Here is a 144,179-nt window from a genome sequence, read left to right as displayed (position 1 = left end):
CCACCCCCACTAGCCCAAATTGACCAATCCCCCGCCCCGGGGGAAAAGGAAAGGAGGAGGGGGGGGGGTCTCGCTAACCACCCCCCCGTCATGGTCGCCTCCCCTCAAGGCTATCGCCCCCCAGTCCGGCTCTACTTGACGGAGGTACTGGTTAATACCACTCGACCCCTATAAACATACCTCCAACCCACCTCTAACCATCTACCTCCCTCCGCCCTCCCTTCCCCAATAAAGACACTGACACCGCTTCATTGGATTAATTTTGGCCACAGCAGCCTATTTATTACAAACATACATAAAATATTATATCAAATATTATAACACTGTAACCTCATAAATGCCAACCAAAAACACATGTCCCTTTTTTCCGAAGGGGGAGGTCCTTGAAGCCCTAAACCCAAAACCGTGCCGAGGTGAGCCAACTTACCCCCAGCCGTTGACCACTAGCTCGGAGGCACCCCTGATGGCTCACCCTGACAGTTCCGCCACGTCCACCCAACAATCCTGGGAGTCCAGCCCCACCTGTAGGGCCCTCCCATCCTCATTACCATCAAATCACACCGACTCCAAGGACCTCCCACCGCCACAAACGCACAGGCTTGACTTCCCTCAAGCCCGTGCGTCCCTCCACACCTGTACCGCAATCTCCATGCCCTCCTGTATCGCCAAGCTCCACATATCCAAACCCAGGGCGTTTAGGTGCACCCCGTCACTCCGCCAAAATCCCCCAACACCCCCTTCTAAATCCCTATGTCGCACCGCTAAACCCCCATTCCTCACCATAAACCTCCCAATAGCCCTATTAACCTTCACCCGGGCCTTGTTCAAACTCTCCACCGACCGAGCTCCTCGCCAGACCGACCGCGGCACAATATCGGACCATACTGTGATCATACCCGGATACAACACCCATAACTTTAACAAATCTGATTTAACGTCTCTCACCAACTCCCTAAAGGGCCGAGCCCCCAAATCATTCCCCCCTACATGTAGCACCAACACATCAGGCGCCCTGTCTTGCCTAACAAATCTATTGAACTCCGGAAGAACCCCACTCCACATCATCCCCCTCCTGCCAATCCACCTTACCACCGCCACTTCACGAGCCAATCCAAGCTGCAAACCGTCCGGCCTAACCGCAGCCCTGGCAGCTCCCCACCACACATACGAGTGACCCAACAGCCAAACCAACGCTGGATCTGAACCTGCAATGACAAAGAAAAACACAAGAAAACAGGAAGCAAGCCAAGCAACTGCAAATCCCTTCATTCAACCACACCTTCAGGTCTTACATATGACCTAAAACGAATCGATTCCCACCTACCGATCCTTTTTATTACTTCATCCCCCAACCCCCATCTAGCTGCCTCTGTTGCCGCCCCAATTCTAAATGAATGGCTGGAAAAACCTACCTCCCCCACACCTAACCCCGCCAAACACCGCCTAAAAACTGCCACAAACTGAAATCGAGAGAGAAAAGAACCATCATCATGAACTAATAACGGATTGAGCCCTTCACCCACCTTGTCCCCCATGAAATTCTCCGCACAACGCACCGGGCACATCAAGCAACCCGGAATTGCAAACAAAACCACCCGCCGCCCTTTTCCTTCCATATCAGTCTTGGATCGCCTGATCACGAATTCAACCCTATCTGGCCAAACATCAACGTCATCTCTAAACAACCCCCCTTTTCTACTCACCGTCGGGCTAACTAATTCACCCAGCCGCAACGCCCCAAAAAACGCCAATGAAAACGCCAACCTGAATAACTTTACCTCCCCCCCTGACCTGCATACCTCCCCCAACTGCTCCCCCATTCTAACCAGCAACGTAAATGACACCGGCCGCCGAGAGTCCACCCCTGCCTTCTCCCGCCGCCAACCCCTAATGGCCCGCGCCACCAAAAACGATTTAGTCACGTCCGTCACTTTCCTGAGCCTAAAACCAAAAGCCAGTCCCGCCAAACAACTATTCATCCTAGAAACGGACCAACCCTCATCCCTGCAATGCCCAATGAACAACAACATCGGTATCTCTAAATCCTCATTGCCCACCCCCAAACTCCCCTTCCACTGCTCCCAACATTCCCAGGCCTTTGCATACCGCTCCCACGTACCAGGTGCCAGAGATGACCGAATCAGTCCTGCCACCGCTACTCCAGAACGTTCCACAGCAAGGCTGGACACTCCACCCCCACCTCCGCCGCACCAGGAGCTAGCTGACGGAAACGGTCCCACTGTGAACGAGAGAGGGCATCAGCAATACAGTTGTCAACCCCAGGCACATGCACAGCCACCACCCACGCGTTGATTACAAGGCACTCCAACACCAACCTCTGTAACAACCTAACCACTAACGGTGATGAGGCCGACAAACCGTTAATCGCCTGCACTACCCCCAAGTTGTCACAATGAAAACGGACTTTCTTGTCCCTGAAACACTCGCCCCACAACATTACCGCCGCTACAATTGGGAAAAGTTCCAATAAGGCCAAGTTCCGTACCCAACCCCTGTGCACCCAACTATCCGGCCACTCTCCTGCGCACCACTGCCCCCCACAATACACGCCGAACCCGCACCCCCCAGCCGCATCCGAAAATAACTCAAAATCTACTGCATTAACAACCTCCCCCATAAACAAAGACCTCCCGTTATACTTAACTAAAAACGAACCCCAAACCGCTAGATCAGCCTTTAACTCCCGCCCCAACCTAATGAAATGATGTGGGGCCCGCACCCCTGATGTTGCCCCAGCCAATCGCCTGCAAAAGATCCTGCCCATAGGCATGATCCTGCAAGCGAAGTTCAGCTTACCAAGGAGCGACTGAAGTTCCCTAAGCTTTATCTTTTCCAACCTCCCCGCCCTAGCCACCTCCTCCCTCAAATCCTCCAATTTATCCAATGGCAGCCTACACTCCATCCGCTCTGAATCAATCACAATTCCCAAAAAACTCAATTCAGCTGTAGGCCCCACCGTCTTCTCCCCCGCCAACGGAACACCAAAACGCCCAAACACCCCGCACAGCGTATTCAGCAAAACTGAACAAACCCTCGAACCCGCTGGGCCCACACACAGGAAGTCATCCAGGTAATGGATGACGGAGTCACAACCTGCCGCATCCCTAACCGCCCATTCCAAGAAAGAGCTAAAGGCCTCGAAATACGCACACGACAGGGAGCAACCCATCGGCAAACAACGGTCCACAAAAAACCCCCCCATCCAAAAACACCCCAACAAATGTAAACAATCCGGATGCACCGGCAACAGACGGAACGCTGCCTCAATATCCGTCTTGGCCATAAGCGCCCCTCTCCCAAGCCGCTTCACCAATGCCACTGCCGCGTCAAATGACGTATAAACCACGGAACACAAAGCCGGGTCTATGCCATCATTGACCGACGTTCCCCTAGGGAAGGACAGGTGGTGAATCAGCCGGAATTTATTGGGCTCCTTCTTCGGGACCACCCCCAGCGGAGACAGGCGCAGGTCCGCTAAAGGCGGCTCCGAAAAGGGGCCGGCCATCCTACCTAACATAACCTCCTTCCCCAACTTATCCGTAACAACACCCGGATGCTCCAATGCCGAACGCAAATTCTTCTTAACCAAACGAGCCCCTGACTGAACAAACGGAATCCGAAAACCTTCCGCAAATCCCGTTTCCAACAAAACCGCCGCCTCCCTATCCGGGTACCTATCGAGGTAAGGCCGCATCTTTTCCAGCCGCACTGGCGTCACCCCCTTTTCCAAAACCATCCCCCCCTCTCTGCCTACCTCCCCGGAAACAACGCGAGGCTCCGTGTGACCCGCCGCAGGTAGAGCATTCGTGCTTGAACTTGCACTTTGCCCCAAACTTGCAGCTCCCTTCGTTAAAAAGGAAGCACAGCCCCTTTGCGGATGCCACCGCGAATCCGGACTGCCCCCCACCACTAGATTCCCCCCGAAAGGACTGCCCGGCCCTAGCTGGCGCTGTCACCTTCAACCACAAAGCAATGTCTTTGTGGTCCCATTTGATCCCTTGACGCACTGCCTTCCGCTGCCTAAACTGCTCGTCGTACCGCAGCCACGCAATCCCTCCGTACACCCTATACGCTTCACCTATCGCATCCAGATAACAAAAAAGCGCGGAGCAGCACTCCGGCTCTTTTTCCCCGATAACACTGGCTAAAATCGCGAACGCCTGCAACCAATTGGCAAACGTCCGCGGAATCAGCCTGTGTCTCCGCCTCTCCTCTTCCTCTTTCTTGCCCTCATCCCGTTTCGCCCTATCCAAATTAAATTTTTCCAAGGGGAGCAGGGAAAAAATATCCACATACTCCCCTTTCCATATTTTTTCCCTCAAATCCTGTTTTAAATGAGCGCCCAACGGTCCCTCAAAACAGACATACACTTCCCCCTTAGCCCTGTCATCCAACCTTGCCACCTCTTCCTCCCCGGCTCCCCCCGCCTGCGTTTCCACCGAGACCGAACTCGCCCGCGCCTCTGGGGCCCCCGATCCGACCGCCCCCACCCCGCCGAGGCCCCCAACGCCCCAAGCCGGTAACGGGGACATCCCCCCCCTACCTAACCCCGCAACCAAACCCGCCAAACCCCCCAGCAACTGGCCCAAACCCCTACCTAAATCCAGCTGGGACCCCCCACCTACAACCGACTGGGACCCCCCATCCCTACCAGCTAACTCAACCCCCAACTGTACTAGAGAACCCCAGGATGCCTCACCTGGCTGCGTGGGTGCTGTGACCCCACCAGCCGCAGATCCTGAATCCTGACGCTCTGGTCTCCTCAGATCTTCTTCAGCCAGGTGTCCCCTGACCACGCTGGAGCCAGGGACGTCGCTGGCAGGCTGCCCTCGTCCATCTTCAGAGGAGGCGGAGCCACCCTCCTCCTCTCTCCCTGTTCCCGCCGAGGGCCTGCTGGCGGTGGCCTCCACACTCACCGCAGCCCCGTACCGACCGCCAACCTTCTTCTGCAGGGGGCCCCCAGCCACCGATCCGTGGGCTGGAGCCGCCGAACCCGGTCCTGAATCCAAACGCCGCGTCAACCGCCGGGCAGACCTGGCCTGGCCTGCAGGTGAGCTCCGCCGCATCCTAGGATTCCTCCCACGCCCGGGGGTACAGGGAGGAACAGTATCAGCTGTCCCCCGGCGTGAAGGGTCCCTGGTGGGGCTCCTTTTCCGGCGCTGAGCCCGAGGGGACGCCATGTCAGGGCTGGGGCGCGCCGGCGGCCTGGCCCGCCGCGGCCGGGATGCCACAGGCGGAGGAACAGCTGGGACCTCCGCCTCCCCTCTCAACAGCTGCTGCACTCGCTCCTGCAGCCACTCTTCTCCTCTCTCCTCCGCCGCCCTCCGCAGCTCCTGAATTAAAGCCTCCATGCCGGTGAGATTTAGACCTGGCGCTCGTCCGTTTGTCACCCAAAATGGCCCCTGACCGGCTGCTGCTCGCCTCACTTAACCCCTTGACCACCCCCACTAGCCCAAATTGACCAATCCCCCGCCCCGGGGGAAAAGGAAAGGAGGAGGGGGGGGGGTCTCGCTAACCACCCCCCCGTCATGGTCGCCTCCCCTCAAGGCTATCGCCCCCCAGTCCGGCTCTACTGTACCCAAATGCTCTATAAAGAAAGTATATTGGTATATAACACCCCACTTCAATCAGTTTTTTTGGGGGGCGACTGGTATATCACACCAGTAGAAATTATTTGTTCCAATAACGCTTGTCCCTCTATATACCTGCAGTATCGCAGCAGAACCGCACACAACTGCCGTACAATACAAATGCACTATAATATACTTTCTAACATAGAAAGTATATTATAATATTGTACAAGGAAGGCAATCCATTAGAATATACATAAAGATAAAACGTAACCTTTAGTAATGTTACTATGAGGGGCCATTCACACGTCCGTAAGTGTTTTGCTGATCCGCAATTTGCGGACCACACATCGCCGTCACTATAATAGAAAAAGCCTAATCTTGTCTGCAATTGCGGACAAGAATAGGACATGTTCCATTTTTTTGCGGAAACGGAACCACGGATGCGGAAGTGTGGATCCGCAAATGCGGATCCGCAAATACGGATGCGGACAGCACATTCCGGCCCCATTGAAAATGAATGGGTCTGCACCCGTTCCGCAAAATTGCGGAACGGATGCGGACCCATTTTGCAAACATGAGAATGGAAAAGATATCTGTCAAAATTAAAATAAATTAAATTATTAAAGTTAAGTAAAAAGCATAGATGTGGTAGGCAATAGCAAGTGCTCGGCGGCACTAAATCAGGTGCTCGGCAGCACCAAATCAGAAACCATATGTCCTACCACAATCCAGGGGGTTCCAGTGCACATCCATGAGGGAAAGCAAAAAACATCTATCCCTGGGCTAGATGATGATGTGGTATTGAAGGACAGGGTGGGCAAAGAATTGCCCCTGATATACGGGGGGGTGCTATTCTGGCCCTGATAGCCTAACCACTGACCACTCGCCCTGATAAGAGCGACCCCGTCCGGAACCTTACCCTATATAAAAATGGCCCTAGTAAGCCCCTAGCCCCTAGGCCCCTGACTTCCAGGTGATCACTATATAGATCTATGTGTTTTTGACTCATTTTAAAAGTATATTATAAGTATATCACACCCCTCTGTGCATCACACCTATCGATAGCACACCTATAGCAGTCCTTAAAAGGACTTTTGTGGGCCTATTAGCTAGCGTTTGGTGTACCTAACAGCCTGTCCCTGCTCCACACAGCAACCTCTCCCTACACTGGCAAAACACTGAATGTAAAATGGCGGCCAGATCAGGTTTATTTATAAGGTAGGGGGTATGTCCATGTGCTGAAACGTCTCAATTGGCTGTCCTGTACCACCTGATGGATGTGAAACCAACAATAGAAGAGAGACCAATAACCCCATTGAAAAATTAGAGAACACTCATATAAAATATATACACTGCTCAAAAAAATAAAGGGAACACAAAAATAACACATCCTAGATCTGAATTAATTAAATATTCTTCTGAAATACTTTGTTCTTTACATAGTTGAATGTGCTGACAACAAAATCACACAAAAATAAAAAAAATGGAAATCAATTTTTTTTAACCCATGGAGGTCTGGATTTGGAGTCACACTCAAAATTAAAGTGGAAAAACACACTACAGGCTGATCCAACTTTGATGTAATGTCCCTAAAACAAGTCAAAATGAGGCTCAGTAGTGTGTGTGGCCTCCACGTGCCTGGATGATCTCCCTACAACGCCTGTGCATGCTTCTGATGAGGTGGCGGACGGTCTCCTGAGGGATCTCCTCCCAGACCTGGACTAAAGCATCTGCCAACTCCTGGACAGTCTGTGGTGCAACGTGACATTGGTGGATAGAGCGAGACATGATGTCCCAGATGTGCACAACTGGATTCAGGTCTGGGGAACGGGCGGGCCAGTCCATAGCATCAATGCCTTCGTCTTGCAGGAACTGCTGACACACTCCAGCCACATGAGGTCTAGCATTGTCTTGCATTAGGAGGAACCCAGGGCCAACCGCACCAGCATATGGTCTCACAAGGGGTCTGAGGATCTCATCTCGGTACCTAATGGCAGTCAGGTGTCACGGAACCATGAACCAGACGTACAACAAGAGATAAGTGAAAATAAGAAGGCTTTATTGAAAATAAAGCTGTAAAGCAAAAGTCCAAACGAATGGTGAAACCGAAGCAGAGTCTTTGAGAGGCCAGAGATCAGGAACCAGAAGGGTAGTCAGACGAAGCCAGGATCAGGAACCAGCAGGGTAGTCAGACGAAGCCAGGATCAGGAACCAGCAGGGTAGTCAGACGAAGCCAGGATCAGGAACCAGCAGGGTAGTCAGACGAAACCAGGATCAGGAACCAGAAGCAGCAGCAGTCTTAGAAGCATGTGAACACAGGAGGACCAAGCAAGGAACTGAAGCCACAGACCTCCTATATATATGAGCTAGGCATCCAGCTCCTCCCAGTGGGAAGGAGGAGCCGCAGGGTGGAAGGCTACAAGAAACCCAGAAACCAAGATGGCCGCCAGCACATGTCAAACGAAGGAGAACAGCAAGAAGGTAAGACCATGACAGTACCTCCCCCTCAAGGGCCCCTCCTCCGCGGAGCAAAAAATGGTTTCTGAGGGAAGCGTGCGTGGAAGGCTTGGAGCAAGGCAGGAGCATGGACATCTGCGGAGGGAACCCAGGAACGCTCCTCTGGACCATAACCACGCCAATGGACCAAAAACTGCACCCGACCGCGGACCAGGCGTGAGTCCAGGATATTGCTCACCTCATACTCCTCATGATTGCCCACTCGGACCGGACGAGGCAGAGGAACCGAGGAAGTGAAACGATTACACACCAGTGGCTTCAACAGGGAGACATGAAACACGTTAGAGATCCGCATGCCAGGAGGAAGCGCAAGGGCATAGGCTACCGGGTTTACCCTGCGAAGCACTCGGAAGGGGCCAACAAAGCGAGGCGCCAGCTTGGGAGTGGGCACTCGAAGGTTGAGGTTGCGGGTGGACAACCATACACGGTCTCCGACCTGGTAGGAAGGAGCAGGCGCTCGTCTGCGATCAGCCTGGAGTCTCTGGCGCTGCGCAGAGGCCTCAAGGGACTTCTGGATCTGTACCCAAGAAGCACGTAGGACGGAAAGGTGATCCTCCACCGCCGGAATATCCTGGGGAGAGAATACCTCCGGTAACACGGCAGGTTGGAACCCATAATTGGCCATGAAGGGAGACGTCCCAGAGGAAGAGTTCACCGCCGTGTTCCTGGCAAACTCAGCCCAAGGCAGAAGGTCAACCCAATTGTCTTGGTGATCGGAGACATAGCAACGAAGGAATTGCTCCAAGGCCTGATTGGATCGTTCTGCGGCCCCATTGGACTGAGGGTGGTAGGCCGAGGAGAAGGAGAGATGAATCCCCAACTGGGAGCAAAAGGCGCGCCAGAACCTGGACACAAACTGACTCCCCCGATCCGACACAATCTCCTTGGGCAAACCGTGCAACCGGAAGACCTCCCTGGCAAAAATCGTGGCCAACTCTTGTGCAGAGGGTAACTTCTTGAGAGGAACACAGTGGCACATTTTGGAAAACCGATCCACAATCATGAGAATGACCGTATGGCCTCGGGATGCAGGGAGGTCCACAATGAAATCCATCCCCAGGTGTGACCATGGGCGCTCCCCGGTGGCTATGGGTTGCAGAAGGCCCAACGGAAGGTGCCGAGGGGACTTACTCTGGGCACAAACGGAGCATGCCGCTACATATGCGGCGATGTCGGAACGTAGGGAAGGCCACCAGAACAGACGTGAAACAGCCCAGGAAAGCTGATTCTTTCCAGGATGCCCCGCGGTCTTGGAGTTATGGTAGGTTCGCAACAACCGAGTGCGCAACTCCTCAGGCACAAAACATCTGCCGTTGGGTCTCCCAGAGGGAGCACCAGATTGAGCCGCCAAAATCTGCTCACCCAGGGGAGAGGTCAGGCTGGTGCGAATGGCGGCCAGGATCTGATTCGGAGGTATGACCGAAGTCGGAATCGACTCCTCCCTGGACAGCTCGGAGTACTGCCGTGATAGGGCATCCGCCCTGATGTTCTTGGAACCGGGTAGGTAGGAGACCACGTAATTAAAACGTGACAAGAACAGAGCCCATCTGGCCTGACGTGGTGTCAATCTCTTAGCCTCAGAAAGGTAGGTCAGATTCTTATGGTCCGTAAGGATGAGAACCGGAACCACCGAACCCTCGAGCAAGTGCCTCCATTCTTTAAGGGCCTGCACGATGGCCAATAACTCCCTGTCACCAATCTGATAGTTGCACTCCGCGGAAGACAGTTTCCGGGAATAAAACCCACAAGGAAGCAGAGGACCCTCTGGTGTTCTACGCTGAGACAGAAGGGCGCCTACTCCCGTCTCAGACGCGTCCACCTCGAGGACAAAGGGCAACCCAGGGTTGGGATGTGACAGAATGGGAGCCGACACAAAAGCGGACTTTAGGGCCTCAAAAGCTCGGATGGCCTCGAGCGGCCAGACCTGGGAATTACTGCCCTTCCTGGTCAGATCAGTGAGAGGCTTGGCCAGCATGGAAAAGTCCCTGATGAACTTCCGATAATAATTGGAGAAGCCCAAAAAGCGCTGCAGGGAACGAAGACCACTGGGCTGGGGCCACTGTAAGACAGCCGAAACCTTCTCAGGATCCATGGAGAACCCCTCAGCGGAAATGATGTAACCTAAGAAGGTTACCTGGGATCGGTGAAATTCGCATTTCTCAAGCTTACCGAACAGCTTGTTCTCTCGTAACCGTTGCAACACTCGTCTGACATCCAGAATGTGGGCCTCCATGGATTCAGAATATACCAAGATGTCATCCAAATAGACCACCACACACTGCTGCAACAGGTCACGGAAAACATCGTTGATGAATTCCTGAAAGACTGCGGGCGCATTGCACAACCCAAAGGGCATAACCAAGGATTCATAATGACCGGTCCTGGTGTTAAACGCGGTCTTCCACTCGTCGCCCGCCTTGATCCTTACCAGGTTATATGCCGCCCTCAGGTCGAGTTTGGTAAAGACCGTGGCCCCTTTAAGGCGATCGAACAGCTCGGAAATCAAGGGTATCGGGTAAGCGTTCTTGATCGTGATGCGATTGAGACCCCTGTAATCGATGCAAGGCCTCAACTCACCGCCCTTCTTTTTCACAAAGAAAAATCCAGCCCCTGCCGGGGACGAGGATTTGCGAATGTGTCCGCGTGAAAGCGCCTCCCTCACGTACTCCTCCATGGCCTCATTCTCCGCTACCGACAGTGGATAGACCTTGCCACGAGGAGGAACGGCACCAGGTTGTAACTCTATGGCGCAATCATATGGGCGGTGCGGAGGTAGGGCAACCGCGCGCACCTTATCGAATACATCCCGGTACTCCTCGTATTCAGGAGGCAACAGAGAGTCCGAGGAAGTACACAGCAACTTGACAGACCCATGGATGCAACTAGTCCCACACTGCGGTGACCACGAGAGGATCTCGGCCGATCTCCAATCGAAAGTCGGATTATGCTTCTGGAGCCAGGGGTACCCCAAGACCACCGAGTAGTGTGGAGACGAAATAACCTGAAGACAGACCGACTCTCTGTGAACGGCACCAATGGCTATCCCCACTGGAAGGGTCTCATGAGTCACGTGTGACGACAGAAGGGGTCTGCCGTCTATCGCCTCAAGAGCCAGTGGGGAACCTCGAGCCTGCAGAGGAATGGAATTGGCGGCAGCGAACACACTATCAATGAACAAACCACCAGCACCCGAGTCCACCAACGCCTGGGTCGTCACCGAGCCCCCGACCCAGGAGAGGACAACAGTGATCAGTGGTTTGTCAACACAGGAAACCGGGGACGAGGAGACTCCACTCAAGATCTGCCCCCGACAGGATCTCAGGTACGAGCGTTTCCCGGACGGTTCGGACATGCCAACCGAAAATGCCCACCGAGACCACAGTACATGCATCGACCCTCGCGTCTCCGGAGTACCCTCTCCCCCTCGGACAGGCGAGCAAACCCCAGCTGCATGGGTTCACCCCCAGACAAGTCATCCCCAGGAGGCGTGGGAGGAGAGGGAGGCACGGGTGGGACAGCAAACGTAGGCGCCAATCTGTTAGAAGACCTCCGCATGCTCTCCTTAAAGGAAGGTCTCTCCCTGAGTCTGGTGTCAATCAAAATCAGGAAAGAAATAAGAGACTCGAGCTCCACTGGTAGGTCCTTAGCTGCAACCTCATCCTTCAAGGCATCCGAGAGGCCATGAGAGAAAGCAGCGACCAGAGCCTCATTATTCCAGCCCACCTCTGCTGCCAGGGTACGAATCTCAATGGCGTATTCAGCTACGGATCGTGAACCCTGTCTGATGGACATAAGGAGCTTCGCAGCAGAGGCAGCACGAGCCGGCACATCGAATACCTTCCGAAGAGAAGCAACAAAACCGGAAAACTCGGCAACCACCGGATTGTTGTTCTCCCATAAAGGGCTGGCCCAGGCCAAGGCCTTGTCCGAGAGCAGCGAGATCAAGAAGCCCACCTTTGATCTCTCAGTAGGAAAGGCATGTGGCAGCAACTCGAAATAAATGCCCACCTGGTTAAGGAAACCTCGGCACTGAGTTGGCTCTCCCCCAAAGCGCTGTGGAAGAGGGGCAGAACCGGTCATACCCCGAAACACCGCAGGCGCAACAACAGGTGTCGGGGTAGACTCTGGCGCAACAACCGGAGCGGCAGTAGGAGCGACAACCGACCCATCGGCAGCGGGAGCGAAATGAGCCGTGCGTTCAAGCAGGGTTTGCAACGCCACAGCGAACCAACCCAACAGGTGATCCTGCTGATCAAGTCTGGCAACCAGCATGGGTAGCGAGGATGGCCCTGTACCGTCAGAACTCATGGCTTGGTCCTAATGTCACGGAACCATGAACCAGACGTACAACAAGAGATAAGTGAAAATAAGAAGGCTTTATTGAAAATAAAGCTGTAAAGCAAAAGTCCAAACGAATGGTGAAACCGAAGCAGAGTCTTTGAGAGGCCAGAGATCAGGAACCAGAAGGGTAGTCAGACGAAGCCAGGATCAGGAACCAGCAGGGTAGTCAGACGAAGCCAGGATCAGGAACCAGCAGGGTAGTCAGACGAAACAAGGATCAGGAACCAGAAGCAGCAGCAGTCTTAGAAGCATGTGAACACAGGAGGACCAAGCAAGGAACTGAAGCCACAGAACTCCTATATATATGAGCTAGGCATCCAGCTCCTCCCAGTGGGAAGGAGGAGCCGCAGGGTGGAAGGCTACAAGAAACCCAGAAACCAAGATGGCCGCCAGCACATGTCAAACGAAGGAGAACAGCAAGAAGGTAAGACCATGACATCAGGCTACCTCTGGCTAGCACATGGAGGGCTGTGCGGCCCTCCAAAGAAATGCCACCCCACACCATTACTGACCCAATGACAAACCGGTCATGCTGGAGGATGTTGCAGGCAGCAGAACGTTCTCCACGGCGTCTCCAGACTCTGTCACGTCTGTCACATGTGCTCAGTGTGAACCTGCTTTCATCTGTGAAGAGCACAGGGCGCCAGTGGCGAATTTGCCAATCTTGGTGTTCTCTGACAAATGCCAAACGTCCTGCACGGTGTTGGGCTGTAAGCTCAACCCCCACCTGTGGACGTCGGGCCCTCATATCACCCTCATCGAGTCTGTTTCTGACCATTTGAGCAGACACATGCACATTTGTGGCCTGCTGGAGGTCATTTTGCAGGGCTCTGGCAGTGCTCCTCCTGTTCCTCCTTGCACAAAGGCGGAGGTAGCGGTCCTGCTGCTGGGTTGTTGCCCTCCTACGGCCTCCTCCACGTCTTCTGATGTACTGGCCTGTCTCCTGGTAGCGCCTCCATGCTCTGGTCACTACGCTGACAGACACGGCAAACTTTCTTGCCACAGCTCGCATTGATGTGCCATCCTGGATAAGCTGCACTACCTGAGCCACTTGTGTGGGTTGTAGACTCCGTCTCATGCTACCACTAGAGTGAAAGCACCGCCAGCATTCAAAAGTGACCAAAACATCAGCCAGGAAGCATAGGAACTGAGAAGTGTCTGTGGTCACCACCTGCAGAACCACTCCTTTATTGGGGGTGTCTTGCTAATTGCCTATAATTTCCACCTGTTGTCTATCCCATTTGCACAACAGCATGTGAAATTGATTGTCACTCAGTGTTGCTTCCTAAGTGGACAGTTTGATTTCACAGAAGTGTGACTGACTTGGAGTTACATTGTGTTGTTTAAGTGTTCCCTTTATTTTTTTGAGCAGTGTACATCAAATGGGTTATACATTAACCATCTGTTTGCTAGTTAGAAGTTAAAGTCTATGACTGTGTGCTACACAGTGCGGCATCTTATCATTGTATTTACGCCAGTTTTTAGAAGGACCTGTGACACTTTTTCCGGAACAATTGAATGCGTGCCTGGTTCATGAATGCTGCACTGCACAAACCATGCATCAGTATTAATAAATCTCTGCCTAACTTTCTTTCTCTAAAATGCCCATTGCCTGTTATGTTACTGTTGTGGCAGACCAAGGGTCTGAGTATAGTTCAAATTCTGGTCTCTCTTCTATTGGTCTCTCTTCTATTGTTGTTTTCAGTATATTATACTAGACCCCAGTGTATTTTGTACACCGTATTAGAGTTTTTCTTATAGGTTGGTCTAACCACCTGATGGATGTGTCATGGATCAAAGTTCTTCACAATGTAAAAGAATATGGCGGGCGCAAATATCTCCATATGTTCGCATGTTCAGCGAATCGCAAACACGCAAAGTTCGCCGCGAAACGACCGCCGAGCGAACCGCAAGGCCATCTCTATACAGTATATGTACTGGGATCCTGTTTTCGAAGACTACCAAGGGTCTGTATGTTCTCCCTGCATTTTTATGGGTTTGCACTGGGTACTCCTGTTTGCTACAGCACTCCAAAAACATCGACAGGCCAACTGGTTTTCATTAAAATGAAAACTGAGGATTTTGATTGTAACTGGCAACATGGACTAGTGTGGACAATGCGAATCTCTAAAAAGTGCTGTGGAATGTGTTGGCAGTAGGAAAAAATAACATGAATATAGGGGGAGATTTTATCAAGCCTGGTGTAAAGGAAACTTGGCTTAGTTGCTCATAGCAACCAGATTCCACTTTTGATTTTCCAAAGCAGTACTGAAAAATAAAAGGCAGAATCTGATTGGTTTTTATGGGCAACTAAGACAGTTTTCCCTTACGCCAGTTTTGATAAATCAACCCTATAGTTTTTATCTGTAAGTCTTCATATGTCCTAGACAAAAAAAACATAAGAATGGGAAATAAAACACACAAATCATTGTGCCTTTCTCCTGTGTGATGCTAATGCACATCTCTCAATGTTCAAACACAGCACAATTACTAGACACAGGCAGTATCAGTGAATAACGGTCACTAGGTGGATGACTCTTTTTCATGTGTCTGACATACTGAGCAGCTCCACGAGAGATGAACGGCACATTGATATTCCTTTCTTTTATTATTTCATTTAACAGCTCCTATCAGCTCTTACAGATGACTCTCCATTCATAACCATGGCAGTAAATTCCCATTTTGTCCTTGTTAGATAATTAATAGTGCCATGTCAACAGCAATGATAAACATGCTACTACCTATCCTGCCTGTTCTCCAAGACAGGCTATAGCTATGAGAAATGGAGTCCTTTGAAGCCGGCATTCTCTATGTCTTTGCCACCTAACACCAGGCTTGACCCCTGCAAACATATATGAGCTTTCAACATATTTCACGATTATGCCTTTAGAGAACCCCTGCAGACATATCTTGGGCTAGAAAAGGAGAGTCTCGCCTTTCTAGACCGCTCTGCATATAATTTGCTGTGGTTGCTCGGCTGCAATGTCAACAAGGAACATTTGACAGGCTACAAGCTGCCAAAGTCAAGTTCTCAATAAATTTGTGTTTCTCCTTCTATACGTCGATGTTTTAGGGGCATTATCTTGTCAATCACTTTTCTATGAAAGACAAGGCATTCTATGAGTTGCAAATGGGAAACAGTGTAAAGTCAACGATTTGCATTTGTTAGAAAAGAAAAAGATTATATAGTTAGAATTTCAATTCCTGAAATATCTGGCATACAATGATATGGGTTTAATATAAAGTCCTTCAGGCTTTAACATTGCATAGATATATAGGATTGTTTTCTATTTTACTTCATGGTCAGCAGTTAGGGAAATTTGGAGTGACACTGGAAATGATGCCTTTCACAAAAGATGATAGGTATGCGTGTTAAAAATTGCAGTTATGCACTTAAATAGTGCAATTTTTCCTTTTCAGTAGGAATGACAAGAGCTCTACTTTACATGCAGAAATGGGTTATACATCAACCATCTGTTTGCTAGTTAGAAGTTAAAGTCTATGACTGTGTGCTACACAGTGCGGCATCTTATCATTGTATTGACGCCAGTTTTTGGAAGGACCTGTGCCACTTTTTCCGGAACATTTGAATGCGTGCCTGGTTCATGAATGCTGCACTGCACAAACCATGCATCAGTATTAATAAATCTCCGCCTAACTTTCTTTCTCTAAAATGCCCATTGCCTGTTATGTTACTGTTGTGGCAGACCAAGGGTCAGCCACGTGATGATCGTTGCCTCGTGTTCAAGTGAATGACGTTGATGGAGGAAAATGACAGAAGTCTGAGTATAGTTCAATTCTTAGACCAACCTATAAGAAAAAACTCACATATAATGTGTAGATAACACTGGGGTCTAGTATAATATACTGAGCCAACCCAAAAACAAAACCAATAACCCCAAAGAAAAGTGGGAGACACACATATAAAATATATGTAATTTATTAAGACATGATCAAATAACAAATACTATATGAGACATAAGGCACAAGTGTACAGGAGGGGGGGAGACCTCATATAAGGAGGTCAGATACAACCTCTCTCCCAAACACCCAGCTGGCAGGGAAGAAGAGGTCACAGCCCTAGGTATACATCAGCATGAAAATTGTGAGAACTGTAGATTCACTCAAAGTAACATGTACTGGTATGTATGTTGCATGCACAGAAAGAAAAATGAAAAAAATGTACAAATAGCACAAGGCAAACTAGCCCACCCAAAGACCTGGGATGGCCGCATAAAGTATGCACATAGCCATTGAACTGTAAAATACAGACAGAGGCAGGTGTGCCAAGTGCAAGTGGTAATAGAAATATAAAAGGAAAAATAACAACTAACTGAGCAAAACAACAAAACATGTATTACCCATGATATGCTGGACCCAGAGCGTGTGACCAAAAGCTGCACCTCGACGTACGTTTCACCTGGAGAGGATTCGTCAGGGGGTAAAGTAACAAACTGAGTTTGTCCTTAAATGGTGTGGTCCACAGCTGGCAACTGATTAGCGCATCCGCCCAGTGTTGCAGGGATGACATCATAAAGACGCGCCACCCAGCTTACAGAGCAAGGCAAGGCACGCCCACCGTGTCACATGACCAGACCAGGAGGAGGGAGGGAGCCGCATCTAACATCACGCAGCCACACCTCCCCGCCCCGGGTCCGATCACATGACACGCGGGCGCACGTCGGCCGGCTCTGAAACAGCCAGGTATAGGAGCGTCACTACAATGCCAGCCAAACAGCGCACCAGAACGATGCGCATATGCCAGGTGGAGACAATAGTTAGAGGACAGTGGAAGGATAACCACATATGAAGGACAATATATGGGGGGCACAAAGATCAAAATTCCCAATAGTCAGCAACTGTACTGCATAATATTGTAACTTTATAAAAATGGATCCATGGATCCATAAGTCAAAAAAAGGGTGATAGAAACCTATGCCATCAGTGAGAACATGACCCTAGACCAAAAAAAATGATGAATATAAAAAATGTATATATATATATATAAAATCAAGCAGCAGTGAACATATAATATTATAATAATCCTAATATGTACTAAAGTGAATACACTAAATCCCTCTCAACTAAAGAATAGGGATATGGATGCTGACGCATCAAAGGAAGGGGAATAACCCCCCCCCCACACATATCCCTATAATGTGAATTCATATACTGGAAACATATTTCATGTACATACATATGTGCCAAAAAAGTAATAATAAATCATTATACATAATGATAATCCATATAAGTGATAAGATGTGATGTACATAAAAATTATGAACTCATATAAAGTGCACTGTGCAATGAAGCCCTGAGCAAAGTAGCCTAGGAGCCAAAACAAATACTACCCATACATTAAAGCTAAAGTCACTCACTAATCTGACCGCACGGATCAACCCATACAGAAAATAGAATACAGGATACAACAATGTTTTGGAATGAATATTCTGATGTTGGTAGACAGTTAGTATCCGTTGTTCCATAGGGCATATTCTATTCTGCATCATAACACAAAGAAAGCCTCCAAAAGGACCACACCACCGCAGCAATCAAGTATACTGTGAAAATACAAATAACATCAATGAATACATGATAAAAACAACGAACATATAGTGAAATAAAAAGCACGATTTATAGAAAGGACCTGAAGCTAGCCGTCTCATTGAGACCTTTAGGGATCTCACTCTTAAGCAACACAATCCACTTGGTCTCCAGCTGCAAAAGGCGTTTCTTGATATCCCCTCCATGGCAGCCCAAGGACACCCTATCAATACCCATACATTGTAGCCCACGAGGGTCCCCCCTGTGGTGATCCCAAAAATGTAGGGCTATGGGTTGGAACTGGCTCCCCTCCTCCTGTGTAGTCGTGGCTGCCTGCCGGATTTTGCTTGCATGTTCAAAAATCCTAACACGCAACTCCCTGGTGGTCATCCCAACATATAGAAGCTTACAAGGGCAGGTGATAAGATAAATCACAGAGGCAGTCCTGCATGTGATATGTTGCACAATTTGGTATTCACGTCTGCCCTCGGAGTCCCCAAATGTGGAAGACCGGATCATATACCTACACGCCTGACAATTATTACACGGATAGGAGCCTCACTTTGGCCCTTTGCTGCCAAAAATGTAAGATGGCGAAGGGGATACATAGTGGCTGCTGGTAAGCAAATCACCGAGATTTTTTGAGCGTCGTCATGTCACCTGGGGATAATCCTGAAGAGTTGCCCACAGGTCACTATCTGAGAGCAGTATTGGCCAGTGTTTTGTTAGTATTTCGAGTATTTTGCGCCACTGCATGTTGAAAGGGGTGATAAAACGACAACCAGTATTGTCAATTTTAGATCTACTACTAGTTAGGAGGGAGTTCCTATTTGCAGATTTGGTCCGTGTAGAGCCCTTCTTGATGACTGCCTGATTATAGGCCCTGTTACGGAACCTCCTAGACAGCTCCCCGGATTGTGTCTTAAATTTTTGATCACTGGAACAAACTCGTCGGAGGCGCAAAAATTGCCCGACCGGAATGGCCCTCACTGTCTGCGGGTAGTGTGCGGATTTCGCATGTAGCAAGGTGTTGGTGGAGGTGGGCTTTCTGAATAGGTCCGTGGAGACCCGGTCGTCCCTCTCCCTACAAATGAGAATGTCCAAAAATTCCATCCTATCTTGGCTGTAATGCCATGTGAGCTTAATATTAAGGGTGTTGTTATTAAAGCGAACCTTTCACCTCATTTTCACTTTATAAACTAGCAACAGTACCTTATAGATCATCTTCAGTGTGTTCTTATACATCCTTGTGCCGCTTTCATGCGCTGTATCTGCCTGAAAAAATCGTCTTATAAAGTTATCATTTCCTGCGCCAACAGTCACGCTAGAAGTCAAGGGGGTAGCCCTTCCCTCACCTCTGACTGTACCTCCCCTGCCCTAACCCCGCCTCTATGCACTGTAATTGACAGCCGGCTCAGTCGCCGGGACCGCGCTTGTCAAGGCTGCGCATGTGCCGTCCTCCTCATTCGCCTCTCGATCCCATCTTTCACGCGGAGTTAAGTTGCTGGAGGAAGGACAAGAGCCGGCTCTCCGTGCCCTGCCAGATGAAGAGAACATCGTCGACATACCGCGACCACAGAGCCGTAATCAGGGAGGTTCTTGACTATCTCTCTTTCCCACAGTCCGAGGAACAGGTTAGCATAAGAGGACGCACAGGTCGCCCCCATCGCTGTTCCCCGAAGCTGCAGGAAGAGGTGGTCCTTAAATGTAAAATAATTATGTCTCAAAATAAAGTCCAGAAGCTCCGTTACAAAAGCAATAATATCTGGATCTAAATCTGCCATACGTAAAAAGTATTGGCAGTCTCTGATCCCGTGGTCGTGGCATATCGACGTGTAAAGGGCCTCAACATCACACGTGACCAGCCACATGTCCCCCTCCAGTGACACTCCATTAAGTTTCCGCAATACATCAGAGGTGTCTCTGACATAGGACGGCAGGGTCTCCACGCACCCCCTCAGATAGAAATCCACAAATCTGCTAACTCGTTCACAGAGGCTTCCTACCCCGGACACAATAGGGCGCCCTGGGGGAGTTTGTAACTGTTTGTGGATTTTGGGCAGCAAATACATTATTGGGAATTTTGATCTTTGTGCCCCCTATATATTATCCTTCATATGTGGTTATCCTTCCATTGTCCTCTAACTATTGTCTCCACCTGGCATATGCGCATCGCTCTGGTGTGCTGTTTGGCTGGCATTGTAGTGACGCTCCTATACCTGGCTGTTTCAGGGCCGGCCGACGTGCGCCCGCGTGTCATGTGATCGGACCCAGGGCGGGGAGGTGTGGCTGCGTGATGTTAGATGCGGCTCCCTCCCTCCTCCTGGTCTTGTCATGTGACACGGTGGGCGTGCCTCGCCTTGCTCTGTAAGCTGGTGGCGCATCTTTATGATGTCATCCCTGCAACACTGGGCGGATGCGCTAATCAGCTGCCAGCTGTGGACCACAACATTTAAGGGCGAACTCAGTTTGTTACTTTACCTCCTGGCGAAGCCTCTCCAGGTGAAACGTACGTCGAGGTGCAGCTTTTGGTCACACGCTCTGGGTCCAGCATATCATGGGTAATACATGTTTTGTTGTTTTGCTCAGTTAGTTGTTATTTTTCCTTTTATATTTCTATTACCACTTGCACTTGGCACACCTAACTCTGTCTGTATTTTACAGTTCAATGGCTATGTGCATACTTTATGCGGCCATCCCAGGTCTTTGGGTGGGCTAGTTTGCCTCGTGCTATTTGCACATTTTTTTCATTTTTCTTTCTGTGCATGCAACATACATACCAGTACATGTTACTTTGAGTGAACCTACAGTTCTCACAATTTTCATGCTGATGTATACCTAGGGCTGTGACCTCTTCTTCCCTGCCAGCTGGGTGTTTGGGAGAGAGGTTGTATCTGACCTCCTTATATGAGGTCTCCCCCCCCTCCTGTACACTTGTGCCTTATGTCTCATATAGTATTTGTTATTTGATCATGTCTTAATAAATTACATATATTTTATATGTGTGTCTCCCACTTTTCTTTGGGGTTATTGCTTTGTTTTTGGGTTGGCTATAGTTCAAATTCTGGCAGGAACCCAAAGTGGGAGTGTCCTAGTCCATTTATTTATATGCAATTCAAAGGGTGTAACTTCTCAAAGTAAAACATGATTGGTTTACAGATATTTCAGTAATGGCTTTTGATTGGTAATCCATCTATTGATTGGTTAGTATTTTACAAGATTCACTTTTCCAAAAATGTGTTTACTGCTTCCGTTTAGGTTTTTATCAAGAAATGAATATTTGCTACTTTAGCACGTACAAATCTTATCTTATCTTAACACACACGGTTAACTCCTATAGGTTTTTTATTATGTCATCTTGTCATATGCTTGTTTTTTTCCAACTGTCACCACATGATATCACGTACACAGAGAAATGAAAAACATCTATGAATTGTATATCCACTTTCAGAAAAGCTGGATAATTTTCTTAACATTAAGCTCTCTGCTCCCTGTAGTCAGAAAGAGAGAGGAACGTAACAAAAAAAAAGCTATATCTACATGTGTTGAAAAGGTGATCACTCGGACTGGAAAATATACAGTACAGACCAAAAGTTTGGACACACCTTCTCATTCAAAGAGTTTTCTTTATTTTCATGACTATGAAGGCATCAAAACTATGAATTAACACATGTGGAATTATACACATAACAAACAAATGTGAAACAACTGAAAATATGTCATATTCTAGGTTCTTCAAAGTAGCCACCTTTTGCTTTGATTACTGCTTTGCACACTCTTGGCATTCTCTTGATGAGCTTCAAGAGGTAGTCCCCTGAAATGGTCTTCCAACAGTCTTGAAGGAGTTCCCAGAGATGCTTAGCACTTGTTGGCCCTTTTGCCTTCACTCTGCAGTCCAGCTCACCCCAAACCATCTCGATTGGGTTCAGGTCCGGTGACTGTGGAGGCCAGGTCATCTGGCGCAGCACCCCATCACTATCCTTCATGGTCAAATAGCCCTTACTTTCAAAGTTTTCCCAATTTTTCGGCTGACTGACTGACCTTCATTTCTTAAAGTAATGATGGCCACTCGTTTTTCTTTACTTAGCTGCTTTTTTCTTGCCATAATACAAATTCTAACAGTCTATTCAGTAGGACTATCAGCCTTGTATCCACCTGACTTCTCCTCAATGCAACTGATGGTCCCAACCCCATTTATAAGGCAAGAAATCCCACTTATTAAACCTGACAGGGCACACCTGTGAAGTGAAAAACATTTCAGGGGTCTACCTCTTGAAGCTCATCAGGAGAATGCCAAGAGTGTGCAAAGCAGTAATCAAAGCAAAAGGTGGCTACTTTGAAGAACCTAGAATATGACATATTTTCAGTTGTTTCACACTTGTTTGTTATGTATATATTTCCACATGTATTAATTCATAGTTTTGATGCCTTCAGTGTGAATCTACAATTTTCATAGTCATGAAAATAAAGAAAACTCTTTGAATGAGAAGGTGTGTCCAAACTTTTGGTCTGTACTGTATATGACTTAGTTATCAATAGAGATAAGTGCTGCTGTCACGGGTAATGGGGAAGGGGAAAACACCAGATACACACATAAGAAATAGACAACAGTCTAGACCTCAAAAGCTAAAAAAGAGGGATGTGACCTCCTAGTATGAGCAGATCCTGATGATGGAAATGCTCATGCGCCGGATACCTATGCCCTGCTAAAACTGACGAGCCCGAGGATAGGTAGCAGGAGACGAGACAGCTGGTTCCTTCCCAGATTAAAAAACCTGCGTCTCCCTGAGGCCTAGAACCAAAACACACTAGAGAACAACAAACAGAACAGGCAACTTGTACTTAGCTTTGAGAGGAAGGGAGAAGCAGGAGATCCAAGACAAACAAGCTCTAGCAACTCCAAGAGGAAATATCAACCGCATGGTCAGCAGTGTGAGACAGACCCAAATAGAGCCTCATCACTGATAAGAAGCAGAACCTGAGGAGCGGTGAGATCCTGCCAAACAACAATATAGAAAGAGGAAAATGATGAGACCTGTCAGATAGACTCAAGTGCAGCAAGTCTATCCGATCTTCTCACCTCTGTCACGGGAGGGACTGTGACAGTAGACACCTTCTACGGGTGACCTACGGACACCCAGGACCGACCTTATCAGGATGCGCCCTGTGAAAGGCCTTCACAAGGCGACTGGCATTCACTTCGGTCGCCGGAACCCACATTCTTTCCTCTGGACAGTAACCCTTCCAGTGTACGAGATACAGAAGAGATCCACGAAGAATATGTGAATTCACTATTCTGGCAATCTGAAACTGAAGATTACCACCCACCATGATGGGAGGGGGTGGCAGGGAGGACGGTTCAGCAGGTTCAACATATCTTTTAAGCAATGACTTGTGAAACACATTTTGAATTTTTAAAGCCTGCGGAAGTTCAAGACGAAAAGTCACCGGATTAATAATGGCAGAGATCTTGTATGGCCCAATAAACCTTGGCCCAACTTCCAAGAGGGTACCTTAAACTTAATGTTTCTTGTGGACAGCCACACAGAATCACCCACTCTCAGGTCTGGACCACTCATGCCTCTCTTGTCAGCCATACGTTTATACTTTTTGCCCATTTTATTTAGATTGTTTTGAATCTTCCACCAAATAGATGACAACGAAGAAGATAATCTTTCCTCTTCAGGTATACCAGAAGTCTCTGTACCAGAATATGTGCCAAACTGCGGATGGAACCCATATGCACCAAAAAACGGCGACTTATCAATGGACTCCTGTCTACAGTTATTTATGGCAAACTCGGCCAACGACAAAAATGAAGACTACTCTTCTTGATTCTCAGAGACAAAACACCTCAAATAAGTCTCCAGATTCTAGTTAGTGTGCTTAGTCTGTCCGTTCGACTGAGGATGAAAGGCAGAAGAGAAATACAATTGGAACCCCAGACGAGTAAAGAACACCTTCCAAAATCTGGAAACAAATTGAGTCCCTCTATCAGACACCACATCAGAGGGAATGCCGTGTAGTTTCACTTGAGCTTTGGCATTAGGTAAACCTGATAATGGTATAAAGTGTGCCATCTTGTTGAAGCGGTCAAAAACCACCAGAATCACAGTTTTCCCAGAGGAATTAGGCAAATCTGTGATAAAGTCCATGGACAAATGAGTCCAGGGTCGGGATGGGATAGACAAGGGAAGTAGAGATCCTGAAGGCCGAGACTGAGTCACCTTAGCATGCGCACAAGTCTCACAGTGGATCTGCTCCTAGGGTGTCCCGTAAGAACGTATTGTGATGTTCCTTAAACACCTTGTGTCGTAGTTCAGAAGGGACAAACAACTTACCTGGAGGACAGGAATCAGGTGCCTCTCCCTGGGCCTCCAACACCTCTGCCTCAAGTTCAGGATAAAGGGCAGATACAACCACCCCATCAGCCAATATCGAAGAAGGATCCTTCGTGTAGCTTTCCTATGTTTGTGTGTGCACTTCCCCTTTAAGTGGCTTCCTCCCCTTGTCTGGTGTTGGAAGGGTTAACTCCCTTCCTAGTGTTTTAACACTGGGTTTATGTGTGTGGGTGTGGCTGCTTGGGCTATTTAGCCTCTCCTGGATGCCTGAAGCTGAGGGGTACTCCAGCTATGGTGTATGCTGGAGTTATCCTCCTGGTCTTCATATGCCATCTGTCCAGTGAGGGCCACCCTTGTGGTCATAGATGTTAAGAAGATGTTTTTATGGTGTCTTTATGTTTTTTGCAGCTATGGGTGTCCTGGGTTCCTGTGTGGTTGTAGTGTGTGCTGTGTCCTTTTAATGTTGGTGTGGACACCAGCACTTGTGCACGGGTTCCAGTCAATGTGTCTGTGGCAGGTAAGTGTGTTACTAGTCTCACTTACCTGCCATCACTATAGCTGTATGTGTTCCCCTCTCCTTGCAGCCTGGCCTCAGATAGAGACTCCTGTTCCTCCATTACTGGGATGAACAGGTTGTCTCACCCCTGCTCCTATGTGAGGGATTACCAGGGCAACTTAGGGTCTCTAGGAATCCTGAGTAAGAGTCGTCCTACCATCGGGGTCCGCTCATACAGTGAGGAGTCAGGGAGAGGATTAGGGACGCGGTAGGAGGTGACCTGCTCCCTTATTACTCCTTTTGGCCAGGCTGATCCCCTTTACCCTTTGACACCGCACGGTGGGGGTTTCCCCCACTCCCCGCCGTGACAGAGAGGGGCTGAATCAATCACAAACACTTGCGATGCGCTTGTTGTCAAACCATGCATACGGACAAACTGGCCATCCACTAGATTAACTCCTGCCCCACTTTCAATAAATACTTCCATTTCCACAGTTTTGGAGTCTAGCGCCACCTTGGTGGGGCAGGAGAAATCGGTAAATGCCAAGAGTGAGAAGAGGACTAAACACATTCGTTTTTTTTTTCTTTTCACCTTGATGTTTAACATAAGGACATACATTAACAAAATGTCCTCCTTTACCACAGAAAAAAGCAAAGTCTCTTAACCCTAAAGTTTTTATCACCTGGTCCAGGAGTGACCTGCCCCAATTGCATTGGCTCATCACCAGACATGAGCTTGAATGTCTCTTTACCCAGAGTGTCAGAAGAGGCCACTTCCCCATATGATAGTACGCCGCGGGCGAGAGGAAATTTAGATCTCTCTCTCAGGCGTCTATCAATACGTACCGCTAGAGACATGGCCGCCTCCAATGATTCTGGATTTTCGTGAAATGCCAAGGCGTCCTTCAGGTTCTCAGACAGCACTTGACAGAATTGAGTACGGAGAGCTGGGTCTTTCCACTCCGTATCAGTTGCCCACCTCCTAAATTCAGAGCAATAGGACTCTGCAGAATGCTCTCCCTGCCGCAAACCACACAACTTAGATTCGTCCAGGGAAACTCGATCTGGGTCATCGTAAATAAGTCCCAGAGCTCTGAAAAATGTGTCTACCGACCAGAGGGATTGTGATCCGGTTGGCAAGAAGAAAGCCCAAGACTGAGCGTCACCTTTAAGTAATGACATAATAATCCTCACTCTTTGACTCTCGTCCCCAGAAGAGTTAGGACGTAGTCTAAAATATAATTTGCACGACTACCTGAACTGAACAAAGTTGTCACTTCCCCTGGAAAACCTATCTGGGAGAGCAGCCTTAGGTTCAGGGCAGGCTTGGTTCCCGCTGCCGGAATCCACCGCCTGTGGTCTCTGAAATTGGGCAATGGCCGAAAGGAGGTCAGCTACCTCCAAAGACAGCCCCTGCATACGATCGACCAGTGCAAAAACAGTATCCATAGCTGCACTGAAAAACACAAAGGATAATGTTTTTTTGGGCAGTTGCTAATGTCACGGGTAATGGGGAAGGGGAAAACACCAGATACACATAAAAGAAATAGACAACAGTCTAGGCCTCAAAAGCTAAGGAAAAGGGGGGGCGGAGCCTGACTGGACATGGAGGAAGAAGTTTGAGAGAAGGGCTCCTCCGTAGTAGTCCCTGCAAGTTAGCTAACTGACTATTTTCAGCTGCAAAGATGGTCAGGTATGGCAGAGAATGAAGAGCAGAGGCGGTGGGCGCACACCAGACCCTGAAAATCTCATCTAACATCCACAGATTCCTGCAACAAAAAACATAGAGCTCACAGTCCCGCTTGCCCAAGATGGCGCCTGAGAACACAGAGGCAGCAGAGAGTGAAGAAGAGACAAGCCAGCTTAGCGGTTTCACTAGCGAAAATGGAGAGATGGAGCTTACAGCTTCTTCAAAGGCTTTCTTCACAACAGCTATAACCCAAGCACTCAAGCCGGTCCTCTCCGACCTTTCCGAAATTAAATCGGATATTAGGCATATCGGAGTGCGGGTTGAAGAGCTGGAGAACACGTATGCCTCCATCATGGCGCACTCTGAGACCCTCGAGACGCACACTACAGACCAACTGGCTCACTTAAACAAAGCTCTTATATTAATAGAGGATCAATAAAATAGAAATAGAAGACGGAATATACGTATAAAAGGTCTACCCGAACCTTGGTCGGCTGATTACCGAAAGTAGCAGGCAAAATATTTTGTGAGCTGCTTGGAGAAGCTGAAGCATGGGGGGTGGTTATTGAAAGGATCCATAGATCCCTCAAGCCGACACCCTCACCGTCAGAGCCGCCGAGGGATGTGATTTGCGGTATCTTATCTTTTGTGGACACTGAAAAAATCCTAAAGGCTGCTAGAGAGAAAGCGCCCATCAGATACGCTGACACTGAACTTACCTTTTATCAGGATGTGGCACCCTCCATCTTGGCGAAGAGGAGAATACTCAGGCTTCTATTGAAAAAGCTCAGGCAGAGGAACACCGCTTACTCCTGACTCTATCCCTTTGGTCTGTCAATCTTCCACAATGGCCGTAGAATACGCTTCTACACGCCAGAGGATCTCGACAAATCCTGGCGGTTGCTGGACCTGGATCCAATCAAGATTCCATCATGGATGCCAGTCACTGCTCCTTCCATGATACCTAAGCTGCCAGTCCAGGCTTAATGGCAACAGGCATACAGAGGCAAGCGTCCGCGTTCTGAGAACAGTTAATGTTCTGGATCCTGCCTGAAGGGGACTTACACCACCATTTGATGATACTAGTCATGGTACAATAGCTGCCATGGTACAGGTCTTGTAACCTGGGTCTTTGATCATTAAGCTGTTAATTAGTTTATTAGTTATTATGTGACCCTCTTAACTAAGGAGTCACTAAAGGTCTGGATAAGAAATCTAATCTACCTTTAACTTTGCACCGAACGTTCTCCGGTGTATATTGAGTTTTATTAGTACAACCGACCAGCCAAAGATTAACATAAGTTTCTACTTGACCATATTCTGCATTATATAGTAAAGTATTGTTACACCCCCCCCCCCCCCCCCTTCCTTCCCTACCTCCCTTCCCTTTTCCTGACACATGGTAATTTTTAGTGGCATATGTAGAGGTTTATGTCACCAACTCTATGATACAAGGGTAATTTTTTTTGTGACTCTGGAGAGTCTTTAGAGTCTTACTTGCATCTGTCAAGCATGTATACTGCCACAGCTCTCTCTTACCTGCTTTTACTCTTCGTGGCAGGAGTAGAGAGCTTCGGAAAAGGTGATATGTATCATAAGGAAATGTAGATTGTTGAAAATATCTGTCATGTAAGAATGCCGCACCCTTCCCCCCCACACACACACATCTCCACCCGATCCGACATAAATGCTCTAATATGAGGTCGAATAGCTTATCTGGTCACTATTTACAGGTCAGTTTAAAAGTTATTGTGTATTGTAAAGTAGGGCCTGCCCTACCATATATACTTGCATACTGCTTGTCTTTGCTCCTCAACACCTCCCCCACCACATCACATATTACCAGAGATTCAACACTGCTGGTTTTCGTGATAACATAACTATAAAGTTAATACACCCTAAGCTATTTGCTTACTGTTCCACGTTCTCTCTCCCCCCCCCCCCCCCCGTCCCTTCCCACCTCTCCCAGTAACTTCCCAGTAGCTATATCCTATACCCAGTACTAATAGACATACACTCACCTAAAGAATTATTAGGAACACCTGTTCTATTTCTCATTAATGCAATTATCTAGTCAACCAATCACATGGCAGTTGCATCAATGCATTTAGGGGGGTGGTCCTGGTCAAGACAATCTCTTGAACTCCAAACTGAATGTCAGAATGGGAAAGAAAGGTGATTTAACCCCTTAGGGACCGGGCTCATTTTCACCTTAAGGACCAGGCCATTTTTTGGAAATCTGACCAGTGTCACTTTAAGTGCTAATAACTTTAAAACGCTGTGACTTATCCAGGCCATTCTGAGATTGTTTTTTCGTCACATATTGTACTTCATGACACTGGTAAAAGGAAGTCAAAAAAATTATTTTTTTTGCACAAAAAAATACCTAATTTACCAAAAATTTGGAAAAATTAGCAAGTTTCAGTTTCTCTACTTCTGTAATACATAGTAATACCCCCAAAAATTGTGATAACTTTACATTCCCTATATGTCTACTTCATGTTTGAATTATTTTGGGAATGATATTTTATTTTTTGGGGATGTTATTAAGGCTTAGAAGTTTAGAAGCAAATCTTGAAATTTTTCTGAAATTTACAAAAACTCAATTTTTAGGGACCAGTTCAGGTCTGAAGTCGATTTGCGAGGCTTACATAATAGAAACCACCCAAAAATGACCCCATCTAAGAAACTACACCCCTCAAGGTATTCAAAACTGATTTTGCATACATTGTTAACCCTTTAGGTGTTGCACAAGAGTTATTGGCAAATGGGGAGGAAATTTGAGAATTTCATTTTTTTGTCAAATTTTTCATTTTAACCCATTTTTTCCACTAACAAAGCAAGGGTTAACAGCCAAACAAGATTGTATCTTTATTGCCCTGACTCTGACATTTACAGAAACACCCAATATGTGGCCGTAAACTACTGTACGGCCACACAGCGGGGCGTAGAGTGAAAGGTGCGCCGTTTGGTTTTTGGAAGGCTGATTTTTATGGACTGGTTTATTTACACCATGTCCCATTTGAAGCCCCCTGATGCACCCCTAGAGGAGAAACTCCCTAAAAGTGACCCCATCTAAGAAACTACACCCCTCAAGGTATTCAAAACTGATTTTACATACGTCATTAACCCTTTAGGTGTTGCACAAGAGTTATTGGCAAATGGGGATGAAATTTGAGAATTTCATTTTTTTGCCTAATTTTCAATTTTAACCCATTTTTTCCCACTAACAAAGCAAGGGTTAACAGCCAAACAAGACTGTATCTTTATTGCCCTGACTCTGCTGTTTACAGAAACACCCCATATTTGGCCGTAAACTACTGTACGGCCACACAGCGGGGCGTAGAGTGAAAGGTGCGCCGTTTGGTTTTTGGAGGGCTAATTTTGCTGGACTGTTTTTTTGACACAATGTCCCATTTGAGGCCCCCCTGATGCACCCCTGGAGTAGAAACTCCATAAAAGTGAACCCATCTAAGAAACTACACCCCTCAAGGTATTCAAAACTGATTTTACAAACTTTGTTAACCCTTTAGGTGTTGCACAAGATTTAATGGAAAATAGAGACACAATTTCAAAATTTCAAATTTTTGGCAGATTTTCCATTTTAATATTTTTTTTCCAGTTACAAAGCAAGGGTTAACAGCCAAACAAAACTCATTATTTATGGCCCTGATTCTGTAGTTTACAGAAACACCCCATATGTGGTCGTAAACCGCTGTACGGGCACACGGCAGGGCGCAGAAGGAAAGGAATGCCATACGGTTTTTGGAAGGCAGATTTTGCTGGACTGGTTTTTTTTGCCACCATGTCCCATTTGAAGCCCCCCTGATGCACCCCTAGAGTAGAAACTTCAAAAAAGTGACTCCATTTTAGAAACTACGGGATAGGGTGGCAGTTTTGTTGGTACTAGTTTAGGGTACATATGATTTTTGGTTGCTCTATATTACACTTTTTGTGCGGCAAGGTAACAAGAAATAGCTTTTTTGGCACGTTTTTTTTTTTTGTTATTTACAACATTCATCTGACAGGTTAGATCATGTGGTAATTTGGTAGAGCAGGTTGTCACGGACGCGGCGATATGTATACAATTTTTTTTATTTATGTAAGTTTTATACAATAACTTCATTTTTAAAACCAAAAAAATGTTTTAGTGTCTCCATAGTCTAAGAGCCATCGTTTTTCAGTTTTTGGGCGATTATCTTGAGTAGGGTCTCATTTTTTGCGGGATGAGATGACTGTTTGATTGGCACTATTTTGGGGTGCATATGACTTTTTGATCGCTTGCTATTACACTTTTTGTGACGTAAGATGGCAAAAAATGGCTTTTTTTACACCGTTTTTTTTTTTTTTTTTTTTACGGTGGTCACCTGAGGGGTTAGGTCATGTGATATTTTTATAGAGCCGGTCGATACGGACGCGGCGATACCTAATATGTATACTTTTTTTTTATTTATGTAAGTTTTACACAATGATTTCATTTTTGAAACAAAAAAAAATCATGTTTTAGTGTTTCCATAGTCTAAGAGCCATAGTTTTTTCAGTTTTTGGGCGATTATCTTAGGTAGGGTCTCATTTTTTGCGGGATGAGATGACGGTTTGATTGGTACTATTTTGGCGTACATGCGACTTTTTTGATCACTTTTGTTACCTTTTTTGGGAAGTAAGGTGGGCAAAATTTCAATTTTCTCACAGTTTTTATTTTTATGGCGTTCACCATGCGGGGAAAGTAACATGACCGTTTTATAGATCAGGTCGTTATGGACGCGGCGATACCTAATATGTATAGTGTATTTTATTTTTTTTATTTTTATTCAGTGATAAATGTTTTTTTTTTTTTTATCTTAACTTTTTTCACTTTTTTTTACATTTTTTTGACCCAGACCCACTTGGTTCTTGAAGATCCAGTGGGTCTGATGTCTGTATAATACAGTACAGTACAATATATATTGTTCTGTACTGTATTTTACTTACACTGAACAGATCTATGCTTTTAGCATAGATCTGTTCAGCACCATGGACAGCAGGACGCCTGAGCAGGCGTCCTGTTGCCATGGGAACCTTCACCGTCTGCCACAACTTCGCAGACGGGGAAGGGTAAGCACAGGGCTGAGGAGGGCTGTCGGGGGGCTCTCTCCCTCTCCATCGGGGGGCTGCAAAGGCACAGCAGCCCCCCGATGGAGAGGGAGGGAGCTCCCTGACCGATGACAGTTAACTTTTTCCATACAGCGGTCCGTACGGACCGCGGTATGGAAAGGGTTAAACGGCTGACATCTGCACAGATGTCAGCCGTTTATACCAGGGTGCCAGCAATGTGCTGGCACCCTGGTATACCCACTAGAAGCCAACGATCATTCATGGGGAGGCGGGCGGGGGATCACGATCCCGCCTGCCGCACGGCCCGCCTCCCGCAACGCCCCCACCGCCTGCGACACCCCTTCCCCCCCCCCCGCACCACCCGCCGGCATCAAATCGTGCAGGGGTGCAGGGGGGGGTGAAAAATATTGATTTTAGACACTCTAAAGTTTCTGATCCCCGCGGTCAGGGACCGCGGGGATCAGAAACTGCAAAAAGCGCAGCAAACCGCAGGTCTGAATTGACCTGCGGTTTGCTGCGATCGCCGACACGGGGGGGTCACATGACCCCCCTGGGCATTGTGACAGGATGCCGGCTGAATGATTTCAGCCGGCATCCTGTTCAGATTAACCCCTGGGGCGCCGGAATGGCTATTTAAAGTTAGGACGTACCGGTACGTCCTTGGTCCTTAAGGACTCGGGAAATAGGGCGTACCGGTACGTCCTATGTCCTTAAGGGGTTAAGCAATTTTGAGCGTAGCATGGTTGTTGGTGCCAGACGGGCCGGTCTGAGTATTTCACAATCTGCTCAGTTACTGGGATTTTCACGCACAACCATTTCTAGGGTTTACAAAGAATGGTGTGAAAAGGGAAAAACATCCAGTATGCTGCAGTCCTGTGGGCAAAAATGCCTTGTGGATGCTAGAGGTCAGAGGAGAATGAGCCGACTGATTCAAGCTGATAGAAGAGCAATGTTTACTGAAATAACCACTCGTTACAACCGAGGTATGCAGCAAAGCATTTGTGAAGCCACAACACGCACAACCTTGAGGCGGATGGGCTACAACAGCAGAAGACCCCACCGGGTACCACTCATCTCCACTACAAATAGGAAAAAGAGGCTACAATTTGCACGAGCTCACCAAAATTGGACTGTTGAAGACTGGAAAAATGTTGCCTGGTCTGATGAGTCTCGATTTCAAATGGTAGAGTCCGAATTTGGCGTAAACAGAATGAGAACATGTATCCATCCTCTGATGGCTACTTCCAGCAGGATAATGCACAATGTCACAAAGCTCGAATCATTTCAAATTGGTTTCTTGAACATGACAATGAGTTCACTGTACTAAAATGGCCCCCACAGTCACCAGATCTCAACCCAATAGAGCATCTTTGGGATGTGGTGGAACGGGAGCTTCGTGCCCTGGATGTGCATCCATCAACTGCAAGATGCTATCCTATCAATATGGGCCAACATTTCTAAAGAATGCTATCAGCACCTTGTTGAATCAATGCCACATAGAATTAAGGCAGTTCTGAAGGCAAAAGGGGGTCCAACACCGTATTAGTATGGTGTTCCTAATAATTCTTTAGGTGAGTGTATATATATATATATATATATATATATATATATACAGTGGGATGCGAAAGTTTGGGCAACCTTGTTAATCGTTATGATTTTCCTATATAAATCGTTGGTTGTTTACGATAAAAAATGTCACTTAAATATATCATATAGGAGACACACACAGTGATATTTGAGAAGTGAAATGAGGTTTATTGGATTTACAGAAAGTGTGCTATAATTGTTTAAACAAAATTAGGCAGGTGCATAAATTTGGGCACCGTTGTCATTTTATTGATTCCAAAACCTTTAGAAATAATTATTGGAACTCAAATTGGCTTGGTAAGCTCAGTGACCCCTGACCTACATACACAGGTGAATCCAATTATGAGAAAGAGTATTTAGGGGGGTCAATTGTAAGTTTCCCTCCTCTTTTAATTTTCTCTGAAGAGTAGCAACATGGGGCTCTCAAAACAACTTTCAAATGACCTGAAGACAAAGATTGTTCACCATCATGGTTTAGGGGAAGGATACAGAAAGCTGTCTCAGAGATTTCAGCTGTCTGTTTCCACAGTTAGGAACATATTGAGGAAATGGAAGACCACAGGCTCAGTTCAAGTTAAGGCTCGAAGTGGCAGACCAAGAAAAATCTCGGATAGACAGAAGCGACGAATGGTGAGAACAGTCAGAGTCAACCCACAGACCAGCACCAAAGATCTACAACATCATCTTGCTGCAGATGGAGTCACTGTGCATCGTTCAACCATTCGGCGCACTTTACACAAGGAGATGCTGTATGCGAGAGTGATGAAGTCTTTTCTCCACCCACAGCACAAAGTGCCGCTTGAGGTGGGCTAAAGCACATTTGGACAAGCCAGCTTCATTTTGGAATAAGGTTCTGTTGACTGATGAAACTAAAATTGAGTTATTTGGCCATAACAAGGGGCATTATGCATGGAGGAAAAAGAACACAGCATTCCAAGAAAAACACCTGCTACCTACAGTAAAATATGGTGGTGGTTCCATCATGCTGTGGGGCTGTGTGGCCAGTGCAGGGACTGGGAATCTTGTCAAAGTTGAGGGACGCATGGATTCCACTCAGTATCAGCAGATTCTGGAGACCAATGTCCAGGAATCAGTGACAAAGCTGAAGCTGCGCCGGGGCTGGATCTTTCAACAAGACAACGACCCTAAACACTGCTCAAAATCCACTAAGGCATTTATGCAGAGGAACAAGTACAACGTTCTGGAATGGCCATCTCAGTCCCCAGACCTGAATATAATTGAAAATCTGTGGTGTGACTTAAAGAGAGCTGTCCATGCTCGGAAGCCATCAAACCTGAATGAACTAAAGATGTTTTGTAAAGAGGAATGGTCCAAAATACCTTCAACCAGAATCCAGACTCTCATTGGAACCTACAGGAGGCGTTTAGAGGCTGTAATTTCTGCAAAAGGAGGATCTACTAAATATTGATTTCATTTCTTTTTTGTGGTGCCCAAATTTATGCACCTGCCTAATTTTGTTTAAACAATTATAGCACACTTTCTGTAAATCCAATAAACTTCATTTCACTTCTCAAATATCACTGTGTGTGTCTCCTATATGATATATTTAACTGACATTTTTTATCGTAACAACCAACGATTTATACAGGAAAATCATGACGATTAGCAAGGTTGCCCAAACTTTCGCATCCCACTGTATATGTTGTGCAGGGCTTTTTTTCTGGCGGAACGCACCGGAACGGCGTTCCGCCACCTTTTGACATCGCAAGCTGCGATGTATCAGCGGGGAGGGACTGGGAGGAGGGGCTGGGGGCCGGTGCGTTCACTGTGCTCCGGCCCCGCAGCTCCAGTACAGTTATACAATGTGTAATGAAATGAATAATGATTCCTGCTGCCCCTCAGTAGTATAACATTCAATGTATTTGTACTCACAGCCGGCTACTGACATCGTAATCCAGGCCGGCCGGGCAGACGAGCGGCAGCGTCACTGACTGACGTCACGTGAGTGCGCCGCCTACTTTATGAATGAAGCAGGCGGCCCAGGCAGGTGACGTCAGTCAGTGACGCTGCCGCTCGTCTGCCCGGCCGGCCTGGATTACGATGTCAGTAGCCGGCTGTGAGTACAAATACATTGAATGTTATACTACTGAGGGGCAGCAGGAATCATTATTCATTTCATTACACATTGTATAACTGTACTGGAGCGGCAATGGGGGGTCTGTGGATGGCACTGTTATGGGGTGGGGGGGTTTGTGGATGGCACTGTTATGGGGTGGGGGGGTCTGTGGATGACACTGTTATGGGGTGGGGGGGGGTCTATGGATGGCACTGTTATGGGGTGGGGGGGTCTGTGAATGGCACTGTTATGGGGTGGGGGGGTCTGTGGATGGCACTGTTATGGGGTGGGGGGGGGTCTATGGATGGCACTGTTATGGGGTGGGGGGGTCTGTGGATGGCACTGTTATGGGGTGGGGGTGTCTGTGGATGGCACTGTTATGGGGTGGGGGGGTTTGTGGATGGCACTGTTATGGGGTGGGGGGGTCTGTGGATGGCACTGTTATGGGGTGGGGGGGTCTGTGGATGGCACTGTTATAGGATGGGGGATCTGTGGATGCCATCCCCAGATCCTCCACCCCATAACAGTGCCATCCTCAGATCCCCCCATTAACAGTGCCATCCCCAGATCCAGTGCCATCCCCATCTGGGGGGTTTCTTTGCTGGGCTGGACTTTTATAGCCCCCCCCCCCCAAATTTTACTTGCGGTCCTAGGGTTGGGTAGAGGGGGCGGTCCTAGGGGTGGGTAGGGGGCGGTCCTAGGGTTGGGTAGGGGCGTGGCCAGGGGAGGGGGGGTGAGTTCCACCACCTTTTCTCTGAGAAAAAAAGCCCTGATGTTGTGACATAGTGAGGGGTTGTGTCTGGAAAGGCAGGTATTTCCACCCCAGCATGTGCGACTGGGTTGGTTTCCAGCCAGGTGTGGTCAAATACCGGACTGGAGTTTAAGTGCTGGTCCGGGTTTTGGTAGCACCTGGCTGTCCTTAAATAGGCAGCTGGGCTCAGCAGAGATGTCTCTGATTTTGGGATCTGAGGCTTTGTGCCGTGCTGGAGGGCTGAGAGCCGCACACTGGGGAAACAGGCCCCTAAAGCCTGCTGTGGACTACTGGAGGCAGAACTGCCAGCAAGGTGACTTGTGTTATATGAACTTTCCATTGTGTGTGAATTAACACCAAGACTGCAAAGTTACGTGCTGCTTTGTGCAATCGTCTCAAGTGTGAATAAACACTGATGTTTTGAGTTAAGAACTTGTATTTTGCCTCTGTACTGCGCCCGCTTACCCTATCTACCAGAGCGAAACCCCACAAAAAAATTATATATATATATATATATTATATATGCTGGAAGACTCCAGCATTGAGCCGAAACGTTGCATGGACTGTGTGGGTGAATAAACTTTTTTGCTTTACACCTTATGGAGTGCTGCCCATTTTTCTACATATATATATATATATATATATATATATACAAGGCAAAAAAATGAAGGCAGCACTCCAAATAGTGAAGAAAGTGGAAGGTTTATTCACCCAACCAGCAGCAACGTTTCAGCTCTCTCTATGGAGCCTTTGTCTGGACAAAGGCTCCATAGAGAGAGCTGAAACGTTGCTGCTGGTTGGGTGAATAAACCTTCCACTTTCTTCACTATTTGGAGTGCTGCCTTCATTTTTTTGCCTTGTATCTACAACTTGGACCGTGGTCACAGGTCTGATAAGGAGGATTTTTTGCACCCGCTTTCTTTCTTGAGTGCTGCTTCTTTTCTTTATTTCTATATATATATATATATATATATATATATATATATATATATATATGTGAGAGAGAGTACTTGTCATAATTTCTGTGCAGTTTATTTGTGGATATGGCACATTAACTCACGGAAAATCCTTAGCAATTGTAACCATATTGCGAAAAATTATGAAATGTTCAATGAGTGAAAAGAAGGCAAGTTTCTTTCTCAGCAAACAGAAGGTATTTTTCTGGAAAACTGGCGCATCATGTCATTTTTACTACCTAATAACTGGCATCAGCTGGCTAAACTCAGGCAGAGGCACGAGCATGTTTCCAAGTCTGGTTGTTGTTTTAAATGGTCTAATAAAAGGAGAACTTTAAAACATCCATCGCATTTCACTTTTCTACCATGTGCCAACATTCAGCAGAAGTACTGGAACAGACCAGAATTTTCCAATCCATTTATATTGGACTATTGTTGAGTTAATTTCAGGCCACAAGTTGTGATGCTAGACTAAGCAGAAATACTGCAGCATGTGCGGCCAGCCTCATATATGAAAAGATATACATTGTAAAAGGGACACTAAATATTATCTACCCAATGCAATACAACATGTTTAAAGGGGTTGGCCACTTTTTGGCTACTGTTGACCCATGTGTCTATAAGATGACTATAGGACTAATATAGCCTTTTATGATTTTCTGTGACGTTTGTTATATTTCACAAGTTGTTTCCCCTTGTTGGGCAAACCTTCTGTGTTGTCCATGCAGGAGATCTGTCCATAAGATGGCCACTGATGGAGGGCGATGTGACCAAGGAAAAATAACTCTAGACCCGTCACTCAGCCCTCTCCACTCAAATACACCACATCTGCCATCTGCACTTGAAATTTGGAATGTTTAGTGCAGGTGTAGTTTATTTTAATTGAGGAGACTGATTTGCCTGGTTGATTTCTAGACCCTCCATATGCAGCCATTTTATGGACTGGTCTGCCGTGTGGACAGCACAAAGGACTTGACCAACAAGAGAGAATAACTTAAAATATAGAAAATCATGCAAAATATCAAAGACTATATTAGTAAGTGCCATATAGTCATCTTGCATACACATTGATCAACAGTAGCCAGAAAGTGGCCAAACCCTTTAAGTATTCTAGGCTGATAATGAGATCATTTTATACATGCCATTATAGAAGTTTGAAAAATTGTTCCATATATTCTATGAAAATTTTTCATTAGTGAATTTGCCAAGAAGAAATTTCCCTTTTGGGGCAGAAAATCTACTAGTGATGTCTCCTGAAATCATGTACTAGGTCCCACAACTGCCAACATGATCGGCATTTATACTTACAGATACACCGCTGTTGGGATCGTCCAAGTTAACTAAAAACTCAAGTAGCCCTTGTACATGAGCTGAAACAGCAAAATAATCAATACTCACCCTTTTTCTTCCCTGCCACTTCCAGCACTGTGCACTTGGCCTCCTCTTCTACTGTTTGCTTCCCTGACTACAACTGTAACATTATGTGCACACAGGTCACTCCTGCAGCCAATCAGTGGCCTCAGCAATGACGCCCAGCGTTTGGCTGCACGGTGACCTGTGTACATGGAACGTCACCATTGCTGCCAGGAAGATGAAGTCAGCAACAAGGACTGCAGAGTAGCACTGGAAGCAAAGACTGCAGAGCAGCACTGGAAGCAGAAGGGGAGAAAGGGGGGAAGTATTGCTTGTTTTTTTATTTTAGCAGATGTTTAAGGGCTGTCCAAATTTTTATTTAATTTGGACAACCCCTTTAATAACCTTTTTTCATTTAGGCTGCGTTCACACGGGTGAGATTTCCGCGCGGGTGCAATGCGGTAGGTGAACGCATTGCACCCGCACTGAATCTGGACCCATTCATTTCTATGGGGCTGTTCAGATGAGCGATGATTTTCACGCATCACTTATGCGTTGCGTGAAAATCGCAGCATGCTCTATATTCTGCGTTTTTCACGCAACGCAGGCCCCATAGAAGTGAATGGGGTTGCGTGAAAATCGCAAGCATCCGCAAGCAAGTGCGGATGCGGTGCGATTTTCACGCATGGTTGCTAGGTGACAGTCTATAAACTGTATTACTTTCCCTTATAACATGGTTATAAGGGAAAATAATAGCATTCTGAATACAGAATGCATAGTACAATAGGGCTGGAGGGGTTTAAAAAAATAAACTCATTAACTCACCTTCTCCTCTTGATCTCGAAGTTCCCGGTCTCTTCTTTACTTGAGTTGTGGGCTAAAGGACCTTTGAGTTGAGTTTACTGATGAGTTGTGGGCTAAAGGACCTTTGGTGACGTCGGATCTCATGCTCCAATCACATGGTACATCACCACGGTGATGGACCATGTGATTGGAGCATGAGATCTGACGTCACCAAAGGTCCTTTAGCCCACAACTCATCAGTAAACTCAACTCAAAGGTCCTTTAGCCCACAACTCAAGTAAAGAAGAGACCGGGAACTTCGAGATCAAGAGGAGAAGGTGAGTTAATGAGTTTATTTTTTTAAACCCCTCCAGCCCTATTGTACTATGCATTCTGCATTCAGAATGCTATTATTTTCCCTTATAACCATGTTATAAGGGAAAGTAATACAATCTACACTACAACTAACCCAAACCTGAACTTCTGTGAAGAAGTTCGGGTCTGGGTACCAGTGTCGGTTTTTTATCACGCGCGTGCAAAAAACATTGCACCCGCGCGATAAAAACTGAACATCGGAACGCAATTGCAGTCAAAACTGACTGCAATTGCATTCCTACTCGCGCGGTTTTGCCGCAACACACCGGGACGCATCCGGACCTAATCCGGACACGCTCGTGTGAACCCAGCCTTTCAGTGGATCTTGTCACTGCAATTCGGAATCTATCAAAACCATAACAATATGTGCCTAATGTAAACATCTTAACGGGTGTCCTTTAAAGAGGACCTGTCACCAGAAAATGCAATGCAATCTACAGGCAGCAGGTTATAAAGCAGATTGATATATAGCTGAGCAGATTGATATATAGTTTTATAGGAAATGATTCAGTAAAGCTTGTAATTTACATATTTAAATCTCTTCTTTTTCTGACTTCAGCTGTACACAGGGATGTTTTTTTCAGTCATTCACAGTAGGCTTAAACAAATCAAACTTTGGATCATAGATCCAAAGTCGATTCGTTCAAAAACTTTGTTAATACTGTTTCTGTACAGCATTAAAATGTATTAGCTTTGTGTAGGAAAGCTTCATCTCGGCCGAAGTTGTGCGAGACTTCAGTGATCTGCGTATTTAAAAACAGGAATCCGAAGTGGGCTTTCATACTAGCTGGTACCTCGGTAACAAAGCCCAGTTTAGATTCCTATTTTAAAATGTTTTTAAATATGAAGATAGGAATACAGCAGTAATTCACCGAAGTCTCACACAACTTTTGCTCAGACAAAGTTTGCCTACATAGAGCCAATATATTTTAATGCTGTATGGAAACAGCATTAACAAAGTTTTTGAACAAATCGATTTCGGATCTATGATCCGATGCTCGATTCGCTCAAGCCTAACAGCATTCTGTATGTACAGGGATAGCTGTCAGACACTGATACCTGTTCACAGGGTTGGTCTTAAGTTCAGAAAAAGCAGAGAATGCTTATCATAATCTTGTGTCTGGCAGTAAGAAAGCTGGAGAAGCATCCCCCCCACACCCACCCACCCAATGGCTTGGTTTAGAATAAGAGACCAGAAACATTAAGATAGGGCAGAAATTACCACTTAGGTTCTCTGCAAGATTTCTACAAGTTTTCAACATCATAAGAAAATATTACAAAGAAAACGCAAATCACAATTATGTCCATAGGAAAAAATATTTTATTTTTTAAGAACAAATTCAGTTTGAAACAGACGTGGAATGTGAAATTTCAGAGTTTTGTTGTCTGGTGGGGAAGGGGCTGAAGGGCTAAATACAATGTGAAACTAAAGCAAAAGTTGTAAACCTAGGAAAGGCTATCTCGCTTCTTAAAAAAAGGAAACAAATATTTATAAACTCAGGCATAATACTGTGTTACTTACAAAATTGGACAAAATTATTTTAAATAAATATTCATGGTACACAATTACGGCACATATATGCAGCAATTTGGCAACCTTTTTTTACCATTTCTTCCTCATTACAGTGCAAAGGGAAATGACACTGCCTTTAAACAAGCGGTAGCTAAATACATAGCAAAAATTCAATTTTATACAAAACATTTTGCTTAGACTTTGTAAAAAAATCCAACATTGCTCTATGTACACAATCTAGTTAAGAAAATCCATTTTCTGTCTTTTTTTTTCCACGTGTAATTTTCTTGTTTTTTTCTATATTAATATTTAAAAAGGTGAATAAGGCTACGGACACACCCCAAATCCAGATACGGTTCTCCACATATTTACAGCATCTTCACTTTGACATAATGGTGCAAATTCCTAAGTCGGGTGACTAAGGATCATATGATCTCACAAGCAAGGCATTTACAGAAACAAAAAAAATAAAAATTCCAAACCTGAACCTACTTTTAGACGAAAGGGAACAGATTGAAGATTGTCATTCGGCGTCAGACACAAAACAGACAGTAAAGTAAATGGGTTGACACTCTTTGCAGGTTGCTGCATTGGTGACTGAGATTTTCACAGCTTGACGTAAAAGGACATGGTGAAAGGAGTTAAAAAAAAAGTGTCCTTTCCATAGCACATAGGATGACAAATATAAAAAAAACTATATATAGAAAAAAGAAATGGCGTCACAGAATGATTAATTCCCATCAACTTTGTGTACCTACATAGTGAGCCATTCTGTGCATCACACTCAATTATTAGAAAATCATATCTGTTGCAAGGGCTAACTGACTTGCCACCTTGCATTTGCTTAAATGACCACACGACTGTTCCTTTATGCCAACGTAATTTTCAGGTTCAAGCATAAAAAGGATCAATCAATCCTTTGACAGTTCGCCGTTGCAGGTGCTCCTTGGAGACTCGAGAACCTTAAAACGTTGTTACTAATTTTTTTCTTTCCAATTCAGAGAGCAAAGTGTTACCATAGAAACAGGACGGTGTTGATGATATCTGTTTTGCATAGCACATAAATGGAGGAGAAAGAAGGAGAGGAGAAAAAAAAAGCGACAGAAAGAAAGAAGGGAAGATGGTGACGGGGGAGTACTAGGTAGAAGAAAAGAAATACTAGGTATTGCGCTCTGTAACCTGCTGTAGTCTAGTAACGTTGTTGCATTAAGGCAAAAGGAAATTCTTCCGTAGAGAATGACGGAAAAAACATCTTCTCATCTTTGTTACATGGATGATGCAGTAACACTGATTTCCTGCTTTTTTGGGCTTGAACTTCCTAGTCTGCTCTTGTGTGAGACGCCTTGAGAGGGCTTTGTTAGTTTCTTTTTTTTTTCTCCCTATTGTTATTTTTGGACTACGGTTGTTTTCTTCCCGCCCCAGGAGCAGCGTCCGTTCTGTAATGCCTAGTTAATCGCTGCAAACTGGATTTCACATCTTTTAGCGGGGCAGGCTGTGCAATATTAAATTATATATTAGTAAAATCTTTTTTTGTATTTTCTTTTTTTACTATATATCCCCTTGTGTGCTATACACCTATTAAATAAGTCTTTTTTTTTTTATTCTTTCCTGTTCTCCGTACTAATAATTTATTTTATACCTAAGAACTGTAAAATGTTTGCCATATGTGCTTTTTCTTTGAAATCGAGCACCAGCGAAATGCCATGTCAGCTAAGATTCCTAGGCTGCACTCCTCCGGGATAGTATGACCACAAAGCAGAAATGTCCAATTGTTCGTACTATAAGGGCCAGGTTAACATGGCTTGCCCAAAAATATACCAATGAGAAGTAAAAATAATTTAAGCGGACATGTGGAATATTTGCTCTGCTATGACCTCGGGTACTAGAACTCGCAGGTCAGATTTGGCTTTCTGCTATTGAAAGCTTTTCCTAGCTGAGGAATAATATGGTCAGTATAGCACCTGAGTCTGCAACAGACTAGGAGTTTCATATATCATCATCTTATTGCCTATATCTCCAACAGTCTAGCCTCATAACCACTTACTATTGCCCTTCTCTACCTGCTTATGCACCTCGTAGTGACGGTGTACTGCAATTCGGCACATTGCTGCTGGACAGACAGAATGCCTTCAACTGCAGTCTTACTCCACTGCATTTCATATGCCTCTCTAAAACTAAAATATCAAAGTGCTTTGCTGCCTACATAGGTTTCTGTTCAACGCCTTATTTCAGAGGCAGCAGCATTTTCACTGCGTTCAGCAGTTTATCCTATGGGCTCCTGGACTTGCTGGCAGCCTGACTTCGTTGCTGGAAGGCTCTGTATTAGCAAATACAATTTCCATAATATATTACCCATTCGAGTGTGACTGCGGTAGAAATGGATGGAGCAAGAGTCGTCAAAGGTTAATGTTCCATTAGTGATATAGGAGGTGGAGTGAAGGAAGTCTCATGTGAAAGTCATCCTAGACAACAGAGAAAATGAAACAGTGATGGACTAAAAAAGCAGAAAATGCAAGTTTTGTGTTTTCTCGTAAGTCTTACACACACGTTTCTGACAAATCCAGTATGCACTGAGAAAGCTAGTTGATATTAAATCAGACGATTGCATTTCAAGATAAATATTCTAAAGCATCTTTATAATGCCTAAAATGAAGAATGTCCGTGTGAGTCTGTCTATATTAACCTGGTTTTGTATACGCTTGGATGCCTGGTGCTCATGGCTTAAAAGAGGGTGAACATGACCAGGGTATAGCTTTCAGAATGGGCATTTTGTTATAGTCTTCCAGCTTGCTGTAAGCACTTTTCCGCAGGAACCATCAGATCCCATAAACTGTGCAGCTTAAAGAGGCTTTCTCTGAAGAAAGGTTTTCGCTTGTGCCTGGTCCCCAATGCAAGTCCATGTTTATGCATAAGGAATCACCAAAAAACCCCATCAGGAAGCAACAGACCTTTCCTGTCCTTAATATTGTCAAAAAGGTGCCACCACTATCCTCAGACCTTGTAGTAAATATTTGCTGGACTCTGTGGTGGCATTTCTTGCACAATGTAAACAGGATGTCCATAATCTCCGCTGACCTTCTCGTAATGGGGGCAGAAAACACTGTCTGCAGTCCTTAGAGGGATGATAATGTCACTTGGCTCTGAACCATTATTATTGCCACTGCGCTTTGGTGTGGCTAATGTACTAAGGGACAAAGTTGTTGTATGTTGAGGTGAATGCTTTCTGTGTCGTCTTCTGTATTTCAACAACAGCACCACTAAAGTGATTATGATGACGATGAAGATGATGCACCCTGAAGCAATCCCTGCAAATAAGGCCACCTCGGATCCTATTAAACTCGTATGTCCAGAGTTTCTGCCATCTGTGCTAGAACCTAGGGAGAAAAAAAGCCAAACGTTAGAATCCTTGATAAAAAGGCTCCTGTTCTATTTGGCCAAGATCATTCTTTGCGGAATATGTACAATGAACTGGCTCTCATCTGAACTTTGACAAAGCAATTGCTCTTATAGGCAGCAAAATGCAAACAGAGGGAGTTAGGGATCAGTATTAAACAAGACCTGGCCTCTCGTGATCTTACTTCCAAGCTGATGATCAACCACACTGTTTCTCCATCAGCCAAGATATCCAGACTATGCTATACGTCTCTTCTCCTAGCAATTGCTGGACGTCCTGTCATTATATTGCAGAACAGAAAGTCCCAGAGGAGTTACCCTAACAGTATGACGCATTATCTTATTGTATTTCCCTACAAACACTGAGTAACCTGTTTAGTGCTTAAGGGACAAGCAGCCAAGATCCCTTATCCTGATGCAAGTTCCAGCAGTGACCATTGCTGGCATCTGTGATGGAGTGGGATTTCATATACTTATCAGTGCAGAGCAAGAAGCTATCTACCCTCATGAAAACCAAAAGTTAATTTGTGCAACACAGTAGAAATATTAATGATTCAGCTTATGTAATAGACAATTAACTAAACAAATGACTGCACATCTGGCAAGCAATAAAAAGTGTCACATTGAACAGTCTGATATTCTGTACTCTCAGCACATTATGAACCAATTAGAATAATAAGCACATATAACATAATGAGCACAATGGGGGATATTATGGATGCGCACATGGCGTGCGACTCCACCCATTTGTCACACCAGTGGCTCATGCCCAACATATGGCACCACCGAAGCCATCCTATAGTAGCATGTTATATTCCTAAGCAAATAAAATGTAGCTATATAAATCACAAGTTATTAATGCACATAATCATTAGCCGATAACCAATAAAGCTGAGACTCAGCATGCATGTACAGAGGTACAACTCTTCACCCCCTGCACTGAGACATATTGAAAACATTTGGGATAATGTAAATCATAATAGATGAGTTTCATTTCCATATGTATTAACCTGGACTACTTTCTGCATCTTTTTGATCTCCAAATGCAGAAATAATCAGAGAGACTCTCTGATATTGTGTGATATTCCTGTCTGGATTGTTGATGTTAAAAGCTCCTAATCTCAAAAGGATTCTCATGCTGGGATAATACTATACAATACCACAAACCAGTAGAACACAGTAGGATGGAACTACAAAAATTCTGTATATTAACACAGGCATGCAGAAAAATCACAATAGAGATACTCATCTGGGCACATCCTAAAGCATTATTAAATGTGGAACTGATACTTACTTGCAGGGCTATTGACAAATGGACTAGTTGTTGAGCTCTTCCCATTTGAGCCTGCCTCTTCGTCAGGATGTCTAGATGAATTTCCATCCCGATTTGGACCCGGAGAGTCAGGATCTAAAAAGATAAAAATAATTATAGCTTTTATTTTACAAAACGCAAAAACAAATAAGAAGGCAAGCAGGGGAAGTAAGCAAGAACACAAAGAAACAGGAGAGAAACAGTAAAAAATGTTCCTTAAAGAAATCAAGCAACTCAAGTTATTTTAGAGAGTGAGATTGTAAGGCCATCTGCAGAAACTATAGGGATTCTCACAGTTGGCAAGCAAAGCTCAGCAAATGACATTTCAATTTAACAGAGTGAGCTGATTGACTACCAAAGCAAGTTCTAATTAGAAATATTATTCATTCTTGACACAACATCGGTTATCTATATGTGAACGCACAAGAACGCCTATATAGATTATTAGAAGCTGCTGTAACTATATTTACTGTAAGCAAAGGGCAAGTGAGCATTATTAATATCCATCTATTTAGTTGTATGGCAAAGGAATGGTTTAAATATTACAATGTCTGAGAATGTCCTGTAGACTACATCTACATGATGGAGGAGAGGTCAAAGCACTCTGAAAATAACTCTGTCAGCTGTGCTGACTGCATACTTTTTATGCCTAGTAGAAGATACCAGTTTAGCTGTATTACTTTATCACAACATTTAATACAATTATTTTAGAATTTTATAATGTTTGAGAAACCAAACTTTGGCAAAGTTTTTGGACATGTGCCTGAATTCATCATTATCTAAGACATATTTTCCCAGGCAAAATTATTTTACATAAAAACTGGGTAGAAATTATTAAAACAAAAACCAAACAGACAGTCATCACACACCTCAATGTTGCCCCGTCACTGCTTCAGTCTCTGTTCTTCTTCACTTCCTGGTCTCTGTCCTGACACCCAGGAAATGGCTGGAACTGAATGCTCAGCCGATAACTGCCCACCTCAGCCAGTGACTGGCACAGAGGGTAGTCCAAGACATTTCTTGCGTGTTTAGCCCAAGACCAAGAATTGTAGAGGAGCAAGAACCAGAGCAGTGGCAGGGAATCGGTAAGAAGAGTATTACATAATGTCATTTTTCCAGAAAAAACCCTTAAAGCAACGCTTAAAGGGAACCTGTCACCGGGATTTTGTGTATAGAGCTGAGGACATGGGTTGCTAGATGACCGCTAGCACATCCGCAATACCCAGTCCCCATAGCTCTCTGTGCTTTTATTGTGTCAAAAAAACGATTTAATACATATGCAAATTAACCTGAGATGAGTCCTGTCCCTGACTCATCTCACATACAGGACTCATCTCAGTTTAATTTGCATACGTATCAAATCGGTTTTTTGACACAATAAAAGCACACAGAGCTATGGGGATTGGGTATTGCGGATGTGCTAGCGGCCATCTAGCAACCCATGTCCTCAGCTGTATACACAAAATCCCGGTGACAGGTTCCCTTTAAAGGGGATTTCCATCTTTTAAAAAAGGAGCTATTGCTATAATTTGCCAACACTTTGTGATCAGTTCGGGTGCTCACTATGAAGGAGTCACAGGTGTGTTGATTCAGCACCGTGTCCCCTTGTAAGTCTTCTCTGGACAGCAGTGCTCCCAGCCAGAGATTGGCAAAATAAAGGAGCCAAAGCGCAGATTTTGCGCCAAGTCCCCCTGGACAGTAGCTTTCCCAGGCGTCACAGACTGACTGCAGTAGTCACACATGCTTCATCATCTCTGTAGCCAGTTAAACAAGGATTAACGAGGGATCATGGAGGTGCTGGCATGGATGTTGCAAAAGATTAGCAAGGTGAATATTATTCTTTTTGCTATTTTATACCATACTGGTATATTACGGTTTGTAAAAAAAATATAAAAAAAAAGAAAGTCAGCTGGCAATGCCTTAAAATTTTTATATCTATGGTCACACATCTAAGGATAGTTTATAGTTAGATAGCATTTATAGTTCTTGGGTATTCAGATTAAAACACAAAAGAGTAGATTACTTGTAGGCACAAGAAAGATCCACAGAACAGAACACACAATAGGATGGATTTGAGTCACATGAAATTAGTAGAAATAAAAATAAAAAAAGTTTAGCAAAGTTTCTCACCTTGCCCAACTTTCATAAGGATCTTCATGGCTTTAGTTACACATACACCTCCTTGCAGGTTATCCACACCCTCTATAGAGCCATTAGATGTAGCTGTAGAGGAAAGAGGGATAAAAATAGTTAAAACACATTCTGCTTTGTATACACTGCACAGATGCACGGCCTGTTACTTGTCTACAGTCCACTGCTAACTAATGACCATTTGAGTCCAGAAGCATGAAACACTGTAAATTCTAATCTGGGGCCTTTGAAGGCTCCCACCTGGATTTGCTGATTTACCGTGTTTTCCCACATTTGTGCCATTTATTATATTGTATAAATAAGATCAGGAAATTACATGGATGGTGTAATATATCAGTTAATTGTTGCCATTAAGAATAGTTAGCTGGTTTCTGTCAAACCAATCACAGAACATTTCATCATATGTCCTTGTTTTCAAAACAACATTTAGGATATACGAGTTTGATTAGCACAATCGGTCAGGCTCTTATGGTCACAAGGGCATATATTATACATCAAAGGCATCTAGCCAAGTAAAAAAATGCGATCAAATTCAAATATTTTTAGAAGGTAAAGCTGGCCGCAGGCATGTGCAAGATGTTTGCTAACACCAACCCCCCTTCCATAAACATGAATGTTCGGCTTGGCCATAAGCAGTAGATAAGTTTAGGTGCTGTTCACATCATGTTGAGTATATACTCTGACCTATTATCTAAGTGTTTCCATAGGACTCCACAATGGTATTCTTTTTGCCTCTGTCAGGTCGGTATACATTTTTTTGACTCTATAGAAAAGCATAGTTGATCACACTTTTCTATGCAGGGGGATCGTTGCAAACGTATACCATGCAGGTTTACATTTTATTTGCATAGGAGTCTATTATTTCGAAATATGCTACTATACATGTAAACAGTGCCATACATCGAAGTCTTCTGTCAGTGGTATACATCTGTCCATACACCTGACAATGGTTGAAGGAAAGCTCAAATGTGATGTGAACAAGGCTGTATACGACTAGAAATACTCCTGACATGGTAGATGGAAGGCTCTAACATGAGGTAAACAAGGCCTTAAAAGTCTTGATTAATGGACAGTTCATCGCAGTCTTCTGTCAGTGGTATATGTCTGGCCATACTTCTGATATGGTTGATGGAAGGTTCAAACATTCTGTGAACAAGGCCGTATACGTCTGGCCATACTCCTGAGATGGTTGACAGAGGGCTCAAACATGATGTGAACAAGGTCATATACGTATGGTAATACTCCTGAAATGTTTGACAGAAGGCTCTAACATGATGCGAACAGAACAAGGCCTTAAAACTCTTGATGATTGGATAGACCATTGCAGTCTTCCTGACATGGTTGACAGACGGCTCTAACATGATGTGAACAAGGCCTTAAAAGCCTTAAATATTGAACAGGCAATCACAGTCTTCTATCAGTAGTATACCTCAGGCCATATTCCTGACATGGTTGATGGAAGGCCCTAACATGACGTGAAAAAAGCCTTATCTATCATTGGACAGGCTAAAGTAAATCCTAATTAGTTTTTCTAATGGGAGAAAAACAAAGATCAGGTTGTGGGACTATCCAACAAACCAGATTGACATGATTGTTGGTGGATTCTTTTGGGAAAAGGTTGCTCTACCGAGAACAATCTACTGTCTATGAGTAGTTTTAATCATTAGAAGCCTTTTTGGATCACAACACTAATATGATATGACAAACATGATGAGATAACTAAATTTTAAGGGAGTTGTAGATAGATTATCTGCAGATCCAACCAAACTGTCCTTGATCTAACAACCAATGGTACACTTTAGGCATCCCCAGCCTTTACATATACAGTTGTACATCCCTGTCTTCACCAACAGTCTATATCTGATAATGACATTGTCCACTTAAACACGGTTTGTGAATAGAACGATAATTTGTATTTATCCACACACAATACTATGGCTCTAAAAGGAACACGCTTACTTTACTCCTCATCCACTAATTGTCCAGACACTCCATTGTATGAGTACAGCATGCTTGTACCACCCATCCATCTATTGTGCACACAACGCTTCCTCTCACAATACCCATAAATCTCTCTTTAACTTGTCTATATGTGTACTTAGGCTTACACGTACAAAACACAAGTCTACATAAGGCTGACTTTCTTTCATTAACACTTCATTCCAATGAACTCCTGCAATGTCTCCCTCTAAAGCCATCTCATCAAACGTATTCTTATTCCAAGCCCTCCTTTAGGGACAAGGGAAAAAAAAGCAATAGTAATCTAATCTAGGAGTACATCTGACAGCATGACACTAGAACACAAGGCTCACAAAATAATGGAGACATAGGTTTTTTTTTTTTATTTTTTTTATTTTTTTAGCGGAAGCAAAAATCAATAGCAAGCAGCAGCCCTGGACATAAATCAAATGTGTCTTTGATAAAAGTGTTTTTTTTTTACAACCTATTTGCTGATGTGCTGGCAAGCAAGATAGAGGAGAAATAGGAGCAGAGAAAGTAGATACAGAAGTATTTTTTCTTTAATTGTAACGAAAGCTGCAGGGTGCCCTGTCCTTTGTCGGCCATAAAATGTCTTTACTATTGAAAAGAGCCTTGCATCTTCTGCCGGGCTGTCAATAAGACCTCATACATGAAGGCTGGGGCTGGTTAGCAAGTGTGCAGCACGGGAGGAGTTAACCCAACCCAACATTTTCTAACAAAATGGAGACACACCTACAGCCTAGTTGATTATAGAAGCATCAGGATCTAATTCAAGCTAGAAGCCGCATGTAATAGAATGCCAACATAAATCTGACTCAAGCAAGCGTTTCTCTATTTGAAAAGGATTCGGCTTGGGAACTAGAAAACACGACTCACGCCAAGCGGTTGCACTAGCAATATTGGTGCACACTGCTGTAGTATCACTATTCGGATTTCATTTTTAAAGGCTGCATTTCATGAAGGCCCTTGTGTCAAGTCATTTTGCATGTCACAGTCTTTTTGCAAGATCTCTTGGAGGTTCTGAAAATAGCTCAGGGCACTGCAAAGCTCATCTTCAAAATGAAGCGTTATCTGGTAGCATAGCGAAAGGCCAGAGCCACATTACACTCTTAATTAAAACCGACTACTTGTAACAACCTCTATAGGGAAATTCTGAACACCAGCAATTTGGATGAATTCCTTTGCTTCCTATTCAAGGCACAATAAAGGCTTTTTATTAAGCAAACACATGAAGTGACTGGAAGGCCTTGCTGATATTGAAGGGGTATTCTCTGTGGCCATTTTGTATTCTAAGCAGATGACAATGACATTTAAAAGCAAACCCTTTAAATTGAATAGTCACATCACCATAGAAACCACCAAAGAGAGCAGCTATCAGGCGACCATATTTACATTTCAGACATTATAATGTTAATAAAAAAGGTATCAAACGTCACCCTGGAACATTTCAACAGGATTAGCTTTGCCGGAGGCGCTTCGAAAACATTGCATTTCATTTAGATTTTTTTTTACCAAAATGTCATTTTGCTTTCTAAATCATTCTGTTTCTCTTCAGTCCGTAGAGGGAAGGCTGGTCCCTGTCCCTAAGGTCTAAAACCAGTTTTAATTGTTTAATATTACACAATCGAGGCTGTCTACTTCTAAAAACAGTGCTGTACTACTTGTCTTGTACTAGTACAGAGATACAGTTTGTACTATACTTACAGACTTATCGGTTCTTATGGCAAACAGTCAACAGATATACTCCTGCTCCTATAGTAGGGCAGCTAATAATAGTCCCTTATGAAAATATTGAGGATATAATACCATGTTGACAATCTAGTGGGTGTTACCTTCTACTATAATGTTGCCTGTGATGATAATGAGATGACTGCTGAAAAAAATTCTCTACAGAAGTATCAGCATGTTGGCCAGCATGAGAACTGCAGGATTTTATTTATTTAATTTGTTTAATATAGATAGGTCATAGAAAATGCATAAAAAAAATAAAAATTACCAAAAATTATTAAAAAAATATAAGACAGGAGGAAGACAGGCAGTGTAAAACTGATGCGGAAGTTCACGTTCTTTTAACATATTATTATGGTGCTTGCATTATTCCACAACTTGGACAACCCCTTAGTGATAGAAATTTGTTTTAAACAATCTCATCTTCTGATGGGACATTGCCTTTAAATGGGTTGTCCAACCACCTAAAATTTTCTGTTAAACTGTATAGACTGGTATAAAATAATAAAAGTAGCATTATTCATCTTTTGGATCCCCCAATGCTCCCTGTCTGGTGCTTCTTGGTCCCTCAGTCTCTGCATCCTTGCCTTCAGTGATGATGTTCATGCATGGACTTGTGACCACTGCAGCCAATCACTGGCTGCAGCAGTGAAGTGTCTGTCCCACTGCGACCAGTGGTTGGCTGCAGCAGTCACACATCTATATCAACAAATCATTGTGAAAGGACAGCGTACAGAGATCTGTAAGGTGAGCATTATTTATTTTATTACTTTATACAACTTTAGCCTTTTTTCTAAAAATGCAGGTGGCTTGAAAACCCCTTTAAGCTGAGGTATTGGATTCTCAAGGGCTGGGAATCTTGAGTAAGGAGAAGAAATGTTTTCATTGTTTTGAATCCCTCAGAAACGGTATTACGTGATCTTCTGCATCACATTTAATGGATTTTGCTTCCAATTTAGATGTTAGTTAAATGCTTAAAACTTGTCAGAAAGCTCATTTAGAGCTAAAATGAATTAGTCATTTGTGTTGATGCAGCAGCCTGCACTGAGGCACGTCAGAATGAAATGGTTCTTGAGAGCAACCATATTAATTCTTCAAAGACGGATATCTCACAGCTCTCTGAATAGCCTTTCCCTCATTCAAAAAAACCCTTAATAATACAACACATTAAAAAGAGATTTGCCCAATTTGTGCTATGGTTTCAGTGGATTGGGTTTTTGTCTCCATAATAAAATCACAACATTAATTTCCTGCCATTTAAAATGGAATTAATATTCCGAACTCTTTGTTTTTACAAATGCTGTAGCCAAAACTGTAAAGATCGGAGGCAAAATGGAATGTGCAATTGTAAAGCTTGAGGCTGGAAGCTGTACCTACTTTAAGAGCATTTGCTCCAATTATTTTATCATTTGCTCCTAGCTTTGTTGTCCTAGGAACAAAGTGCTACTGAATTTCTAATTTCAAAAGCATAGTGTGAATGTTAACATAAGAAATCTCACATCTGAATCACAGTGCTTCTATTAATAAAGCTAATGCTGCCTAACATTCTCATTAGGTCTCTTTTTAAGGACCACATGATGATGTGAATATGAAATACATGTGGAGGTCTTTTTACAATTGAGAACATTTGCCCGTATCATTTTGCTTGTGTTCCTGGATTTGAATGCTCTATGGCAGTGATGGCTAACCTTGGCACTCCAGCTGTGGTGAAACTACAACTCCCAGCATGCTCCATTTATTTCTATAGAGTTCTGAGAGCATCCAAGCAATGGGGGCATCCTGGGAGTTGTAGTTTTACCACAACTGGAGTGCCAAGGTTAGCCATCACTGCTCTATGGAAAGTCTACTAGTCCTAGAGAAGGACCTTAAACCAAAGACTGGACAACAGTGTCCTACAACAGGTATGTTGCCCTCACTAACAAAAAGGCACATTGTTTTGCCTACTGGTCATACATGCCCCCCTGCTAAGACAAGTGTTTTCTGCACATTTGGCCATCAACGTTGAGGCCAACTCTAAAGCACTTTTTGGTCTCCAGCAAGACAATTGTAAACAGATGCAACAGCTAGTCTACCAGGACAATGACTGCGACACTCCTTCACTGCATGTTATAATGTAAATGTCCTGCTTGACTGCACCAAAAAGTCTTCTGTATGGCCCACGCCTGAATACCTTTGGTGGTAAATCTGTTGCTCAAGTGTATGGTGATTTGCCCATATGTTATTGCAAGATGTGTAGGAATCTCTAGCCCACCACATAACACTGGAAGAAATAAACTCTATCCATACATCTGACTGCGTTCACTGTTATTTCTATTGAAACTGTTGGGGTTATTTATCAAACTGGTGTAAAGTAGAACTGACCAAGTTGCCCTTATCAACCAATCAGATTCCACCTTTCATTTTTGCAGCTCCTTTAGAAAATGAAAGGTGAATTCTGATTAGTTGCTTTGGGGAACTAAGCCAGTTGTACTATACACCAGTTTGAAAAATGACCCCAAATGTCTACATTCAACTAATCTGGTTTTAGCTGTCTCCATTTCTGATATCTAGACATTCCTAGAACCTTTCACTGCAGGAACGTTCATACATGAGGTCCACAGTGCAGTATATGACTCAACCATCACAGTGTGAGGTCTGTCGATCACCATCTTTGCTGTCCAGACGCATCATCATTGGGATAACCTCCAAGCTCTACGTTATATTTCCTGTCTATGTGGAGAATGGTGTGGAAATCAATGGATGCCGTCCTGCTCCCTTTCAAGCTCATTAGAGGCATTCTGTTTGGCTCATGTTGCTTTGACTATTTACTGTATCTGTCTATACATCCGTTCCATTTAGCCTTAGAAATGCAAAGTCAAATTGAAAAGCTATTGAATCAGCAGCTGAAACAGAAGCAGCAGGCACAATCTGTTTCTGGCTATGATTTTTATACAGTCCCCATGGAGAGGAAGTAATATTACATTTTAATATGTCTTCATTTGATCGTTATTACCCTACCTCCCAGGAGACTAAAGCTGCAGCATAGATCTTGGCTGATTTTGGCCTATCAAGACAGTAGGACTGCACTAATCACACAGAGCACTAAGCTGGCTGGGGTTTTGCCTCTACATATATTTTCACTGATAAGGACTGGAGAAAATGCAGCAAGAAGAGCCAACCCCGTCCTCTGCAGCTGATTGTGGCATCGCAGCTAGTTGAAGACAGAGTATCTGCTTTCTAATTACTGTCTATAATGTGGCTTTTCCTGCATTCTGCTCACGCTATGTGGTAATTTAATCATAGCGCGAGATGAATTACCTGAGAGTTTTTAAAGCCTAGTTAAACGAATATTCATTTCTCCAGTCATATCCGTTTGGGCTTTGCAAGATTGGGAAGCAAGTGTAATAAACATCCCTCGTCTCGGTAAAAAATCTATTCTACTCAGTAAAACAGAAGAAAAAGCCAAAGCCTTTAGAATCACGCATTATTAAGAAGCAATCCTTATTGCGAGCTGTACTTGATCTAATGTCCGCTCCACAGGATTATCAAGCTCACAGCTCTTTTATCAAAGAAAATCCTTTGGCGGCAGGACCAAGCAAGCAGGCTCTGGCTCTTTTCATTTCTCTGCCTGCCTTCTACTGCAATCTGCTGGCCTGTCCTTTCCACTGTACTGGATGTGAGCGGCCGGCATCAGGAGTTAATGCAGTGTCCCTGTGTCATCAGTTTGATAATCCGCTGGTAATCCTTGCCTATATATATTTCTATCTTTTTTTTCTGTATGCAGCAGCAAGAAGCCTTCATTCCCCAGGAGACGGCATTTGCACAGGGTGTATACGGTTTTATGGAAATATCCTAAAATATTAAAAGAAACAGAGAGCCTGATCCCTTGCTAGGAAGGAATTACTCTAAGGAGCCTTAGCCAAAGCAGACGTAGAAGAAGTCACAGCGGTCAAAGTAGAAAGCAGAAATGGAAAAGCAATGAGAGAACTTTATGTCAGCATGTGTCACGTTAACCGAGCAGGCGAAAGCGGGAGAAGTAAAGTAATAGGACATGGTGCTGAGCCAATGATATTCAGGGACTATACGGAAAATGGCATACTCCGCTCTGTGCGCTTCTTCATAGGCAAATATAGTGTGTGTATATATAGATAGATATATATATATACACACACTTCTGATTTTGTGATCTGTGTAGGCCTAAAGCAAAAATACACTCATCTAAACCCAAGATTTATAGTCATAAGAATAGTGACTTGAAGTCAATGGGAGTGGTGCTGTGGTAACAAGCTTCATCCATTAAATCATTGATGGAACCGTGTGGTCCCAGCTCCGACTTCTAGTGACGGAACTCCACCGGAACAGCTGCTTGCAGTGACTTCAATGGCACTGGAGCTAATGCCAAACAGCTCATCAGAGGAGGTGTAGGGTGTTGGACCCCTGCTGATCAGATAGTGATGGCCTATCCTGAGGATAAACCATCACCTAGTAATGCCTGGACAACCACTTTTTTAAATATAATAATTATAACCACATTCTAAGCAGCCATTTTAGCATGATGTGAAGTAATCTTGTTGACTTTGAACTGTTTAAGGGATTATCACGAACCTAGAGTTCAAATAACCCAGCAAGCAGTGATACATATTCCACTTCTCTATTACTATGTGCTCATGAGTCTGAGCCTGGTGACAACCACTGGGGAAAATGGCTGTGGCCCAGATTTCTAAGTAACTGCTATAACTAAAGAGCGTAAACTTATTGGGCGAATGTCTCATTCTGTCAACACCTACCTCCCCCAACTCCCTCAAAGACATTTAAATACCCAGAGGGGAGTAAACCTATATCTCCCACAGATGGTACATGTTGGAATCCAATATGACCAATCTTTTTTTTTTTTTTTTACCGAATTCTGCAATGGAGAGTTATGATGGCCCTGTACATCATTGGTGGATCATTTAGCCAGATTTGATCTATTTTGTGTGGCGATCTAAGCAACGTTTCTAATAAACTGGCAGACGATTAAAAAAATAAATAAATAAATAAATAGGGCTTAAATTTTAAGGAAATAGCACAAAAAGAAAAACAACCCAATCATAATGATTCATTAAAAAGAAATGTATGATAAGTAGTATGTGAATGATATATAATGCAGCCACTATTCTGTAAAGTGATGTCATTGAGATGATGTATGGGCATAGAAGCCATGTGGAGGAAGACAGACATTTATTTCACATCAGTTGCAAAGGGAATGAAAAAAGCCATCAGTTTATAATCAAACAAATATCTGTAGGTCATAATCCAGCAACCAAGAAAACATTATAAATTGTGAACTTTTCTGGAGAGAAATTTCCCTTTCAAAGCAAAGTGCACTGAAATCCCTTTCAATTAGGCAAATAAATGTAATACTACAGAATCATGAAAGGAAAGCCGTACTGTTAATCATGCAGCGGGAATGTATTTCTGCACTAATGCGCATAGACATTAGCCAAGTCACAATGCACTGACATATAGAATATATACGTGGGGAAGAGTTCCATCAGAAATGATATCATCTCACGGTCAATGACTACTGGGTTGTACTAATTGACCGCAAAACAACCTGTCCACCACTTCATACCATTTATATATAGTGCTACCCCACATAAAAACATTGCATTATTTATTTATTTTACGTATTTATATAGCGCCACTATATTCCGCAGTGCTTTGCAGACACAATGGGGCCTACCTATTATGTACTGATCTGGTTTAAATGGGTTGTCCATTCTTCCATTAATGGATGACCTATCCTCAGGATAAGCCATCAAGTTGATCGTCGGGGTCCGATCCCCTCCGCCCCATCTGATCAGTGGGAGCAGCGCTGCAGTGACAAGTTCAGTCCATTAATAGACTGACCTATTTGCTTATGGCATGGGGGCTATCACTGAATGACTGATTGGCAGGGGTGCAGGGTGTTGGATGTTGCTTCATTTAGACTTAAAGGGAACCTGTCACCGGGATTTTGTGTATAGAGCTGAGGACATGGGTTGCTAGATGGCCGCTAGCACATCCGCAATACCCAGTCCCCATAGCTCTGTGTGCTTTTATTGTGTAAAAAAAAAAAACGATTTTATACATATGCAAATTAACATAAAAGAGTCATATCTTGTGTGACCAGAGAAGAGTCATATTTTCAAGCTCTGACTCATCTCAGGTTAATTAGCATATGTATCAAATCGGTTTTTATACACAATAAAAGCACACAGAGCTATGGGGACTGGATATTGCGGATGTGCTAGCGGCCATCTAGCAACACATGTCCTCAGCTCTATACACAAAATCCCGGTGACTTTAAAATCTCCCAGCATTCCTTGCTGACTGCAGAGTAATCACATCAGACTCTTATTAGTTGAAGAAAAGTACTATACTACAATGTAGTTCAAAGGTGATTACTCAACTTTTTATCTATTTTAAAGGGATAGGTGATAATTGTCTGATGGCTGGTGGCCCCATTATTGGGATCCACATGATCACTAGAACAGTAGTCCCAAGCTCTCCATTTCTCTTCACAGCGTGGAAATTTGAATTAAGTGATGGTCGAGCATGTGCCCTACAGCTCTATAGACTTGAAAGGAATAATTCAGCAACTTTAGCGAAGATGTGCTTATTTTAATGTCCCTTTAAGGGTACAGTCACACGGTCAGGCTTGGTTTCCTCCCAGGATTCCAGAGGAGCATGTATGGCCTATAAGTCTCCTCACACTGATTAAGGCGCTCTCCCCAAGGAGACATAGTACCCCCCTAACGGTCAGGTTTCTGCATGCAGGTTTGGAAGCCAAAATTGGGGAAGGAGCGGGGGGTAGAGAGACAAATATACCTTCTCTTTTTTTTTTATTCACTTCTGGTTTTGGCTTCTGCATGTAGACACCTGACCACGTGGCTGTACCCCAAGCCATTTTTTAGACTGAACTCTAGAATTCATTTTTTATATTATTATTTATTTGATACTTTGGATTTTTGTTTCAACGAACAGGGAAGTATTTGTTTCCTGGTTTGAGAGAAAGAGAGAACATAACCTTTGCAGAATATCTGGAGCACTGTAGACTGGTAAATGTAGAGCAGGAGCTTATGAATATTCCTTAGTGCAATCGCATACCTCCCCCATTAAATAGGAGCTGGTCTAGGACATATTCATGGGGAAAATAAAATAGCTGAAAATTTGAACTATCAGCACCACCTTTGTCCATGATGAACATTTCTGAGAGCACCATAATAATGATGTCTCATGCATTGGCCTTTCAATAGCTAGTAGGAGCACTTTAAAACCTGAGTGGCTTGAATTAATGAGCACAGATTTCACAGGCCACAGCTGTCTTTGTAAAGCACAGTTCACTGCCATCCTTGCCGATAGCAAAGAAAAAGAAAGAGAGTGACAAGGACACAAGTACCTTCCCAGGCCAGAGCCCAATCCGCCTACATTTTCTCAAGAAGATCAAATAGTCCTTGCAGTAATAAATTATCTCTCCTCTTGTACTATGATGGCAGCAGACAAGGGGGGCGTTTTCTTTATGGAAGCGCACAGTATACAGTAATGAGATCTTGGAGGAGCGTGCTATCGTCATACTGATGTCACTGTTTATCCTCAATTTAGGTGTCCTTTTATATCCCATTGACACGATCAAGCTATGGATCAAAAACATCAACTTTGAAAGTAGGCCGCAGCTAAATTAGAGCTGAAATATTATTTTTATTACCCAACTACAAGCTCATTTTCTGTCTGACTTCAACCTGATTGCCTCCGAAGGGCTTTTTCAGCAATACAGGCTAAACCGTATTAGAATTTATATTTACTTTTATGTTCTTGGCCTTTCTAAAGTGAGACTGGAGGGCTGGCATTAAAATGATGGGCCAAAAGATAAAAAGAGCAATTAACAGAAATTTGTAAAAGCGGGAACAACTAGGGGACTGTGGACAACAACTGGAAGGCACAAAAGGTGTGAAGAGACTGAGATAATGTGACAGACAATATGGTGACCACGCATTGAGGACTTCAGCAGAGGTGGTTTAACCCATCTCATGCCTCAGTGGATCACTAAACACTTTCATTACTGTAATTACACCACTCAACTATTTGCGGGGAAAAAAAAAAATATATAGGCTCTCACCAAGTCTGAGGCTGAGGGCTGAGCTGATCAGCTGAATTCCCTGGCCAACAAAGGGTCACGGTACCGGGGAGATACACACGCTTGCTTTACTGGCACTAATTGCATGCAATGATATTAATGACCCAGTAATTGCGTTACAAGTGGCAGTGAAGTGGAAAACATCATTTTGAGGCAGAGTTCATCTCTTGGTGGTGAGATTTTACCACTGACTGAGTTAATGCCAACTGACAGTTTGGAATATAACACTACAGAGTAGAAAACGTTCCGCTCTCATTGTATAATCGCCCAGACGAACATGACGCCATTTACTCGAGAACAGCCTAGTGGTAACCCAATAAATGGCATGGTTAGACTTTGCCCTCTCGGTGAACCTGATTCCTTAGTGGAGATCTGCGGCGTACAATAGACAATCTAGAGCAATTTTCTACATGCTTGGGCTAATAAAAAAAAAGTACCTTACGCTTTTACATCAAAGAACTTGAGAATGTGGATTACAGAGGAACACGAAATGGCTCCATCTCTAGCGAAGGGCCTTTCAAACAAAGTGTGGGCACTACTGACCTGAAGACTAAGGCCTTAATTCATCAAGGCCGACATGTGCTACACTGCATTTAATTTATGAGGAGGCGCAGGTAGTCCATGCGCCAGACTGAAATCTATTCCAGCTTGTAGCTGGCGTACATATCAATCATCATAAGGGTGCACTCATACGCCCACAAATTGCGGACCCGCAAAAGACAGATACCGGCCGTGTGCGTTCTGCATTTTGCGGACTGCACATGGCCGGCCCTATGATAGAAAGGCCTATTCTTGTCCGCAATAGGACATGCTTCATCTTTTTTGCGGAACGGATGCGGATCGAGAAATACGGTCGTGTGAATGGACCCTAAAAGTGCTGGGGACAATATCCCAGCCCACAACCTGCCCTTGCCATGCCTCCTTTTTGGAAACTGGTCGGGGGCGGAGTAACAATGCCAGTTGCAACTAAATCTAGGATGAGGCACAGGCAATCAATGCGTCAGACTGAAATCTACTCCATCTTGTTGCTGGTGTAGATTTTAGTTTTCATTTATGGCAGTTTAATGATAAATGTGCGCCACCTACAGCCCATCCTGGTCACACACCCTTTTTTGGAAATTGGGTGAAGTTGGTGTAAAAATGGCAGTTGCAATTTATGCTAGTCACAATTGGATTTAAAAAGTCAAATCCAATTTTTTATGCCAAATCCATGGAGTAGGGGGGATGATTATTCTCCCCTTGATATGAAAAACAGACAACAAAATGGCTGCCCATACTGCTGTAAAGTGACATACCGCAAAATTGAAAGCCGAGCACAAAGCAGCTTCAGCATTTCATGTTTTCCTTTCACATCTTGATTACCAACATTACAAATGTTCTCAGTGAATTTCAACTTGAGCTATCAATGGCTGCAAATTATATGTCATTTTTCTAAGGAACTTTAAAAAGAATGGGTACAATTGTGTGCTGTACAAGAGCTGCTTTCTCGCTCCGGAGTGATCATTTTCACCCAGGAGCAGCAGCGGCACTTACCATTCTGTGTCAGTACTTAAGCCATTTTTTGGAGATCTATAGCTGCAAATGGAGACTATGAGAACTGGCCTGAAAACTACAATGCAGTCTAGGGGAGATTAGGAGGCATTCATAATGCTCATAATGGCATTTCATTGTCCATATCATACAGGTGATGGATGTTCAGGATTCTCAAACATTGCGGATTCTGTCATAATAACAGAAAATGAAGCTGAAGACTGTGGGGCCCAAATTGGGTTTGGCAACACCAATGTATCACTGTGGTGATATCCCTTAAAAGGGGTTGTCCAGGATCATGAAGGCTGCTTTCTTCTAGAAACAGTGTCATACTTGTCCATGGGTTGCAGCTAGGCTCCACTGATGTAAAGTTGCAATACAACACATGACCTGTGGACAGGTGTGGTGCTGTTTTTGGAGGAAAGCAGCCATGTTTTCCACTATGGACAACCTCCAACTGTGTTTTAAAAAAAATGGATCATTGAAGGTTTAGGTGCCAAGACCTCCACCGATCACCAAAACAATAAGGCAAAAGCACTCAGCCAAAGCCTGCATTTCCTTTCTAGTTAAAGACAGACTTTTGATTGAATGCATCTTCAGCTAGCAAGTAAAGATATTGCTCAGTGAGCGCTTCTGCCTACTCATTTTAGAGATCGGAGGTGGGGGTTTTGGCACCTGGAACCCCACCGATCAAAACATATCCCAATGACAAGTCAAATGTTTTGTGGAAACGATTTTTAGCTGAGAAAAGCTGCCCATAGAACATAAGGTAATCAGTAGATTGCCATGACCTGCTGTTTGGGTGGCACCAGAAGGCACTTATAGGTCCTACCTAGCTACCAGGCTGCTGATCAGTCCGCAGTTGCTTTATAATACTATAATGTTTATATTGTGCAGACACTCATACCCAGTGGCGTACCACCAATAGCGGCAGACCATGCAACTGCTACGGGGCCCGGAGTGGATGGAAGGCTCTGTCCCCTTAATATGCATTGATATTTATGAATTAGATTCTACTTTTACCTATTAATTTGTCTTTATAATGCGCACCAATATTTTACATGAATATTTTTTATCAATCTGATGCTAATGGAATCCCTAGATATAATCTCTCACCAATAGACACATCAAAATCCAGATTGACCCCCCTTTTTTCATGTATGCTTCAACTTTTTACCCCAATAACTATTCTATCTAACAAAGAGTTCATTCATTAAATTAATTTAATCCACACACTTCATCATCCTCACAAATTCATTAACCCACTGGTGCTGTATTAGTGCATTAATGGTTAATTACCTATTTTAGTTCATAAGTAGCAATATGTTGACCCAGCCCTCCTCCCGTTTAATATGTAATCCCATGCTGACCCAGCCCTCCTCCTGTTTGTTGTGCTTCAGCAAGGAGCGCACTCCTTGCTCCTCCCCAGTTCCCCTCTGCACTCCGTCCGATGTGCGTTCCGCACTTTTTCTCCACATGCCACCCTTATTTAGATATAAAAGGTACCATCAGATGGTTTTATATTATGCTGCTTTATATTTTATTGCTGTGTACATTATATTGTATTACCCCTGAAGAAGGGGGTGTCTTTAGACCCCTGAAAGGCGTTGAGTGCCGTGCTGTCTACCTAATAAAAAGAATTTCGATCAGACGCTGGATATCTGGCTGCCATCAATTCCAACATCTTAAAGCGGACCCGGCCGGGCAGGTTCTGTCTGAAGGTGTCTTGAGCTTTATCCAACAGACAGCCTCCCCTGTGAAGTAAAGTCCACACCTTTCCTTTAATCATCAGTTTTTTTAACCAAGAAACAATTTTGCCGTTTCCCTTGTCTCCCATCTGGCTGATTTTTACGGTATAGATTTTTACTAATATCTTTTATCTAATATATTTTTTACCACTCAATTTATTACATATATTCTATTGGGTACACTCCGCACTATTTCACCGTCTTTAGTGATATTAGTGTCACCCTTGATAATTTTATTCTTTTTACATTTCTAATTCACGAAAAAGGAGCGGCGCTACCTAGTGAGTATTTTTTACTGTCGCCCATTTGGGTCTCTGTTGTGCCTTTGAGCCCCTAGATCCTGAGGTGACTGTTCGGCCTATATACTACTACTACGTGCAAGCCCTGCTACACGTAATCACTTAGCTGCCTTCCAAACTCTGATTCATCCAATATCGTCCTCTGATCATCCACCCCCTGGCGCCCGTCATCCCGACATCTCATATTACGGGCACCACCCCTAATATTTTTCATATGCTCTAACCTCTTTTTGTACATTTTTCTCTCCTACTATTGATCTTACAATAGGAGATCTACACCGACTGCATTCCACTTCATAGCATGCAACTGGTTAGAGAATGAGATAGTTTGCATTGATGCAAGAGGCCAATTAATTAAGGTTAGATGAAATTGGAAGGAAAAAAAAAAGCGACAGGACAAAACATTTAGGGAACCCTACATATTTGAGTTTGTGCATGTCAGAATAAATGATCGTCTGAATGTAAGCTGAACTAATGAGGTCCGCATGCAAGCTGGAGGTTTTCAGGCGAATGTTTCCCGAGGCACTTCTTTACCCACTTCACAGGTCATAAAAGATGTTAGGAAGCCGAAAAATGATTATATTTCATGATAGTCTGGGCAGTACTTTCTAAAAGGTTAGTAACTGGGCTTTGAGGGTTGAGGTAATGAAAGTGTGTTTCTTGCTTCGCGGGCTTTGATCAGCTCTCGGCCTGCAAACCCATTTAATGCAGCTAAAGAGCAAGGGACATAATGTATATTTCATAGCATTAGACGCTATTCATTTCTACTCGACTTCAAGCTCCTGGAGGAAATTCTGATATGCTGCTCTTACAGAACAGATCCAGTAGCTTTTATTCCCTGTGCTTGCCGTGGGACCTAAATGATAATCTATTTTCAATATGAAACCACTCTTGATTTCCAGAAAGGGGATTATGCTGATATATTCTTACCCCGTCTTTGATCAGGTTACCAGCAGACACAGCAAAAGATATGTTTCATACTGCACACAACATTTTTTTTTTAAGAAAGTTAAAACTTGACAAGGCAAATAAATAAACTACGGAAAAGCATACGTACATATGATGTAGTAGTCCCTGTTCCTCTGGAATTCCAGTCCCCAGAGATTTGGGCTGAACTCTTGAAATTTGATGGTAAATTTCACATCCTGGTCTGGTTTAGCACAGTTCAGCAAAGGTGTTCTGTCTTTTATAGTGCAGCTGTCTGCTTGCTCTTTATCCACTAGGTAGACTTTGTAATACTCGTATTGGGCAGTAGATTTAGAGTCCACTTTGGGGCAAATAATGTCCAGTTTATCTCCTATTTTTGGATACAATACCAGCCCTTGGCCAGGAAGGAATCTATTAAAAGAATAAAGAAAAAGCATGTTAGATAGATATACACACATAACGCATCTTCTTTTTCTAAATTGACAAACAGCGTGCAAAAGCTCCTGAAGTGATGCATCTCAGCTTTCTCAGAGTCCTGAATGGCAAATCAGTCAGTCTAGATACAACAGTGATGATAAAGCTGCTTTGTTACAACAGGCGCCCACTTTTCTGTCTCAGGAACCTGGCTGTTGACTCCTATTGGAAACTCTAATAGTGGCAATAATGGCTGTTACACATCTCACCCCACCAAAAAAATATAATAGTGGCAATATCGGTTGCTAACCATCTCGCCCGTTCCCCAAAATTGAATAGTGGTAATACTGGTTGTTACCCACTTCACACCAAAAAAAATCGAACAGTGATAATATTGTTACCCACTTAACCCTCAAAAATCGAATAGTGGCAATATTGGTTGTTACCCACCACAAAAAAAAAAAAAAAAAATTGTTACTGACCTCATTTCCCCCCACAAAATATGTAATAGTGCCAATACTGGTTGTTACTCACCTCATACTTCCCCCACCACAACCACCACACAAAAGAAAATCTAATAGTGCCAATACTGGTTGTTATCCACTTCACCCCCAAAAATAACTTATAGTAATTACTTTGCTCCAATGCAAAACCTGAAAGAGGACCCCCGGAGTACTGGAGCAGATGGACCTTTTGGGACCCCTCAGGCTACAGGTGTGACTGTAAACTCTACTTCCCTTTTAGTTACATGCCTATTCATAAGTTAATGGAGATCACCATTAAGAAAGCCAATTTATTATAGTTTTCATTAATAATTTAAATAATTTGGCCCATTACTTAACAATAAAGCAAACACATCAAAGATTAGGTTAAAACTGTTATGGATGTTTTTTTTTTGTAGAGCAAGAGTCATGCAGCAAGCCTTTCCCACCTTCCAAGTCCTATTTTTACCCTGGCTGAGAATGACTCTCCGTATTAATGTGTCTATTTCAAAGCTGTAGAATCATCTCTTTAACGCATGGATTGCCATTATCAGCAGAACTGTACACGGCAGCAATCCAAAAAAATCCTGACGCTTTATATATCTCTACAACCTCCAAGGAACGCATCTGTGTCTAGTCAGTGTGACCTGATCGGTCTGAAGTCGTCCCAATGTTGTCAGCATAATACAATTAATAGTAGTGCACGAGCCAAAAGCAAAAAACATCCCAGAAAACGGTAAAACGTCTCTTGTGCATTCACATTGACTCCACTTGAGTCCTTCTTTGGAAGCCTCAATGTTGACGCTGCACAGTGTGCTGGCCGAAGCCGTCACAATGAAGCGTGAGCTAATACTTGGACACAGTAGGCCACAGTACAGCATCCACGCTTGTAGCTTAGCCTCTTCATGTATTGCTTGCGGCAGAAAGCCTGTGGGAAATTGAAACAAGAGCTTTCTAATCAACATCCTTTGCGGAGCAGAGACATTAAACACCACATTTAGAAATCCCTTCTCATTTGTAAGCAGCTAAGCCCACAGGCTCATTAAAATATGAAACGCTGAGAACAAAGATTTTAGCCAGGAATCCCTCCATCGTGAAGCTCGAGAAGGCCACCAGGTAAGTTTTATTAATTGCTAAATCAATTCTTATGTCAGCTGAAAGGCACCATGTTTGGCTTAGCAACTGAATGTCAGGCTCCAGCATATTTGATCTTCTAACTTTATAGTTGTGGCTTTTGTTGGTTAACATTATGGGTAATCAAAGCCTAGGAAAAGCAATGCTTATTTCCCCGCAGCTATTATGTGCAATCACACAGCAGCTAGCAGAACGCTTATCTTAGTGTTAGGAGTAATATGATGCTGCAGCCCTGTCATTCGGGGGGGAAGGGAGTTACGCTAAATATTAGACCATGTTAGAGGGGACTTATGGAAATGTTCATAGAAATATTGAAGACAAAGGGGGTCATTTATTAAGCTGAAATACGCCTATATTAGAAGTATTTCAGGTGCAGAATGCGGAGCAACGGTTAGCTGCGCTTCAATCTGAGACTCCCCGCTCACGCCAGGTCTAAAATTGTGGGCGTGGCATGGGCAGGGAAAGGGACGAGCAAGGAGGACCCTCTCATTCCACCCTGTTTTAGACGTAGAAAAAGGTCTACATGTAAGACAGCTCGGAAGTTGTCTAACATTTAGAACTGGAACTCGATGTGCTGAAGTTATAACTTTGGCGGAACCACAGCGTCTAAAACGCTGGTCTTAATAAATGTGCCCCAAAGAAGTGATCATGACCGATATCACTAGTCCTAGCAAGGACTTAGCCAGTCTCTAGGCTAAGATGGCTGATAACAGGAAACAGGCCTTATTTAATTATACAGCAAATATCGAGAAGGCTTTAGGTTCTGTGTGCTTTTAAGTGAAGCATGGTAATGGTGCAATTGTTAAAAAATTCCTTAGATGAATAGGTGCCTATAAGGTCACAGATCTGTATGGTAGTTACATTTCTAATTCAGACTGCCAAACTATAGATGTACCATTTACTGTGAATTGTATTAAATTGTTACTCTTAACCGCTGAGTGGTAGCAATTAGAAAGAAAACCTCTTCTCACAGAGTCTGGGAGATTTACCTATTTAAAAAAAAAAAAAAAAAAAATCTAATGAGTCTACAAATCTATTATCCTAAAATGAAAAAAAGCAGAGAATACGCTGTACACAGAATGTAAAGCGTACAAGAGCTGTACAAGCATTCCCCCATAATGTAATAGAAGAGAGCCAAAGGTGAAATTGGTGTTTGTGCTAGAAAACCCGTTATTAAAAGAGAAGAAGGAAGGAGAATCTAATTGTAAAGTCTACCCGATTAATGCGCTATCTGTGACTGCACAAAACAATCAGGGCGCGCTGTAATTAGTTGCTTTTGCTTGTTGCTCTTGAGAAATGATGCTTTCTGGTCTGGATAAGGGCCAGCTCTTGACCCATGACATGGCTACACACTTCAGTACTTCAGATGGGCATCCCTCCCTCTGAAGAGGCTGGCAATCATTTTCCAATCAAGGGCTTTTCACACTATGGGCATGGCCCTTTTGTTCTATTAAGCATTTCCAAATGTGCGTGCATAATGACCCATATTTACCAATGTGAGTGCATTTATACTGTGTCAAAAATTGTGTCTACAGTATATGCGGCAAAAATTGGAGCAATAGTTTTCATTTTGCCGCATTTTGGGCACACCTACTTTAAGCGAAATGTACTGTGCCTAGCTTTACGAATGGTGGGGCTTAATGTAAAAGGGGGTGTCTTAGCTGGAAAGTATTTTGTGCCAAAATTGTTGCTCAATTTTAGTACAAAGTATAATAGCTGGCAAATGCATCTAGCCATGCATCAAATTTATCATCCAGGCTGAGCCTCTGTGATAAATCTGGTGCAGGTCTGAACAGCCTATCTACGCCACCTACAGGATTAGTAAATCTGCCCCATTATTTCTTTCCTAGCAGGTGTGTGTTCTCCATGGGGAGAAGGGAGTAAGGCTACTTTCACACTGGCGTTTTCGGCCTTCCGTTTGTGAGATCCGTTCAGGGCTTTCACAAGCTGTCCAAAACGGATCAGTTTTGCCCTAATGCATTCTGAATGGAAAAGGATCTGTTCAGAATGCATCAGTTTACCTCTGTTCAGTATCCATTCCACTCTGGAGGCGGACACCAAAACGCTGCCCGCCTGACGAAGCGGAGCCAAACGGATCTGTCCTGGCACACAATGTAAGTCAATGGGGTCGGATCCGTTTTCTCTGACACAATCTGGCACAATAGAAAACGGATCTGTCTTGGCACACAATTTAAGTCAATGGGGACGGATCCGTTTTCACTGACACAATAGAAAATGGATCCGTCCCCATTGACTTTCAATGGTGTTCAAGACGGATCCGTCTTCGCTATGCTACAGATAATACAAACGGATCCGTTCTGAACGGATGCAGATGGTTGTATTATCTGAACGGATCCGCACCAAACGCGAGAAAGTAGCCTTAAGTCACCATAGACACCTCTGGTGGCGGCTTATCTCTTATCTCTTGAGAACAAAGGATTGTGCATGTTGAAACCCAACAACCTGATCCTCTTTCTCTCTGACATCTGCTGTCAGGAGACCCCACAGGTCGGCTGGTCCAGCCATATTCCATGGTTTCAGCCGATGCTCATCTAATGTGTAAGGCCACCTTAAGACTACCATTGCCATGAGGGCATCGTGGAGAGAGATCCTGAAGACAACAAACGTCTCATAAATGTTAATTCTTTGAATAGAATAGTCTTTCACATAAAAGACAGACTTGAATACTACATCTGCCATGCCTACAGTATGTTTTATAGACCAAGCTAGTAATTAAATGCTTTTATCCGTCTTTTTAATAGACAATTTCTCCCTGGCTATGAATAGAGTTCTTTATAGTTTCTAGCGACAAGGCGTACACAATATTAGTACATATCTAGCTGGGAAACAGTGTTCCTAATGTGAATTCTATAGATAAAACTTTGTGATTATGATATAAAAACTGAAGGCACTTTTAAGAAATATTTTACTGTGGAGCTCAAAGTGTTAGAGATGGAACCAGTTGAACAAGTATGTGCTAGGCGTGTTCCTGCACATTTCTCTATGGCAGCACAATTGAGTGCTTTCTTATTTACTATATAGTAATTTATGCTGACATAGCTAGAGGGGGCACTTCTTACCCTCAGTGACCTCATGTTCTACTTAACAAAGAACCTGTGTGGTTATGTATAGTTTTACTCAATTCTTAATCAATCTCCCACCTCTGTCTCACAATTGCTATTGATGTAACAATAATATTAGATTTCACAGCCCACATCTGCACAATTTACTCTTAGCATTCAATTCTTTCCCATAGCCTATTCAATTCGTCTGTACAGGTAATGTATCCACATGTGTTTATGTCAGTAGTATTACATTGTATTGTCTCTATACTTTACAAAACCATGTACATGGTAAAAGATAGGTAGGAAGCTGTTCTCACTGCTCTGACCTCTGTTCAACAATGCAAAGCCATCGCTAAGGCCTAATCCATTGGAAAGCATCCCTCCCCTAAATACAAAAAAGCTATACAAATCCTTACGTTCCCTATTGTATTAAGTTATTATAAAGACATTTAGAGCATACCCGAGCTTTCAAAAAAGTTTGCATAACGGCTGTGCTTCTTTGTACAATCATAATTGTGAAGGAACAGTTATGTTTGAGCTAGGCTAATGTTTTTTTCAGCCAAATTATTCCTTGTGTCAGCTGCACAAGTGGATGCATTTCACTCAGAAGCAGGGGGCGTCTCCCTTCTACCAGCATTTTACTACTGTGACATCCTTTCCCTTACTTCCCACTATGTTTGTTTTCAGCTCTGGAGCTCATAGAACAGATAGAAAGGCAAGAGGCTCTTATGATGTTCAGAAGCAGTGTTGTTTTATCAGGCTCACAATTTCAACTAGCTCTGACACACCACTTTCTCTCAGGCATCTGTCCGTGTTACAAGGGAAAGCTCTTGCTTGACAATAGGCAGTGACCTGCAACTTAGCTGTATGTAAGACCTCTAGTGGCCATAACTTTACAGCTTTTTTTCCAGGTGAATGCAGGCATATTTTTCAATGAGGTGATTTACAAATTTGCTACTTACACCTTTCTCTATTAAATGAAATTAATTTGTGTGAAAGTACAGTGACTCTTTCTTAGTTATATCTGTTTGGGAAGAAAACATGACAGCATTTAAGGTAGCCATATACCTTAGATAACTCCTGGCCTACAGCTATTCCTTCTGACCATTGTGTACATGCTAGGGTAAACCATGCTTTCTCAAAGAGAAGAATAAACTGTTGCCAGACACTGCGGATTATCTTAGTTGAGAACAAAGTATTGGGCACTTTGAAATCCAACATGGCTGATCCTCCTTCCCCCAACTTCTATCACTGGGCCAAAGTCAGGACACCTCCTACACACTTGATGGTCGATCATTCCCGCCAAAAACAGGTTTGGCCATAGTTTGTATGTGAATGACCACCTGTAAATTGACTGCCTAGACCGCCAGCAAACCAGAGGTGAAGGAACTCATGATGCATTACCACCATACCACCCAGTTTTCCCAGAAACCAGATATATCTATAACAATCTACAATAAGTGGCTCTTTGTGGACTGAACCACTAATCATGATCAGAAGATTGTATAATGATATAATTCGCTCCTGTTAAGCTGCTAGGCTGCATCTGGTGCTTTGGCACAAAGCGTCTTTTTGAAGACTACACCACAAGATGTCTTCAGCAGAATTTTATTAACTAGTGAGGAAAAGCACCTCACCACCTACCAGTGCCTCTTATAGAACATACTGGGAGACTTCCTGCAGTCCTACTGGCACCTGTTAAACAACTGGTTCTTTATGCATGCCATAAATCATCAGATAAGACTGGCTGACAGGACGGGGCAGAACATTTGGCATCTGCAAGCCGCATAATGGTGTCGCCCTACTGTAACAGCGTTATAGCATGATACTATCATCTCAATCTGCAGGTAATTCACACCTGTAGAGTCAGGTGCCCAGCAGCAAGACTCTAAACCACAGACTCAAATGGAGGGTGAGGTCTGTCTTGCTATGTGCAGGCGTGGCGATGGATAAACAATGACTGAAGACTGGAAAATAATATATGCCCAATGCAAATTCTGAGTGATGTCACTTTTTTCTAAACTGGTTTTAAAAAAATGCTAATGTCAGATCTGCATCATGCCAGTAAAGAAAGGAATATTCATCTACCGTGTACTGCTTGTGACAGTCAATCTACAATGCATAGGAGACACGCAATTAGCAAACTGAAAGGCAACCAGTACGTTTCTGTTTAGTTTACATTTATGGATGTCTTTTAACCCCTGAATCTATGATCTTCATATTAGAGTATGATTTGTAGGTGATGTGGGCATACTAGTAACACCACGTACCGTACGTACTGGGGGACCATGGCTATAAGGACAGCACTGTTCATTTACTTCCATGTCAGCACTGAATGTAATGAAGCATTACTGTGCCTGTAGCTCAGAAACAGCATATTCACTAATAACCTCCCAGGGAGGTATTCTACAGAAATTGGCTAATGATATTCTATGTATGTGCCATGCTGTAATGCTATATGCTGTGGTGCCTAGAAGAATAAGAAGAGTGCATTTTCCAGTGCTGCCGTCCTCTACTTTTTTGTGCGGTTTTACTATAAAATGCTGAATGCTGTTGGGCCCTGTTTTGTCTTTCCAGGACATGGCTATGGCTGGTTGTGCTGCAGGTTCTCCTACTAGCTTCAGGACAGAAGGTGTGAACATGGGCCTCATTCACACGTCAGTCATTTCCATCAGTGATTGCGAGCCAAAGCCAGGTGCGGCTCTAAATGCAGAAAAGGTCCAACTCTTTCCTTTATACCTTATGTCTGTGGAGGCTCCACTTCTGGTTTTGGCTCACAATCACTGATGGAAATTACTGACCAAAACACTGATGTGAGAATGAGGTTTTAGGCCGCTTTCACACAGTCAGTGTTTGCTCAGTGATTGTGAGTAGCAGTAGTGTACATGCTGGATCACCACTCCATTCATATGGGTGGGGGAGGTTACACCCCAATGGGACCTCCACCAATCAAACAGTTAAATCCAATCCAGCATACAGAGGAAAACTTGGTCACTGGAATAAAGGCTATATATAAATCATATCTCCAAGAAGGAATATCTTTTCAACAAAAAAAATGAAATAAAAAAATTCAAATTAAACGACATTTGATTGCGACTAGACGCAAGGTAAACCAGCTCAGTTGCCCACGTCAGCCTAAACTAGACTGACTGCTGACGTCACTGCCTGCGTTATCTGCATTGAAACCTCAGTGAGACATCATAATTTCTACCGCTATTACATATTCAATCTCCAAATCTGCGAGCCTCCACTCTGGCTGCAATGCCGCGTGCCAAGAATGGGCTCTTTTTTACATTCTTACTTAGTGTCACTTTCAATAAAATGTATTCTTGCAGTATGCACGTTCACAGTGCTCCTCTATTCCCTTGAATTTTCCAATTCTGCTCTGCTGCTAGATTTGTTTGACTACCCGTCTCCTTCATAATATCCCCTCCAGACTGCGATGTGAGTTGTCTGGCCTACTACGCCGCGCCTGACATTACTTAAGACAAAATATATGCAGTTTGTTAAAATTTCTCAAAATTAAAAGTCAGTCTCCCCCGAACCCAATGAACACATACTCCTGCCACAGTTTGAGAAATATACGACTCGGTAGCCTGGGAACTCTGTTAGGAGAACCTTTCATATTTATACCATGCTTTAAATCAGCTGCTTTGTAATTAACAGTCATATCCCGCAATGAAATACTGGGTGTTGGCCGCTCACAGCTGCCAAGATGGGGGGAAACGTCTTGCCCTTTGAAACCGTATTTGTTTGGAGATGACTGGCATATATAATAATGCTAATATTATCTAAAGATTACTCTGCTTTCAGTTTGCACAGTATTTTCCACGCCAGTGATAAGGAACTGGAAGAATGTGGTTGAGATGGCAATTAACTGAGTCAATGCGTGAGTCATCAGGTAACGCAGTGCCCTCGATACTGAAAGGGAGGATTCACTGGGGCCAGTTGCCCCGCAGTTTCTCCTCTCCTCATTGGGTGGGCACACATGAAAATGCATGATTTGTACCAGTATCATTATGCTTATTTGCCATCCAGGCTGATTGCCATCATGATTTATGCCCTCGCATTGTGGAAAATCAGAGAATTGTGCTTTACAAGATGCCAGACAAGTGAAGAGCATTGGAGGTGCCTGCTTCACACAATAGGAATACCAGGTAACCCGCTCGGCCAAGGCAACGCTCAGGCATTTACGATATGGCGCACGCCAGATGTGGAAGGCAAACTGTTCAGCAGTTGAAGGAAATGAGACAGACTGGCCCTGTTTTACATCAGCACTATAGCCTCCCCTTTATACAAATACGCAGTAGGCCAAAGCCATTCACTTTGCTTCTTTTGTCATTTCAATGCCATAAATATGCACTGGTTTCCATCTGAAAAGCTGGAAAGCCTGCTGGACACACAGACAGAACGTTATAAATCCTTACGCCATAAATACTTGGGCTCAATGAACACCATCCGGCAGCAAAAAGGTCTGTTCATGTAAAGTTAACCCCTTAACCACTATGGTTAATGTTATTACAGGAAATACTGGCTGGCAGCACCTCAATGCACTGCGATTAAGCCTGTTCGCTAAAGGCGGCTCTTTAGTCTTCCCAGTATACACCCTAAGTAGGCACGTCTATAGGGCAGACACTGGCACACTCCCAAATGTACTTGCATAGGGTGTATCTTTTATTAGGGGCCCACTGAAGTACATTTTTTGTATCTGGGACAAGTAATAACTAGTAAATCTGGCCGTACATTAGGGAACATTTGTTATGCGTGCTTTCTGTATTCAATACTGCACAAGGGTACTGTCCAGAACTCTGAACTGCAGTGAACCCAGAGACCCCCCCCCCCCTTGTACAGAAGGACAGATACGGGGATGTGTATGTGAGCCGAGTTTCTAAAGGCATCAGCGTTTTTTCATTGTGCTATAACTTGCTGGCGTCCCAGCTCAATGAGTTATCATAATGCACAAATGCACCTCTGCTACATCGGCAGATCTTTTGCAAATAGATCTGTTCCCTGGCTTCACATTTCCTAATACGGTTTTATCTCCCAGGTTATTTTTTTTATTTTTTATTCTTATCCCTGTCACATAGCTGACACCATGTAAAGTTAAGGTATATGCTCATAAATTTCCTGCAACAAAGAAAGATGTAAAAAACCTGGAAACTTCTCCAGGCCGTCCTGCCAAGAAACATGATTTAATGAAATCATCTGAGACGCACTTAATCAAAAAAGTGTGTTTAGCATTATTTGTGCAGACAGAACAGTTACTGTTAGCTTCTGGGTTTTCTCCCGAGCAGACCATTCTTCCTCCATAAAACAAATCTTCTCCGGCTCTTGCACCTGTACTGCCACATCTCAGCATGGAGTTTAGTGTCTCTCCTCAGTGGATCTTCTGTCTGCAGTGACAAAGTGCAGGAGAAAACAAAAGCAAAAGAGTCTTTTCTCTCTAGTCTTTACAGGGCTGTTTTCAGCTGGAGAGCAGAAGTCAGGAAATCATCTCTCCTTTTACTGCTTTACTGCATAACAAAGAGCAATGGCTTTAAACAAAGACGAGCCTGATGCATTTAATGTGACATTCTGCACCGGGTCCATCCCCCCCTTCTTATTCCAGAAGCCAAAGGAACTAGTAGAACAGCAGATGATGTGTTCCAGGAATAGGAAGACGGTTTAATACATATGTATCAGAAATTCAACAGGACATGTTTCTCTAAACATTTCCTTAAAACGGGTTACATTTACTGTCTGGGTTTTATTTTCTATACAGAAACCTGTGGCTGTAAATAAGACAGCAGGAAAATAGGCTGATCTTGATGGATCCAAGTCAACCCTACCATCTATGTAACACTATCTTAAAGGGGGTGTCCCACGAAAAGCATTCTACAGTTTTCAAACCAGCAGCCGGATTTGAATACTTTTGTAATTGCATTTAATTAAAAATGTAGCGTAACCACAGATATTCAATAAAATGTATCTGTACAGCGCCACCTGCTGTTTGGTTTGCTTTGCTAGAAAGGTATTATCATGTACTATAGGGTGTCTGATTTTTATTTTTTACATTAGTCATGGGATAACCCCCTTTAACCGAAAGCTCAACCTATTTAGCTGTGGGACCTATGGGAAAACATATAGTAGCCAATAAGGCCTCATGCACACAACTGGTCTGCAAATCGCGGATCCTCAAAATACGGATGCAGTCCGTGTGCCGTCCTTATTTATTTTTTCAGCCCATTGACTTCAATGGGTCACGGTCCGCATGGATGATCTGTATGTTTTTTGCATCCATATGTCTGTTCCACAGATGGATAGAACATGTCCCATACTTGGTCACAAAATGCATACCACAGACCCATTGACTTGGTTGCAGAATGCAAACCATGGACCCACTGAAGTCATTGGGTCAACAAAAAAATGTGGATGCAACGCAGATGGTATTTGTATTTGTTGGATCCACTATTTGCGGGCCACAAAATACAGTCCTGTGCATAAGGACTAAGGGTACATTCACGAGACCGTATGTGTTTTGAGGTCCGCAAATTGCAGATCCGCAAAACACAAATACTGACCGCATGCGACCCGAATTTTGAGGAACGCAAACGGGCAGCACTATGATGGAGCATGTCCTATTCTTGACCTTTTTTTGCGGGGCAGCAGAACGTAAGTATGGATGCGGCCAGCACACAGTGTGCTGTCCGCATCTTTTGTGGCACCATTGTAATGAATGGGTCCGCATCCATTCCGCAAAATTGCGGAACAGATGCAGACCCTTAAATACGGTCATGTGAATGTACCCTAAACCAGTATATGCTAAGTAGAAAGAGTACAGAAAATAAAAGCAAATATTTTAGTAATTTTTATATTATTACATTGGCCCATCTGAGTGATCACCACCTAACTACGCTTCCAAGTTTTGTGTGCTCTACAAGCAATGCCCAATGACCCCATGCTAGGCATTCAGTCTAACAACCCTTTCAGATGCGTGTCAGCTCTAACATCAAGCTAATCTAAGTGTTGCCATGGTTGCACCCTTTCTTTCACTTTACGTTTTTTTGGAATAATATGTATGAAACAGGAAAATGGTGGCTCTCTTGCCGTACAATCAGATTACTGCTGTTCGTTCCGCCATGCCATTCTTCCACACTTCAATCAAAAGGGACCAGTTCTTTAGAGGTTGTTCTGGATTGAAATCACTTCTGTATAGATCTAGCCTGGGTCGTTGTAATCCCCTTATTAACTATGGCCATGGTTTGATTTGCTTAAAAATAAAAGCAAATTGTTTCAGCTTTGTTTTTAAACCGAAGCTACAAAATGGATTAGGAGAGAAATCAGCCGATTTCACACAGCCAGTATGGCACTGAATTTCCAATGAGAATTAAACAAGTTAAACAGGAAAGCTGTGTGAATGGTTTACATTTTTCTTTATGAGACAGGACCTGAACTGCTCACGTCTTTTGTCTTGTTGGCCTCGGAGGAAACAATGAATCCACAGGAGTTTTTCCAAGCTGTTCTACTACTGACCATTTGCTTTCATATACCATACGGATAAAAAGGTGAAATCTGGACAGAAGCATTTGGCTCTCAGTCTCTGAAGCCAAATATTGCAAACACTTGAACACACCCCGCTTTAATTACCAGACCGAGCGCATAAAAAGTCTATGAAAATCTATGACAGGTGACCTGAAAAACAAGTTTTCATTATGTCACACACTAGACACATACCAACACTTCAATAACCGACTTGTCTGCCGGTCTGTAGACTAAAAATATTTGTGGGGCTCAAAGCCTGGCCAGGAAGAATGATATCTCTGGCTTACGAAGTCTGAAACAAAGGCGCATTGGAACTTCCGGCTTAATTGGTATAACCTACAAACTAGCGACATCAGTGTGACCTAGAACCAGACCTAGGAACACATACATTTGGCAAGGAGATAAGAACTACTGGCAACCTCACCACCAAGGTATAAGGCACCTTTGGTAGCACATAAAATGTCTACCATCTCTAAACTGGTGATATCACTGAAGCGCAAGGCAGTTAGGATTAAAACTAGAGAGGAGTGAATTTCCCAAAATTAGTCGTTTCGGGTCTAATTCAATAGAATTGGCTGTCAGATTCAATTTGGGCGGCATAAATTAGGTTCAAATCGAAAGTGCCCCAATTGCCCTGAAAAGGTGTGTATGATACTCTGTAGTCTCCTGGGACTGTATCCAACCCCTTCCAAACTGCTAAGACAGCATTAGTAATGTCAAAGCAACAGTGACATATGATTATAGGTGATACTAGCCGGTGGTAACAAACAGCCTCTTAAAAAATACACGGCAGTGTCTTTTTTTTTTTAAATGAAAAAATGGGAACAAATTATTCTTATTTTTTGAGGGCAGATGCCTTCTTCTCTGTCTTCTGACCTATGAATGGTGAGAAATGCATGTGGGATTAATCACAAAAGTTTTGGATCTGCTGAACAAATTTGATTGCTGTAGAATCGATTCGCTCATCTCTACTCTAATTTTCAGAAAAATTCAGATGGAACACAAAATGGCCACCTTACCAAATCACATATAACAGCCTGCTAAACTTTAATTTATATAAACTTTTGTTTTATTTTACTTTACATGAAAAGTTGGGCAGCGAGGTGGCATGGAGTTTGTATGTTCCCCCGTGTTTGTGTGGGTTTCCTCCGGGTACTCCGGTTTCCTCCCACACGCCAAAGACATACTGATAGGGACCATGGATTGTGAGCCCCATTGGAGAAAGTGACTGGTGATAATGTCTGTAAAGAGCTGCGAAATATCAGCGCTATATAAGCGAGTAAAATAAATAAAATTGACCTAACGGTTGAAACAAGACTCTCAACGTGCCAAGGTCAAACTATTCTACAGTCCACATTTCACAGTGTAAATAGGTAAATAAGTTGAGACTGTTAGACAATTCCCAAACACATGTCTGACCCATTGTACTGGATGGCAAGGGTATGCATGCTACTAGCCACCTTACAAAGCTGCTATTTGCTTATTTGTAGGGTGATCATGACACTGCTTGTAGCCACACAGAAAGCACAGCCAGTTTATAGGCCTGTAATCAAAGCTTGCCATAAAATGCTAAATCATCTTAACACAAACTACAGCTGAGCCGTGACTGCCCTTTGAGCTCTGCAGAAAGTGTGTCTTGTAATAAATAACACAAGGCAATGGATTTTCTCCGGATATTATGAGGTAATGATGACTTAGCCCTGTTTATATATGTGCATGGCCGACAAATGCTAATATTATTTACCAATCGCCTCCGCATTAGGAGCTATCATTTCATTTTACAAGGCCGCATTTTCTACAGTGCATGGGGAGGGGGTAGAGGGAGTGCAACTCTTATGTGATGTGCTACAATATTTCTCATGGTTTTCTTCCGTTCCAAAATACTGTTTCTGGGAATTCCAGGAAGGATCATTATTTATGACTTAAACATGAGGAAAAAAGTGCCACACATCAAAGTGACAAAAGTGCATAATTCTGCTTTGTCCGACTGGCAATAGCTAGAGGAGTTCTGACATTGAAAGTCTTCAGGGAAGACGGATGAGCCGACGGTAGTAATACCTTGCTTCAACAAATACCATGCTTGAACAAATAGATTAACAAGCAAAATTCAAGCAATCTTCTTTCTCTGTTGGTTTTTCTAGTTACACATATGTTCCAGCAGTAAATTAGGAGGCTCTTTGGTGCAAACGTCTTTCTGTGGCTTCCAGGCATCCGACTGTACATGTTAAGGTGAACCCCAATGTTAGCACTGACTGAAGGTGGCAGATTATAGTCTGATATTTTACTATTCCCCCTACTAATCGAAATTTCCTTTTATGAAGCCAGAAACCTGCGGCCTCCTAGATTTATACTTGTCCACTATATAGAGGAGACTAAATATATTGTTCTCCTTGTTAGCAAACAGGGCCAAGAACATCTACCTGACAAGAAATACATTTCATTGTTCCCTACTTTGTTGAGACAATCTAAAGACAATTACCGAGCCACACAGAGTGCTTTACCTGAACGAGCTTTGTAGATAAGAGTCTTAGAGATAATTACAAGAGATAATGTAACAATTAAACCCCAGCTGAACCACGGAAGAAAGATAAAAGGGAATCCGCATATCTAAATTTCGGCCTCTTCGGGGTCTAGTGGATGTCAGTAATTTACCTGAGCCAATATGGTGCGCAGGTGTCAAAGCAGTGGGAATGGATAATGAAATAAAGATGTTTGCATTAGTCCTTCAAGTGTCTCCAGCAAAACTTTGGGTGACGGAGATTTAGAGGTAAGTGCTACACTAACCATTTTATCCGGAGGTTTTGTTGCTTCAGCTTGAAGCCGTAATTGGGAGGGTTAAAAGGGCCGTCCCGGGGGGAAAGGATTCCTAAATAAATTCTTGTCTACAGCAGTTTACCAGAGACAGAGCTATGGTTTCAGCGGGCACTTTGTTCAAGGGCTGGCTCAGTTGTCCCTTGGAACGAGGACCATTGCCTTCAGTTTATCATGCTGACAAAACGTGAGGAATGTGCATGTAAAAGCAGCAACCATTCCACCCCTGGTGCGTTCTCCTTTCTTTCCATTCTATATCAAAACCGACATGATTAACCTAAATGCAAACTGAAGGCCAGAGTTCAAGGGGGTATTCACATAGCACTGAATGTGCACTTGTTTACCCATACAAAGCCTAGCTGCATTCAGCTGGGTAATTCACCTTCACCGGTCTGTGCCAACCTAGTGGCAATACATTCTGAGGGACACAAACTCAAAAGGCTTTGTTCTCCCCAGTTTTAGTTGAAAAATCCTAAAATGCTGTTCCCGTATATTATGTCATGTGCATCAGAACAGTCATCTGGGCATACAAAACACAAAGGCAGGAGCATGGCATACATATAAAAAAAAAAGTACAATTTATTACCATGGTTATGGTTTCTCCAGCACCTACCTTCTAGTATAAAAGAGATGTTCTTTCCTACTAGTATCGGCAGTGACAGCCGACAAACTATGAAGAATGGATTTCTATCTAGTGCGGTTAATCAAGCGCAGCCCAGTTTAGCCATGAGCATAAAGCAGATCTATAATATTGGGTAAAAGAACCACAGCAAGAAAGCAGCAGAGAAGGCCCTCCATTCATAGGAAAAGCTGAGGACATATCTTCTTATACTACGAATGAAACTTTTCCTCCTTCTGTATCCCCCACAGTCATATTCAGTCATATTCATATATTTAATGTGCTGCATGAAACCACTGGACCAAACTAACATCTCATCTGGAAACTGCGACATTCATATTTAATCTATGATCCCAAGTGAGGAAAATGACATGTATTATTGAATGAATATATGTCCGCCTAATGCAAATATATGACTGTGCTCAAGTCCCAATAGGTGACCTTAACTGCAGCCCATACGATTCTGCATAATGGAGACAAACAGGTAGAATACGGCTGTTCCTCGGGAGGGAGAGGTGACGGTCACTATCACTGATTGATAGGTAACTCTATTTCAAAAACTGTAGACGGCAGAGCTGAAGAAAGCACATGGCAACCATTTGCCGGGAGGTACGTGAAGAACACAATATACCGTAGATATACTGGAATGGTTTCATGTATGGGGAGCAGTATAGAACAGTAAAGGATTCTCATAGGAATTCCGTTCTAATAAAAAGTGCAGGAATCTAAACATAATGTTCAATAATTATAATAATAATAATGAAAAAATTCCAAATGACAAGAGGCGATTAAATGGTTGTCTCTCACTGAGGGCGAAACAAGGGAAGTCTACAGTATGAGCGGGCATTGTACAATGGAAGAGTGACCTCTGGAGGACTGACTCCATCACTGGTTTCCAAATGTCTCCTTAACATAACAAGTGAACCTTTTGGAAAGTAATAGATTGGGAGGGATAGGATGAGTTCAGGTTTGCCAGCTCAGTAATATACTCACTATGATTTATACAATGACACGATCCACACTACTGGCCTAGTGGAAAACGTGCCTGGTGAGTCCACACAGTGCTGTATCAATGGCAGATCCACTGCAGAGAGAGCTAACATTGCTTTTGCATTTAACCCCATGAATACTGTATTCAGTATGTACATTAATGCCACTTGGAATGACAAAGAAGAAAAAGCTGAATGTACTAGTGCCTTATTGTATTACTGATCACTGCTGCCCCTGGCTAGGAAGCACAGAAGCAGTCTATGATAGGAGCTCCTGTGATGTTTTACTGTACTACACCCATCCTCAGTATACAATGTACGGAGACCTGGCGTCAGGGAAATTCTGGTCTCCCCTGGGATCCATACAGTGCAAGTGTTAAAGCCCCTGCTACCAGTGTACAGGTAGCCCCTCGGTGCAGACTCCTAGCCCTTCAATCTGTAATGAGGCAACCCTTAAGAGGACTGACCTCTAAGTGGCTTTGTCCAGTCCACACATCAATTTGAATACATGGCTGCACAGAATAAGCTTTGTGATTCAGGATTTATAATAAGGCGTGGAGCATATAAGAGATATATGAGTATAGAGGAAAAGGCTGGTGCAGAGTGAAGGGTGCCGAGCTCTGCAGGAGCCCCTAGAGCAGAGCAAGCGCAGCCTGCATCGTAAGCTGATGATGAATGGCCTAAAACAGGATCACAGGCACCTTACGCCGACCCATGTACTACTGGGTATTTGGTATAAGGGCTTTAGGTGCACAAATACCTACCTACTGGGGCATAAATATCTCCTTGGAATATATCGGGTACTTGGGATATCAGTCCAACAACCAAAAACAATCCTGTAGAGTATATATACGGCTCAAGCCCTTGTCCTGACACAGATCACAATTACAAACTAAAAGGTACATGGTGCACACTGCGCCCCGGCAGCGTCACTTTTGGAGTCCTACAATGTAGCAGTGCACTGCTTATATAATATCTGTACACTGGAACAGCATAACCCTACATTAGGTACTCTAACAGCCCAACACCATACACCTGAAACCATGTATGACCCCACAGAACCTCAGAACTACCCTGCAGCAGCCCATCACCATACACCTAAGGTCATGTATGACCCTACAGAACCTCAGCACTACCCTCCAGCAGCCCATCACTGTATACCAGGAGCCCAGAATACAGAACCCCAGCACTACCCTTCAGCAGCCCATCACTGTATATTAGGAGCCCACAAAACAGAACCCCAGCACTACCCTTCAGCAGCCCATCACTGTATACCAGGAGCCCAGAATACAGAACCCAGCACTACCCTTCAGCAGCCCAGAATACAGAACCCCAGCACTACCCTCCAGCAGCCCATCACTGTATACCAGGAGTCCAGAATACAGAATCCCAGCACTACCCTCCAGCAGCCCATCACTGTATACCAGGAGTCCAGAATACAGAACCCCAGCACTACCCTCCAGCAGCCCATCACTGTATACCAGGAGTCCAGAACCCCAGCACTACCCTCCAGCAGCCCATCACTGCATATTAGGAGCCCAGAATACAGAACCCCAGCACTACCCTTCAGCAGCCCATCACTGTATATTAGAAGCCCAGAATACAGAACCCCAGCACTACCCTTCAGCGGTCCATCACTGTATATTAGGAGCCCAGAATACAGAACCCCAGCGCTACCCTTCAGCAGCCCATCACTGTATACCAGGAGCCCAGAATACAGAACCCAGCACTACCCTTCAGCAGCCCATCACTGTATATTAGGAGCCCAGAATACAGAACCCCAGCACTACCCTTCAGCAGCCCATCACTGTATATTAGGAGCCCAGAATACAGAACCCCAGCGCTACCCTTCAGCAGCCCATCACTGTATACCAGGAGCCCAGAATACAGAACCCAGCACTACCCTTCAGCAGTCCATCACTGTATATTAGGAGCCCACAAAACAGAACCCCAGCACTACCCTTCAGCAGCCCATCACTGTATATTAGGAGCCCAGAATACAGAACCCCAGCACTACCCTTCAGCAGCCCATCACTGTATATTAGGAGCCCAGAATACAGAACCCCAGCACTACCCTTCAGCAGCCCATCACTGTATACCAGGAGCCCAGAATACAGAACCCAGCACTACCCTTCAGCAGTCCATCACTGTATATTAGGAGCCCACAAAACAGAACCCCAGCACTACCCTTCAGCAGCCCATCACTGTATATTAGGAGCCCAGAATACAGAACCCCAGCACTACCCTCCAGCAGCCCATCACTGTATACCAGGAGCCCAGAATACAGAACACCAGCACTACCCTCCAGCAGCCCATCACTGTATATTAGGAGCCCAGAATACAGAACCCCAGCACTACCCTCCAGCAGCCCATCACTGTATATTAGGAGCCCAGAATACAGAACCCCAGCACTACCCTCCAGCAGCCCATCACTGTATACCAGGAGCCCAGAATACAGAACCCCAGCACTACCCTCCAGCAGCCCATCACTGTATATTAGGAGCCCAGAATACAGAACCCCAGCACTACCCTCCAGCAGCCCATTACTATATACCAAAAGCCATGTATGACCCTACAGTATTCCAGCACTACTCTCCAGTAACCAATCACTATATAATAGAATCCCTGGACACAGTACTACCCCCTGGCAACCTCTCACTAAAGCCCAGAATACAGTACTCTAGTATTATCTTGCAGTAACCTATCACCAATAGTTCATGACATAGTATTTTAGTACTATCCTCCAGTAACCCATCACTAGTAGTCCAGTATACACTACTCCACCTCTACCCCACAGTAACCCGTGACTAAAAGTCCAGTATACAGTACTCCACCAGTACCCTCCAGTAACAGCCCAGATTCAGAAAACATTACTCCACCTCTACCCTCCAGTAGCTGAGCTGGGCTAGCTTAGAACTACCCTTCAGCAGCACAGCAGGTCCCCATAGCCTAGTACAACCCTTTGGTAGCCCATGATAACCCTAGAGCAGACTCCAGTACTACTGTCCAGTAGCCGGCAACTACCTAGTCCAGCACTGTGAACAGGAGCCAGCACAAGGGGTCACACACAGATAACTGATAAGAGACACTTACTTGGAGTTGGAGGAATTCCAGTAAATTGGCTCTAATACTAGCGATCTGGAGATAGTAGTCCTGATCAACAGGATCCATACTCCTAGGCTGTACTTCCATACAGAGTCCCTGCTGAGTGCCATAGTGCTGCACTGTCACCCGAGCCAATGCCTGATCCTGTACCCAGTGGCCAGGGACCTGTGCAGCTTCCAGGAGGAGATGCAGTGCGAGTCCAGTGACAAATCAGCGCTGTATCCAACCAAATCGCCCGATGTGGTCAGTCCTCACTCCGCTTATCAGTAAAGGGAAAAGAATCAACTCCACACTGAGAACTCCAGCTGGGATACACTGTATCCTAAGGCATCACATAGGAGCACATGAATCCGACGGGAGCCCAGCATCCGCTCTCTGTGCCCGCCTGGCACCACCAGGGGAATCAGCCTGCAGTGATGGCAAAGTGTGCTGAGTTATCCAGCTATGTCCGGGAAGTCCATACACTCCAATCCCCAGGAGAATGCCTGCTGCTAAATCCCTCGTGCTGTGCCAGTGGCTGGAGATGGCAGTGTGTGCCTCCTGTGTGTGATGTCTGCTCCTCCAGCCACACTCATCCAAAGTAACCGCGGCCAGCAGCTAGCTGGGGGACTATAAACCGTGCCCGCCCACTCCCTGCCGCCCTGCTCATTGGCTGATAAGCACAGGCTCAGCTGCCATTGGCTGTGCTTCCCATCAATCAAGGCTGAGCCCGTGTTCCAGAGCGAGCCTTGTATGTGACAGGTACAGACCTCCCATACAATATACAGCATGAACTCATCTGCGTTACTCTCACCGCCCCTCCCGGCTGCTGTTTTCTTTTCTCTCAGATTTCACAGGCTGTGGGCGGGGATTCAGCATAGTCATGTGACAAGCACTGGTTGAATAGTCTTTCCTACTACCTTCACTGTGTCCTGTAGGAGAAGAAATGCCGTCTGTTTATCCTCCTGCAGACATGGCTGTAGACGGAGAGGAGAGCTCCCTCCCCCGCTGTTTAGAGCTAGGTGGCAGACCTTGTTGGAGTGGTCCCATACTGTCCAGACCCCTACTGGAACTCACACAGGAACATAACTATTGCACTCTCTGCCATGTCGGCTACATGACGACACGTGTCGCGCGACATATTTTGTAATGCTAGTCTATGCTGCGACACGACAGTCGCAAAAAATCTATCGAATAAGGATTTTTGTGCAACTGTTGCAGTCACAGCGTGACACCATAGACTACCATTACAAAATATGTCGTCATGTAGCCCTAGCCTTATGAGGGCATAGATTGCATTTTCCCACATTTTCTTTTCTCCACAGAGCCCCTCCAAGATGTATTTCAGCCTCTTTCCACTTTTTGTTGCCCATAGACCTTGATTTATGCCTTATTCACCAATAGTTTTAATTATTGTTTTCTTCAGCAGCAATGCTGTGTATAATGAGGTATTTCTGTGTATAAAGTTCTGTAGCAGCATTGCTTGGAGATTATACAGTAGTAATGTGTATAATGAGGTATTTCTGTGTATAAAGTTCTGCAGCGGCATTGCTCGGAGATTATACAGTAATAATGTGTATAATGAGGTATTTCTGTGTATAAAGTTCTGCAGCAGCATTGCTCGGAGATTATACAGTAGTAATGTGTATAATGAGGTATTTCTGTGTATAAAGTTCTGCAGCGGCATTGCTCGGAGATTATACAGTAGTAATGTGTATAATGAGGTATTTCTGTGTATAAAGTTCTGCAGCGGCATTGCTCGGGGATTATACAGTAGTAATGTGTATAATGAGGTATTTCTGTGTATAAAGTTCTGCAGCAGCATTGCTCGGAGATTATACAGTAATAATGTGTATAATGAGGTATTTCTGTGTATAAAGTTCTGCAGCGGCATTGCTCGGAGATTATACAGTAATAATGTGTATAATGAGGTATTTCTGTGTATAAAGTTCTGCAGCGGCATTGCTCGGAGATTATACAGTAGTAATGTGTATAATGAGGTATTTCTGTGTATAAAGTTCTGCAGCGGCATTGCTCGGAGATTATACAGTAATAATGTGTATAATGAGGTATTTCTGTGTATAAAGTTCTGCAGCAGCATTGCTCGGAGATTATACAGTAGTAATGTGTATAATGAGGTATTTCTGTGTATAAAGTTCTGCAGCGGCATTGCTCGGAGATTATACAGTAGTAATGTGTATAATGAGGTATTTCTGTGTATAAAGTTCTGCAGCGGCATTGCTCGGGGATTATACAGTAGTAATGTGTATAATGAGGTATTTCTGTGTATAAAGTTCTGCAGCAGCATTGCTCGGAGATTATACAGTAATAATGTGTATAATGAGGTATTTCTGTGTATAAAGTTCTGCAGCGGCATTGCTCGGAGATTATACAGTAATAATGTGTATAATGAGGTATTTCTGTGTATAAAGTTCTGCAGCGGCATTGCTCGGAGATTATACAGTAGTAATGTGTATAATGAGGTATTTCTGTGTATAAAGTTCTGCAGCAGCATTGCTCGGAGATTATACAGTAGTAATGTGTATAATGAGGTATTTCTGTGTATAAAGTTCTGCAGCAGCATTGCTCGGAGATTATACAGTAATAATGTGTATAATGAGGTATTTCTGTGTATAAAGTTCTGCAGCAGCATTGCTCGGAGATTATACAGTAGTAATGTGTATAATGAGGTATTTCTGTGTATAAAGTTCTGCAGCAGCATTGCTCGGAGATTATACAGTAGTAATGTGTATAATGAATCATTTCTGTGTATAAAGTTCTGCAGCAGGATTGCTCGGAGATTATACAGTAGTAATGTGTATAATGAGGTATTTCTGTGTATAAAGTTCTGCAGCAGCATTGCTCGGAGATTATACAGTAGTAATGTGTATAATGAGGTATTTCTGTGTATAAAGTTCTGCAGCAGCATTGCTCGGAGATTATACAGTAGTAATGTGTATAATGAGGTTATGCCTCAGCAGTGTTGTGTATTAGGACTGTGTCACACTAATGTTTATTGGATTCGGCAGTTACAGGATCTGCAGCTTCTCTGACTTTTGGCTAAGATCAATCTAGTATCTGTTCTTATCAGTCTACCTTGACTTGACGGCTCAGGTTCTTAGGGCTCATGCACACAAGCGTGCCATTTGTTTTGCGGTCCGCAAATTGCGGATCCGCAAAAAACAGATGCTGCCCGTGTGCCTTCCGCAATTTGCAGAACAGAACAGGAGGCCCATTATAGAGATGCCTATTCTAGTTTGCAAAATGTACAAGAATCGGACATGTTGGGGTCATGGAACGGAGCTACGGATGCGGACAGCGCACAGAGTGGTATCCACATCTTTTGCGGACCTATTGAAATGAATGGTTCCATATACGGACCGTATACGGAATTAAAATACGGCCCATATACGGAACGCAAAAAAGTTTGTGTGCATGAGCCCTTATTGAGATGGTGACCAAAGCGGACATTGTGGGCTCCATGAAGAAAGGCTCCGTAGATTATATGTGGAGCCAAGCCAATCACTTAGTTCTAGGATCAACTTTGTGTTTACCTCCTGGGCAGTGTAGATACTCTATGATCCCTTGCTTTTTCTCAGAACAAATCAGTTTCAGTGTGCCCTTGGCGATGGGTCTGTCTCTTCCCCCTCCGGCGTGTGATAAGAAGAGGGACTTCAAAGAGCAAGACCTTCCCTGCAAGTCCTTCATCTGTGCGGATGGAACATTAGAGAGGAGCTGGAGGAGACCAAAAAGACCTGAAAAGGCACTTTGAGGAGTAATCCAAGTGAATCATCTTCCATTCCAAGGTGGAGAACTGGAGAAGGGTGAAAAAATGTAACTCCTTCTTTTTCAGGAAACTCCATGTCGGCCACACTCCCCTGAACGAACTTCAAGACAAGCACAGCAACATGCCATCAGGGAAAGAGGAAGTGATGGTAGTCGTCACAGACTACTACAGCGACCTCTCCTCCATGAAGAACACTGACTGGACAGCAGCCAATAAATTTCTATCAGTAATTATTAACCCCCATGATGCTGCAGGTGCGGAGGCAATGGATGACCCTCTGACGGTGGGGGAGCTGCTCTCTGCCGCTAGATCCTTTAGGTCTGGCAGTATCTCGGGCAGTGATGGTCTTCCAGCGAAGCTCTATATAGCGCTGGGAGATCTGATCTGTCCGGACCTGCTGGAACTTTACGAGGAGAAGGTGGTGGAGGGTAAAATGCCCCCATCATAGAGGGAAGGCATGATCACGATCTTGTATAAGCGGAACTGGGAGAGATATGACCTGATAAACTAGCATCCCATCTCTCTCCTGAACATGGACTACAAGATCCTCGCCAAAGGAGGCGAATGTGAATTGTGGATCGCTATTTTGGGGTCCACTGCATGGGCAAGGAGCCCTTACGTTCATGTGAATGAGCCCTCTCACATATGTATATAAGATGACTGGTGATTTTATAGGCAAAATCTATTTGATAATACTTCTACATTAAAATGTTTAGATCACTTGGTGGCTATCATCAAATTTCCTATGATAAATAACTATTTTTTATAATCAACACACTAATGATATATTTATTAAAATCGTTAAATTATTTGTGGTTTTCTTACTCTATATAGGCCACCATATATAAACTATACACCGAAACTTGAAAAAAAAAAACCTGTCTAGGGCTATTGCGCCTGCCCAAACACTGTGTGGTGAATTTGAAGGTGGCACGGCACGATTGCGCTGCGCATGCCCATAGCCTTCCTATGGGCTTCAGCGCACTATCGCCATGACCTGCGATAATGATAAGGCCAGGAGGATGATGAGCGGTCTGTGGTGAGCTTCTGCAACAAGGAGTGGCCAGGGGGCTTCTGTGCATTCTAACATGTCAGCCATTCCGTCTCCTTCACAAAGCAGTTCTGAATAGCGGGGGAGCCAACATCTAGAACTTGTAAAATATACATTTTTTAATTACATGTATTTAATGAAATATTATTTATGATGTAAACATTTCTAATACATTTTTAATGGCGGCAATACTCCTTTAATATTCATGACGTGACCCGCTGCCACTTGCGCCCCCGCTATATGCATGCATCATTATAATGTGCCATTATCACCCTAGTCACATACAGGACGGCTGGCCACTAACTGCAATACCTAAAACACATCACACTGTCTGATGTACTTACCGGCTGATCTACTCACTGGCCATGGGGAAATGTCTGCCGTCATCATGCATATCTGCCTATATAGTAACTTACATAATATATAGATAGCCAGGAGATAGATAAATAGATGTCTACGTCTCCATCGATTTTTATCTATCTAATATCTATCTATCCCTTCAGAAAAGCTCTATGGTTCAGCTGAAAATTTGCAACCACATTGGTGAATATAGGATTTGATAGCCAGTATTTCAACTTTATGGAGTTTTCTGCCTTTTTTACTTATTGGGATATAGTCGAGCCTCCTCTCGCGTGCACTTTTTCTTTCCTTTCCCCTCTTGACTTCTCAGTCTGCCTGTTACTGTTGGGTTTTCTGCCTGTATTACACTTGTGCGCACATTAGGTCAGTAGATGAGGTCCAGTGAAAATGTGTGGGAAATTGCCAATTTTGCAGGGGTGACAGAGCATTTCCCGGAGTACAGGGAGTAGGGGAGGTGCAGACAGCTCAGCGCTGTGTGTAATGCGGGTTACAGATATGATCATTACTACTTGTGTTTTATGGAGCAGCCATCTGAGGCTGAGATCTTGCATGTTTAACCTCCCTCCTCGGGTTACCACAGAAGATATTACCAGGAATGAAGGGATAAAGTGGCAGCAGATTGAGGAGACCCTGTCCGGCCACATCAGTAGAGGGGTCAGCAGAGTGTATACAGCGATGAAGGCGGCCCTCGTCAGTGAGCAAACGATAAAAATAACCGAAAAATACCGCACAAGGAGAAAAGGTAAAGGAAGTCCATCTTTCTGCACCTCAGACGGAGACACAAGTCTCATCGAATGGAGCAATACAGACGCTGGACGCTTTTTAGAAGAGCATTATTTGGAAAAATGACACCGGTTTTCATGCATTTTTTCGGGGGCGAAAGCCAGAAGGCGATGAAAAATATAAAGGAAGGACTTTTACTTTGGCCTTGGCTAATAAAAAAATAAAAATAAATTCTATATATTATATTTCTATATAAAAAAAAAGTATACAAATATATACTGTGCAGTACGGTCCTTGTGTAAATATGGCGTCAGCCTGAACGTCCCATTTACACCAGAAAACTCATCAATTTAGTCTGTGGTAAAAAAGTTCAGAAAACTGCCCCACAACTCTGCTTTAATACTTGAAAATCCTTTTAACAAAAAATAAAATAAAAAAAGTTGAAAGTATTCTAAAAATTGCGTGAGCAGAACGGTATTTCACACACAGAAGCACTATTTCTCGTGTGAGGTTTTGGTAGGGGTTACGGTATGATACACGACAGGTCACCAGCACCATACTAAACGCCTTCAGAATGCACTGTCCGGCAGTGGGTAATATAGGGCACTGGAGCAGAGCCCCTCTCCCTCACAGACACCCTTCCCATGGGGCGCACACCCTCACTGCGACTTTCTGCGACAAGAGGCGGCAAAATAAAGCCCTGCCTGATTGTGTCTGGAGCCGTGAAGAGCTCAGCATAGTGCTGGGAAGCAGGGAGATAACAGCCCCTCTCCTCGGGAGAGACCTGTAATCACTCTCCACACAAGTAATGGAGGGAAAGACAGAGCCCCGGCCAGTGTCTGCCGGCTAATAATGGAGGAGCTCCGAGCTGCCGCGCTCTCGGGCTTCAATTACTACATGCTGCCTTTCTATGGAGTCACAGCGCCCACTAGCGGCCTGTGTTCAATTTCTACCATCTGACTTCAGGAAGACTCCTCTGGGTCCTACATTCCACCCTTTTTAACCTTTTCAGTGTCTGAAAGGCATGGTGGTGCATTTTAGCACCAGATGGATTATACTGTTCCGAAACTGCAGTGTTCTGTGGTCTATTACATATGTTACACTGTATTTAAATTGCTGTGTAGAGAGCTTATATCTATATATCTATCTATCTATCTATCTATCATTTATCCATCTATTATCTATATATCTATCCATTAATCTATCTATCTGTTATGTATCTATCTATCTCCTATATATATATATATATCTACATATCTAATGTATCTATATCTATTATCTATCTATCTATTATCTATCTATCATCTATTATCTATCTAACTATCTATCTATCTAATGTATCTATATCTATTATCTATCTATATATCTATTATCTATCTATCTTCTATCTATCTATCTATCTATCTATCTATCTATCTATCTCCTATCTATCTATTATCTATCTATCTATCTATCTATCTATCTATCTATCTATCTATTATCTATCTATTATCTATCTATCTATCTAATATCTATCTATCTATCTATCTATCTATCTATTATCTATCTATCTATCTAATATCTATCTATCTATCTATCTATTATCTATCATCTATTATCTATCTATCTATCTATTATCTATCTATCTGTCTATTATCTATCTGTCTATCATCTAGCTCCTATATATCTATTATCTATCTATCTCTCTCTCTCTCTCTCTCTCTCTCTCTCTCTCTATCTATCTATTATCTATCTCCTATATATCTTTCTATTATCTATCTATCTGTCTATCTATTATCTATCTATCTATCTATCTATCTATCATCTAGCTCCTATCTATCTATTATCTATCTTCTATCTATCTATATATCTATTATCTATCTATCTATCTATCTATCTATCTATCTATCTATCTATCTATCTCCTATCTATTATCTATCTATCTATCTATCTATCTATCTATCTATCTATCTATCTATCTATTATCTATCTATTATCTATCTATCTATCTAATATCTATCTATCTATCTATCTATCTATTATCTATCTATTATCTATCTATCTATCTAATATCTATCTATCTATCTATCTATCTATTATCTATCATCTATTATCTATCTATCTAATATCTATCTATTATCTATCATCTATTATCTATCTATCTATCTATTATCTATCTATCTGTCTATTATCTATCTGTCTATCATCTAGCTCCTATATATCTATTATCTATCTCTCTCTCTCTCTCTCTCTCTATCTATTATCTATCTCCTATATATCTTTCTATTATCTATCTATCTGTCTATCTATTATCTATCTATCTATCTATCATCTAGCTCCTATATATCTATTATCTATCTATCTATCTATCTATCTATCTATTATCTATCTATCTATTATTTATCTATCTATTATCTATCTATCATTCTATTATCTATCTATCATCTAGCTCCTATATATCTATTATCTATCTATCTCTCTCTCTCTCTCTCTCTCTATCTATCTATCTATTATCTATCTATCTATATATCTATTATCTATCTATCTATCTATTATCTATCTATCTATTATTTATCTATCTATTATCTATCTATTATCTATCTATTATCTATCTATCATTCTATTATCTATCTATCATCTAGCTTCTATCTATCTATCTATCTATCTATCTATCTATCTATCTATCTATCTATCTATCATCTAGCTCCTATATATCTATTATCTATCTATCTCTCTCTCTCTCTCTCTCTCTATCTATCTATCTATTATCTATCTATCTATATATCTATTATCTATCTATCTATCTATCTATTATCTATCTATCTATTATTTATCTATCTATTATCTATCTATTATCTATCTATTATCTATCTATCATTCTATTATCTATCTATCATCTAGCTTCTATCTATCTATCTATCTATCTATCTATCTATCTATCTATCTATCATCTAGCTCCTATATATCTATTATCTATCTATCTCTCTCTCTCTCTCTCTCTCTCTCTCTCTATCTATCTATCTATTATCTATCTCCTATATATCTTTCTATTATCTATCTATCTATCTATTATCTATCTATCTATCTATCTATCTATCTATCTATCATCTAGCTTCTATCTATCTATCTATCATCTAGCTCCTATATATCTATTATCTATCTCTCTCTCTCTCTCTCTCTCTCTCTATCTATCTATTATCTATCTCCTATATATCTTTCTATTATCTATCTAATATCAATCTATCTATTATCTATCTAGTAGTGAAGACATGATACAATAGGGGGGGCAGTTATCACTAATGGCGTAATTGGCGGCAAAAATATTCTAACATTACAAATTAAAAATGGTGATTTGTTTCACCTCATATAGCAAAAGGCACACGCCACTTTAAAAATGTGACTTTTTTTTAAACTATAAACTTGATTTCTCTTGACTTGCAACATTTTAACCCCAATAGCACTAAAATGCACCTTTCCATTCCATTCACAAACTAGTTCCAGTGCTGGAGGCGGCAGGGTACAGCTGATCGGCGCGGATGCAGGGTGTCGAACCCTCACCAACTGGAAAACCCTACATATATATATATATATATATATATATATATAGTGCGAGAGGTGCTGGTAAATGGTAGTGAAAGCAGGCCTGTGTCCTTTGTAGATAATAGGTGCGGGGAGGTCACTGGGAAACAATACTTCATCAGTCATCAGAGGGCCGGTGACGATGGGAGCGCTGCCTGTGTCCAGTCTAGTTTCTAACTGAAGACCCGGGTTCACCGCTCTGCCTAAACACCTATTGTCAGGCTTTTGATTGACAGCCGCTGAAGACAAAGTGCTTGGTAAATTTGCAGGACTCTGGAGACAAAACAGAAGTGAAAGGCGACATTAAATAAAGCAAATACTTCACAGGGGATTAAACACAGTCTTTTTTTTTTTGTTGCTATTCTGGTGGATGCAGGAGCCGGATTTGTAAACCCCCCCCCCCCCCCCCCCCCCCAGAAGAAAAAAAAGGATTGAAATTCAGTTTTAAACTGCAATACGTCCCAGTCTACCTGGCCTTGCTCATATTTCCAGCCTGAATGTGGATTCTTATCTAAGAAATGTGTTTTGCACCATCAAAGACAGGGAGCAGTTTGTCTCGAACACTCACTTTTCAAAAGGGCCCTTTTGTAGCAAACTATTAATTTAATTTGCAGTTTCACAAAGGTCGTGGATCCGGTTTTCATCAGGATAAAGGGTCTGGCTCTCAAATCACATTTAGTTGGAGACAGGTTCCTCAGCTGGACAGATATCCATCAACTAGTGTACACAAAACAAGCAGGGCCCAAACACAGAAAAGCGGGAGCTCGGAGTGATTACACTCCGTAACATAAGCAACGCATGTGGCCGGCCCCGTGTTTATGCCTGACCGTGTCCATCTGGGCCCTGTCTGCCTCCTAGCAAAAATAGCTATTTTTCTCTCCAGTTCCTGCCTTGTTCTTGTTTGTTTTGTCTTAAATAGCACCCGGTGTGATAGATGTGTAAGGGGTGTGAGTAAATGGTGACCTCTCTCTGCTGCATCCTCCTTCCAAGTAAACGAAAGGAAGTGGAGATCTTCCACCGCTTCCAAATATAACTTTTATTGCTAAAAATATGCCTGCAAAACAATCGCTCAGATAAGCGGACCCGGGTGATATCTTCCCTGGATTTTACAAACGTCTATACGCTGTAAATGGATAGACATGGGGGGATCTATCATTGTAGGGTATTTGAGGTTAGTTTCCAGATTGGAGTTGCTATGGGCCCCGGTGCTAAATTTATGAACGCCGTGCACGGTAATAATACATTTAGTGCAAGTGCAATGTAGTTGCACCTATTTCACTGAAAGCACGGTACACCTGGGGGTTGCCTGGACAGGAGCTGCAACTTTTTTGCGTCTGTTTGAGGCTACTTTCACACTTGCGTTCAGAGCGGATCCGTCTGGTGTCTGCACAGACGGATCCGCTTCTATAATGCAGACGTTTGGATCCGTTCAGAACGGATCCGTCTGCATTATAGCTTCGAAAAAATTCTAAGTGTGAAAGTTGTTCAGACGGATCCGTCCAGACTTTACATTGAAAGTCAATGTGGGACGGATCCGTTTGAAAATTGCACCATATTGTGTCAACTTCAAACGGATCCGTCCCCATTGACTTACATTGTAAGTCTGGATGGATCCGTTTGCCTCCGCACGGCCAGGCAGACACCCGAACGCTGCACTGCTCTTTATCTATCTATCTATCTATCTATCTATCTATCTATCTATCTATCTATCTATCTGTCCCTCAGTCTGTCTGTCTGTAATATATATATATATATATATATAAAAAAGGGCAGCACTCCAAGATAAAAATTTAGATCACTCTTCATTCACCCTTGTGGCAATGGCGACGTTTCGCCTCTGCATTAGAGCCTTTTTCAAGCCTTGGGTGAATAAAGAGTGATCTCGATTTTTATCTTGGAGTGCTGCCCTTTTTCTATTTGCATTTGCAGGATTGGCTTTTCCCTGTGGGCCGTGCACCCATACTTACCTTTTTTCATATATATATGTGCTGTGCTGCCTTTTTTCATATATATATATATATACACACACACACACACACAAGCACTGGTGCCTTGCAACGCTGGGGTCCTAGGTTTGAATCTGACCAAGGACAACATCTGCATGGAGTTTGCATGTTCTCCCTATGTTTGTGTGGGTTTCCTCTGGGTTCTCCGGTTTCCTTCCACGCTCCAAAGACATCCTGATAAGGACCTTAGATTGTGAGCCCCATTGGGGACAGTTTTTTGCTAATGTCTGTAAAGTGCTGCGGAATATAGTAGCGCTATATAAGTGCATAAAATAAATCAATATATTCTAAAATCAATATAAAATAAGACATAACAATGTGCATTCGTATAGTCTTTTTTGTTTCTGTACATGTGAACGATTTGGTAGAAAGAGGAGACATAAAGCAGAAGCTCCATGTACATATGAATATGTCTTGTGATTTAAGATGTATATTGTAGACCATGTCCGGGGGTGTTGGAGCTGTCATGTTCTCCCCCATTAGCTCCATTATTTCCAGGTTACAAGGTAAACGTCCAGCCTCCTGATCTCACAGAGCAGTCTCTTCTCTAAACACACTTATTACTGTGGCCAAGTCATGACACACAGCATCGAAAATCATTTAGTCTCCACTTATTAGAACTTTTCTGTCTGCCACCTAATGACTTTTCTGTCTGGAAGGATAACTCTTTCCACGAGTGTTATACACAGTCTGATTTGTATCTAGCAGAGGTTTCTATCTTTTATCTATCATCTGCCTATCTCATGGTCTAGATAAGATATCTATCCAATATCTGTAAAGTATCTATCTGATATCTATATAAATATATAAAATATCTATCATCGATCATTCTATATATCCAATATCTAAAAGATCTATTTATCTACCTCTCTGTCCTAGTACTGCATTGCAGTGATTCCCAAACATTACTGCTCCTGAAGAATGTTTCCACTCCTGGGAACCCCCAATGCCATTCATGCCTTAGATAAGCTTGTTGCAGGGGGTGGGTAACGCATTCTATCATTCTTGTCCAGTGCTATAATCAGGTTCAGATATGTTCATTGTTCACTGCTTGATTTGCATAGAAACGTAGAGCGAGCTGCCATCAGTTTACCTTCCCTGTTATAAAAGTGAGCTGCTTCGCTGAATTTCACAAAGAAATTTGCTTCGTGACCAATTACTCTGTCATGAAGTGGTGAGAACCGTGCGCAATGGTCCCGCCCCACTGTCATTGAACCCCTCAGATGATCGCAGCATCTGAAATGACCATTGAAAGCTGTCAGGGGTTAATCTGTAAAAAAAAATATATATAATATGAAAAGTACTCACCTTATCCATTTGATCGCGAAGAGTCCGCCACAGCCATCTTGATTGACGATCCAGCGCAGAGATTTCGCATGGGATCTTCAATCAAGATGGCTGCAGTGGATTTTTCGCAATTGGAAGAGGTGAGTATGAATTTTTTTTTTAACCGCCATTTTTGGGAAAATTGATTAGCTACCATGAAGTACAAGCATGGCTTTGCGGCGAATCGAATTTTCCCTGAAATTCAGATCGTGCACTTTGATAGGCTCAACACTACATGTCTTGTCCTGGGATCTCTGGTTTGTAGCTCCAGAAACGTCTGCAGCACTGCACAGTGCATACAAGGGGATCTACAGCCAGACACTACAGGAAATATTTCCAGGAACACTTGTCACACTACTAATAATACAAATAAAAACTAAGACCAGGTTTCAAGAGCATACATCCCCCATCAGCCATGCACTAAGTACATATCTCACAAGAGCTGGGATTTCACATCAAAGGCTTCTCAACCACTGATAAGATCCTAAACAAAGCAGAGGAATAATACAAAAAGAAAACTCCAAAGTCTGCTACTTCCGCTGGTGCAGGGTGAAACTGGTGTCTATTAGATGAGACTCGATATACGATATTATGTCTAGTTTGCTAGCATTGTAATGTTGCAAGTGGAGTTTAGGCTTCGGCCATGTAATTTCCATGAACGTGAATATTAGATATCTGTATTTAAAGGTTTCCTAACGCAGTATTACAGGAGACAGAAGGAAGGGTTGACCACATTGAGCAGGGATTGTAAGCAGTATGTTCAAATCATCGGACTAGAAGATATTTCCAACATGTTGGAAATTCATGTCTAAGGATTGATGGTTCTTTGAATTCGGTGTGATCAGGTTATTCCATTTCAGTTTTTCCTTGAAAGTCCTGTACATTGAATCACATTCTGCGGCATAAACAAATAACTGCTCAATATTAAATATCTGCAACACAGTTAATGGCGCAGTCCTGATATCTCTTACAGTAAAAGTGATCACTGGGAAATCACATCATTTTCAAATGTTTAGACAGTTAGACATGGACGGCCAGCGTTCTGCTACTGCCCACGTCTACCTTCTTCCCACAAGTATTGCTAACTCTCCCAGAACCATGTTTGGTCATGAAAAATCCTACGATTAGTATTATGGTGTGCTCCTTGAGAAGTGAGAAGTCACAGTAGCTGACTCGCTGACATTTGAAACCTGGGGTCTTATTTTATGTGCCTGGCTAAGGTCACTGAAAGACTTTAGACTGATTTAGGCGGGAAACGTAGAATATTTAAATTACATATTCAATGTCAGTGAAACCTGATATATTTTTTTCAAATTCATCACACAAAAGTCTTGCCTAGATATTTAGATCAGGGGTGGGTTTCTAAAAGAGGGGCACTTTTGGAGATATTTTAGTGTGCATAAGTCTAAGGGCTTTTTAATCTTCTGCGTTGAGTCTTCCGTTCTTCTGATCAGGCAGAAGAACAGAGATATTGAAAAAAAAGTGTCCGTTTTATGCCCCATTTGTTTGAAAGGGTGCTCTAGATCTTTTGCTATGCTCAGTTGGTGTTCACTCCGTCATGTATCTGCTATTTTTGGGCTGAAGAAACAATCCGATCTGCAGGACTTTTCTTTCCCCAAAAAATAAGGAATACATGACAGAACAGAGCGTTCGACTTTTTATTTATTTTTACATAAAAGTCAGTGGAAACAAATGGATTATGATCCTTTTGTATTCACCATTTGATCCATAAAATGGATACATTTTTCTGTTCTTCTAACAGATTAGAGAAAAGGAAAGCTTAACGCAGATGTGAACAAGACCATACAAATACCAAATATCCATAGCACAAAACAATGAATACCAACACTGTAATAAACGACAGACACAACAAGTGCTATACATTACATATAATCCAAATATTTTTCTTTCCGTAATTATGTTCCCACTGACCCATTTCCACCAATTTGTATTTAACACATGTACTAATTGTGTAGCCATTGTTATCCTTTATATGACGACAGGTGATTCATATATGTTTTTCTTCCACTTCCCTGTTCCCTCAGATAAACAGGAGATAATCAAGAATGTTACAAGTGAGCAAATAGCATGTAATTGGAAGATAGGATATGTAGGGAATGAGTGATGAGGAGGCCGGCATTCAACGGACTCATGTGGGTCTATACTCAGGAAGGGTCATGTGGGCTGAGACCAGAAGACATTAATTTCTTCCCAAAACAATCTAATTGTTCTTTCTGCAAGCTGAGACCTTATCTGCAAATGGCCTGACTGTTATATACAAGGAAGAGGCCAGCAAATGCGATGTTAATTAACTCTCATTGTATACACAAGTCACATGAAAGGGACATGCCCTCTAACATAAAATTCTCACTGAACTGCAGCCTAGAAAATTTTAATATAATGATATGATTAAAAGTAGAGATGAGCAAATTTCTTCAAATTTGTTTCTAACTAATCAGTCTGAAGATCCGATTTGGGTATGCTTAAATTTGACCTATATTGAAAGTGTTCAGATTGCCCTGAAAAGTTGTGTATGACACTCTGGGGTCTTCTAGTGACAGTTACATGCAGTTTATAGGTATGGGCAAATGCATGATAGATGGCTTTAACAAACAGCCTGTTTAAAAACCTACTGCACTGTTGAATTTGTTATGCCTTTTAAAATAAAACTGCCGGTGATAATACACACATCATACTATTGGAAAAATCTGTGGCTTGTTTTGAACAAGCAGTCCAAAAATTATGCTTTAAATGCGGCAGTTTTTATACACATATGGCAGTACTGGAAAAAGCGGTGGCTTGTTCTGAACCAATGTTCAAAAATGATGCCTGTACGGGGGTAGCTGACTGTCTCTGTTTATACACACACATGACAGTATCAGAAAAAGCAGTGGCTTGTTCTGAACCAGTGTCTGTGGCAAAAATATATGCTGCTGGTGACACTGGAAAATATGCTTATTGAACACTTCTTAACTGTAGAAGATTTGCAACAGGTTTTTGGGAAAAATACACAATTGCACAGTGTACAGTGCAACTATAAGGCGTAAATCATCAATTGGGCTACTAGCTGGCTCCTGCACATGAAAAAATAACTGTCTCTTTAAAAACTGATAGGCAGCACAGTGACTCAGTGGTTAGCACTGGGGCCTTTCAGCGCTGGGGTCCTAGGTTTCCTCCCACACTGATGCTAATGTCTGTAAAGCACTGCGGAATATAGTAGCGAAATATAAGTGCATAAAATAAATAAATAAATGTGCAGTGAAGCAGAGTTTGTATATATGTAAACAGCTCAAGGCTGTTATAATGGCGGTTCTTGGCCTCCACTGTCCCATGCCCACTTGCACAACTTCCTGTGTGTGAATTAGGGTCATTGCTCTGTGAGCTGCTGCAAGGCTGCTCCCAGTTGCTAATCAGCGTCTGCTATATAGCTGTACTGCTGATCTCACTTCCGTGCTTGAGAAATTTAAGAGTCTGTTAAAAGCTGTAATCCTGATCACCTGCCATGATTTTGGGATTGTTTCACAGATTTGCAGAAACTCTGCCAGTTCTGACCTCTGCCTGTTTCCTGACTGTGTGTATTGCCCAATCCTTTTGTGCCATGCACTGGTGTCTCTGATATCCATAAGTCAGAAGCCAGCCACACTAAGACTGTTCCAGGAGGTAACAGCTTTGTGGCTCCTCTGCAGATCCTCTGAAGGCTAGATTCCTGTATAGGGGTTAAAGGGTGAAAAACAGGGGACCATCAGGATAACACCCCCAGGACTAGCCCAAAGTCAGACCGGTTGGTTGGCACAGTGCTTCCACAATTATTGTCCATAACAAAGCCATGCAACATAAACAATAAACTAAAAGCCTCTTTACATGGCTCGATGTAGCAAGCAATTGTCGGGAAGGAAGCGTTCCTTCCTGACAATCGCTTGCCCGTCAGTGGAGTAGACTTCTGCATTTAAATTGCCCCCATACAGTAATCTCCCCCACACTGCCCCCCTACAGTAATATCCCCCACACTGCCCCCATACAGTAATTTGCCCCACACAGTAATTTCCCCCACACTGCCCCATACAGTAATTTTCCCCACACAGTAATTTCTCCAACACAGTAGTTCCCCCCACACAGTAGTTTCCCCCACACTGCCCACACACAGTAATTTCACCCACACTGCCCCCACACAGTAATTTCACCCACACTGCCCCCACACAGTAGTTTCCCCCACACTGCCCCATACATTAATCTACCCCACACTGCCCCCACACAGTAGTTTCCCCCACACTGCCCCCATACAGTAGTTTCCCCCAAACTGGTCCCACATAGTAGTGTCCCCCATACTTTCCCCATACAGTAGTGTCCCCAACACAGTAGTTTCCCCAACACTGCCCCCCACACAGTAGTTTCCCCCACATTGCCCATATAGTAATTTGCTCCCCACATAGTAATTCCTCCCATAATTATTGCCCCCACATAGTAATCCCTCCCATAATAATTTGCCCCCACACAGTATCCCACCATATCTCCCCTACTAGGCCTGAAGCCTATGGCGGTGATCGGCGGCTTGGCAGGAAACTATGCGCTCCGCTCCCGTGCCCCGCTGCAGTATGTGGGCGCCAGCGCTTCAGCAATGAGCGCTTCCATCTGTATTGATGGAAGCGCTCATTGCTTCTGGGCCTGGCAGTGGCACCCCCGTGAGAGTCGGCACCCGGGGCGGACCACCCCCCCCCCGCCCCCCTGGGCATGCCACTGGAAACATGGCATCTTTACACACGCAGATTATCGCTATTGAGCGTCTTTACAAATGTTCATTAGCCATAACTTGCTCGAACATAGGGCAGTGTGCAGGGCCCTTTACCCGGGCCGAAAATCGCATAATCATCACTAACGAGCATTCATAGTAACTGTGTAACGGTGTAAATGTACCGCTAATTACCCGATGAATGAGCACAACACTCGTTCATCGGGTAATTGGATTCTTTGTGCGAACACAAAAATCCTTGTTTCCTGACACCAGATTGTGTGTTCCTTCCCGACAATCTGCTGTAATATTGTCCTGTGTAAAGGAACCTTAACTCATCCTACACTATCACTATCTCTGTCTTTCTATCAAGTAATTGAATCTGAAACAGACATGTCCTATCACGTTAGTGGCTGAGATAAGGATGGCGTTTCTGCTTGGGACCTTCAATAGAGCCTAAGGCTTGTTTCACATATGTCGGATCCTTCCCTGTTGGGCTCAACCATGCGCTGCCGGAATTCCGCCCAGCCCCATTCATTATAACGGGGGCAGGAGGAGATTCAGCCACAACCCGGCAAATTTGTTGAGAAGCGACCAGACACAGAGACACAGCGATATTTGTCCGGCTGCTCCTTGGCATAGTTACCGGGTAGTGGTCGGATCTCAGCCGGCCTCCATTATAGTGAATAGGGCCAGCCGGACGGAATTCCGGCAGCGCACAGTTGCGCCCGGCAGGGACATATCTGACAGGCATATGTGAAACAAGCCTAATATACGAGTCAGTATTGTCCCTCCTGATTGGCTGTGAGGCTGACTGCAAGGTATTATGGGCAAGAATACCAGCGAGGGTCTCGCCTGGGGTCATGTGATCATCTGTCTTCATGTTCCATGATCTGTTTCCCTCACTAATGTACTTAACTTCCTATGTTAAATGACAGGCCCCAAATAGCTAAAAATTCTGCTTCGTTTGGCAGTAAAATTTTGGGGAAATCCGTAATGAATTGTTAGTTTAGAATAGATTTTCTCATCTCTGATTAAAAGAATCATTGTCCTGAAATTTCACAATATAAAAACCATATAAAAAGTTGTTGTTTTTTAATTTGCCTTTTATGATAGGTATGGATATTTGGTCACTTTAATACCCTATGATGTACTGCCCCTAGAGTGAACAACAGAGGCGATTGCGCTGGGTACTGTGACCATACATTCTTCTGGGTGGTTACTAGATAGGGAGCAGCACAGCATACCATAAGAATACCTATTACATAAAGAGGTGCAAACAGAGTAAACACAATCAGGCAATATCAAAGGGGGTAGGGGTGTTTATTTTGGTAAATCACCTTCTCATTCAGACACCATGTCTCCATTGTCTCATCATCTAGCTTATTCCATTATGTAAAGTTGACTGGCAGAAACATGCATGCTAGGCCTAATTTTATTAGGGAGTAGATGGCCATTCCTCTTCAATAGCTATCTCTCCCAACTCCCCCATACACATACATGTTTGCCCAGAAACAATGAATCTCTGTGGGGACAAACCAATTGCAGCAGTGATCGCTCATCCCCAAACAGAGGAGATGATTGCTGACGTAAATGTAGTTCTCACCACCTCTGACAAGCAGGCAATTATTAGGCATGAACGGATCATTCCCGATAACTGCCTGCTCAGTCGGCCTGTGTTAATAGGATATAATTTGCCTGTGGGCCTTAAAGGCCCATTTACAGTTCTCTGCATTGAATACACATATACGTATGACTGAACCGAACATGTATGTATCAGAAAGGAAGTTGGGAAAGATAAGCTGCCGGCCGAATGATCATTTGGCTGACAGTAATTGAATGTGTATGGCTGGCTTAAACTGACATCTACACATTAGTCTAAAGTTGCTCAAAGTGGACGAAATTTAACAATCAACTATTAGATTGCAGAGCATTGTCTGAAAATAATACACAGTATTTATATTATGTATATACAGTATATGTATATATAATATTTTTGTGTGATACTTGGACAAAAGATATTTTGTTCCAAGAAAGATTGTTTGTGAACTGAACTAAAGATCTTTCTTTGAAAGAACATTCCCCGAAAGATCTTTTAACCATCGCTCGATTTCTGTATCATATGGATCGGTCTGTGAAATGAACGTTCACCAGATGTTTGGTCAACCAGTGTTCAACCATCAAACGACTTTTTTCTAAAGTTTATAGCCAGCTTAAAGGGATTGGCCACTTTCTGGTTACTGTTGACCAATGTGTATATAAGTTGATTATATGACACTAACTAATATAGGCTTTGTTGAAATTCTGCACCATTTTTTATATTTCATAAGGTACACAAAGTCTTTTGCACTGTCCACACAGAGGTCCTGTCCATAAAATGGCTGCTGATGGAGGGTCATGTGACCAGGCAAATCACCTCCATGTGACGTCTCCTACATTCAGATACACTGCCCCTGCCATCTGCACTTGTTCTGTTTGGAGTTCAGCGCCAGGAGCAGTGTATTTGAAAGGAGGAAACATTACATGGAGGTGATCTGCCTGGTCACATGACCCTCAATCAGCAGCCATTTTATGGACAGGACCTCTGTGTGGACAGCACAAAAGACGTTGTGTACCTTATAAAATACAGACAAATGTGCAGCATTTTAACAAAGACTATATTAGTAAGTGTCATATAAACATCTTATAAACACATTGGTCAACAATAACCAGAAAGTGGCCAACCCCTTTAAGGCACTGCAAGACATTTATCTCCAGGGGGAATGAAAGGATCGGGAGTTGAAATTCAGCAAGTTTGATCCTTTTTTCCTCTATTATCTTTTGGGTGAGAATCAGGAGCTCCCGATACACATTAGATTGTCGTTGAGCGAACTTCGGATTTGCAAGTTCGGCGTTCAGGTTCTGGTTATCTAAGAATTCCGCAATGGATTCAGTTACCACGGACCATAACGGCATTCTATGATGCTGGCCATAGACTTACAATTTTGACAGAATGCAATACTGAATGCCTCTTATAGGCTTCCGTGGTGCATGCCGTCATAGAATTCCGTTATGGTCCGCGGTAAGAGAATCCATTAAGGAATTCTTAGACAACTTGAATGCCGAACTTGCAAATCGCAAGTTCACTCCATGCAAATTTTCGTCTGGTCTTGCAAAACAGTGGTTTCGGCTGACAATTGTCTAACACTCCAGGATCAAATACAAAAATCACTAAAATACTATAATATTAACTCATCTAAGTAAATGCAATCTTGTCTTCAAATATGCTAAGCCATTCTCCTCCTTATCACTCCCAGCCTGATCAATAATATGCATTGAAGATAGCTCCCAGTCCTGCAGCCATATCTCTGAGCATTGTCCTTGTAATCAAACAGTGAACAATTTCACCATTCATGCACCCTCACAGATCTAACGCCAGTGATTGTTATTGTCTCATGGTGATCAGTCATTAGTGCATGCCTGCAGGCTGCTGTCTGCTGAGTGCTGTCAATCAATGTCTGCCTGTTTCTTGGAAAACAAATTTACATAGTTCCTAAAATCAACCATGCAAAACTATCTGTACACACATTGTATTTTTCTAAACGGGGTCCAACACATGACCAAAATGGTACCGCAGATGCTGGAACTGATTTGGCCTGTCTGCACTGTTCATATTACTTTGGGTGAGAGGCAGTTATTCTCTAGTCTGTAGAAACACCTATTTTATAGTATACAGCGATCAGCTATAACAGTGGTGCCCAACCATTTCTCGTCTAAGGGCCTCACTAGACATGGTGAAGGGGGCACATCTGGGAATTACCCCTGTGAAGGGGGCACATCTGGGAATTACCACTGTGAAGGGGCACATCTGGGCATTACCCCTGTGAAGGGGGCACATCTGGGCATTACCCCTGTGAAGGGAGCACCTCTGGGCATTACCCCTGTGAAGGGGGCACATCTGGGCATTACCCCTGTGAAGGGGGCACATCTGGGCATTACCTCTGTGAAGGGGGCACATCCAGCACTTCCGTTACTTTAGTTTTTCTGCTCAGGTAACTGAGCAGAACAACATAAATAAATAGCAGTGGTGTAAACGGGGCCAAAGAGGTGAGTATTTATGTGGGGGACCATTACTGATCTGAATAACAGCAGACAATTATAGCCAAGTGATAAAGTCCAGTCCAATATGGCGGATCTTCCCTGTACTTTATCACGTGGCACTCCACACTGCACCACATACATCAGTGTGATGTATGTGGCGCAGTGTGTGTGGTTAAGGTCATGATCAGGAGAATGGAGCGGTATGAGTGAAATTTAAGGTTTATGGATGCTGTTAGATTTAATGAAGCCATAACACAGAATGTTGTTGGAGCGGGAATGTGTTACTTAGGTCCATTATAGGATTATTAATATAATATGAAAGGAGCCAGGATTAAATCAAACCGTTAAAGGGGTTGTCCGGGTTCAGAGCTGAATCCGGACATACCCTTATTTTCACCCAGGCAGCCCCCCTGAGGCTAGCATCGGAGCATCTCATGCCCCGATGCGCTCCCTTGCCCTGCGCTAAATCGCGCAGGGCAAGGTCTCTTTTGTTTTTGTTAGGAGTTATACATGTTAACATGTTTACTGCCACCTGTAGCCTATATAGATATGACAGTTTATAACCTTTGTTATATTGTTTGTGTCTGAATAAAGTTTGTTGAATTACCTCACATCGCCTCAGGAAACATGGTGTCAGAAGTGGAGAGGGCTTTGGTGTTTTAGAAACCACTAAAGTCCTAATATCAGAACAAAAGATCAACAAGAATAGTTTCTCTGGTAATTTATTAATAAGATACACACAGTGTTACAGAAAATGGCTGCAAACAACTTCCCTGTGCCGTCTCCCATGGACTGTAAAGGGGACCTGGCAGTTAACTGGACATATTTCAAATCCCAGTCAGTGGGAAGATTATGAGGTGGCAACTGAACTTGATAAGAAAGACTCCACGGTAAGGATAGCGACACTGCGCTCAGTGATGGGGAGAGACTGTCTGTGTATTTATCAGCACCTCTCACTCTCTGATGCCGACAAGCAGGACATAGAGAAAACTCTGGATGCATTACAGAGTCATTTTATGCCTTCACGTAACATCATTTATGAGAGGTACATATTCAATACCACAAACCAAGGCCCATTGGAAACTATAGATCAGTATGTGACTAGACTGAGGCAGCTTGCCGCTACATGTGAGTTTGGAGTATTACATGATGAACTTATCAGAGACAGAATAGTTCTGGGATCAAAAGACATTAATGCTAGAAAGCGAATGCTCAGAGTACCAGACCTGAACCTACAGAGAGCCAGTGACATGTGTAGAAGCCATGAACTTACAGAAATGCAAATACAAGCAATGCAAGAAACCGAAGCTGTACATTATACTGCTAAAACATATAAAAAGCCCATGAAAGAAAGCAAAGTAAAAACAATCAGATGTAGATACTGTGGAAACAACCACCCCTGGGGGAGAGACCACTGTGCTGCATATGGAGAAACCTGTAGTAAATGCAAAAAGCAAAACCATTTTTCTAGAGTATGCAGGCAGAAAGCAAATGCCAGAATACATATGGCTGCACAGATCAAGAGCAGCAGCTCAGAAGAATCAGTATTCACTAATATTCACAAAATAGGAGCAGTAAGCAGTCCAGGATCACAGTGGTTTGTACCACTAGAACTCAGCACTGACAGAGAAGCAGGGGAAAGGTTACACTGTCAGTTAGACTGTGGGGCCACCTGCAACCTTATGACATACAAAGACTATTGCAAAATTGTTAAAGAAGGAAAGCCAACATTACAGAAGAGTAATGTCAAATTAAAATGGTACAATGATACCTATATGATACCTATGGGCCAATGTAATCTAAATTGTACATATAAAGATAAAACATATACACTGCAATTCCAAGTTGTCCAAGGTAAACACAAACCACTTCTCTCAGCAGAAACAGGTCAGAAAATGGGCCTCCTTACACTGAATGTAGAACATAATGTATTATTACATGATGACCAGCAAACAACTACAACTTCACCCTTTTCTTATGAAATGATCACAACTGAATATAGAGACATTTTGAAAGGACTAGGGTGTCTACCTGGAGAGTATCACCTAGAAATAGATGAAGCAATACCTCCTGTTCAACACCAACCACGTAGAGTGCCGGCTCCACTTAAAGCAGACTTAAAGGCGAAAATAGAGAGATTAGAGACACTGGGAGTGATAAAAAAAGGTCATAGAACCTACGACATGGATAAGTAGTATGGTTGCTGTTAAGAAACCAGGCAAGCTGCGAATATGCATTGATCCCAAAGACTTAAATAAAGCACTAAAACGCTCACATTATCCAATGCCCACTATAGAGGAAATCCTGCCAAGTTTAACAAATGCAAAAGTATTTTCTGTCTTAGATGCTAAGGATGCTTCTGGCAAGTAAAACTGGACACTAAAAGCAGTTATCTCACTACATTCTGGACTCCCTTTGGGCATTACCGATGGCTACGCATGCCTTTTGGGATTGCTACTGCACCAGAAGAATATCAACGTAGACAACATGAAGCAGTAGAAGACCTGCCCGGAGTGGAAGTTATTGCAGATGATATATTGGTGTATGGCTGTGGTGACACTACAGAGGAGGCCACAAAGGATCATGACAAGAATTTGATTGGATTCTTAGAGAGAGCACGAAAGCTGAACCTAAAATTCAATAAAAAGAAGCTGAGATTGAGGCTATCTTCGGTACCATACATGGGACATATACTCACAGCAGAAGGCCTGCGTCCTGATCCAGAAAAAGTCAGAGCAATTTTAGAGGTACCAAAGCCTGACAATGTACAAGCAGTTCAGAGACTGCTAGGGTTTGTAAACTACCTTTCAAAATTCTTACCACATCTTTCGGATGTATGTGACCACTACGCAGACTGACAGACAAAGACAGCTTGTGGGCCTGGCAATCCAGCCATGATGAAGCCCTCAAGCAAATAAAAGATATTGTTACTAAACATCCAGTTTTGAGATACTACAATGTCAATGAAGAAGTAACAGTCCAATGTGATGCCAGTGAAAAAGGTCTTGGAGCAACACTTTTGCAAGGAGGTCAGCCAGTGACGTTTGCATCACGTACACTGTCTTCAACAGAACAAAGATATGCCCAGATTGAAAAGGAATGTCTTGCCATTGTATATGCATGCCAGAAGTTTAATCAGTACTTACATGGAAAAAATATTATTAACATTGAGACTGATCATAAGCCACTAGAGAGCATTTTTAAAAAACCTCTCCTAGTAGCACCAAAACGTCTACAGCGCATGATGCTACAGTTGCAAAAATACAACCTTAATGTGGTTTATAAAAAAGGATCAGAAATGTATATTGCAGACTTCTTATCAAGAGCAGCATTACCTCACAAAACAATGGACAAGGACACCCCAGATTATGAGATTTTCTTGATGCAATCAGAGGATGCATTTTCTAAGGAACTGGAAGAGATAAACTTTGCAGAATATCTAAGAGTGTCTGATTTGCGCCTACAACAAATTCAGAAGTTCACAGAACAAGATGAAGTCTTGCAAGCATTAAAAACTACTGTTCTTACAGGATGGCCAGACCAGAAAGAAAAAATACCGATTTGTATCAGGGACTACTGGGGCTTTAGAGATGAGATAAGCATACAAAATGGAATTCTGTATAAAGGACACAGAGTCATCATACCAAAAAACGTGCGCCCAGAAATGATAGCGAGGACTCATTCTAGCCACTTAGGAATAGAAGCATGCCTTCTCAAGGCCAAGGATGTCATCTTTTGGCCACACATGGGCCCAGAGATTATAGAGGCAATAAAGAACTGTAATACTTGCAATGAGTATATGCGTAAACAAACAAAAGAACCTCTGATGACTCACAAATTGCCCACTCTACCCTGGAGCAAACTAGGCATGGACTTATTTTCCTCAACAGGACAAGATTACTTAATAATTGTTGATTATTATTCAGATTTCTGGGAAATTGATTTAGTTTCTAATACCACCTCTAAAACAATTATAGATTGTTGCAAAGCACATTTTAGCAGAAAAGGAATCCCTGATTCTGTAATTACAGATAACGGACCACAGTTTGTCAGCTCAGAGTTTGCACGATTTTGTAGAGAGTGGGAATTTGAACATCTTACATCATCCCCATATCACAGTCAGTCCAACGGTAAAGCTGAAGCTACTGTAAAAATAGCAAAAACACTCATAAAGAAAGCTAAACGAGATGACAAGGATATCTGGAAAGCGGTTCTTGACTGGAGAAATACCCCATCAGAAGGCACCAGCAGTAGTCCTGTACAACAGCTAATGTCAAGAAGGACCAGGACTTTACTTCCGACTGCTCAGAAACTGCTGTTTCCAAAGGTTATAAAAGGAGTGGTCGAGAACCTAACTGAAAGACGCAAAAAAGCAAAGGCATATTATGATAAAGGAGCCAAGGAACTTCCCGAACTAAGCATTGGTCAACCAGTGCAAATACAACCATCGCCGTCGTCAACAGATGAAATTTGGCGACAAGGTATTTGTTTGGAGAAAGTTGCTCCACGATCTTATAAAGTGGAAGCAAATGGACAGTTGTACAGAAGGAATAGGAAGTTTCTGAGGACTGCAGATAACAAATCTGACATTGAAATAAGTGAAGTGATTACACCAGGTACATCTCCAGATGAGACAACTCCCAAAGAAACAGGGATGGATGATCATATGCAACAATGTGAAGCTCCTGCCACACCAAGACGTACTAGAACTAGGGTTATTAGAACACCAACAAGATATAAGGATTTTGTATGCTAGACCCATGGAGAGCCCCGGTACGTCACAGGATCTCCAAAAAACGCCTTTGCCCTGCGCAATTTAGCGCAGGGCAAAGGAGAGCATCGGAGCATGAACTGCTCCGATGCTTAAGTCAGGGGGGCTTCCGGGGTGAAAACCCCTTTAACCATTATTGAGATGGGTCTGATCTTTTCTGGACCAGTGCTGCTATTGCTTCTCTTACAACTAATTTGAATGGCACAAACTGTTTCTGAACAAACTTGGATGCTGCGGTGGGTGGAAGGAGACACTGTTACCTGGTAACTTGGGCGTCATCAGCTGCTCTGCTTGCTTCCAGGATCTTATCTCAGCCTGGGGTGGCATTATCTTCCTTTTTAAGGTCACAGCATGTTTTGCTGAGCACCAAACTGGGCCATGGTTGCCAGGGTCCTTGCGCATCGCGCCCGTCACTCCTTGCTGCAGCCACCCCCGGGAACCGGCCCCTCCTCCTTCTAGCTCCTGCCGGATTCCTCTCCTATAGGACATGTATCTCTCCAGCACCCGCCCAAAATAACCAATAGCAACGCTTCTTGCTGTGAGGAGCTTTGCTATACCACAGTCCATCACAAAATACTGCCAGCAGCAGCAAAAAATACATCCCCCAAAACTTCCACTGGCCGGCCGTGAGGAGGGCCTAGGCGGACCCCTGGGCATAGGCCCACTGGGAAATTTCCCTGTAAGGTCTATGGCCAATCCGCCGCTGGACTCCAAGATGTCAGCAGTACAACGCTTAATGGAGTACTCCGATCTCTGCCTTTCGTGGTGTCAGCCACAAATAGGTGGAGTTATGGAAAAAGGTGAGCAACGGGGGGGGGGGGGGGGGGGAGGGGGGTTATGGAAATAACAGGGCACCAGCTGTTTGGATGTTTCCGTAACTCTGGCCACCCTCGGCGGCGCTTACTATGATTATTCTCAGCTCAGCCAAAAAATGGCTAGATCGAAATAGGCGTCTTCTGGAATCGGGATATTGATGGCCTATCAGATTTGTGAAACGGCCACGGCACATAGTGGAATACTCTTCCTCATTTACTACGCTCTGTCTACCACCGTGTATAGCAGCGGCAGTGCAGGGTATTGCTACTTTGTCCCATGTCAGTGATCAGGACAAAGCTGCCATAACCTACACCATCATTGCTACTGAGTAGATGACATGTAGGTAGATGGACCGAAGTAAACATTGTAGAGGCTGAGCTTGCACAAGTCCCATTCTCCTTACAACAGCGATTTGAAGGGTGCCAAAGGATAGGTCATAAATATGCTGGTACCAGGAAACACCTTCAAATTCCGTAAGTTGCAAGTTGGGGCTTCCGTGCAAAGCACTGTGTTCTCACATCTTTTTATTGTAGCCAGTCTTAACTTTTTCTGCAATGTGTGCTATAATAGCTATTTTGTGGGATCAGACTGGACTGGTTGGCCTCTGTTCTCTATGCACATCAAAGAGCTTAGGACGCCCATGACCCTCTCATTACTTTTTCTCCCATGGCTTATTTTGGCAGATAATATCCAATTCATACTGGGAACACCCCTCATGATCTACTATTTTGGAGACAATGTTGACACATATGACTATTGTCAAGGTTGCTCAGATTCTTACACTTCCCTATTTTCCTGCTTCCAACACATCAATTTCAAGAACTGACTATTCACTTGTGCACCTAATATTTCCAGGTCCTCTGGAGGAGCCACTGTCACAAGATAATCAAAATTGGGTTTTATTATTATAGCTGATTGTTGTACATTGGAGTTAAATTACATAATGAGGGTAAGTACATACAAACAGTCTAGTCACATTATTATGACCCCCAGCAAATATCCAAAGTACCTGGCGGGTGCAGCATGGCCAGCAGCTAGACGGGCTGGGAGTGACTCGGTAAGGTCCCGGTAGGTTGTCACAGGTATCTGGAGCCATGCTGACTGCAGTGCATCCCATAACTGCTGGAGGGTGCAGGGGGAGGAGCCATTGAGCGAACACGATGATCAAGGTGGTCTTACAGATGCACAATTGGGTTCAAATCTAGGGAATTAGGGGACCAAGGTAGTACTTGGAAGTCTTGGTCATGCTCTTCCAACCAATTCCAGACATTTATAGTTGTGTGACATGTCACATTGTCTTGCTCAAAGATCCCGTTTGCTCCAGGAAGGATAATCGTCATGTATGGGTGTAAGGGAACTGTAAGTGATTCATAGCCAAATCGGTTGAGAGTGCCTTCCTCATGGATGAATAGTAGGCCCAGAGAATTCCACAAAAATGTTCCCCAGACCATAACGCTGCCACCAGCGTTCTCCTAGCAATAGTTGCAGGGTGTTTGTTCTCTGATGTTTTTCGCCTGACACACAAACGTCCATCCATTCAATGAAACAGAAAACATGACTCATTGTAGAAGGCCATACTTTGCCAATCAGCGGTGGTCCAATTCTGATACTGCAGTGAAAATGTTAAACTTTTCTGCCGATGCAACTTCATTACTGGAGGTTTACTGATCATCTGTCTGCTTCGGAGCCCCATATGCAGTAGGGTTTGCTAAAGTTGTTTTAGACATGTCTTGTAGCCCCCTGGTTCATTTTGGTGTGAGCTACTCCATTGTAGAGTGTCGGTCCACCCTTTTGAACCTCTCACATTAATGGCACGTGGTTCTCTGAAGTTTCCATGTCGCTTATTCATAATGGTGCCATTTGTCCATTCACAATACACGTTGACCATAGTAGCACGTGAACAGTTCACAATCTGCGCAGTTTCAGAAATATTACCACCCTTGGTTCGAAGGCCTATAATCACCACTTTTTGCAATTCTGATAAATCGCCCATGACAGCAACGAGGGGTATGTGTGCAGACAGCCTATCACACACCTTATATACCCACCAAGTCAGCTCACCACATGTGACTCCCATCATGAGCTACACACTGCCGATGTCAAAGGTAGGAAGTAGTCATAATAATGTGACTGGACTGTGGATGTTGTTAATAAAACACAGTCAGTACTAGGTTTAGATTTGTACACCGTTGTATGAGCTTACATAAGTTTGGTCCCCCTTGTTGTTTTTATGATAAATTATTTGCTGCACTGCCACCTCTATACAAACATCTGTGGCATCTACATTGACATAAGTCTATGCCATCAGAGAAAATACAAAGCAAATGCAGCTACTAATATGAAGATACAGGAATTCTGCAGTAGCTGCTTAATAATTCTACTTTGTTCGCGGCAGCAGGAAAGTAATAAAGTCTTGCCATGTTAAGTGTTCCCTTAGGACTGGTTTTAAAAGTATTACTGACGATATATTATTGGAAGGAGAATGAAAAGGAATAACCTGGTAAATTGGTACTATGTATAGTACATTTAGGAATGCGCAGGGAACCGCATGGAAAGTAGAGATTTTTTTTATCATCAATGTTTAAAACACCTTTTATAATTTTTTCTATAGATACATTCACAAAAGCTCAGCTTTTACTACGTCACTTGTGGAATCTTTGCAGCATTGTACTGTTTTTGCTGGACGACAACGAAAGACATTATGGCCATTTACAACACTTAGGGCTGTATTATACCAACAGATTATCTGACCAATATCTGTCCAATCAGACCAATAGCTGGTGTGTATAACAAAAGATCTGTGTGTAATAGGCCATCTTAGGTTCCATTCAGACATCCGTAGAATGGGTCCTCACCCGTTCCGCAATTATCTGGAACGGGTGCGGACCCATTCATTCTCTACTGGGCCGGAAGAGATGCGGAGAGCACACTATGTGCACTCCGCATCCGCATTTCCAGAGCAAGGCCCTGATCTTTCGGTCTGCAGCTCCGCAAGAAAATAGAGCATGTCCTATTTGCGGACAAGAATAGGCATTTCTATGGGGGTGCCGGCCGGGTGTATTGCGGATCCGCAATGCACTACGGACGTCTGAATGGAGCCTAAGGTCTGTATAACAAAAAATCTGTGTGTGTAATAGGCCATCTGACTACTAATTTGTCAGAAAATCTGTCAGATAATCGGTTGGTGTAACGCCCCTTTCGGACTAGAAGCATGAGTATGCAGCAGCTCCCATCCTGACCTCCCAGTACTGCCAGGGTTGCATAGCATTATATTGATTTATTATGCTATGAAACACTTACAGTTCTGGAATGTATTATCCAATACATTCTATTTACTATAAAGGACCCTATCTGGGAAGGGTTTATTTATTACACAACCACTGATGCCTAAACGGCTACTAACCACTCTTGTCCCAGACTAATAAAACTCGTGAAAAGATATTTGGTGAGCTAACTAGAGAGTTAAAAACACTGTACCCCATGATAGATGCTATGAATGATAGGTCAGTAAGGTGTATAGGTAGGCGGGAGTGCACTGACACCGCTCTACCACACACCACCGTCCCAGCTGTATTAGACAGAGTACTTGTTTGTGCCTGATGTCTACTAGACCCCCATACCTGGGGTGTAAGCACCAATGTAAGATGAGCCTTATGCCAGTAAGTGTTTTACATCAAGCACACAGATTGCAGCATAGCTCAATAGAGTACAGCAAATTAAAACCTAAATTCCACCAGCTACTCTGGCTTCATCAGGGGTATCGGTATCTGCCCGATACCCCTGATGAAGCCAGAGTAGCTGGCGAAACATGTTGGGGGGCGGAATTTAGGTTTTAATTTGCTGTACTCTATTGAGCTATGCCTACAAGAGGGCATGATGGGATTTGTAGTTTCACAACAGCTGCAATTTTCCCATCACTGGCCTAGACACAACCAACTAGATTTATATGAAGTGTGATTGACGTTATACAAGCCCCTTTAAGGACAATTCAATCGACTGTGGCAACCAATCACAGCACTGCTTTCATTTTGCATGGTTTGCTGTTTTTTGATATGGCTATCAGCTTGGAATCAAATTTTAGCTCGAAAGTGGTTTCTCAGACAACATTCTGTGTGTCAAAGTCAGAAGTGGATCTAGCAGGAAGTACAAGCCCTTCCTTTAGATTTTCCATTCCTTTTGGCTTTGGTTCAAAAACTGCTGCCTTTTTAAAGATCTGTGTGAAACAAACCTAAAGGAGCACTAAACACAGAAAATGTTATCTTAGTTAAAACTGAGAAGTCAAGAGACTACAGAAAATCCTGAAACTGTGGGGTGAGGACTATCACATTTACTCGTATCATGGCCATTTCTAGGTTTGCCTTTAAAGTCAGCTATAGCAGACCTTTCCATAAATCCTAACACTCTGCCTGACTGTAAGGCCCCTTTCACACGAGCGAGTATTCCGCGCGGATGCGATGCGGGAGGTGAACGCATTGCACCCGCACTGAATACCGACCCATTCATTTCTATGGGGCTGTGCACACGAGCGGTGATTTTCACGCATCACTTTTGCGTTGCGTGAAAATCGCAGCATGCTCCTATTTGTGCGTTTTTCACGTAACGCAGGCCCCATAGAAATGAATGGGGTTGCGTGAAAATCGCAAGCATCCGCAAGCAAGTGCGGATGCGGTGCGATTTTCACGCACGGTTGCTAGGAGACGATCGGGATGGAGACCCGAACCTTATTATTTTCCCTTATAACATGGTTATAAGGGAAAATAATAGCATTCTGAATACAGAATGCTAAGTAAAACAGGGCTGGAGGGGTTAAAAAAAAAAAAAAAAAATCATTTAACTCACCTTAATCCACTTGCTCGCGATGCCCGGCATCTCCGTCTGACTCTTTTACTGTATAGGACCTGTGGAGAGCATTAACTATAGTTTAAGGACCTGGGATGACGTCACTCCGGTCATCACATGGTACGTCACATGATCTTTTACCATGGTGATTCACCATGGTAAAAGATCATGTGACGTACCATGTGATGACCGGAGTGACGTCATCGAAGGTCCTTTAGCCAGGTCCTAAAGAAAAGAATACAGAAGCAGATGCCGGCTGCGCTATCAAGTGGATTAAGGTGAGTAAAATTATTTTTTATTTTTTTTAACCCCTCCAGTGCTATTTTACTTTTCATTCTGTATTCAGAATGCTATTATTTTCCCTTATAACCATGTTATAAGGGAAAATAATACAATCCACAGAACACCGATCCCAAGCCCGAACTTCTGTGAAGAAGTTCGGGTACCAAACACGCACGATTTTTCTCACGCGAGTGCAAAACGCATTACAATGTATTGCACTCGCGCGGAAAAATCGCGGGTGTTCCCGCAACGCACCCGCGCATTTTTCAGCAACGCCCGTGTGAAAGAGGCCTAAGGGTGCATTTACAGAGCCGACTACCAGACAATTATGGTGAAGGAAGAGTTCTTTCCCAACAATTGCCTGCTCCTCAGTGGAGGTGAAGGGCCGCATTTACATGCAGTGATCACCTCCAGTGTATGAGGACAAGCAATGGCTACTGATATTACTCGTCCTCATACTCATAGATTCTGGACAGCAGCAAGCTGTTCACACAGAACGATCTGCTACCCATAAACCATGATTAAGGTGTCCACACTAAAGATAATTTTACCTGATAAATGATCACCTGGGGTGTTAAAGGGGTTGTCCGCTTTTCCTATTGACGACCCACCCTCAGACATACAGTGAACAGAAAGACGGCACATGTGCAAACAGCTGATCGGCGGCGGTGTCTTACCCCTGCCGATCTGATGACCTATCCTGAGGATAGGTCATCAATAGAAAAAGCCCAGACAACCTCTTTACACATTTGCTTCACCTGAGATAAGCAGGACCAGACATAAGCAGTAACAACCTCCCCATTGAAAAAAAAGACCAACAGTATATGAAGAGTTGGTCGCCGTTTGGTCAACATCAGCCTCTTGAGCAAAACTTTGCAAATGTAAAGTTTAAGCAGATGTAAATTTTATATATAGTGAGGTGGCATTTTTCTCAACACATTCATTGCACTGGAGATAAAATATTGATGGGGTTGTCCAGGCATGTCCGCCTCACAAGATGGTTGACACCCCACACACCCCTGCCAAGCACTGTTCACTACACGGCTGACGTCGTTTTGGTGGCGACTTCTGGTGACAGAAAATACACCAGAAGAGCTGATCGCAGGGCATGCGAGGTGTCGGACTCCCGCCAATCAGCTAGGTGTGATGTAAATGTACAGTATTCCATAACTCCTGTTACAGAACAGCACATACAGGTTCATGTGTAATAAAGCACACCATAAACTTAATACTAATATGGACCAATTTTATATCCATGTCATTTTAGCTGCACAGGCCCATATCCGTTTATTAAAAAACACTCTCCTCACAAAAAAGGGTTTATAATTTATTGGAAACTAACGGACATTCATTTTGCAGGTTTCCAGGGAAAGAGCACTAGAAGTAAATCCTTCTGCAAAAATTATCACAGTCCAGAGCTTTTCCGTGAGCACAAAAACACATGTACTGCAGCGCTGTGAGGGGGAAAATGGTAATTGTTGAACATTTGCATTCATGGGACTTGTAGTTTTATAGCTTCTCCAATGTCTGCTCTGCCCTCTCAGAGCATTCGTTAGGCTCAGAATACGGTTTCTATTGAAGATGATGAATTTCCTTGATTGCTACCGCATGCATTTTTATGTTATAATTAGAAAGTGTTAGGCATTTATCGGAGCCAACCAGCTGTTTAAACATGATACGGCATCTGTAATACGGTACTCCGTCACCATAAATATAAAAAAATAATCTCAAGCTTCACTACAAAAATACAGCGGGCAACAATTCTATTGGAACCAACAAAAATCCCTTTAAACAGTCACAACATACATGATATACATGAGGCATTTAAGACTTTATTCAGCAAACTGATGTATTTACACGGTGGAAAAGCTGACCGGGTTGCATCAATGCAGTTAAAAACAATGGTGTACTGGCAATACTGAACTAGGTAAACCGCAAGAGGACTCGTTTTACTATCTGTATCCTTACCTGTACCGGGACATCAAGTGCAAGTGGAACAGCATCATGGGGACACCGGGTTTACGATACAGTACAAAGTTCCAACAATACTGGGCCATTCACTGATGCAAACAGTCAATGCTTTGTAAAAAGATCAGACCAGACAACGCTCTCCTGTGAAAAATATCACCGGGAGGGGTTAAATCCTTATCAGATCGTGGAGAGCAGTTTAAGGGAACCTAGTCCATTGTTACATGGTCAGACATATTATGAAACATTATGTAAAAACGTATAACCTGATAAGGATTTAACTAAAATTTCATTCAGTCAATAGCCAATATAAAAAAAAAAAAAAATAATGAACCAAACATTACGGAATTGAGAGCACAGCCCCTTTGAGAAATGATATTTGATTTCAGACAAAAAAAAAAAAAAAAAAAAAAAAGACACTTCAACATGAAGCTACCATACAAAGTCTTAGCTTGGTCAGGGACAATGTTCATATACGCCAGAATCAATCTGGGCTTTTTAAAGAGAACGATAATTTCGGCCTTGACTTTCCCTTGCCCAGTATAATTTTTTGCTCTTCCTTTTGCTGTCGCTGCCTCTCTTGTTCTAGTTTCATCCTTTCCTCATGTATTTTTCTTTGTTCTTCAACAATTTTCAACTGCTCCTCAGCCTGTAGAGGGAAAAATAAAGAGTTAACAACAAGGACACCAATTCAAGAGGCCAGGTACAACTATGGATCACAGTCAAAATTGTAATACTTTCGACCGTTCCAAGAAGGGGCATGTCCAGAGGAGTGGTCCGGGACTGAGAGATTTACTTCCAGGCTGTCAATCCCAATTTTGGTAGCGTATACGGTAATAAGACTTAACGTTTAATAAATACTCGGATAAAAAGTACGGACATAGTACAAAATGCCAAAAAGTGTGCACACCACAAACAACACAATTACCAAACAAACAGTCACCATGGGAAACCACAGTAGTATGGTTACAACCATGTGAACGAAGTAACACAATACCCCAACAGGTATAAATTCCACAGAGACCCCCATAACCAGGGATTAGGGTCTGCTCCTTAGTAGCCACACGCCGTTTAACAGCCCTTATTAGGTCCCCTCTTGGTCCTTGGTTACTGCTCTAATATTTTGTTGATTAGAATGGAGATTGTGTGTATGTGACACCAATCAATGAGGACACCCTCCCTCCCATCCATTTCTAGCCCTTGGTCCCCTGATAAGTCTGGGGCTTTAATTTGGTGACAAAACACATAGGGATCAATCGCACCACAGGGATTCAATTCTTTGTGTACCCCCAGGTAGGGTGGTCATGGGCTTCTAATATTGTAGGGTTAGCTCCTGGACGTGCGGCCTCTAGCCGGGCCATAGGGCTCTATAGGCCTGGTAGGGATTTCTAGGGACAGTGAGTCTCACCTGGACCCTGCCCCAGGACTGCGTTACTACACCCAGATGACAGTCACCCACCGGTAAGACTGTTCCAGTTTATTCTTCTCTGTGGAATTGATACCTGTTGGGGTATTGTGTTACTTCGTTCACAGGGTTGTAACCATACTACTGTGGTTTCCCATGGTGACTGTTTATGTTTGGTAATTGTGTTGTTTGTGACACGTTTGTGGTGTGCACACTTTTTGGCATTTTGTATTCTGTCCGTACTTTTTATCCGAGTATTTATTAAACGTTAAGTCTTATTATACGCTACCTCCTCTTCCTGCACATATCCATTAATGTGGTAGCTGGCGAGTGGTATTCATTATCGCTCGCTGTTTGGGCAACTTTATTTATTTGCAATCCCAATTTTGGGTCAGATCTGCAACCCTTTCATTAGCGGCACGAAGCCCTGTATAGTATAGTAAATCGGACGGAGAGCGGCAGACAAGAAACGGCATTCCCTTACGATGGCCGGATCGTTCCTAAGTGTAACTTACCAGTTTAGCTTGTGCGTCAGCAATTTTACGGTTATTTTCTTCAAGGATTCGCTCCAGCTCCTCCCGTTTAGCCCTTTCTTCTTCCTACATGGAGGATACAGCACAATGTTAGAATTTGGCAGCAGTCGATAGCACATATTATTCTAATTTGCCTCAACTCCATCGGGACTTAAGGGGCAGCGCTAGAGCCGCCATGTTTTCCGATACAACATCAAACAGTGCAGTCACTACACACATTTTCTAGCCCTAGGTTCGGCTCAACCCTCCCAAACCAAACAATCAAATAAACCCTCCCTATCCTGTCCTAGCAATTATATGGTAGCTTTTTTTATTTTTTATTATTTTTTTTTATTATAAAGGCAGACATATCAACAAGGACAACTACAAAACTGGGTAATGGACATGAAATTATATAGGAAAACGGAAATAGAAAGATAAAAGGGAATAGTTGTTCTCACCAATAACGTATACCTACGTATTCTTTACCTATACTCCTTTAATCAGCATTAAAAGTTGAATATTTACTGTCTTGTCCAGTGTCCTGCAGAGTGTGCTCCTCAGCTGCCATACGCGCCAGCTTCCTCTTTAAAATGATTTGTACTGTTAGCTTGGCAACACCTGCCATCAGCAGCTCAACCAATTTTAAGAAACATACAAGGAAGGCTGAGCTGAGGAATGCAGATGTTTATTGTAAGAGGGAACAAAAATATGTAATTCATCATTCCTAAGGCAAACAATTCAGAACAAACATACATTTTATAGTTAGTCAAATACAATCCGCTGCCGAAGAGCTGGGAACGCGACAAATGCAGAGCGCTGCCAGTTTAAAGGTGCAATAAAAAAAAATATATATATATATTATTATTTTTGGTTGTCTCTCATTTCTGAATACGGCTGCACATTTCTAAGAATGCAACAGATAAAAAGGTCAACAGCAGAGATGCACTGTTAAAAATATATATAAGATATTAAACGTGAGGACATGGAACACCGTGTGGGAAAGCTCGCAGACCTGAAAAGCGTACGCAAAACGGAAATATCTAGGAAAATGAAAAGAAAATGAAAAGCGGACCAAATCACTGCAAAAAATAAAATAAAAAATAAAGTTATGTAAAATTTGGACAAGTAACAGGCTACTGCCTATTGTTTTGAGGACTACATGGAAGTCACCGTTATGGCAGTGACGTTTCTTGGTCTTAGAGGAACACTAAACATAGAAAACACGCAAAAAATATTGCAGCCCTTCCTCCCTTAAGCCTCATGCAGACGTCAGTGTGACACGGACGTGTGCTGTACGTGTTCTCCCTATTCATTTTAACGTGTGTATTCACATTCACACATCAGTGTTTCAGCACGGTCCGTGGGCCAGTTTTTTCTTTACCACGGATGCCATCCGTTAGGGCTGCACGATATGGGAATTTTGTGAGATTGCGATTAGGGCCCTAAAAATTGCGATAACGATATGCGATGCGATATTTTAAGAGAATTGTGCTAGAGGTCTATTTGCTTGGATTTTCAAGGCAAAAGCACACAGAAATTACTGATAATGCTGAAATGTAGTTATACTCAACTCAAGAACTGAAATGCACAGTGTTTTTCAAAATAAAACATCTTTTACTAAATTAAATAACATATTTGCATTACTGCAAAAGTACAAAATACAAAACTTGCCCTTTTCTTAATAGCACTGCACAGAACAGATAAACAGAATAAATAGAAGAACATTTGTTCATTAAAATAACGACTTGCCTCCAGCCCCTCCTCCCTCCCCGCACTGTAACTGATGTATCGCCGGCTGCGCTGTGCAACATAGTGGCTGGCGATACATCCGTGTCAGCCACGTAAAAAGTCAACCATCGCTTTATAAGACGCACTGCCATTTCCCCCCCACTTTTGGGGGAAAAAAGTTAGTCTTATAAAGCGAAAAATATGGTAATACAATTGCAGCATTTTTGGGTCGGCCAATTGGCGATTGTGATATGGCGATTTATTGCGATTGCTTTAGCGATATATTGTGCAGGCCTACCATCCGTGTTGCATGGATCATTAACAAGAGATTCTTTGAAAAAAAAATTTCAGCTGTTGAGCGTTAGTAAAACACGGACAGCAAAAAACTGACCCACGGACCCAACACGAATCTGTCACGAGAGAAAACATGGATTGAACACGATCCGTGTTACCACTGATCCAAAACTGACACGGACGTCTGCATGAGGCATTTAAAGGGGTATTTCCATCACTAGGATATGTCAAGATGGGTGCGGGTCCCACTTCTACAGAAGAACGGGGCAGCTGACGTGAAGCCATTCACGCGGGGCTTCTCTCCCTTCAGGGTCCCAGAGGTGGGACCTGCACCTATCTGACATTGAGGGGAAAACCCTTTAATCTCCCGTACTTTGATTCTTTATGCAATATATGAAATTAAAGCTTAAATGAATCCTTCCCCCATCTCCCAGGACATCAACCATGCCTGCCTTCTCACAATCTCGTGTGAGACTGTAAGACAAATGGCAGCAGCGGGGGCTTCCCTCTAAGGCTACTCTCACACTCGCGTTTGGTGCGGATCCGTTCAGATAATACAACCGTCTGCATCCGTTCAGAACGGATCCGTTTGTATTATCTTTAACATAGCCAAGACGGATCTGTCTTGAACACCATTGAAAGTCAATGGAGGACGGATCCGTTTCCTATTGTGCCAGATTGTGTCAGTGAAAACGGATCCGTCCCCATTGACTTACATTGTGTGTCAGGACGGATCAGTTTGGCTCCGTTTCATCAGACGGACAGCAAAACGTGTCCGTCTCCAAAGCGGAATGGAGACTGAACTGATGCATTCTGAGCAGATCCTTATCCATTCAGAATGCAAACTGATCAGTTTTGGACAGCTTGTGAGAGCCCTGAACAGATCTCACAAACAGGAAGCCAAAACGCCAGTGTGAAAGTAGACTTAGCCTGCCTGTAGGAGGACAAAGATTGCCAAGCCCCACTCTCTAGCCTATCCCAAGCTAAAAAAATAAAATAAAAATGGCACAGCGAAGTTTAACCCTTATGTTTCAAGGTCATGCAGACAACCAGTGAAGGATGGATTATCTGCCGTTTGATTCATTTCTAGGTTTTGTGTTCCTTTATGACAAAGGGAAGTTTATAATGTAATGCTCAATTCAAGCACCATTCCCGTAAACTAGGCTTAGAACTATGACTAAACTGGTCATAAATGACAAATACAGGTCCATGTCAATATTTGCTTTCCTTCCTAGCTCTAATTGTGCCAATAAGACTTCATCTGGACCATGCTGATAGCACGGACAGAGAGCCAATGGGTATAGGGAAAGGCTACTGTAAGGATGCACCTAGGACACCAAGTCCAGGGAGGTAATAGGCACTGCTCACATCCCTTCAAAGGAGGGCGCATTCAAAGTAGTTAGGGTGCAGTAGTTTCCTTAGGGACACCCCAGACCTTGCTATATACCACACTTAAATGATAACTTTACCGCTGGGGTCATTTCTTCTTATGAAGAATAAGACCATACAAATGAATCTACAGAAATACAAGAGAGAAGATGCTTGCCATCTTGTGCCTTCCGGCACATGCAAGTCTGCCATGAGGCCTTCATGAAACAGTTCACAGAAGTCTAAGGGGTAGAGGCTTCATTCCTGCCTGGTCGAGAATAGAGAAAGGTGCGGGGGTTTTGCACCTCCTTGGAGATCCAGCTGGTTTAGGGGGTCAGGTAACACTGTGCACACAACTTCTCTTCCAGGAGGAAGACTACTCTCTAGAGCCACCTAGATAGATAGGTGTGAGAGGCATTACTGTAAGGAAGTGGACTCTGGATCTAGTGACAGAAAACAATAGCATTCAGTAGCCAATTACCGCCTCATATATACACATATACACATGGTCTACTTCTGCTCCACCTGTTGGAAAGCAACACATTTAAGCTTAAATGAAGGCAGCTTGATTCCCTCAAGGAAGTCTATGAGGAGGAAAGGATGTTATGGCTACATACTCAACGTAGGTTAACGATGATCTGGACAAATGGGGAGAAAAACTGGTTATTTCAGGTGTAACAAGCTCATCAAATGATTAGTGTTTAAAGGGAATGTATCAGACGAATTCCTGTTTTCTCATCTATCTTCTGACTAGATTACTTTATTCTCTCTACATGGATTATGGGGGAAGCCACCTTGCCTCAGCTGCAGCCTTTTTGGGGTATTCAGCCACATAAACCACTAGACTGGAGCTGACTTCATGGGCACGTTTTTCTAGACCTGTGCAGAAGCCATTGTGCAGTGAGGGGGAGTAGATAAAATGTGACCATCCCCTATTGTGAACACTAGATCCGGAGTTCTCTATACAGAGGTATTATCTTATATTCTATTACTGCTTGCAATGACAAAGCGATAACTACTAAAATTGATCGCCACAGACCAGGAAGTCTCAACATATTTTTAGGCCTAGTGCCGAATTTAAAAATTTGAGGATTTTTATTTTTTAAATACCACAAACAATAAATCTTAAAAATATGACTTGCTCTGTGGGTCATTTACTGATGACACATTCCCTTTAAGTCAATGAGAACACCACCACCCTTAATACAGGAGGGAAGCGGTACATCAACGGGCACATACCAGCCCTTTCTGGATTCAACATGCTCAGTGACATGACACATTAGTCATCAATAGCCATTTTTTTGCGCTTGAAATTGGAGGAGGTTAAAATGTTCAAAAGACTACAGCCATGGCAAAAGTTTCATGTGCATCGTCACCATCTTGTTAATAAAACCCGAATGGCACCTCTGAGGAACCAAAGCAAATAGAGTTAAACTACAGTCCTCAATGCCAAAGAACAGAGGCTGCAAGACGTCCGAGTGATGGGCCCAGAGTACAGACACAACAACTATGTACTGCTACAAGGAGATAAAAAGAACGAGGGGGGAAAGTTTTGCCATGGACTGTCTCTACTTTCCAAACGACCGAGCGTTACCTCTCTGGCTTTTTGTGCTGCAAGCTCGGCCTGCCTCTGTCGCTCGAGTTCTTCGAGCAACTGCTTTTCCATGATGCGCTTAGCTTCCTCGACTCTCCGCAGAACTTCTCGTTCAATTTCATCTTTCCTTTTCTCCAACTCTTCCTCCACACGCTTGGCAACTAGCTCTTCTACACGTCGGGCCGTTTCCTCCTCTATCAGTTTTTCTTCAATTTCCTGCTGCCTACTGGATTAAGAGGAAGAGACAACGGTCAGGTAGTTATTTTAATAATCCCATAACTGAACGAATAACCAATTTTGCGTTCTGAGTTAGTAGCTTGAAACCTCTACTTAAAAGGGCTTTCCAAGACTTTAGAACTGAGGAGCTATTTTCAGGATAGGGCATCAGTATCTGATCGGAGGGGGTCTGAAATCAGGGACCCTGCCGATCAGCTTAAGCACGGCACAGTCCTACTCAAGTGAACTGACCTGGGCTGCTATACCAAGCACGCCCACAAGGCAATAACGGCGCTCTCCTTGGAAAGCTGTGAAGAGGTTGGTACATCTTGAAATAGCGAGACAAAAACTCTGATGTGCTGTTCTAGCTTTTTCTTTGGATTAACATAGGCTAAAAGGGTTTCCCGAAGGATAAGGCATCGATATCCTATGGGTGGAGGTCCAAACAACCCCGCCAATCAGCTATGTGAAGAGGCTGCGGTCTCTTCACAACTTAACGTACACAGCGCCGTATATTATAGTGGTTACGCTTGGTATTGCAGCTCAAGCCCATTCATTTTAATAGGACAGAGCAGCAACTAGGCCATGGGGACGATGAACATGACCCCACCGATCAGATATTGAGGACTTAGGCCTCATGCACACGACCGTTGTTGTGTTCCTTTCCGCAAAATGGGGTTCCGTAGTTCCGTGATCCGTTTTTGTTTCTGTGTGTCTTCCTTTTTTTTTGGAGGACCACCAGACATAATGAAAAGTAAAAAAAAAGTCTAAGATAGGTTTGCCATGCAAATGATAGGAAAAAAACGGTCGCGGACACGGATGACAATCTTGTGTGCCTCCGCGTTTTTCAGCGGTCCCATTGACTTGAATAGGTCCACGAACCCTTTTCCGCGAAAATAATAGGACAGGTTATATTTTTTTGACGGACTGGAACCACGGATGCGGATGGCAAACGGTGCATTAGCAGAGTTTTCAACGGACCCAAAGTCAATGGGTCCGCAGAAAATCACAACGGACACGGAACACAACAATGGTCGTGTGCATGAGGCCTTATGGGCCTATAGTGTCTTAGCCCTTTCCTTGCTATAAGTGGGTAGACTGGAAATAACTGCTCATGTGGCCTCCCCGGCAGAGACAGGTCCCGTCAGACGGGGCCTCCCCGGCAGAGACAGGTCCCGTCAGACGGGGCCTCCCCGGCAGAGACAGGTCCCGTCAGACGGGGCCTCCCCGGCAGAGACAGGTCCCGTCAGACGGGGCCTCCCCGGCAGAGACAGGTCCCGTCAGACGGGGCCTCCCCGGCAGAGACAGGTCCCGTCAGACGGGGCCTCCCCGGCAGAGACAGGTCCCGTCAGACGGGGCCTCCCCGGCAGAGACAGGTCCCGTCAGACGGGGCCTCCCCGGCAGAGACAGGTCCCGTCAGACGGGGCCTCCCCGGCAGAGACAGGTCCCGTCAGACGGGGCCTCCCCGGCAGAGACAGGTCCCGTCAGACGGGGCCTCCCCGGCAGAGACAGGTCCCGTCAGACGGGGCCTCCCCGGCAGAGACAGGTCCCGTCAGACGGGGCCTCCCCGGCAGAGACAGGTCCCGTCAGACGGGGCCTCCCCGGCAGAGACAGGTCCCGTCAGACGGGGCCTCCCCGGCAGAGACAGGTCCCGTCAGACGGGGCCTCCCCGGCAGAGACAGGTCCCGTCAGACGGGGCCTCCCCGGCAGAGACAGGTCCCGTCAGACGGGGCCTCCCCGGCAGAGACAGGTCCCGTCAGACGGGGCCTCCCCGGCAGAGACAGGTCCCGTCAGACGGGGCCTCCCCGGCAGAGACAGGTCCCGTCAGACGGGGCCTCCCCGGCAGAGACAGGTCCCGTCAGACGGGGCCTCCCCGGCAGAGACAGGTCCCGTCAGACGAGGCCTCCCCGGCAGAGACAGGTCCCGTCAGACGAGGCCTCCCCGGCAGAGACAGGTCCCGTCAGACGAGGCCTCCCCGGCAGAGACAGGTCCCGTCAGACGAGGCCTCCCCGGCAGAGACAGGTCCCGTCAGACGAGGCCTCCCCGGCAGAGACAGGTCCCGTCAGACGAGGCCTCCCCGGCAGAGACAGGTCCCGTCAGACGAGGCCTCCCCGGCAGAGACAGGTCCCGTCAGACGAGGCCTCCCCGGCAGAGACAGGTCCCGTCAGACGAGGCCTCCCCGGCAGAGACAGGTCCCGTCAGACGAGGCCTCCCCGGCAGAGACAGGTCCCGTCAGACGAGGCCTCCCCGGCAGAGACAGGTCCCGTCAGACGAGGCCTCCCCGGCAGAGACAGGTCCCGTCAGACGAGGCCTCCCCGGCAGAGACAGGTCCCGTCAGACGAGGCCTCCCCGGCAGAGACAGGTCCCGTCAGACGAGGCCTCCCCGGCAGAGACAGGTCCCGTCAGACGAGGCCTCCCCGGCAGAGACAGGTCCCGTCAGACGAGGCCTCCCCGGCAGAGACAGGTCCCGTCAGACGAGGCCTCCCCGGCAGAGACAGGTCCCGTCAGACGAGGCCTCCCCTGCAGAGACAGGTCCCGTCAGACGAGGCCTCCCCTGCAGAGACAGGTCCCGTCAGACGGGGCCTCCCCTGCAGAGACAGGTCCCGTCAGACGGGGCCTCCCCTGCAGAGACAGGTCCCGTCAGACGGGGCCTCCCCTGCAGAGACAGGTCCCGTCAGACGGGGCCTCCCCTGCAGAGACAGGTCCCGTCAGACGGGGCCTCCCCTGCAGAGACAGGTCCCGTCAGACGGGGCCTCCCCTGCAGAGACAGGTCCCGTCAGACGAGGCCTCCCCTGCAGAGACAGGTCCCGTCAGACGAGGCATCCCCTGCAGACAGAGGTCCCGTCAGACGAGGCATCCCCTGCAGACAGAGGTCCCGTTAGTCGAGGCCTCCCCTGCAGACACAGGACCTTCAGGCGAGGCCTCCCTGCAGACACAGGACCTTCAGGCGAGGCCTCCCTGCAGACACAGGTCCGTCAGGCGAGGCCTCCCTGCAGACACAGGTCCGTCAGGCGAGGCCTCCCTGCAGACACAGGTCCGTCAGGGGAGGCCTCCCTGCAGACACAGGTCCGTCAGGGGAGGCCTCCCTGCAGACACAGGTCCGTCAGGGGAGGCCTCCCTGCAGACACAGGTCCGTCAGGGGAGGCCTCCCTGCAGACACAGGTCCGTCAGGGGAGGCCTCCCTGCAGACACAGGTCCGTCAGGGGAGGCCTCCCTGCAGACACAGGTCCGTCAGGGGAGGCCTCCCTGCAGACACAGGTCCGTCAGGGGAGGCCTCCCTGCAGACACAGGTCCGTCAGGGGAGGCCTCCCTGCAGACACAGGTCCGTCAGGGGAGGCCTCCCTGCAGACACAGGTCCGTCAGGGGAGGCCTCCCTGCAGACACAGGTCCGTCAGGCGAGGCCTCCCTGCAGACACAGGTCCGTCAGGCGAGGCCTCCCTGCAGACACAGGTCCGTCAGGCGAGGCCTCCCTGCAGACACAGGTCCGTCAGGCGAGGCCTCCCTGCAGACACAAGTCCGTCAGGCGAGGCCTCCCTGCAGACACAGGTCCGTCAGGCGAGGCCTCCCTGCAGACACAAGTCCGTCAGGCGAGGCCTCCCTGCAGACACAGGTCCGTCAGGTGAGGCCTCCCTGCAGACACAGGCCCATCAGGCGAGGCCGGGAGCCCACACTCACATGCGCCGCTGCCGCTCGTACTCCATCTTCTTCTCCTCGTCCTCCCGCTTCTGCTTCTCATCCAGGCTGCTCCGCTTACTAACCGTGCGGCCGAAGATATCGATGCGGTCAGGCGGAGTAGCTACTCTCTCCCGCTCCCTGCGAGACGCCGTGTTAGACCGGGACCTGGATCTGGATTCCCGCCTCCGGTTTCTCTTGCTCTCACGGGACTTGGAGCGCTTTTTCACGCGCTCCTTCTCCCGGGAGCGGCTGCGCTTCTTATTGTGCTTGCCGCTCTTCGCATGTTTAGAACGGGATGAGCTTCGACTGCGCGACCGACCCATATCTCCGCACACTGGCTGTAAAGCCCGGGCAGGATGATTATGCAACCACAGGCCTGGATAGACACATCAATGGATGAGGACAAGATGGCGGCTGTTCCAACCCTGCGCCACTCACACCGACCCCCAGAATTCCGCGCGGCTACCGGACCGCGCATGCACCACGAGACCCAGAATCCAACGCGCGGTCGTGGCCTGACTTGTCCCTTTGCGCAGGCGCGGACTCTGCTGGCTTGTGATAGAGGAAGGAATGGGAGTTGCGAAAGTCAGATGAGGTTCAGACGTGGAGGAGATGTCGCCAGCGTGCAGACTGCTGAGAGAGAAAGCGCATGTGGCAAATTGAAGATTATTTGTATATAAGCCTCTTCCTATGTTGTACTGCCCAGAGCCAAATCAACTTTTACAGTAGGGTAAAACAGCCACAGTGCCCCCAAACAGAGCCACCCACAGTGCCCCCATATTAACAGCAATAATGGTTCCAACCACAGTGCCCCCAAACAGAGCCACCCACAGTGCCCCCATATTAACAGCAATAATGGTACCAACCACAGTGCCCCCAAAACAGAGCCACCCACAGTGTCCCCATATTAACAGCAATAATGGTACCAACCGCAGAGCCACCCACAGTGCCCCCATATTAACAGCAATAATGGTACCAACCACAGTGCCCCCAAAACAGAGCCACCCACAGTGTCTACATATTAACAGCAATAATGGTACCAACCACAGTGCCCCCAAAACAGCCACCCACAGAGTCCCCATATTAACAGCAATAATGGTACCAACCACAGAGCCACCCACAGTGCCCCCATATTAACAGCAATAATGGTACCAACCACAGTGCCCCCAAAACAGAGCCACCCACAGTGTCCCCATATTAACAGCAATAATGGTACCAACCGCAGAGCCACCCACAGTGCCCCCATATTAACAGCAATAATGGTACCAACCACAGTGCCCCCAAAACAGAGCCACCCACAGTGTCTACATATTAACAGCAATAATGGTACCAACCACAGTGCCCCAAAAACAGAGCCACCCACAGTGCCCCCATATTAACACCAATAATGGTACCAACCACAGTGCCCCCAAAACAGAGCCACCCACAGTGCCCCCATATTAACAGCAATAATGGTACCAACCACAGTGCCCCCAAAACAGAGCCACCCACAGTGCCCCCATATTAACAGCAATAATGGTACCAACCACAGTGCCCCCAAAACAGAGCCACCCACAGTGCCCCCATATTAACAGCAATAATGGCACCAACCACAGTGCCCTCAAAACAGAGCCACTCACAGTGCCCCGATATTAACAGCAATAATGGTACCAACCACAGTGCCCCCAAAACAGAGCCACCCACAGTGCCCCTATATTAACAGCAATAATGGTACCAACCACAGTGCCCCCAAAACAGAGCCACCCACATGTCCCCATATTAACAGCAACAATGGTACCAACCACAGAGCCACCCACAATGCCCCCATATTAACAGCAATAATGGTACCAACCACAGTGCCCCCAAAACAGAGCCACCCACATGTCCCCATATTAACAGCAATAATGGTAAAAACCACAGAGCCACCCACAATGCCCCCATATTAACAGCAATAATGGTACCAACCACAGTGCCCCCATATTAACAGCAATAATGGTACCAACCACAGTGTCCCCCAAAACAGAGCCACCCACAGTGTCCCCATATTAACAGCAATAATGGTACCAACCACAGAGCCACCCACAGTGCCCCCATATTAACAGCAATAATGGTACAAACCACAGTGCCCCCAAAACAGAGCCACCCACAGTGTCCCTATATTAACAGCAATAATGGTACCAACTACAGTGCCCCCAAAACAGAGCCATCCACAGTGTCCTCATATTAACAGCAATAATGGTACCAACCACAGTGTCCCCCAAAACAGAGCCACCCACAGTGTCCCCATATTAACAGCAATAATGGTACCAACCACAGAGCCACCCACAGTGCCCCCATATTAACAGCAATAATGGTACAAACCACAGTGCCCCCAAAACAGAGCCATCCACAGTGTCCCTATATTAACAGCAATAATGGTACCAACTACAGTGCCCCCAAAACAGAGCCACCCACAGTGTCTACATATTAACAGCAATAATAATACCAGTCACAGTGCCCCAAAAACAGAGCCACCCACAGTGCCCCCATATTAACAGCAATAATGGTACCAACCACAGTGCCCCCAAAACAGAGCCACCCACATGTCCCCATATTAACAGCAATAATGGTACCAACCACAGAGCCACCCACAATGCCCCACAGCAATAATGGTACCAACCACAGTGCCCCCAAAACAGAGCCACCCACAGTGTCCCCATATTAACAGCAATAATGGTACCAACCGCAGAGCCACCCACAGTGCCCCGATATTAACAGCAATAATGGTACCAACCACAGTGCCCCCAAAACAGAGCCACCCACAGTGTCCCCATATTAACAGCAATAATGGTACCAACCACAGTGCCCCCAAACAGAGCCACCCACAGTGTCTACATATTAACAGCAATAATGGTACCAACCACAGTGCCCCCAAAACAGAGCCACCCACAGTGTCTACATATTAACAGCAATAATGGTACCAACCACAGTGCCCCCAAAACAGAGCCACCCACATGTCCCCATATTAACAGCAATAATGGTACCAACCACAGAGCCACCCACAATGCCCCACAGCAATAATGGTACATACCACAGTGCCCCCAAAACAGAGCCACCCACAGTGTCCCCATATTAACAGCAATAATGGTACCAACCGCAGAGCCACCCACAGTGCCCCGATATTAACAGCAATAATGGTACCAACCACAGTGCCCCCAAAACAGAGCCACCCACAGTGTCCCCATATTAACAGCAATAATGGTACCAACCACAGTGCCCCCAAACAGAGCCACCCACAGTGTCTACATATTAACAGCAATAATGGTACCAACCACAGTGCCCCCAAAACAGAGCCACCCACAGTGTCTACATATTAACAGCAATAATGGTACCAACCACAGTGCCCCAAAAACAGAGCCACCCACAGTGTCCGCATATTAACAGCAATAATGGTACCAACCACAGTGCCCCCAAAACAGAGCCACTCACAGTGTCCCCATATTAACAGCAATAATGGTACCAACCACAGTGCCCCCCCCAAACAGAGCCACCCACAGTGTCCCCATATTAACAGCAATAATGGTACCAACCACAGTGCCCCCAAAACAGAGCCACCCACATGTCCCCATATTAACAGCAATAATGGTACAAACCACAGAGCCACCCACAATGCCCCCATATTAACAGCAATAAAGGTACCAACCACAGTGCCCCCCAAAACAGAGCCACCCACAGTGTCCCCATATTAACAGCAATAATGGTACCAACCACAGAGCCACCCACAGTGTCCCCATATTAACAGCAATAATGGTACCAACCACAGTGCCCCCAAAACAGAGCCACCCACAGTGTCCCCATATTAACAGCAATAATGGTACCAACCACAGTGTCCCCCATATTAACAGCAATAATGGTACCCAAAACAGAGCCACCCACAGTGTCCCCATATTAACAGCAATAATGGTACCAACCACAGTGCCCCCAAAACAGAGCCAAACACAGTGTCCCCATATTAACAGCAATAATGGTACCAACCACAGTGCCCCCAAAACAGAGCCACACACAGTGTCCCCATATTAACAGCAATAATAGTACCAACCACAGTGCCCCCAAAACAGAGCCACCCACATGTCCCCATATTAACAGCAATAATGGTACCAACCACAGAGCCACCCACAATCCCCCCATGTTAACAGCAATAATGGTACCAACCACAGTGCCCCCCAAAACAGAGCCACCCACAGTGTCCCCATATTAACAGCAATAATGGTACCAACCACAGAGCCACCCACAGTGTCCCCATATTAACAGCAATAATGGTACCAACCACAGTGCCCCAAAAACAGAGCCACCCATAGTGTCCCCATATTAACAGCAATAATGGTACCAACCACAGAGCCACCCACAGTGCCCCCATATTAACAGCAATAATGGTACAAACCACAGTGCCCCCAAAACAGAGCCACCCACATGTCCTTATATTAACAGCAATAATAGTACCAACCACAGTGCCCCCAAAACAGAGCCACCCACATGTCCCCATATTAACAGCAACAATGGTACCAACCACAGAGCCACCAACAATGCCCCCATATTAACAGCAATAATGGTACCAACCACAGTGCCCCCAAAACAGAGCCACCCACATGTCCCCATATTAACAGCAATAATGGTACCAACCACAGAGCCACCCACAGTATCCCCATATTAACAGCAATAATGGTCCCAACCACAGTGCCCCCAAAACAGAGCCACCCACAGTGTCCCCATATTAACAACAATAATGGTACCAACCACAGTGCCCCCAAAACAGAGCCACCCACAGTGTCCCCATATTAACAGCAATAATGGTACAAACTACAGTGCCCCCAAAACAGAGCCACCCACAGTGCCCCTATATTAACAGCAATAATGGTACCAACCACAGTGCCCCCAAAACAGAGCCACCCACAGTGTCTACATATTAACAGCAATAATGGTACCAACCACAGTGCCCCCAAAACAGAGCCACCCACAGTGCCCCTATATTAACAGCAATAATGGTACCAACCACAGTGCCCCCAAAACAGAGCCACCCACAGTGTCCCCATATTAACAGCAATAATGGTACCAACCACAGTGCCCCCAAAACAGAGCCAAACACAGTGTCCCCATATTAACAGCAATAATGGTACCAACCACAGTGCCCCCAAAACAGAGCCACACACAGTGTCCCCATATTAACAGCAATAATAGTACCAACCACAGTGCCCCCAAAACAGAGCCACCCACATGTCCCCATATTAACAGCAATAATGGTACCAACCACAGAGCCACCCACAATCCCCCCATGTTAACAGCAATAATGGTACCAACCACAGTGCCCCCCAAAACAGAGCCACCCACAGTGTCCCCATATTAACAGCAATAATGGTACCAATCACAGAGCCACCCACAGTGTCCCCATATTAACAGCAATAATGGTACCAACCACAGTGCCCCAAAAACAGAGCCACCCATAGTGTCCCCATATTAACAGCAATAATGGTACCAACCACAGAGCCACCCACAGTGCCCCCATATTAACAGCAATAATGGTACAAACCACAGTGCCCCCAAAACAGAGCCACCCACATGTCCCCATATTAACAGCAATAATAGTACCAACCACAGTGCCCCCAAAACAGAGCCACCCACATGTCCCCATATTAACAGCAACAATGGTACCAACCACAGAGCCACCAACAATGCCCCCATATTAACAGCAATAATGGTACCAACCACAGTGCCCCCAAAACAGAGCCACCCACAGTGTCCCCATATTAACAGCAATAATGGTACCAACCACAGAGCCACCCACAGTATCCCCATATTAACAGCAATAATGGTCCCAACCACAGTGCCCCCAAAACAGAGCCACCCACAGTGTCCCCATATTAACAGCAATAATGGTACCAACCACAGTGCCCCCAAAACAGAGCCACCCACAGTGTCCCCATATTAACAGCAATAATGGTACCAACTACAGTGCCCCCAAAACAGAGCCACCCACAGTGCCCCTATATTAACAGCAATAATGGTACCAACCACAGTGCCCCCAAAACAGAGCCACCCACAGTGTCCCCATATTAACAGCAATAATGGTACCAACCACAGTGCCCCGAAAACAGAGCCAAACACAGTGTCCCCATATTAACAGCAATAATGGTACCAACCACAGTGCCCCCAAAACAGAGCCACCCACATGTCCCCATATTAACAGCAATAATAGTACCAACCACAGTGCCCCCAAAACAGAGCCACCCACATGTCCCCATATTAACAGCAATAATGGTACCAACTACAGAGCCACCCACAATGCCCCCATATTAACAGCAATAATAGTACCAACCACAGTGCCCCCAAAACAGAGCCACCCACATGTCCCCATATTAACAGCAATAATGGTACCAACTACAGAGCCACCCACAATGCCCCCATATTAACAGCAATAATGGTACCAACCACAGAGCCACCCACAGTGTCCCCATATTAACAGCAATAATGGTACCAACCACAGTGCCCCCAAAACAGAGCCACCCACAGTGTCCCCATATTAACAGCAATAATGGTACCAACCACAGTGCCCCCAAAACAGAGCCACCCACAGTGTCTACATATTAACAGCAATAATGGTACCAACCACAGTGCCCCCAAAACAGAGCCACCCACAGTGCCCCTATATTAACAGCAATAATGGTACCAACCACAGTGCCCCCAAAACAGAGCCACCCACAGTGTCCCCATATTAACAGCAATAATGGTACCAACCACAGTGCCCCCAAAACAGAGCCACCCACAGTGCCCCTATATTAACAGCAATAATGGTACCAACCACAGTGCCCCCAAAACAGAGCCAAACACAGTGTCCCCATATTAACAGCAATAATGGTACCAAACACAGTGCCCCCAAAACAGAGCCACACACAGTGTCCCCATATTAACAGCAATAATAGTACCAACCACAGTGCCCCCAAAACAGAGCCACCCACATGTCCCCATATTAACAGCAATAATGGTACCAACCACAGAGCCACCCACAATGCCCCCATGTTAACAGCAATAATGGTACCAACCACAGTGCCCCCAAAACAGAGCCACCCACAGTGTCCCCATATTAACAGCAATAATGGTACCAACCACAGAGCCACCCACAGTGTCCCCATATTAACAGCAATAATGGTACCAACCACAGTGCCCCCAAAACAGAGCCACCCACAGTGTCCCCATATTAACAGCAATAATGGTACCAACCACAGAGCCACCCACAGTGCCCCCATATTAACAGCAATAATGGTACAAACCACAGTGCCCCCAAAACAGAGCCACCCACAGTGTCCCTATATTAACAGCAATAATGGTACCAACTACAGTGCCCCCAAAACAGAACCATCCACAGTGTCCTCATATTAACAGCAATAATGGTTCCAACCACAGTGTCCCCCAAAACAGAGCCACCCACAGTGTCCCCATATTAACAGCAATAATGGTACCAACCACAGAGCCACCCACAGTGCCCCCATATTAACAGCAATAATGGTACAAACCACAGTGCCCCCAAAACAGAGCCACCCACAGTGTCCCTATATTAACAGCAATAATGGTACCAACTACAGTGCCCCCAAAACAGAGCCACCCACAGTGTCCCCATATTAACAGCAATAATGGTACCAACCACAGTGTCCACAAAACAGAGCCACCCACAGTGTCCCTATATTAACAGCAATAATGGTACCAACCACAGAGCCACCCACAGTGCCCACATATTAACAGCAATAATGGTACCAACCACAGTGCCCCCAAAACAGAGCCACCCACAGTATCCCCATATTAACAGCAATAATGGTACCAACTACAGTGCCTCCAAAACAGAGCCACCCACAGTGTCTACATTTTAACAGCAATAATAGTACCAGTCACAGTGCCCCAAAAACAGAGCCACCCACAGTGTCTACATATTAACAGCAATAATGGTACCAACCACAGTGCCCCCAAAACAGAGCCACCCACATGTCCCCATATTAACAGCAATAATGGTACCAACCACAGAGCCACCCACAATGCCCCACAGCAATAATGGTACCAACCACAGTGCCCCCAAAACAGAGCCACCCACAGTGTCCCCATATTAACAGCAATAATGGTACCAACCGCAGAGCCACCCACAGTGCCCCGATATTAACAGCAATATTGGTACCAACCACAGTGCCCCCAAAACAGAGCCACCCACAGTGTCCCCATAATAACAGCAATAATGGTACCAATCACAGTGCCCCCAAACAGAGCCACCCACAGTGTCTACATATTAACAGCAATAATGGTACCAACTACAGTGCCCCCAAAACAGAGCCACCCACAGTGTCTACATATTAACAGCAATAATGGTACCAACCACAGTGCCCCAAAAACAGAGCCACCCACAGTGTCCGCATATTAACAGCAATAATGGTACCAACCACAGTGCCACCAAAACAGAGCCACTCACAGTGCCCCGATATTAACAGCAATAATGGTACCAACCACAGTGCCCCCCCAAACAGAGCCACCCACAGTGTCCCCATATTAACAGCAATAATGGTACCAACCACAGTGCCCCCAAAACAGAGCCACCCACATGTCACCATATTAACAGTAATAATGGTACCAACCACAGAGCCACCCACAATGCCCCCATATTAACAGCAATAATGGTACCAACCACAGTGCCCCCCAAAACAGAGCCACCCACGGTGTCCCCATATTAACAGCAATAATGGTACCAACCACAGAGCCACCCACAGTATCCCCATATTAACAGCAATAATGGTACCAACCACAGTGCCCCCAAAACAGAGCCACCCACAGTGTCCCCATATTAACAGCAATAATGGTACCAACCACAGTGCCCCCAAAACAGAGCCACCCACAGTGTCCCCATATTAACAGCAATAATGGTACCAACTACAGTGCCCCCAAAACAGAGCCACCCACAGTGCCCCTATATTAACAGCAATAATGGTACCAACCACAGTGCCCCCAAAACAGAGCCACCCACAGTGTCCCCATATTAACAGCAATAATGGTACCAACCACAGTGCCCCGAAAACAGAGCCAAACACAGTGTCCCCATATTAACAGCAATAATGGTACCAACCACAGTGCCCCCAAAACAGAGCCACCCACATGTCCCCATATTAACAGCAATAATAGTACCAACCACAGTGCCCCCAAAACAGAGCCACCCACATGTCCCCATATTAACAGCAATAATGGTACCAACCACAGAGCCCCCCAAAACAGAGCCACCCACAGTGTCCCCATATTAACAGCAATAATGGTACCAACCACAGTGCCCCCAAAACAGAGCCACCCACAGTGTCCCCATATTAACAGCAATAATGGTACCAACCACAGTGCCCCCAAAGCAGAGCCACCCACAGTGTCCACATATTAACAGCAATAATGGTACCAACTACAGTGCCCCCAAAACAGAGCCACCCACAGTGCCCCTATATTAACAGCAATAATGGTACCAACCACAGTGCCCCCAAAACAGAGCCACCCACAGTGTCCTCATATTAACAGCAATAATGGTACCAACCACAGTGCCCCCAAAACAGAGCCACCCACAGTGTCCCCATATTAACAGCAATAATGGTACCAACCACAGAGCCACCCACAATGCCCCCATATTAACAGCAATAATGGTACCAACCACAGTGCCCCCAAAACAGAGCCACCCACATGTCCCCATATTAACAGCAATAATGGTACCAACCACAGAGCCACCCACAATGCCCCCATATTAACAGCAATAATGGTACCAACCACAGTGCCCCCCAAAACAGAGCCACCCACAGTGTCCCCATATTAAGTGTCCCCATATTAATGGTACCAACCACAGAGCCACCCACAGTGTCCCCATATTAACAGCAATAATGGTATCAACCACAGTGCCCCCAAAACAGAGCCACCCACAGTGTCCCCATATTAACAGCAATAATGGTACCAACCACAGTGCCCCCAAAACAGAGCCACCCACAGTGTCTACATATTAACAGCAATAATGGTACCAACCACAGTGCCCCCAAAACAGAGCCACCCACAGTGCCCCTATATTAACAGCAATAATGGTACCAACCACAGTGCCCCCAAAACAGAGCCACCCACAGTGTCCCCATATTAACAGCAATAATGGTACCAACCACAGTGCCCCCAAAACAGAGCCAAACACAGTGTCCCCATATTAACAGCAATAATGGTACCAACCACAGTGCCCCCAAAACAGAGCCACACACAGTGTCCCCATATTAACAGCAATAATAGTACCAACCACAGTGCCCCCAAAACAGAGCCACCCACATGTCCCCATATTAACAGCAATAATGGTACCAACCACAGAGCCACCCACAATGCCCCCATGTTAACAGCAATAATGGTACCAACCACAGTGCCCCCCAAAACAGAGCCACCCACAGTGTCCCCATATTAACAGCAATAATGGTACCAACCACAGAGCCACCCACAGTGTCCCTATATTAACAGCAATAATGGTACCAACCACAGTGCCCCCAAAACAGAGCCACCCATAGTGTCCCCATATTAACAGCAATAATGGTACCAACCACAGAGCCACCCACAGTGCCCCCATATTAACAGCAATAATGGTACAAACCACAGTGCCCCCAAAACAGAGCCACCCACAGTGTCCCTATATTAACAGCAATAATGGTACCAACTACAGTGCCCTCAAAACAGAGCCATCCACAGTGTCCTCATATTAACAGCAATAATGGTACCAACCACAGTGTCCCCCAAAACAGAGCCACCCACAGTGTCCCCATATTAACAGCAATAATGGTACCAACCACAGAGCCACTCAAAGTGCCCCCATATTAACAGCAATAATGGTACAAACCACAGTGCCCCCAAAACAGAGCCACCCACAGTGTCCCCATATTAACAGCAATAATGGTACCAACCACAGTGTCCCCAAAACAGAGCCACCCACAGTGTCCCCATATTAACAGCAATAATGGTACCAACCACAGAGCCACCCACAGTGCCCCCATATTAACAGCAATAATGGTACCAACCACAGTACCCCCAAAACAGAGCCACCCACAGTATCCCCATATTAACAGCAATAATGGTACCAACTACAGTGCCCCCAAAACAGAGCCACCCACAGTGTCTACATATCAACAGCAATAATAGTACCAGTCACAGTGCCCCAAAAACAGAGCCACCCACAGTGTCTACATATTAACAGCAATAATGGTACCAACCACAGTACCCCAAAAACAGAGCCACCCACAGTGCCCCCATATTTACAGCAATAATGGTACCAACCACAGTGCCCTCAAAACAGAGCCACCCACATGTCCCCATATTAACAGCAATAATGGTACCAACCACAGAGCCACCCACAATGCCCCACAGCAATAATGGTACCAACCACAGTGCCCCCAAAACAGAGCCACCCACAGTGTCCCCATATTAACAGCAATAATGGTACCAACCGCAGAGCCACCCACAGTGCCCCGATATTAACAGCAATAATGGTACCAACCACAGTGCCCCCAAAACAGAGCCACCCACAGTGTCCCCATATTAACAGCAATAATGGTACCAACCACAGTGCCCCCAAAAAGAGCCACCCACAGTGTCTACATATTAACAGCAATAATGGTACCAACCACAGTGCCCCCAAAACAGAGCCACCCACAGTGTCTACATATTAACAGCAATAATGGTACCAACCACAGTGCCCCAAAAACAGAGCCACCCACAGTGTCCGCATATTAACAGCAATAATGGTACCAACCACAGTGCCCCCAAAACAGAGCCACTCACAGTGCCCCGATATTAACAGCAATAATGGTACCAACCACAGTGCCCCCCCAAACAGAGCCACCCACAGTGTCCCCATATTAACAGCAATAATGGTACCAACCACAGTGCCCCCAAAACAGAGCCACCCACATGTCCCCATATTAACAGCAATAATGGTACCAACCACAGAGCCACCCACAATGCCCCCATATTAACAGCAATAATGGTACCAACCACAGTGCCCCCCAAAACAGAGCCACCCACAGTGTCCCCATATTAACAGCAATAATGGTACCAACCACAGAGCCACCCACAGTATCCCCATATTAACAGCAATAATGGTACCAACCACAGTGCCCCCAAAACAGAGCCACCCACAGTGTCCCCATATTAACAGCAATAATGGTACCAACCACAGTGCCCCCAAAACAGAGCCAACCACAGTGTCCCCATATTAACAGCAATAATGGTACCAACTACAGTGCCCCCAAAACAGAGCCACCCACAGTGCCCCTATATTAACAGCAATAATGGTACCAACCACAGTGCCCCCAAAACAGAGCCACCCACAGTATCCCCATATTAACAGCAATAATGGTACCAACTACAGTGCCCCCAAAACAGAGCCACCCACAGTGTCTACATATCAACAGCAATAATAGTACCAGTCACAGTGCCCCAAAAACAGAGCCACCCACAGTGTCTACATATTAACAGCAATAATGGTACCAACCACAGTACCCCAAAAACAGAGCCACCCACAGTGCCCCCATATTTACAGCAATAATGGTACCAACCACAGTGCCCTCAAAACAGAGCCACCCACATGTCCCCATATTAACAGCAATAATGGTACCAACCACAGAGCCACCCACAATGCCCCACAGCAATAATGGTACCAACCACAGTGCCCCCAAAACAGAGCCACCCACAGTGTCCCCATATTAACAGCAATAATGGTACCAACCGCAGAGCCACCCACAGTGCCCCGATATTAACAGCAATAATGGTACCAACCACAGTGCCCCCAAAACAGAGCCACCCACAGTGTCCCCATATTAACAGCAATAATGGTACCAACCACAGTGCCCCCAAAAAGAGCCACCCACAGTGTCTACATATTAACAGCAATAATGGTACCAACCACAGTGCCCCCAAAACAGAGCCACCCACAGTGTCTACATATTAACAGCAATAATGGTACCAACCACAGTGCCCCAAAAACAGAGCCACCCACAGTGTCCCCATATTAACAGCAATAATGGTACCAACCACAGTGCCCCCAAAACAGAGCCACTCACAGTGCCCCGATATTAACAGCAATAATGGTACCAACCACAGTGCCCCCCCAAACAGAGCCACCCACAGTGTCCCCATATTAACAGCAATAATGGTACCAACCACAGTGCCCCCAAAACAGAGCCACCCACATGTCCCCATATTAACAGCAATAATGGTACCAACCACAGAGCCACCCACAATGCCCCCATATTAACAGCAATAATGGTACCAACCACAGTGCCCCCCAAAACAGAGCCACCCACAGTGTCCCCATATTAACAGCAATAATGGTACCAACCACAGAGCCACCCACAGTATCCCCATATTAACAGCAATAATGGTACCAACCACAGTGCCCCCAAAACAGAGCCACCCACAGTGTCCCCATATTAACAGCAATAATGGTACCAACCACAGTGCCCCCAAAACAGAGCCACCCACAGTGTCCCCATATTAACAGCAATAATGGTACCAACTACAGTGCCCCCAAAACAGAGCCACCCACAGTGCCCCTATATTAACAGCAATAATGGTACCAACCACAGTGCCCCCAAAACAGAGCCACCCACAGTGTCCCCATATTAACAGCAATAATGGTACCAACCACAGTGCCCCGAAAACAGAGCCAAACACAGTGTCCCCATATTAACAGCAATAATGGTACCAACCACAGTGCCCCCAAAACAGAGCCACCCACATGTCCCCATATTAACAGCAATAATAGTACCAACCACAGTGCCCCCAAAACAGAGCCACCCACATGTCCCCATATTAACAGCAATAATGGTACCAACCACAGAGCCACCCACAATGCCCCCATATTAACAGCAATAATGGTACCAACCACAGTGCCTCCCAAAACAGAGCCACCCACAGTGTCCCTATATTAACAGCAATAATGGTACCAACCGCAGAGCCACCCACAGTGCCCCGATATTAACAGCAATAATGGTACCAACCACAGTGCCCCCAAAACAGAGCCACCCACAGTGTCCCCATATTAACAGCAATAATGGTACCAACCACAGTGCCCCCAAAAAGAGCCACCCACAGTGTCTACATATTAACAGCAATAATGGTACCAACCACAGTGCCCCCAAAACAGAGCCACCCACAGTGTCTACATATTAACAGCAATAATGGTACCAACCACAGTGCCCCAAAAACAGAGCCACCCACAGTGTCCGCATATTAACAGCAATAATGGTACCAACCACAGTGCCCCCAAAACAGAGCCACTCACAGTGCCCCGATATTAACAGCAATAATGGTACCAACCACAGTGCCCCCCCAAACAGAGCCACCCACAGTGTCCCCATATTAACAGCAATAATGGTACCAACCACAGTGCCCCCAAAACAGAGCCACCCACATGTCCCCATATTAACAGCAATAATGGTACCAACCACAGAGCCACCCACAATGCCCCCATATTAACAGCAATAATGGTACCAACCACAGTGCCCCCCAAAACAGAGCCACCCACAGTGTCCCCATATTAACAGCAATAATGGTACCAACCACAGAGCCACCCACAGTATCCCCATATTATCAGCAATAATGGTACCAACCACAGTGCCCCCAAAACAGAGCCACCCACAGTGTCCCCATATTAACAGCAATAATGGTACCAACCACAGTGCCCCCAAAACAGAGCCACCCACAGTGTCCCCATATTAACAGC

At 44.5% G+C, this 144,179-nt stretch overlaps 2 protein-coding genes across 3 annotated transcripts; both read right to left on the bottom strand.

Moving 5' to 3' along the window:
- Window positions 1-41,108: 41,108 nt before the first annotated feature.
- EFNB2 (ephrin B2) lies at window positions 41,109-84,947 on the bottom strand. Its single transcript, XM_040425241.1, has 5 exons — window positions 84,346-84,947; window positions 64,348-64,628; window positions 47,848-47,940; window positions 45,700-45,813; window positions 41,109-44,386 (listed from the first exon to the last, which is right to left on the bottom strand). Exons 1-5 carry the CDS (start codon window positions 84,465-84,467, stop codon window positions 44,004-44,006), a joined length of 993 nt encoding a protein of 330 aa, XP_040281175.1. The 5' UTR covers window positions 84,468-84,947; the 3' UTR covers window positions 41,109-44,003.
- Window positions 84,948-118,473: 33,526 nt separating this feature from the next.
- Window positions 118,474-129,878, bottom strand: ARGLU1 (arginine and glutamate rich 1). 2 transcript variants are annotated; one of them, XM_040425240.1, is made up of 4 exons: window positions 129,425-129,878; window positions 125,534-125,756; window positions 120,550-120,633; window positions 118,474-119,278 (listed from the first exon to the last, which is right to left on the bottom strand). In XM_040425240.1, the coding sequence occupies exons 1-4, from the start codon at window positions 129,745-129,747 to the stop codon at window positions 119,114-119,116; spliced, it is 795 nt and encodes a 264-aa protein (XP_040281174.1). In that variant the 5' UTR covers window positions 129,748-129,878; the 3' UTR covers window positions 118,474-119,113. The 2 variants fall into 2 exon arrangements, with proteins under 2 accessions (XP_040281174.1, XP_040281173.1); XM_040425239.1 differs by having other exon boundaries at window positions 125,534-125,759; window positions 129,425-129,875.
- Window positions 129,879-144,179: the final 14,301 nt, after the last annotated feature.

This window comes from Bufo bufo, chromosome 3 (assembly GCF_905171765.1).
Source record: "Bufo bufo chromosome 3, aBufBuf1.1, whole genome shotgun sequence".
Classification (NCBI taxonomy): Eukaryota; Metazoa; Chordata; class Amphibia; order Anura; family Bufonidae; genus Bufo; species Bufo bufo.
Note: the sequence above shows the minus strand (reverse complement) of the source record. Positions and strands in the feature narration are given on the sequence as shown.

Coding starts and splice junctions, on each gene's coding strand:
- EFNB2 (XM_040425241.1), bottom strand. CDS start 84,467: ATGGCACTCAGCAGGGACTCTGTATGGAAGTACAGCCTAGGAGTATGG. Junction 45,814..47,847: donor CCTTATGAAAGTTGGGCAAG/GTGAGAAACTTT, acceptor TTATCTTTTTAG/ATCCTGACTCTCCGGGTCCA. Junction 44,387..45,699: donor ATTTGTCAATAGCCCTGCAA/GTAAGTATCAGT, acceptor TTTTCTCCCTAG/GTTCTAGCACAGATGGCAGA.
- ARGLU1 (XM_040425239.1), bottom strand. CDS start 129,747: ATGGGTCGGTCGCGCAGTCGAAGCTCATCCCGTTCTAAACATGCGAAG. Junction 125,760..129,424: donor TACGAGCGGCAGCGGCGCAT/GTGAGTGTGGGC, acceptor CTCTTAATCCAG/TAGGCAGCAGGAAATTGAAG. Junction 120,634..125,533: donor CAGCACAAAAAGCCAGAGAG/GTAACGCTCGGT, acceptor TCCTCCATGTAG/GAAGAAGAAAGGGCTAAACG.